Source organism: Sciurus carolinensis, chromosome 6, assembly GCF_902686445.1.
Source record: "Sciurus carolinensis chromosome 6, mSciCar1.2, whole genome shotgun sequence".
NCBI classification, from domain to species: Eukaryota; Metazoa; Chordata; class Mammalia; order Rodentia; family Sciuridae; genus Sciurus; species Sciurus carolinensis.
In genome coordinates, this window is record NC_062218.1 from 152,470,501 (window position 1) to 152,614,679 (window position 144,179).

Sequence of the window (144,179 nt, forward strand, 5' to 3'; positions counted from 1 at the left end):
TTCATATGGTAAACTCAAGTTCAGTGTGGTAGGGCTCCATGGATGACTGACTATAAAAGCAGAAATATTGTTAGTTGAAGCCATCAGTGCAATTTTATCACAACAAGTCAACCTATTGCATTTGAAGCAGATGATTCCAAATCTCAAAACTGACATACACACAGCAGGTATGTATAACTATAACAGTCATTCATATACATGAATGGAGCCTCCATCTCAAGCTGATATAGAGTATTGTTTTTTATTTTTTTGGTGGAGCTGGGGATTGAACCCAGGGCCTTGTGCTTGCAAGGCAAGCACTCTACCAACTGAGCTATCTCCCCAGCCCTAGAGTATTGTTTTTAAAGGAAATTACTGGCAGCAGGGTACAATGGCACATGCCTATCATCTCAGCTCCTTGGGAGGCTAAACAGGAGAGTCTCAGATTCAAGGCCCATCTGGTCAACTTAGTGAGAGCCTAGCTCAAAATGAAAAATAAAAAGGATTTGGGATAAAGCTCAGTGGTAGAGAACACCTGGATGCAATCCCCATTACTGGTGAGGGAAGGGAGAAACACATTATTGGTAACACTTTCACAACATGTTGGGGGCTGGCTAAGTGAATTAGAGTTTATATTTCATTAAATGTAATGGTAGCTATAAATGTTATTGGGAAACAATGTGTTGATATGCAAATAGTGTTGGACATATATTTTAGGAAGATGGATAAAATGATGTCAATATGTTAGCCCTGGCATAGAAAGGAGAGGAAAAAGAATATATACACATACACACAGGTGCATAGCACAGAGGTGTGATGTGTGTAAGTCTCTAGAAGTAAAATTTATATAAGGAAAAAGAGTGGTATTAAAATAAGTTAGAAGAAAACCAGAAGTCAATGAAAGTCTTTTCAAAGAATATCTTCTTACGCTTTTTGAGGGTTACAACTTGAAGTTTTGATATTAATGAATAAGTACAGAAAAAAAAAGTTAATTATTAAAATAATAATCATGAAGTATAAGAATAAAAGGGCATGGAGTATTGTCAGACTTTTTTTATTATCCCTGTGTACCTCTTACTGTCTGTGGAAACTCAATCAACATGCATGACCCCTGTGAACTAGGGCTGACCCCTGAAGTTCAGGGAGAGCAACATCTCCCCTACAAAACTGCTGTGCAGTTGAAGTGATAAAATCAAGGTAATGTACTTGGCTGGTATTTGACACATAGTAATTATTTAATACTGACTCGATATTTTTTGCTATCACCACAGTTCTTTTCATTATTCATTCATAAAAATTATACTGTAAAGGAGCTAAGATACAAATGAAGTGGGATTTGCACTGGGAATCTTTCTCTAAGTGGTTTTGTCTTCTCTCTCTTTTTAATGACTTACTTATAACGTAACCTTTGCTCTCTTTCTTGTTTTGTTCCATCTTTACATTACCGAAAGGTCAAAATCAATGATTAAAATAAGGCATATATGATAATCTATGATATATCCATATTTATACCATGGTAGATGTCTCAGTTGCTCCTTTTTACCTGCCCAAAATAAAATTACAACAATTGATGAGAAATTTCTCCTTGTACAAAATCAGTGGGACAATATGTCCATTTCCCATAGAAGGGTACTTAGGCCTTTTCATTAGTTTTCTTGTTTGTTTTCAGATCTCAATAATTTCAGCTATTGCAAGCAGTAGTTAATAATATGGTGTCCTTCACTGAATAGAAATTCTTAATTACTTATGTAAACAGACATATAGACTTTTTATTTTAAAGCTTGTACTAAATATTGCTGAATTAACCTGGGAAGTTTTTTTTTTTTTTTAATAATAGGAAGGTCTTCCTCCCCCCCACTCCCCAAAATTGAACATAGATTGAATGTTAATGACATCAAGGAATAAACATTAGTTAATTTTATATCAATGTGATATATAAGGAAACATTCATAGTTTTAGAAAGGCTTTCCAAGGTTTTATGGAAGAAGAATGATTCAATTACTAGTATCAGTTTTATTATTTCAACTGAAACACACAAAAAATAAAAACCAGAAAAACAATGTATTAGTTCATCTGGACTGCTATTAAACAAAATGCCATGGATCAGTAGCTTATTTAAAAAAACAAACAAACACACAACATTAAAATAAAACAGAATATTTCTGGAGATTAGAAACTGGAAATCAAGCCACCCGTAAAGTTTGGTATCTGGTGAGAACAGTTTCCTGGTTCGGTGTACCCTCACACGGTGAGAGGAGAATTCTGGCTCTCTGCTCTCTTTGCAGGAGGACTTACCTCAACCACGAGAGTTACCCACATGTTAAATCACCTTGGGAAGGTTCCACCTACTAATGCTGTCGCCTTAGGAATTAGGATTTCAACCTAAGAATTTTAGGGTGATGTAAATGTTTGAGAACACAGTATTAGGTATGGAAAATCCTTGATATTAGTTCAATTGGGTTGATATATTTGTCACTTCATAATTTTGAAGTTATTTAAAATTTTTCATAAGAACATTTGGTTTTAAATCTGGAATTCTGCACTCAGATTTTATGAGTATCATCTTTATCTGATCTTCAAGAATCTCACCCTTGAAATTTCACCCAGTGTTTGAGGGATGTGATTTATACAAGAAACCCATCTTCAGAAATTCAATCATCAGCATCCACTGAATGATCCTACAAAAACAAGTTGGCACAAGAATGGACATTTATTTACCTTACATTCAACTGAAACAGTGAAAGACATCTCAAGCTAAATCTTAGTCTCATGGAACTGATTTCCATTTTTCCAAAGTAACTTTTCTTCTTCTGCAACTTTACACATGTAGTAGTTTCTGTCAGTGTGTGCGTCCTCTGGCTGACTCCTTGAGGTTAATGACACACCTTTCAGCAGGTGTCCTTGACTACCCTTTCCGTCCTAGAGCACAAATGCTTTTCATACATTCCTCCTGTAACAACACTTATATCTTTATTATTTTTGCTTTTTGACTTGCCAGTGCATAGCTGTGCAGAACAAACACTCTTTTGAAAAAAATGAATCAATGCACAAATGAGTAATTGTCTCTAATATCAGATAAACTCAAGGGCAATGCTCAGTGCTTCAAATACAAAGAATAATTTAAAAAACATTAAAGATCAAATCTTGGCTTCTAAAATTTTACTGCATTTATCTAAAACCTAAACTAATCCATAAGGTGACCGCATCATAATAGATGACTCCTATAGCAAGAAACAAGTGTAGTTTCCCACCAAAGCCTGAGTTTTCATGCAGACAGTCTTCTACACAGCAGGTCTGTTAGGAACAGTGCTACCTCCTGATTCCTGACATATTCGTCCATATTAAACTCTCGTGTCTTACAAAAGACATCACTGGGTCAGATCGTATTAGTTATTCTGGCCTTTTTTTTTTTTTTAAGCTAAACATTGAATATAAGGAAAAGATGGAAGCAGTTGTCCAGTGCTTGCAGCCTAAGACAGTTTGAGCATACACATTCCCAGTCTCATTGTTATTTACCTTGTTAAGAGGAAAATGAACACAGATGTAAACAAGGAAAGAGTTTTGCAATTACTATTTAAAAACAAAGTGAATGCCATGCAGAGCATAAACTAGGGAACTTCAATAAATAACCAACAGTGCATATCTGTCAGTGGACAATTCATTGCTTATTAATCACAAACCCAGTTTTATAATGGGTTATACTTGTTTCAAAATCCTATTTCTCCAACCCTCAAGTTAGCAGTCTTTCTTCCTAATTAAATTGGATTTCTTCCAATATGCCTCAGAATAGCCACCGAGATTTATTATTCTTATTTTTTCCACATGGTGAGAGTAATATAAATAGCAGGTATAAAGATTTTCCTTCAACCATCCTTAAAATTTTAACTGAAGTTCCTTCCTATTAATGTGTTCCAGACACTTGACAAGATAATGCTTTGTGATGTTGTCCATCTGATCTACACTTTTGTCTTTATCAGGAAAGGAGAGATTTGGCATGGAGATATCTGAGTTTAAAAGAATAGAGTTCATCCCTTTCATGGTAGGTTAGGGAGTTGGGGCATGGTTTGTGTTAGGTTTGGCCCAGGCACATGCCCTTGAAATGAAGTGGTTCATTTATAAAGTAATCCGAACATTAATTGTGAAAAGAGAAACCAAATAAAAGTTCTAATTCAAACAAACAAACAAAAAAATTCCCAGCTGGTGATATCATTAGGGTTTTTGACAGTTGCCAGTTTAATTGGGCATCTTTCATTAGTCACAGAAAGAATTAAAACTTCACTGAAATAGAACTTTATCAGCCATAGAATCAGCTCTTGTTTTTCTTTAAGCATTCTTGGCTTGTTTTTCTGATTAGTAATAATCCTTAATATTCTCTTCTTATTCATATCTCAATAGAAAAATACCTAGTTAGAATTTCGCTTACGAGTTCAAGAGCAATATTTGATTTTCACTTTTCATGTCTTCTGAAAAACAAACAAACAAAAATGTGCTTTAAAATCCAATAAGGAACCAGATGTGGTGGCACATGTCTGTAATTCTGACTACTTGGGAGGCTGAGGTAGAAGGGTTTTGTGAGTTCAAGTTCAGCTTGAGAAACTTAATGAGTTGTCCCAAGTCAGAAAAAAAAGAGAAAGTGGGGAGGTGGTTAGTGGAACAAACTTCTACTCTTGAAGAAATTAATTTTTCCAAATAATAAATACTAAAAGTGTATTATTTTTACAGAACTATGTTATAAACTTTCTTATCAACTTTATAATAGTAAAATATGATGTTTCAGTAACATAATATTATTTGAACAAATTTATTTTAAATTATTTTAAAGATGTTCATCTAAGATATTATGATGCACACTGTATTTTTAGACTAGTGTATCATTTATTTTACAGCAATTAGTCATTTCACAGCTCTCATTGAAAATTAAGGCACTTGACTTTTTTGTAACAAGCAGAAAAATGAGGTGGCATGACTTGTAACTTTTATTCTAGAAAATATCTCCATAATTGTTTGCAACACAAACATGTGCCAATATCCAAGAGCTGTCCCATGTGGCATACCTAGGTAGGAAAAAGTACATGGAATTCTAGTTAATCTAGGTTTGCAATATTCTACTTGACTTAAAATAGTTATTGTACCACAAGTTTCTTCCAGTGGTTGGATTATCCCACTCCCTTTCCTTTTAATTTTATTGACATAGAGGTTAAAGATTAGAACTAGTATTGAGGAATGTTGATAAAAGATTTTCCCTAATAAAAGCATCTCTTTCTGGTTAAAGCTCCGTTTTAAATGTCATTTTTAAAGATAAACTACCATAATTGAATAATGTGAAATAATGTTTGAGAAAATGAATGATGTAAAATCAGATTTAGATCATGATATAATCTGCTTTAGAATACACAGCATCTTGTAAAGTTTTAAATTTTGAAATATGGGTATTGGGAATCTCTTTTTTAATGTATATATTGTATACACACATATATATAAAATATATATTTTAACTGTCAAAGGACCTTTATTTTTAAAAAGTTTTAATATGTGGTTCTTAGAATCAAACCCAGTGCCTCACACATACTAGGTAAGTGCTCTACCACTAAGCTACCATTCCAGCCCTGGGAATTCCTTTATAATCACCCAATCCTGCCAACCTCAAAAAATAAGAGAAAGGACCTCTCTGTACATTTAAGTATTCTGATTAAAATTGAATTATTTATTATTTTTTAAAATATTATAAAATACAAAGTATGCCAAATGAATTTTAATCTGTCTTGGATAAATCAAAATAGAATTTTATTTTATTTATCTTCCTCAAAATTTTTACTCTAAAATTGCTGGTGAGCTTCCCACTTGTTGGTGTACCACATAAATAGAAATTGCTCTTGTGCCTAATTAGTCCATGTGTAATTACTCTGCACATCACAGTTCCATACAGTAATATAGTCTCAGGAAATGGTGAAAGCTCTGTGGATTAGCTAAAGTAGTGGCTACCCTTTTAAAATGTCCCACTTTAGAACATCCTTTGGGGCTGCCAGAAGAAGCCCCAATACCTCAAATGATTATTGTTCTCTGTCTCCAGAAGCAGCTCAGCCTATTACTGCATCCCAGGTTACTAGAAGTCTCTGCCTTATGGTATGCAAAACCTTTTATCCTGGTTTTCTGTGTTAGTTCTACCATGTTTTCTCTTTACAAACTACTGCCCATTAGTTCAACATCACAGTGATTCTCTTCACCACCTGGGAGGGTTGTGTGAGCTTCACATTCTGTGGATGGGATAAGGAGAAGCAAGATGTTCGGTTGAATCATAAAACCATGTGCTGAGCAGTTATACTCACTGGTTTAATTTCATGTTGAATATTCAAGACAACTAGTTTTTGCTTTTTCTTATCTGAACAAACCCAACAAGTTCCCACTGATATTTTATGCACTAGTCTCCCCTTATCTGCAGAGAATACATTCCAATACCCACAGTGAATGCCCCAAACCATGGATATTACCAAATCTGACATACTATAGTTTCTCCTATATGTAGATAGCCATGATACAGCTTACTTTATGAATTAGCCATAGTGAGAAATTAATGGCAACTAAAAAAATTGTGACAATATACTTTAATCAAAATATGTGCACTATCTTTTTAATATGTTTTTGTATGCAATTTGCTAAAATTTTGTTGAGAATTTTTGCGTCCATGTTCATTAAGGATATTGGTCTGAAATTTTCTTTCCTCGATGTGTCTCTGTCCGGTTTAGGAATCAGGGTGATATTGGCTTCATAGAATGATTTTGGGAGGATTCCCTCCTCTTCTATTTCATGGAATACTTTGAGGAGTATTGGAATGAGCTTTTCTTTAAAGGTTTTGTAGAACTCGGCTGAGAACCCATCTGGTCCCGGACTTTTCTTTGTTGGTAGGCTTTTGATGACTTCTATTTCATTACTTGAAATTGGTCTATTTAAATTGTGTATGTCCTCCTCGTTCAGTTTAGGCAATTCATATGTCTCTAGAAACCTGTTGATGTCTTCAAAATTTTCTATTTTGTTGGAGTATAGATTTTCAAAATAGCATAGCCAGATTGTGGAACCAACCTAGATGTCCTTCAATTGATGAATGGATAAAGAAACTGCGATATATATATATATATATATATATATATATATATATATACACAATGGAATATTACTCAGCCATAAAGAATGATAAAATTATGGCATTTGCAGGCAAATGGATGAAATTAGAGAATATCATGCTAAGTGAGATAAGTCAATCTCAAAAAACCAAAGGATGAATGATATCGCTAATAAGTGGATGATGACACATAATGGGGGGGTGGGAGAGGTTAGTGTTATGGTTAGAGTTAGGGTTAGGGAGGGGGGCAAGAATGGAGGAGAAGGACTGTTTAGAGGGAAAGGAGGGGTGGAAGGGGTGGGAGGAAGGGAAAAAATAACAGAATGAATCAAACAACATTACCCTATGTAAAATTATGATTACACAAATGGTATGCCTTTACGCCATGTACAAACAGAGAAACAACATGTATCCCATTTGTTTACAATAAAAAAAAGAAAGAAAAATAATAAACTAAAAAAAAAATGTGAATGTTTTTTCTCTGAATATATCTTCTTGTGCTGTGCTCAGCCTTCTGGTGATACTGTTAGATCATACAGTGCCCACAAGATGAGTTAACCCAGGTTAGTGACATAAGTAGGGTGGCACAGTGTTGGACTACTGCCTACCTTATGAGGATTCATCCAAAGGAGGATCAGACTGCAGGTAGTTAAGCCATAGAAAGTAAAACTGTGAATAAGTGGAGACTATGGTATACAGGGGTAAATGGGTTATATGACATGGTTTGGGTTTCTTTACTGCCTTGGTTGAGTTTTTCTCCACAATTTCTATTCATTCTTTGTTAAAATTGTCTCTCCCTTTTCCCCATACCTTCCCTCCCTTCAGGCATGCCTCCAGCTGTCTATCAATATTAGTGGGGCACCAACTCTGTCCTAGGCATAAGGCATAAAATAATGCATATGCCTGACATTTCTCAGGCTTTCATGGAACTCATAGTTGAGAGAAGGAAGTAGATATTATTTCTTTATCTATGTTTTTTTAAGGGTGTTGAAGAAAACAAACCCAGCACCAGCAATAGTAGGGGGTGTTTACACATTTGGATAAAGGTAAAGTTCGGGACTGCTTTCCTGAAGAGGTAACATTCCTTCACCTTTTAGCTGTAGCCTAAAATTTAAATGTTAGGGATTGCCTTCCCTGACATGTCTCTTTTAAAATATTCTTTTACTCTGCTTTTCCTTTGTTAGTGGTGCCCCTTCTTGTCCTCTGCATTCTATTCACCCATGCCTACCTGGGTAGATTGAGCTTAAGATATTGCTATGGTCTTGGCAACTGAGTATTGGTATCATAGCTCTGGCAAAAATAAATTGAAGGTAAATATCTACCTGGTAAAGTGCAAAGTCTACGAAGAAGCCATGCTTATTCAGGTTCAGAGGCAGTGTTTGATATGGATCCCAGCATTCAATATGTGCTCGAGAAGTGCTTTCTTGAAATGATAATCATCCTTCAGTTAGAGTCCTTCAAATCTATCCAAATAAATCATCTTTCATCTCACACTTTGCCATCTTTCCATTCATTTGCTCAGTCAATATTTACTGACAACCAGCTACGAGGCAAGGATGATGGTAGTCTCTGAACAAGGTTAGTAGATAGTCCTTGCTACCAGAGAATGAATCCTTGCACTTTATGGTTTGGGAATACACAGAGTAACTGACCAGTAGAGTCTGTATTATTTCCAAGTCTCACTATTGTTCCCTGTCGAAGCTGGGTTGAGTGTTTCCCTACTGACAACTTGGCTTTGGGCTCATTAAACATTCCCTGCCACCCATGCACGGACTAGACATGACTTTGGAAAATGAATCAAGGAGACTTCTAATGGTGGGGTTTTAATCAATGGCCAGTTCATTAATAAAATATCATGGTACTTGTAAGCAATATTAATCTGCATGGCTTTGGTAGCCTTGGTATCCAGGGTCTTGTGCTTGTGTTTTATACCTTGCTCATACCTACTACAACCTGTGAAACAAACCACATCCTCCTCCTCAAACCCTGCTTTTCAAGGGTCAGGTCAGTAGGGTAGCACAGGATACTTACAGAAGTCCAGAAGGAGTTAGCCTTTTCTGTCATCCCATGACTCATTACTAGGAAGGAACTGAAATAAAGGGGACAGGAATAAGTAGTGTGCAGTAGGCAGATGCTGTGAGATCAGGTACATCCTCATGGATGTGTCCTGGGAGAAGCAGAACCCTGGAAGACCATCTCCATAGGCCTGGCTGGCTCTCATTCCATGCAGAACAAATACGCCTTTATCCACTAAACTAACTACTTTGAATATATAATCAGGCACATAGAATAGTTATAACCCCCTAAATTCCTAAGTGCTTATTAGGAAGTGTGAGATTTAAGAGAATTCAATGGATTTCCTAAAAGAAGAAGAACTGAATTTTATAACCAAAGGACAAGGTATTTGTTGATTTATTGTTGTTGTTGTTTTTTAAGGGCTTCAGTGTTTTTTGTTTTTTGTTTTTGGCTTGGTATATTTGACAATATTTCTCAAATGATTATCTAAGTAAAAATGCCCAGGGATGTTTCATGTGATAAATTGGTAAAAAATTCATTACTAGGGAATAGAGTTAATGAAAGATTTTCTGAGCAAGTCACTGTGTGGTAGAGTTTAATATGTATAAATTAAATCTTCTACTTGGAAACATACTAATAAAAGCAATGAATTAAACATCAGGACCAAGAGATTCGGGCTTATTAATATGGTGTAACTCTATTTAGCAAACCCTAATTTGCTGAACGCTGATGCTACCAGTAAAATTAATAAGTAGAAAAAAGTATATCCAGCAAAATACAAGTGTATAAAATATTAAAGTTTAAAATTTAATAAAGATATGCTACAATATTAAAAGTTGGAAATAAAAGAAACTTGATAATTTTGAACAGGTGTCATGGCAGTTTAGCTATAGGAAAACCCATTACCAATGTTAAATTGCCAGTCTTGCTTTGCAGGCTGTAATCAACAAGGACGAGTTCTCGGAAAGAAAAAAACATCTCATTTATCTCTAAAAATTTGAGATTTTTAGATATTGCATTTCAAAGTCATCTAGGGACATGCCGTATACTGGCATTGACTACGGATGATGAAATGAACAGCTTCATAGAGCACTAAAGGCAGGAGAGTGGTAAATGTGTTGTTTTCCTTTCTGCTATTCATTCATCACAATAATTCTTTTTTGGACTGGAGGTTTTAATGAAATGTGTGATATAATTTGCCTTTTAAATGTCAAGCATTGTTCTAGGTGATAGGAACACAAGGGTGACTGAGACAGCCATATTTTCAGCCCTTATGAACATGTATTTTAAAGAAGTGACAGATAAAGAACAATTAAATAAAGTGATTCGTGACAACAGAAAAAAAAATAAAATAGTGTAATGAAATACAAAATATGCATGGTAGAGGATGACTTTTCTGTGACCTATAATGCTATAATTACATAGGAATGGCATATCAAATCTTTTGGTTATAAGAAATTTGCTTAATATTATTTAATTAGGACATATGAGGACAAGTTTGGAGGAATTTGCATATTATTCTAGATACAGGATGGATTCACCTTGATATGATTCTGACACACTAAAAATTCTAAAAGTCATATTCTGGGAAAAACTAGACCTACAAAATATACCGTCATACAAATCAACACTTAAATTTTGTTTTCCAGAACAATCCCATTGCAGCTTCATTTTAGGAAACCACATTAAAATAGGTTTTGTATTATTTTTAATAAAAGCATTATCCATTGGGTTCTAATCAGACCAAGGGAAAAAATGTATCATTTATAAAATGATATGATCTATATCTCATTATGTATATAATTGATGCATATGAGGCATTTTATATATGTATCTGTGTATCTATATATCTCTTTCTATACATTAATCAAAAGGGGAACAGTTTGTCTTTGTGGGCATTGGTGGCATTAAAAAGAGAGGTCTGAGAATGGCAGGTGCAAGTTTTCGGGAAAATTAGTATGAATGAATTGTGAGAGGGAAGTGGTGCATAAAGATTACCTTTCAAAGAAGTCTGGTAGCATACAGCAGACTAGTGGATAGTGTGCACGTGGTAACTCACTGTATTGCATCTGGTTTAGATATGTTTTAAAACTTTTAACATCACTGAAATTGGAACACACCATGAAATTAATAAAATCTAAGGTTCATAATAAATATTTTTCTTAGTGAAATGTAAAATGATGTTGAGTCCCTTGTTAATGGTCTTTTAGGTTTGATTAAATAATCATTTCCTTCATAGTAAAGGATAATAACTAGTTGGGAAGCCCTGGGCAAGATAATTAACCTCCAAGAGCCTAAGAGTCTCTGTTTGTAGAATGGGAATAACATAAAAGCAACGCATGCCCTTATGGAAGCCAAATAAGATAAATTATGTAAAAGTACTCTGTAAGATGCAAAGGGTTACAAGGATGTAAAGATAGAGTTATCCTCATTATTGATCTTTGGCTAGAGAGGGCTTGCTCTTTGGCTAAAGGGTATGGGGCATTCCAACAAGGAAACCAAGATTGATTATTCCAAAATTAAATTAAAACATCTATCAGTTGCAATTCTTCCTATAAGGCACAATGGAACATAAACTACAAACAAAATAACACATAGATTTTATCCAAATACAAACATGCTTATTGAGATTAGCACTTAAATGTAACCCACTGACAATAGAATACACAAAGTTTGTGGATGCTCATTCATTTGAATTATTTGACTGGAACCAATTTTATACAAGTAAAAATTCCCAAAGCAAAATAATTTTTTGCTATATTTTACATCCTGGCTATTAGACTATAAAATAGAACAGATATTCCATCCCACTTTTTATCCATGTTTCTATATTGTCCAAGAAAGAGAGATAGCACTTCAAATATAGTATTTTCACTTGTCAGAATCCCATAGTAGTTTAAGATGTAATGGAGGAGATGAATCTGACTCCACAGTTTCCAACATCAAAATGGATTGAATGATTGCAGGAACAAAATACAGAATTACGAAACCTTACTAGGAGACAGCCTTAGCTTTTGACCTTAGGCAATCCACTTAATCTCTCTTGCTCTCTATCTTCCCCAGACACCTAATCTGTAAAATGAGATTTATGACTTCTGCCAGCAAATGTGGTTATCACAGTGTGGTGTATATAGTTTTATTGGTCAGGACATAATTTGCATGTTTACTTACATAAAGGATGTAGGATCTGGTTAAAATAAAATACACTACTAAGTTGAATATTTTCTATGTGACTGGATTTTTGGCAGAAAGGTCATTGTGGCAACCTGTAAACTGTCAAAGAACATCCATCCCATGGACAGAAAATAGGGATGAAATTGAGGCAGAGAACAGAGTGAGCAAGTGGATGAGAATTTATCCAGCTGATAAATACTTCCCTCTGATGACTGAAGCACACATGAATAAATTCTAGAAATACAGTGAACACATCCATGCTTCGGAGAACTAAAATGTTTTTTGGTTAGGGCCCTCATCAAGATGGAAAGAAGGGATGCTCATAGAAGCAGGTGGTTTTCTATGTTATATCTACTTGCCTTATCTTAAAATTCCAAAATACTTTCTGACATCAAACCTGATGTTTTATAATGAGTCCCCCATTTGCAAGAAAGTAACCTGATGCCATTTATAGGAAATTCCCAATGGACTTTCCTTCTTTGAGTTCTTTCTCCATTTTCACTGGCTCTTTTGCTCACCAATGTCACTTTAGAGATTTCAGTTGTTGCTCTTCTAGAGTGAAGACCATTCAGTTCCTCACTCATTGACAAAAAGGTTATTTTCCTGCTACTTTTGCTATGTAAGTATCCAGCCTTCATCTCCTTAAATTTCATAGAGTATTGAGAAATGTCAAATACAATATACGGAATAGCCTCTTCAAAGAAATCTCTATTCTTATGATAGACATTTACAAACATTGATCCTGGAGCTTCCTTTTCAGAACTGCCTTTGTCTAGGGTCTTCCTTGTTCAGCTCTTCATGGATTTCTTAATGACAGAAATGTCCATAAACTATCCTTCCCATTATGTCACATTCTAGCTCAATAATCTTTGCAGGCTATTCATATCTATGCAGAATAAAGTCAAAATTTATTTCCTCATCAAGGACCCCTGTTGTTTCAATCCACACTTTTTCCCAAGAGCATCTTCCATTTTCCTTGATTCCTGAGAAACGCAACACTGGTTTCAGTCAGGCTTGTGAGTTCAGTGCATAACCGCAACATTTGGAGCACTTGTGTATACTAGCTCCAAACAATTCTATCAAGTATCTCCGATTTAAGGTAAAGGAACTGCATCTCAAGGAGAACAGAGCAATTTGTCTAAATCCTCATCATTCTGAATTGGTAAAATCAAGAATTAAATTCAGATATGACACCAAACAAAATCTGTGTTTCTCTCTACCAGGTTAAGCACAATCCAAGGAATGTCATGTGTCATTTTTCATCTTTGTGCCTGTGAAATGCTGTTTCTCATCCTCTCCACTGCCCATATACATCTTTGTCTTCATCTTGCTTCTAGTACCACCTCCAGCAGCGAGACCAAGCTGAGCTTCTCAGTTCCCCAGTGGTTACTTCCTTTATACCTTAGAGCATAGATGGCCATTGCCACCAGTAGGATACTATCCATTGCCACCAGTAGGACATCTACTCCAAAGATGTGGTATCTCTGGTTTTGTGATTTTTATTTCCTGTTATGAAAACTTCTACTTTTAGGTTTCCCACTATCTATCTCCCTAATTTTGACTAAAAAAGAAAAAAAACCCACAATATATTTTTCTTGAGGAACAAATACCTAACACCTACATGACTCTTAGTTGCTTGTTGAATTACAGTTGACTTTATGCTTTGTCAAGGTGTGAACATAAGACTCACCTATTCTGTGAGAGTTTAAACTTTGCCTGAATACAACTTTTTCAGGGTTGGACCTGTAGAATAATGAAAGCAAACAAACTTTGATTTGGTTTCTATTCATAGAGAGGAGATCTCTTTTCTATTGGAATTGTGATGCTGGAAACTACAGAAACCCAGCTCTTAAATCAGATATTCTGTCCCAAATTTCAAAGAATGTAGTGGAGGCCTTAAAAACTGAGATATAGATGAATACTCATTCCTGATTAGAACTTTAAGTCAAACTTTTCCTGAAACTAGCTTCTGGATTATTAATTACGAAAGTCAACAGGTTCCTTGTTTTATTTATTATTATTATTATTATTATTATTTATTTTTAGACTGCATTTTGATTCATTGCATACAAATGGGGTACAACCTTTCGTTTCTGCGGTTGGGCATAATGTAGACTCATACCATTCGTGTAATCATACATGTACATAGGGTAATGATGTCTGTCTCATTCCACTATCTTTCATACCCCTGCCCACTCCTCCCTCTCATTTCCCTCTAAATAATCTAAAGTACCTCTGTTTTCTCTCACCGCCCCCATCCCCATTATGTATCATCATTCACTTATTAGGGAAAACATTTGGCCTCTGACTTTTTGGGATTGGCTTATTCCACTTAGCATGATAACTTTCTAGTTCCATCCATTTATATGCAAATACCATAATAATATTCTTTATGGCTGAATAATATTCCATTGTGTATATATACCACAGTTTCTTTATCCATTTATCTGTTGAAGAGCATCTAGGTTGCTGTGGATGTGGGTACATTGCTGGTAGAGTTGTAAATTGGTACAGCCACTCTGGAAAGCAGCATGGAGATTCCTTAGAAAACTTGGAATGGACCCACTTGTTCATCCCCTCTCCTTGGTTTATCCCCAAGGACTTAAAATCAGCATACTACAGTGATGCGGCCACATCAATGTTTATAGCAGCTCAATTCACAGTAGCTAGATTGTAGAACCAACCTAGATGCCCTTGTTTTATTTAGACCAGTTTATGCTGGGCTTTCTGAAGACCCAGATCAGGGTGTGGAAGAGTAAATAGTTGCTACAAAGATTGTAGGATCTAAAAAAGCCTAAGGTATTTTGTATCTGGTCTTTTATAGAAAAAGTTTGCTGTTTCCTGATGATCACTTTGTAAAGGATTCATATACATATTTAAATTGCTTTTCCTAAATAGACTTTTAAAAGATCCTTTTGAAACAAGGATCAAAGTACTTATTGAGTATCCACCAACACTTTACACCCTTCCCTACCATACTTGTAATGGTTGATATTATTAATAAACATCATGTGAATTCAGTGCATTCAGTTTATAAGTCTGTGTTGTGCATAGTGTGCTCTGCAGACAGGAGACAGTCTCTGAGTTCTTTGTTGGGTATAGAGTAGGCACAGGATTAAGAAACATTCAGAATGCTTAAAAGCAATCCGGTGTGTTTTGTCTTGAAGTGTGTGATCACTTTTCCCCTAGTAACTTAGTTTATTGAATTCTATAAAAGTATCACTCTGCAACAGAATGGGGAAAAAATAGTTAGTGTTTCAATACAGTGTGAGATTCACTGCCCTAAAAGACTGAGCCCTGGTTATCTTTGAATATGTATACACATATTAAATATGTATGCCTGTTTCCCTCCTTACCTTCAGAATATATTAAGGACAGACTTATTTTTTATTCATCTGGCTTTTTCTCAACATCTTCTCCGTCAAACATAGCTGGCACTGTATTCTTAGTTTCTAAATTGAAACAAATTACAAAGCCACTGCAAACAGGAAAGAGAGACTTATGTCTGAGAGACCTCTTTACCTGGTTCTGTGTGAGAAGGGCATCTTTGCTTCCCATGACAGCAGCCCAGCTTCTTTCAGGGATTCAACTCTTGTTAAAAACAGCCTCCATGTTACTTTGGGGTTCTGCAGCTTCCCCTTCTGCTTTGCATGATTTGGGTGGGTATTATTATCTATGTCATGGTTACATACCAGCAGAGTGGATTTCCTTATCCACAGTGGCTGGTTTAGTCATAGATGGGTGAATGTAATCTGTGAATTAGGGCTTCTTTTGGGATTGCTGAGGCAAAGGTTCTGATTTTTTTAAATGTTGAATTTCTCAAAGTCTTTCCTTATAACCATGAGGGAAGAGACTGTCAGGGAATGAGATGCATGGAAATGAACAGAAGTTAGGAAAGAGTCTGAGCCTTGGTTACATTCTCTAAAGCCCCTGAATACAGCTGTACCAGAAAGCATCATAGCCACAGTGCTTTCTAAATAGGCAAAAAATGAATAAATACATAAATAAAATACTCTTTGCCTGTATGGTAATGTTTCCAAGGGCACAAAACCTTATAAAATGCATAAGTTAATATCACATTTTGTGCTTAACTTTTTGTTACTGTAAAAGAATATCTGAGACATTTTAAAAAAGGAAATATTAGATTTGGCTCATGGTTTTGGAGTCCTCAGTCCATGATTGGTTAGGTCCTTTGCTTTGGGGCCTGTGGCAATGCAGCACTTTATTTTTTAAATTTTTTAAAATTTATTTTTATTATAAACAAATGGGATACTTGTTGTTTCTGTTTGTACATGGAGTAACAGCACACCATTTGCATATTCATACATTTACATAGAGTAATGATGTTTGATTCATTCTGTTATTTTTTCCCTTCCCCCTCACCCCTCCCACCTCTCTTTTTCCTCTATACATTCCTTCCTTCCTCCATTCTTGCACCCCTCCCACCCCCCATTATGTGTCATCATCCGCTTATCAGTGAGATCATTCGTCTTTTGGATTTTTGAGATTGGCTTATCTCACTTAGCATGATATTCTCCAATTTCATCCATTTGCCTGCAAATGCCATAATTTTATTATTCTTTATAGCTGAGTAACATTCCATTGTATATATATACCACAGTTTCTTTATCCATTCATCAATGCAGCACTTTATGATGATGGTGTGTGCCGCTGACCTCATACCTGGAATGAGAAACAGAGAAAGAAAGGAAGACACTGTGGTCCCACAATCCCATTCAAGGGGACACCCCACCTGTGACTTAAAATCTCCCCTTAGGCTCCACCTCCTAAAAGTTCTCCTACCTTCCAATAGCACCAAAATGGGGACCAAGCCTCTAACAGCGGCTTTGGGGGAACACTCAAAATTCAAATCATCACACATTCAAACTAGTATTTCTCAATGATTTCTACTGAAATAAAATTGGAGAAAGCTAGACCCCAAATTGATTTCATAATACTGAATTGTAAAGATGAAAGACTCTTCAGCTCATAAATATAATATGTTAAAACATATTTTAAAGCAAACCAAATTAAAGTATGAAAGACACTAGAAATAACTAAAGAATTCCTGAAAAGACATTGGACAAATGGAAAAGTATCTCAAGTGTTTCTTTTGCAGTTCTCATTCAGACACATATATTTAAAAGGTTGTGTTTAATCTTCTTTAATCAGTACCTAGTCTTAAATCTTAAAAACTCAGATTAATGGATAAAATGAAAGACAAGCTCTTCCAATTAATTTGTAATGATGCCCCATCAAAAGAACTTTGAGAGAGCCACAATTTTTATCATAATAATCACAAGTATACATATGCACATAAATAGTTGAGAGTCCATTGGAAGATATCTCACACATTATGGGGCGGCTAACATTTAAAACTTTTGATGCATTAAGGACCACATTACACATACATACAAAAGAGAACTGTTTTCAATGTCATTTCTGTACCCCTAGAATTCTCACAGAAGCATAGAACCCAAATATTACCACTCCATACCACACTGATCAATGTAAGCAATCCAGTGTATCTGATGTTGACAAACTGGCTCTGGAAAAAGAATCAGTCATCAATTTACCTTCAGACAGGGTGGGCTGTACAGACTTTCTGTGTCTCCTGTAGAAATTTGGCCCAGAGCCTACTGAGAAAAATTGCCAATCTTTTCTAACAATTTCCAACCATACAGTGGTTTGGGACTTAATATTGTAATTGCACTCTAAGCCTCAATTCATTTCTAATATGATCCTCAGAAAGGTTGAAATCCTCATCTTACAGGTGTTTATGTATTCATCCCAAAGCAAAACTGTTAACTCAGCATTATGGCTGAGAATATAAATCTACAAAAGCCAGAAAGCTCAACATCACTGCTCTCAGAGCAATTATAACTTCACCCCTTGCACTTAAATAGCTTTTTATTTGATTAGATATAATCTGAGCTGGGTCTTTTCTCAACATTTACACAAAATAAACTTATTCCAATGAAAAAATGTGGCCTGTGTTAAATTTGTTTCTACGAGTACTTGCTAAAACTTGGTGGACCAATAATAGTTTCTTGTTGTTGTCATTGTTGTTAATCTGTGTATTTGATGAGGAAGGTATAAGGGGGAATTTGAAGTTATAAATTCTTAAGTAAAAGATGAAGAGGGGGAAAAAGTGGGATAGGATGCTGGTAATTCTGAAGGAAAGAAGAAGTGCATATTTTTGTTGAGTTCTGGTTTAACAGCAGATCCACTTAATAGTGATCCTTACATTATTACAGAAATAAAAATCTGGAAACTTGTTGAAAATGAAGAATCTCTGGACCCTCAGAGGTTTCGATTAATTTGATCTATAATGTGATCATTAATTTAATTTTTCACAAGTCCTAAAATGATAAAGTAGCACTACCATAACTCTATTCTGGTGGATAGGTAGAAGAATCATACCTGTTACAAAACCAATATTTAGTATGTATAAACCCAGTCTAAAATGTTTGGGTTTACAGAAGCTGTGAGTGCCTGTATATGCACATGTGGAAAAAGAATGTGGGAGTACTACTTCATTGCTTTCAAAGAATATTCTAGAAATTAGAAATTATATCTTAAAATTTTCTGTCCAAACATATAATATCTGTTCAGTATTAGTGTTAAGTACTCCTAAAGTCTTCGCATCATTAAGATGTCTTATTTTAATAATGGAATTTATATGCACAGGTATACAACTTTTCAGATTTCGAAGGGGGAAATGAGAAATGCTTCTGTGAATAGCTCAGAAATGAGTATTGCTACTTGCTCTGTTTTAAAAATATATTATAGAATAAATTATGTGCCAGAGAAGAAATTAATATATTGCAGAAGAAATCAATGTTTTATTGAAGGAATTAACTGTGTGAATTCCCTCTTAGGAAAAAATATCAAAAGTCTTCAACTCTTGAGAGCATGATAAAGTCTCTGATTAAGATCTGTGGGCATCTTGTCCAGAAAAACCAAGGATTTTTCAGAGCAGACTGATTGCTCATGGAACAAAATTTGTAAATTTTTTTCCCTAAATAATGCAGATGGTAAAATTGCACTAATTGCCAGTAGAGATTTACAGTTTTTAAAACTGAAATTGTACTCTCATTAGGCATTATACATATTGAACAAGAGAGGAAAGGCCAAAGTGGATAATACTCTTTGGAAAATTGCTGTATAAGCTCTCCAAGACATTATAGTTTAGCTGATAAGTGCTAAGAGTGGTATTTTACATAAATATTCCACAATATTGAATGTATTTTTTCCTGCCTATAATTAGAGCTCTGATTTACTCAGAGAAAGAATAACTATGGGATAAAAATTAAAATGCTTGCCTCATAATTGCCAGAATACATATCCAGTCTCTTGGATTAGAAAAAAAAAAATTAAAGCAATACACACAGACACTTTCTGAAATAAAAGCCCAAAATATTTTTATATAAAATATTAACTACAAGCATGTGAGTACTATAATTTCTTTTCAATTAAATGTGAATTAATTTCATATCTACATATACAACTACTACTTAGAAATTTAGTAACGGTAAACTATTTTAAACTAATATTATGTAAAAATCCTTGGAAATTTTGTTTTTGCAATCTAAGCTAGGGAAGAATGGGTTGACTATTTCTCCTTCCCTTCCACAAGGGCATATTGGAATTTGTGCTAATGTTTGAATGCATTTGCTAGTCACACAGGCAGCACATTTCTTCAGGAGAACATTTGGAAAAGTTTTTATATTTTCATCTGCATATATTTAACTTTTTGAGGGGGGTGGTGGGAAATGTACATTCAAGACAAAATATCTAAATGAGGCCAATTAGACTTTTCTTCAAAGCAAATGTAATGTTTTACAATTAGTGTTTGACATCTTTTTTTGAGAAAACCAAGATACACTATTAAAATGCTTTTGGGCCCCATTGAATTTTCTTTGTGTTCCCAAACTAAACCCATAGGTGAAAGGAACTAGAAAGTATATTATATAAGGCCATAAGTAATGAAATATGAATGCTACTGTATTTTTTCTTATTTGGAAAGCCATCTTTCTAAAATGAGAGTAAGTTTATTTTAGAGTTAAAATTCCCATTCCGAGAACTGAGAACTTCTTCAAACCTTTCCTGAGGGTTTAATTCCTTCACCTCATAAATGCAAGGCTGTTTCCCATGTTTTTATTATCACAATTATATAATCTTACATTCTCATTCCTTTTTTTTTTTAAATACTTCTAAGAATTGCCACTTCTACCAAATAACATTCTCCTACTAATAATGCAGTTGTAGGGCTAGGGTTGTGGCTCAGTGGTAGAGCTCTTGCCTAGCTTGCGAGAAGCACTGGGTTTGATCACATAAAAAACAAAACAAAACAATAACAACAAAAACTAAATAAACAAAACACAGGTATTATGTCCATCTACAATTAAAAATATTTTTTTAAATGAAACAAATAATGCTCTTGTATAGCAGTTTACAGTTTATAGTGTGTTACTTTGTTCCCCAGCATAAAATTAGGACAATTTGGAAAGTTGTGAAGTACATATGAATATGCAATCTCCCCAGTTTCTGCTACACAGCACTTGGCAATTTAAAGGTATTTTCTAGAAGGATAGGGAAAGTAAGGATGAGGAAGAAGTGGGAACATGTTGGCCATTGGGTACTAAGTGAGGATAGAAGTAAGTTTTAGTCTTCTATGGCACAATAGAATGACCACAGATAACAATAACATATCAGTGCATTAAAAACAATACCAGAAGACAAATTTCTAAGGTTTTCAAAGAAATGATAAATGTTTGAGGAGATAGATATGTTTACCATGATTTGAATGTTGTGCAATGTATACATGTGTTGAAATGTGATATGCTATCCCATAAATGTGTACAGTTTTTACATGTTCACGAAAAAAAGATTTAAGCTTTTTGAAGTTGTCTATTGGTCAGTGTTTTGAGCCTTTGATGACTTTGGTAGTTATCAAAAATAGACTTACCACTCTGGTAGGTGATAGAATGAGATACAGGATAGTCAAAGACTGTTCAGGCACAGATCTGGTGAAAATAAAGTGTTTCTGTGGTCTAAATTGTATTTGGGACATCACTATTGGTTTCAGTTTGACGAGATCAATGTTTAATTCTGTTTTTAAAAGTACATGCTGCTGGATATTTTATGCTACTTTGTCACGTAAGGGTGACTTTGGATGAGGAAAACAAGTTATCTGCAGAGTCGAGTATGATTATTTGAGTCATCTTCTGATCTGGCAAAGAGCTGAAAGAGGTGCGTGTGGGAGGGTGAGAAAAGAGGAGGAAAAAAAGAGGGTGTGTTCAGAGTGCTTCTTGAAGATTCCGTTTAGCACATTTGATTTTTGCGGGGCAACTCACATGTTATTTAAACCTTACTAGGTTAGATTTTGTTATTATGTCACATTAGATTATATATTTTAAATATTTGGGTAAACTTTGAGATTTAGAACAACTGAAGTCTCTAAACATTGACGCATCAAAGTGGAATAATTTTGTCTTATGAGAAATCTGAAATTTTTTTGGTAATGTATGAAATGCCAAAGACCATTAGAGAATTTAAGGTGAAAGAAGGGAAACAAGTAGGTTCTCTGGGTACCCTTTAGTGTTGACAACATGGGCAATAATTTTTAAAGTGGCAGCAGATCAACTTACAACTTAAAAGTGACTACCAAAATACTGCCCCAAGCGTCCCATGGTAGTCACAAACATGTCTGTTCGCACAATGGAACCTGACATGGTGCCCACCGGGATGGGGAGGGTCAGAGATGGAGACCACCTCGGCTGTACCCTGTCAGGCTTTGCCAAAAGAAACAAGGACCTGTTCTGCCTCCGCCACACACAGGCTCCTTTTGATTTGATTCCAAATCAGCTAAGCTCTTTGGCATCGAATAAACCTTTTCACAGGCGTCGTGTGACAACGCTCATTTCCCAGGTTTGTTGTAATCATAATTCACCGCAGGACCTCAGCAAGCTTAAAAAGTCTTTCCAGATCTTTCCTGGAGGAATAGACTTTTCTCTGGATTCATCCCGGGGAAGAGCAATACCTGCTCTTGTTGTGGGTTTTGCATTTGAAAGTGGTAAAGACAGGCCTATTTTTCCCCCTTGTCTTCTTCTTAAAAAAAAAAAAAAAAAAATCATATGCTTCTTTCCATATTTTAAAGAATGCAATTGCTTTATTTCTAAAGCTGCTCTATAAACAAATCCAATTCATTGGATTCTTGAATTTAAACACCTTTTGTATATTTGGGACACATGCAAATGAGGGGATTGGTAGGCTTGTGTTCCTACAAAAGTGAAATAAAGTCACCAGCCGTGAACACACAAGATAAAATGAGCAACAAAGGGAAGTGGTGGCAGGGAGACAGAGAGAGGAGCCGCAGGAGATTGTCATTATTGACCCTGGCAGAGAGCACAGACCCAGGAATAATGGGACAGAATGCTAAAAGCACAGGGGGAGAAGGGATCCTGAGAGAATGTGGGTAGAAAATGTTCTGACGGAGAGAATTGGATTCTGAAATCCTGTCCTGAAGGAAATGGTTGGAAATCCATTACTCATTACACGTGTAGCGGGACGGGACCCAGGCCTGCAGACCGCTGTCTATCACGCTTATCCGTCAGCTCCCTGGGGAAGCAGTGCAGAGCTGTTCAGAGCTCTCTTATTTCTGTCATGATTTTTGGCCAGTTCCTAAAACTCAACCATCTTTGAGTCAATGTACCTGGAAGAAGTGAGCCCAAGGGAAATTTCGGAAGAGGAATGGGTCTGTTCCCTGTGCTTCCCTCGGTTGTTGGGTTCAGGGACGTTTAACATGAAGATGGGGCAGAGGACATGATCATGACCTGAGTCCTGGTGAAGTAGAAAGGAACCTGGCATTCTAGGGCTGTCCCGAGTCCTCAGTGAGGTTGTCTCCCCCTGCTGGAAGGGAGTTACCTCTGCAACAGGTGGTACTGCCTTTTTCAGTTGCCAACTATTTCCCTAATGGAAAGATTCTATCTTACATAATGGAATAAAAACCAAGGACCAATCTTCTTTACCTCTGTCCCCCATAGGCTAATAGAACCATTTTCCTTGAATGATTTGCCATATTATAATAGAATGGAATATTTATAGTCTTTTTTTAATTTTTCTTTAAAAAAATTGTTTTAAATACTTGTATTAATAGTTATTAGCTGAGGCTGGATGTTGATTTATCTACTACAGCTGAAGAGGCTAATAGAGCATGCATCAAAACTGTCTGGTTAGATTCCTGTAAACCAGGGAGGTGAGATCACCGCTGGTGGCTACTGGACCTTCAGCAAGTGTCTGAATTTCTCTGATCCAGCTTTATCAATGTTGGAATCATATTAGTGACCATCTAAGAAAGTTTTTGAAAAGATTGTGTAAATAAATACCTGACATCATTATTATTTTCACCAACTGGTGTTCCCAACTTTAGAAACTCACCCTCACAGTGCCCGCCTGGGATTTGTTTTAATGCATTTTGTAAATGGTTTCCTGTGCTTGGTTCCCTCTCTGGTCCTCAGTTTTTTTCATCTGAAAAATGAAGAGTTAGGAAAAGAGAAATTTTAATATTAATAATTATCACATTCCTAAACTTCTGGTGGTGATGTGAATGAACATAATAGATTCAAGGATAAATAACAATTTATCCATGGTAAAAATCACAATGTGCCTGTCCTTAACCCCAGCAGCTCCATTTTGCCATTACTGGTCTCTTCAAGTGGATGGGGTAGCAGTCCCCAAACCTAGCTTTACCCTGGAGAACTTTATTTTGAAAAAGCTTTCCTATAAAAAAAATTGAACATACTTTGGGAAAACCTGGTCTGAGGAGCAGGCAAAATATGTGCATAGGAAGAGAACAACTCACATTTGCAAATTTGTTTCCACATGGTAGGCTCCCAGGTGGGTGGAAGAAGAGAGTACAGTGGCATCAGCAAGCTCATGTACATATGAATGAATGGTATTGTCCCATGCCTTCCTCATAGCAACCTCAGAAAGTGGGTACTATTGCCCTATTTTTTAAAAGGGAATCTTCCAGAAGTTTAGTCATCATTCCAAAATTAGATGAGCCTACTTCCCAGTCTCATTTATATGTTTCTTATTATGCTGTCCTGGAGAAGAAGGTCAAATCAGGGCCATGGGAGGCAGGGAGAGAAAAAGATTGTACAGTCCTGAAACACTACTTAAGACATTTAAGAAAAATTTAAAAAGTAAAATGGATTAAAATGTTGAGCATAGAGTTACTTAGTTTTTGGTTCACTGGGACAATAGTACACCTTAAGCTTTTTTAAGTGAATGGAAGACAAGTTTAAGGCACATAATGGTTAATGAAAACATCAGTGTCATAATTCTGAGAAGTTATGCAGGATGGAAAAATCTAAATAAAAAGATTTAAAAAATAAATAAGTGTTCCAAACTTATCGATTGCATTTAAAAAAATAAATACCTTTAAAAAAAAAATCTTAGGAGTAGCAACCATTCACTCAATGCCTGTGGCCTGGGTTTCCAGTGTATTCTGAGCCATAATGTTGCCTATAGGAAAAGTGGATAGGTGTGTATGATATAAAAAGGCAAGAGTGGGTAAGTTAGAGGGAGGGATAAAAGAAAAAAGGAAGCTTGGGAGGCTGAGGTGGGAGGATCACAAATTCAAAGTCAGCCTCAGCAACTTATTGAGGCCCTGCAAAACTTAATGAGACCCTGTCTCAAAATAAAGAAGAAAAGGGCAAGGGAGTTAAGAATCCCTGGGTTCCATCCCTGGAATCTAAAAAAAAAAAAAAAAAAAAAAAAAAAATCAGAAAAAAAGAAGGGAGAGGGTTCTATTTTAGAGCAGACTATTTATCATGCATTGTTAATGTTAATTTTGAAGGGAAATGGCCAATGACCCAGGCTGTGGAGGATTGTAAATTAATGTTGGTGTATTTCCAAACCTAGAATCTCTCTTTTGTAATTGTGGGCATTTCATTCAGAAGTACATCATGCATCTCAGTTCTCACATTTTAAATTAAATTTCCTTATTACTTTTTAAGTAGCCTGTCATGGATTATTGAGTATTTACTGTACGTTTATACTGTAATTCTCTGAAATGACAGACAGTAATTGCTTTAGCTACTGCATCTGATGTCTAATTACTATAAATGTGTGTAAAGAAGTAATTAAATGGAAAAAGTAAACTGCACCCCCCCCACAACTTCGTATTACAGATGATGCAGAGGATGTTACTTCATTCTCTGATTTTTGAGTAAAAACAAATAAACTTGCGTAAGCGGAGTGATAAATATGCTGCAGGGAAAGGCAATCTAACATGTGGCTCTCTTCTGGCTGAATTTTGCACTAGGCAGCAGAACAGCACTGAACCTGAGCAGGAGCAGTGAACTCAAGTTGTCCCTTTCCATGCCCTAAAGTTAAGCCAGGACTTTCTCTGCTCACAAGTGCTCCTCCTTCACCTTCACTTCTAATCCAGAAGGCAATAGGACATAGGACATCTCTGGAAATTTTGCATAAAGGAAGCCTCCAGAAATATGAGTCTAGTCCAGAGAAAATATCCCATACAACTATCACCACAAACAAACAAAAAACCAGTAACATTATGACAAATTTTTAGTTGGGTTTATTAAAGTCCTGTTATTCTTTTTTATTTTTTTTTTTCCCAAGTGAATGAGAAACCGACAGCCTTTCAGAGTTACCTAGATCATATATTTTATTCAACCTGGCAAGGTCCATCATCCCAGATGAGGGACACCTATAAAATCTTAAATTAAGCAAATGATACACCACTTATGGTAACTTTTGAAACAGATAATATGTTTTTAAAGTTTCATTCATCTGAGAAAAGTAATAGGTGAATGATTAGATTTCATATATATATGAAAAATGCACTATTTTTCTATCTATGGAAGTGTATATAAAGATATGGAAGCTCTAGACTATGATTCCCAACCTCTTTTCATGCACCTGTGTCAAGTTTGTTGAAATATTCACAGAATTGAAAACTTGGGACTTAATGGATTAAGACCCCAATAGAACCTGGTGTTACATACCTGGAGGAGAAGTAGCAGGGCAGAAGTCTGTCTTAACATCAAAAACAGCAGCACTATATTCGTTAGGCAATGCCCAGATCATCAAATAGTATTTTTCCTGCAGGAAGAAGAATCACAGCTGGATGAACTTAAAGCAAGATCTGAAATTAAAGACCATATTATTCCTCTCATCCTTCCAAGGGCAGGTGAACACAGAGGGGCATTGCAACCACTGAGATAATAATAAAGGCAGACACAAAGAGCCCATTGCAATCTTGCTGCTCTAAAGTTTAAGTTGATCCAATCTCTCTCTGACCTTTTGAATTGCCAATTGGAAAAACACACACAAATGACCCTCAGCTGAGAAGCAGCTCAGTAAGCCTTCTAGGCAACCTGTGGTCATCCCCTTGAGCAAGGAGTTTGAAAAGGGACCCAGTCTGTTTTGTGCTTGTCATCACTGGCAACTTTCCCCTCAGTGGCTAGGTCTGGAAGTGTGTCCCATACTGCCATGAGTTAAACCAGACTCCAGTATTCACCTTTTTGGGGGCTGGTGCAATAGAAACACTGTTACTGAACCCAGGCTGGCAAATCTAACACTGAGAAGAGCCAGTGGTTTCTATTTATCAGTCAGGTGACCGATGTGAATGAAGGTGGCATTTTGTCAGGTTACAGTGGGTAAAATTTATACTAAAACATCAAGAAAAATGTGTCCTTTGGTTAAACTACAGAATTGGAGCGAGGAAGAGAAATACTTCAGATCCCAGTGCTTGACAAATTTTTAAATATACCACCTTTCTTTTGCAAGACGCTCTAGATATAAGTTTTAAAAATAGTATATATTCAATCACATTTCTCTTCTCAGTCCCAGTCTTCAAGTTTGTGAGGTAACTGGTGGAGGCATGTTCTTGAAGTCCCCAGGGCATTTTGGAACACTGTGAAAAAAATTTATTTATAATCAAAATTTATTCAATTACTTATTTGTTAGTACATTTATTCTTTTGTTCAATCAACATGTGTATGAGTGTGTGTGTGTGTGTGTGTGTGTGTGTGTGTGTGTGTAATGTGCCAAGAACTACTCATCTTTTCCTTAAGACCAAAGCACAGCAGCCCACCTTCTCCAGAGACAGTTGATCCAGAAAGGCACCTGTCACAGGAGGGGTTCCTGGATAATTTGGATGCGTAGGCTTGTCCAGCTGTTCCTCACCCTCTGCTTTCAGGGAAGTGGGTGCTAAAAAAGCTTCCATGATAGCTTCAGTATTAAAAAGGAGCAGGGAACAGGGTTATGAACCATGTAGTTCATTATTTTTTATTGTTTGTTGAAAAACAACTATTTGTCTTGAAGTCTTAAGACCCTCTGAGCAGAATTCGATGGCTTCATCTTCATGGCAAGGAAAACATCAGCTTCCGTTACATTTTTTGTCTCACATATATGGTGCACTTTATTATATGTTTCCAGACTTGTATTTATGAGTTGTGTGTCACTGCTGTTTTATAGACGAGTAACCTGAAACACAGAATGGTTCAATGTTACTCGTTAACTTAACCCTAAACCACTTCACCGGTCTGTGTCGTCACACAATGGTAGCAAGTGATAGTGGAGGGACTGAGTCCAAGCACATCACCCATCCTCCCTGGACTCTGATTGGTGCTGGGAATATGATGCAATAAAAAAAGACCAAATGGGTAGATGCAGCCCCAAAAGAAGTGGCATTTGGGGTCAGTCAGGTGCTGGCTGCAGGTTTTGATGAATGTGAGAGGCTAAAGGCTTTACCTACCATCGTCCCTTTACACATCCACACTCATTCTCCTTACAAACATCTTCCATTGCTACAGATTGCTTTCTACCTATGATAGGAGCAACATGTTATGCATTTCAACTTAAGGTAAACTGATTCTGAGGTATTTTTTTTCCCTCCATGGAATTGTCAGCTTATTTTTAAAAAATTTTTACAGACCACCTTTTGATTCATTGTACACAAATGGGGTCTATTATTTCCTCTCTGTGGTTGTGCACGATGTAGATTCATACCATTCATGTAATCATACATGTACATAGGATAATGATGTCTGTCTCATTCCACCATTTTTCATATCCCCCTCCCTCCTCCCTTTCTTTTCTCTCTATGTAATCTAAAGTTCCTCCATTCTTCTGTCACCCCAACCGATTATATATCATCATCCACTTATCAGGGAAAACATTTGGCCTTTGGTTTTTTGGGATTGGCTTATTTCACTTAGTATGATATTCTCCAATTCCATACCTTTATTTGCAAGTGCCATAACATTATTCTTCTTTATGGCTCAATAATATTCCTTTGTGTATATATACCACAGTTTCTTTATCCATTCATCATTGAAGGGTATCTAGGTTAGTTCTACAATCTAGCTATTGTGAATTGAGCTGATATAAACATTGATGTGACTGCATCATTGTAGTATGCTGATTTTAAGTCCTTTGGGTATAAACTGAGGAGTGGGATAACTGGATCAAAAGGTGTGTCCATTCCAAGTTTTCTGAGGACTCTCCACACTGCTTTCCAGAGTGGCTAATCCAATTCAACTAACATTATTGAGCAAATACCGTGCTGGGATCTGTGCAGGTTTGTTGGAGCCTGGATGACCTACAGATAATACATAATGATGAAATTCTCTCTTTCCATGCAAACTTTTGAGGATTCCATGGACTCTCAAGGATCTGGGCGAGTCAGAATATGTGCCCAAAGAGGAACAGTGCTTACAATATAAGCAATGTGTTGTATCATTTAAATAGGGAGAGTCTCCCATTTGCTTGGAGTTGTTATTAATGCGGATAGAGGTTGGGGAGTGAACTTTATAGAAAAGGGGAAATTTGAATTGAACCCTAAAAGACAGATTTGGGGGAAGTATTTGCAGAGGTTGTTAGTTCTAGAAATGAGATTGAGTCACATTGAGGCTAGAATAACACTAAAGTTTCATACCTTTCTCTCTGTACATCAAATGCTTATTCTCATAGTAATCATAGTGTTTCAGGTTGTATCAGGTGGGAGACAATTGGCAGATAACAGGAAGCATTTTTTTTTTAGTTTAACAGTATCAATTATATGCTTTTAGAATGGGTAGAAAGGCCGCAAAAGCAAAATCCAGAGTCGGCCCCAAAGCAGGCTCCCAGTAGCACCACAGGGAACGGATGCCCTGGGAGCTGTCTCCCCTGCTACAATAAAAGCTGAGAAATCTGAAACTATGGGCAGCACCTTAATCTATGGTCTGGGAATCAGAAAACAACTCACCAATTTTTGCTAGATTCTTGCCTTGCCAGCCACAATCTAGCTACCTAAGCCAATATGGCTTTCTTGAACACTGATTTTCTTTCCATATAATTAGTTTCTGAAGTCAGGTTTCACAGCAGTAGCACTGTTCTGTCAGTTACAGAACATAGTCACACCTAAACCTTCCAAGCAAGGGAACCGAAGATGCTTGCAGTGTCTGTGATACCAGAAGAGTCACTAAAAGAAAACTGGAAGAGATCTCAAGTGAGCCAATCTATTCTGTTTATCAGAGTATGAGAAGCCAGCATGTCAATAAATTACATTTAAAAATTGGAAAGGGCTACTTTTGTAGAATGCCTTCCACAGAATGAGGTTGGAGGAAACTTTAGAGATGCAGGTACCACAGCAGACACTGCAGATTGATCTTTGTACTTTTCCCTTTGAGCTCCACTAGGCAGCCTCCAAACACTTCTCACCCAGTCTTCCAAAAAAAATTGCTCCCAATCAAAACTGACGTAATAAGTAAACTCTGCTTGGCATTCCTGGCCAAGGACCCAGCATATGCAAGCCAGAGGTAGTTAAAATAAGGCACAGAAAAAATTGGAAGTGTTGGAAAAGGAGAAAGCTAAACCTTGCCTCTTTGCATTTTGGTTTGAGGCTAACTGCAGAAAGCAGAGTTTTGTTTGAATCACAAAATAACATTTAGATCTTCCTCAACCCAAGAGCATTATTTCTCAGAACTTGGCTAGAACCTTACGCAGTCACAGAAAAAGTAGCACAATGACCCAGACAGAGGGAATGCATCTCACTTAACCATGCCTGCATAATTGCTGGCAGCCAGCTCAATTCCTGCAGTTAGGGCCCATCAGTCAGACTGGCAGCCTCCCAAGACAATGTGACTACACTCCACTGAGCCCGTGGAGAGAGCCAGAGTACAGGGGCTGGGAGACATTGTCAGGCTGTTTCCATTTGAGTTACAAGAGGAGCGATGTGTGGACCATGTGGATAATTGTTTGTTTGCTTTTTGTCACATTTGGAATCAATGTAAATAAACCCAATCTGTAAAAGAGAAAGCAAAAGCCCAAAGCACCTGGAGTGTTTCGAGGCGACTCTGGGAAGCCGAAAGGTTCTTGGCAGCCACGAGGGGGAAAATGACAAATGCCACACTAGTGGGAGCAGGAGAACGGATTGGATGGTCACTCCCTGATGATGCACTGTTGTGCAGTTTTCCTGAAAGATAATAGGGACCCATTAAAGATACAGCCTCTGGATTGGAAAGGAAAGGTGGCCTTCCTGGGGGATGCTGCTTAATGGCTCCACGTGAAATACAAAATATCAACCTCAAAAAAAGTGAGTTGACATTAAGTGATGTGTTTAAATTGACGTGTCTGTGTAGCCATGGAATGCAAATTCACGATTAAGCAAACAAGAAATACAACTTTACTTGTAAGTTGCCTGGGGCCCAGTGGTGTCTCTAGATGCCTCTGCAGAGGGACCTGAGCTCTGGATAGGGGCCTGAGTCTGGAGTGGAGCGTCCAGAGCTTATCTTGGAATAGCAACCACCCATCTTTTCATGTAAGATAGAACAGACAAAATAAGAAAGCCCGTTGTCACCAGTTCCCCACAAAGGGGTGGGAAGGAAGAGCTTATGTGAGCTGTCCTCCCTGTTCCTCCCTGACAAGTGAACTGCCTTTTGGTATTGCCACTCCTCAATTTTTGGTTCTACCTGGCTGGAAAATTTGGCGAAACTGGAGATCGGCCGAGCTTGCCTCCTTCCATTTGGTTGACAGGTGTCCTCTCACAAGGACCCATGTCCTTCTCCTCAGGAGTGTCCTCATGCCCTGACTTGCTGTCCGTCACCTCTCCTAAAATATGCCGTTTTCTAGAAATAATCAAATATCCCTTCTCTGCACCTTGTTCTGAATTTTTAATGCTGCTATTTCTTCCACAAGCATCTCCAGTTACAGGAATTGTGGGTTTTAAGCATTTTAACTCTTTTCATGTTCTTATCAATATCATCGATACTCTTTTCTCTCTTCCCTTCCACAGTTTTGACCACATGTACCACAGTCTGAGGTTACAGACAAAGGTGCACACAGACTCGGTCTTCAAGGAGATCACAGTTTGGTGGGAGAGGAAGGCTAGTCCTAGAGACCACAGTGCAGAGCAGGTGCTTCCAGGGTTGGGGCTGGAGTGGGTATTATGACAGAGGAGGGAAGGATTTGCTGTGCCCAGGCAGGAATTCCAACAAGTGACATCTGCACTGGGTCTTGCAGGGAGCCTGGTAAGGCCAGGAAGATGGGAAAGGAACCTCAGATGTGAAGGCACAGAGACCAGAGGACCCAGTGCACAGATCAGGGCTCCAATGGAGGCTCATGCTTGACATTTAGATATTAGATAAGGGCTGGGTCAGGAGGTGTTCCTGTGCATTCTTGAGAAGTTCTGCTGATGTTCTCAAGGTGTTGAGAAAGCCCTGAATGCTTAACAGTTAAAACCCATGGGAGAACAATTCACTCTCCAGGGGCACTTATATCAACAGCACACTCTTGCGTGTAAAAAGCTGTGTCTTTTTGTGCAATAACTGGTTTCACTGTTCCAAAGATGAGGTGCTGTGGCTGATGATCTGCTGGAAACCCCAGAGTAGAGTCAAGAAGTCTTATTACTACAGAGCTGCTTAGAGGCTTTATTATGCTAACACACCCCTCCTTACTTCAAAGGAGGAAGATAGGTGCTGAAATGGAAGCCGAAGAGTTAATCTTCCAAGGAAAACACATTGACTTGAAAGTCATCTTCGGGAAACTTTTTATAGAAACCCACATAATTTATCTAGGATTTTAGCCTTGTCTGATCTGAGAGAAATAAGATTCCAGAGGGGAACTTCTTGGTATTTGGAACTCTTAAATTTCTAAAGTTTTTATACGAGACCAGAGAGGGGGATTCATATAATGAATAGATGTATACCTAGTTCCAGATTCAATAGCTGTCAACATTTTTCTAAGTTTTCTTCATTTATTACTCCCTTACAAGTTAGGCTCTGGATTGCCACATACTTCAAAGCAAATTTATCCTCAGGAAGCATAAATGTCTGGTGGTCTCAATTTTAGTGATACAGCTTGATCCTTAGTTCAAATGGCTGTTGCCTGATTCTTCTATTGACAAATTCCCATTAGTCTTGTAGTACTAATATTTCATTGGGTTACAGCACTCTATTTCATTGTACTTAAAAAACAATCATTTTCTCTTTTATTTCCTCTACAATTGTTAGTTGGAATTCTTGCAGGAAGGCTTTCCTTTGTCCTCTAGGATTATTTAGTCATTTCGGAAAAATTCATACAGAGTATGTAGAAGAAAGGTACTGGTTTCCCTTAATTACGAAAATGTTTTATATTAGCAGTTGATGCTTTAGCTGTGGCCAAATGTAGAACAGTGAATTTGTTTGTTAAGATTGTTAGTAGCCTGTAAACACTCCCTTGTTCTCTTCTCCTCTCTTTTGAATGCATCATGAACTCATGGATTTTTTTTTTTTTTTTAATGTTTTCAGTGTGTTTCATTAGTTTGTAGTTAGACTTTCAATGCTCAAATTGTCCTTTTGAAAGCCATTTTCCAACTGGTACCTGTGCACTTTCAACATAACTTTCTGGGTCCTTGAAATGTTTTTACCTCTAGCCTCTCAAGATTCTCAGGGCTCATCAACTATGTTCCCTACCCTAGTCCCTGGATTCAACTTTTTTTTTTTTTTTTTTTTTTCCCCTGAGGAATCCTGGTTCAATTCTTTGGGAAAGGATATTTTATGACCTCCTTCTATGTGCAGAGAGTGTTTATTGCTTTAAGCACTCTAAGCTCTCTATAAGTAGCCTTTAAAAAAAACTTGCTAGTAGCCTTTAGTTAAACATTTTTGTTACATATAAATATATATCATATATATATATGATATATATATATGTGTGTGTGTGTGTGTGTGTGTTTTCTGTTTTTCATAAAAACATCATCTTATATTCAGTATCCTACCCCTTTATTGTTGCTGTTTCACTTAATAGTATATCTTGATATCATGTCTTATCCATACACAGAGTGTTTCTTCACTTCTATTTTTAGTTTTTTAGTACTCTTTTCTGTGGATATAGCAGACCATAATTTATTCATCAGTTCCTTCTACATGAACATTTGGTATTAGCCCTGTATTTTACTTTTGTTATTAATGCCACAATGAATACCCTGTATCTAAATGCTTTTTTGCCCCCTAGCATAATTTTGAGTAGGATTTCCAGAAAATGGATGGTACTGTCATTTGGTATCAGCATATACAATTTTGTTAGATATTTTAAGATTCTCTTCCTTGGGAATTGTGTCATTTGCATACTTTCCATCAAAGTATGAATAAACCTTTCCCCAGCTATCATCTCAATAGTAGCATATATTGTCACCTAAGTAGAAATTTGGCAATCTGATGGGTCAGAAAGACTCTCTGAGGTTTTATTTGAGTCTCTTCTCCCCTTATTAAAAATGACCTTGAACATCTTTTTAACCTTTAAGGGGCATTTGCATGTCCTCTTACGAAAAAATGTTCCTAAGTTTTAGGGAAGAGGACTTTGGTAGAGGAGAAAAGGTAAGTTTGAGAGTATGGTGCCTTACAATTTTCAACTGGTGCCCCTCTTCCCAGCCATTTAAATAAGATAAAAAGAGTCACTTCTGAGTAGACTTTTAGTCCACAGATGAAGTTTACCAAATCCCTCGAGGGTGTCATGCTTAAAGAACAAGATCCCTGGGTGAAATTGCCCAATTTTTCTTGCTTTTGACTCCTGATTATTCCTTCTTTTTGAACATGGAATTCCTAAGCAGTCTAGATCCTTTAAACCCTTGGAATGTAATCTTAAATTTTATGACTAGACCAGAGTCTAGCTCAGGCTCTTGTTCTCATGGATCTGCTTCTTGTCTATGACATTCTCATCCCTTCTCCACAACTGATCCACTGGTGATAATACCAGTGTTACTTAGTTCCCCCTGGGGTCATAAAAAATAGGAAAGATAAACTTATCTCTTTACTGAGATGGTAGTATTTCTCTTCCATAGTCTGCTACAAATCCACACCTTTTAATGTATGTAAGCCAGCAAGTGTCCTACAGACCTAGACATTCCTGAAGTTTCCCAGTATTTGTCTCATCTTATAATTTGCCCTTCATTCAAGAAGAGTGGGTCAATGAAATCTGCTTATAGCTTTTCGATGCATTGATTATCTCATGCTATTAAATGTCAAGAATAATGAAGAACATCTCACCTTCTTTTAACTTTATAGACATAATACATAAATGCTACTTAGGCAAATTACAGAAGCACATACGTGGATGTAGTCATTGCAGTCTAGGAAAATATGACCTAGTTGGGAAGGGAAAGTATTAAAGGGAATTTTTGCAATGCAATTCAGAGAATGACAAACATTATAAATGCTGCCAAGTTAATAGAGATAAATGCAGAGCAACACAAAGGTCTACCAAATAGAGGATGTAGGCTAAGGAGGAAATTTCTTGTATTACAAATGCAACTGCATGACTTATTTCGTTGGTGTGAGCCTTGGTTGCTCATCTGCAAGTGGATATTAAACAGTATTCACCTCGCAGTGTTCTCTGAGGTATCAATAAGAAAAGCTTACAAGTGCCTTGTAGTGAAAGCTCAATAAATGTTAGTCAGAACTATTAAGGTGGCTTAGAGAAGTTAAAAAAAAAAAAAAAGTGTGGGAGGAGGAAGCTGGGAAAAATTGTTGAACTCAGTCATTAGCAAGTCTCAGGTGACTTTCTAAGGGGCAGTTTCCGCCAACTGGAAAGGCAGGAAGGTAGAGTGCACCAGGTTCGGGGGGTAAATAGGCAATAAATACTTGCCACAGAGAAATCAATAGAAGCAGAAATCAATACAGCCAAGGAAGTTCATCCATTTGAGGCATTGGAGAGTGAAAATAAAATAATAAAGTAAAATGATAAAACAGGTTTCCTCTCTTTTATGGAGAGAGTGATGCAGGGCAGCAGAAGGCATTTGACAGGGTGAGAGTGTTCATGACACAAGAGCTCCGAGTAAAAGGGAAGGAGGCCCATGCTTAAGAGCACACCGTCAGATTTATATCCTCAGGATCAAGGGCGTTTTCTTAAGAGACAGAGTAGCTTTACACTATATTTAAAGCTAAAGGACCATAGAGGATATGTGACCCTGACTAAAGGTTGTACCAAGCTGTGACATTAATGAATTAAGTCACAGGACTTTAAAGTGTGTTTAGCCATCATTTGAACAAATGGTCTTAAGTACAGATTAGGCCCCATGGAGTCTGCTGCAGGAAATGGAACTGGCATCACTGTGAGCCTCAGGGATTTCAGTAGAGAGGATCTAAGTATGGAAGTGTCAAATAAGACTATTTTTTGCCAATACAGACACATTCGGGCAATAGGGAAATAATCTGTTTTGTTTCTGGCTTTCATACAAAAACTGGCCTGGATATAAAGTTTCGTGTTTACTCTTCAGATACATTTTCCCATTCTTATGAAGAGTTTGAGAGGCTTGAATTATCATTTTCTTTAATGTCAAAGTTCATTTTAAAAGCAATTATAAAATACATTAGCAAGCAGATGTCCATTCTTTCAGGCTGTTGTGATAAGTCAAAACAAATCTATCATAACAATTGTATTAAACTGTATAATCTGCTCAGTGGAGCAACTAAAACATAATGAACACAAACAATATCCAGAGGGTCATGATTACAGTAGTTAAAATGAGAGAGCTGTAATGGTCCAGAATGGCTAAAAATGTTAGGTCCTTGGAATCAGATCATAGATAAAATTCCAGTTTACCACTGGGGAGTTTTCTTAACTTTTTTAAAATCTCAGTTTCCTCATCTCTAAAATGGAAATAATAATCCACAAACTCTAGTACTGTTAGATGATGAAAGAAGATGAGTACAAAGTACATAGCACATTATTTCTTAAGAACCGCTGTACAATCCTTGCTTTCACCATTTCTACTACATTATTTACTTATTCTTTGCATTTTAATCCAAACTCAGTCTGATAATATAAATTCTGTGAAATGCCATCCAAAGCCACTTTTGGAAAATGCTATATGATGTCACATCATTGAAAATAGAAACACTGCTTGCTCTGGGATGGATGACTGTTTCTTTGGTTGAATACTAGCTGGTTTACATGTGTGTGTGTGTGTGTGTGTGTGTGTGTGTGTTTGTGTGTGTTGTGTGTGTGTGTGTGTGTGTGTGCGCACGTATCAAGTTTTAAAGATACATCCTTCCCAGGGAGGTGAGTTGCACTTAGGAACTGAGACTAACTGAAGAAAGGAAGATTGACATCTTCTAGGTTATTCATACACTGGAATTTTGCCAATAGGGTAATGGCCTTGAAGTTCACATGTCTGATGGTGTTAAAACCCCTTTTTTCCTCTCTGAGCATATGCATTTGGACTAGCATGCAATCATGAGAAAATACCCATTCTGGTTCTTGTGGCTGGTCAAAACCAAACAAGTTTGCAAACATCAACTGTGCTCAAATTCAGAAGGTCCTTTCATACATAGTCCTGATTTCAATCAAAATCATGTTTCAATTGTTGTAGATAGGTACATCTATAGAAAATTTTTAAAAATCAAAAAAAACACAACATTTAAAATTTCTTGTAAGTCTCGCTGAATATCTCATCTGGGTCCCTTATGTTGTAATTGAAGCCTACCACTTAAATGTTTTCTCCCATTTCCAAAGATGGCTTTGCTAAATTTCCCTGCCTCCCGGAGTAGATCTTTGCCTTAGTGATCTCATCTGCCAAACGATATTCCTGTGGAGATATACTGCCAAGTGAGGAACAAAAAATAGTAAACATTAGAGACTATTTTTTTTTTTCATTACTGCTGAAGCCCCGGAAGCAACAATATTATCTCAAAGTCTGTAACACAAGCAAATTAATCTGATCTGCATGTCATTTGAAAAGAGGATGGTTTTGGATAGCTCTGTATCATCTCAAGTAAAAATTAGATTAGCAATGTGGTTTAATGTAGGCCAATAAAAGAGAGAGAAAGTATGTTTAAATAATTTTAAATTTAAAACTGAAAAAAATGGAAATATACAGATCTTCCTTTAAATAAAAAGTAGCTGATGTTCTATCACAATGCTATAATACATTATAAAAGTATATAACCTAACTCAGTAAGATAATAGGGGTTAAGAGTGTATTTTTTTTCTGGAACAGAATATAAATTTGTGGATTTCAAACACTGAAATAGATCTATAACAGCCATGAAGATAGTCATTGGTCACTGCACGTAAAGCTTAAAATAAATGAAGATGAATGACTGATAAAACGTCTCTACCCATTCACCTTGTGCCATGATTTCTACATGTTAAATTAAGATAGGCCCCTTTGGGAAATACTGTTTGGTCAAAGACACACTTTGGAGTTCATCACGCCTTTATCAGTGTTACAACTTAAGCAAGTGGTATGAGTGTTGCACGGATATTCTGTATAAACACAGGCAAACCTGAGCTTCATTTTCATTTTATTTATCTGAGGAATGCTGAGTGTCCCATCCAGTTTCAAACTTGGAAACTGTTTTTTCCACTTATCTTTCTTTTGGAATATCTTTTGAGATCACATTTTACTATATTCCAGATTGATTTCCATCAGCACCCCTATTTCTTTGTCCCCCAAAATAAAAGGTTGCAATATTCCAAGAAAATTGCTTTCTTCCTTGGTAACAAACTAAATATAGTACTAAAAACACCTTTCTCAGGATTTCCATGTGACTGTGCCAAGAGAATGCAGGAGGGTGAAATCATGGTCCCTACAATGTCCTAACTCACAAGCCAGGCAGCATCGCTCTACTTCATTTCATTGTTAAATGCTGTTGTAAAGCTCTTCCCAGCTTGAGGAGAGGGAGATTAGACTTCACCTTTCAACAGAGACATGTCAGTATCACATTGTAAGGAACGCATGTGGGATGCCATATAGATATAGGTCAGCCTTTGGAAAAGACACCCGCCACCTCAGGGTTCTTGACCTTGTTGGGTAGAATGTAGGCTATTGTTAAACCTTCATTTGCTCCTCTGCTGTCACCCGTGTGTAGTGAATGACCTTCATAATCACACATGGCATTCTTATACCAGGGTCAAAAAGGTCTTTGGTATCATAAGCTCCCCTTTAAGTATTGACTTAGGAAAGTGGTTTACATTCTCCAAGTCTAAACTTCCATAGAATATTATAGTGAAGATAAAATTAGGGAATATACTTAATATTAATAGTTCAACGCTCAATATCGGTTTCCTCTTAACATTTTTATGTTAATTTGTTGTTTGGTGCTGGGGATCCAACCCAGGGCCGTAAGTGAACAAGCTTTAACAGTGAGGTATGTTCTCAGCCCTCTTAACATTGCACACACAAATCCACTAGGTTTAGAAATATAAAGTTGCATCTTTAAAGATAAAAATGTTAACTATTTGGTGGAATGAGATAGACATCATTACCCTATGTACATGTGTGATTACACGAATGGTAGGAATCTACATCGTGTATAACCATAGAAAGTAAATCATGTACCCCATTTGTATACAATGAATCAAAATGCAATCTGTAAAAAGTAAAAAAAAAATAATTAATTTTAAAAATGTTAACTATCAGCGACTGCAGAGGATTCAACTAATGTTTTTAATGGACAAATTGTTACAAAATATTTTATTCTGTTAAATCATAAAAGATCCTCAGATTGCACAGAAAATGTGTATCAACCTATTTCTGATTTGAAATACAGGTTTCTTCTACTCAATACTAGGAAAAAAACCCTGAAGTTGGATTATTGGCACATTTGCCATTTTTCTATTTGCCTTTAGTTCCCCAAATCCATTCCTAGTTTAGGGTGACCCATAAGCCAGAAGCACATGATAACTTCTTTTATTGTTATCATGTTTTTAATTGAATTACGATTGATAGTTTATATATCAACTGAATTAAGGAAAGTCAAAAATATGCTACATTTTTTTTCTCTCTTCAAGCTGTAAGATGTTTCTGTGCAGCTTATTCTTCTGTAGTATTGAAGCTCATACCTTCCCTGCATTCTTTTGAGATTCACTCTTTAATGTCCACATGACCAGTGATTATCTTACTTTCCCCCTCTGGGCATCAAGATTTGAACTCCTACCTCCAGCAGTGACAGATTAGCCTATTAATCCAATGTACCTCCTTGGCCCTCTGCCCAGTTTTGCACGTTCAGAGTGATTCACAGTATTGAAATTTTCTGCATTATTCAGCACTGGTGATCCATCATCTGAGCAAATTATATCTCTAGCCTCCTATCAGTCCAAATGGGTTTAGATAATGAAGCTTCCCCAAAAGCTCCAGTCATCTCAAAACCATGTTAAAGATAGGTGCATAATTCACAAAGTCACATTAGAAACATATTATAAAGGCAGGAAGCATCACCCTCCTGAAAAAATGGTTAAAGCTAGACAAAGAAATAAAGTATTGTCAACTAATTTACTTCTTATATTATCTGTTGATTTACTTCTTAAAGGACAAGTTAAAATAATGGAAAAAAGGAGAATTTAAAATTTTATTCTGCCTTGATGCTTCATCATCTTTCTATGTATACTGAAACATCAACTAAAGGATTATCTTTTGTTATTGCATTGATATGGTGACCTATCATCATTGCCAAAATAATGACATGGGTGCATTCAGAGAATACATCTCACCTGAAAGAGCAGAGTCTCACATGCAAGCTCTTGAAGTGTGTCAAATCTGTGGTCCCCCTCTTGCTTTCTCAGTAATTAGTTTTTTTATAAGTCTGAACACTAATGATTTTTGTCAGTGATGTTTAGAGTGTTGAATATTCTGAATTATAGCTGTTCTCCCAGTAGCTTATCTGGTTATTTCTTCCTTTTCTGTTCAAGATTATTGTAGTGTATATAACACACAGTAATACATAAAATCTCTCTTTTTGAAATATTTAGTGTTTATATCATCTCTCCAATAACCTCAGCAAGCAGCTTCCAACCTCTATTTGAATATTGACAGTCCAGAGGAACCCTTCTGGAATTCACCTAAGCAAAGGTGACTGCTCTGTCTTGTACTGAAGAGAAAGTTATCTCCCTATGACTTCTATTTATTAGAAAAATTCTACATTCTTCTTCCTGCAAGGCAGTCATTGGAAGTTTTAAATACTAATTCATATTCTTCAGTAATTATTTTTTCTGGATAAACAGCTCTTCATGATTTTTTGGTCATAATTCTATTTTTTTTTTTTTCAGCACCTGCATAAGATTTGGTTTGCTGATGCAAACCTGAGTACCTGATTTGGTACTCAGGTCTATACAAGATGTTATGATGCTTAGGTAACAAATTCCTTCCCTCCAGATAGTGAAGTCTGTGGTATATAGAAAAAGAGTTCACTGATAACCCTAATTTCATACTTAACTTGTATTCTAACCTCCATGCTAAGAATCTCATAATAATTATTAGTCGACACTAATTCTAAGAGGTAAATGCTCAGGGAAATTAGGCACAATGCCAAAGGGCACTTATGTAAGAAGTTAGGTAAAATACAGAGCTTAAAGTAGATCTACCTGATGCTAAAACTTGACACTTAACCATCCTACATAAATACCCCTGTTTTCTCAAACTGAATGCATTCCCAGTAGGTTCTTCGATGATATTAGAATTGTTGTGTTTTAAAATTTTTGGGGGTAAATAGCCCCCAAAGATGTAAATTCTTTCATCCCACACATTGGGTAGCCCCTGCATCTTTCCATCACCTGTACGTATGTTTGCTTTATGTGTACGGTCCTTTCCACCTCCCTCATGAAGGTGTGCAGTAGCCCAGGGCTTGAGGAAGGGCTCAGAGGTAGGCGATTAGATGTTTCCCTGCAAATCAGTGTTGTACACACTTTTGAATATATGCTAACTTTTATTTAATACAGTTATTGTGCTCTTGTTTACATTTTCTTTCTGTTAAAGATATTATTTCCTAAAACTTTGAGTACTCATGAACTGTTTCTTCTGAATTTTGATGATTGGAACAGAAATTCTTATGCTTGCTCTCCCTCCATTTATCTACTTCTGGTTCAAAACTAGCAATTAAGTAAACGAACAAATAAACAAACCAGGACACCAATGAGCAGCAAATCACTTGCTACTCTTACGTAGTGAAAAGAGAGGATTGGCTCTATCTCATTTGCTACGTATCAACGAGCAAGTTACCTTAATCTTCCTAAAATCTCAGGTTTCATGTAAAGGGAGGAAATTTATGTGACTCAAATTTGGGGCAGGTGAGGTGCTGCTTTCTGGATTTATCAGGAGTTTAGCATATCTTTGAATATTTTGACCAAATAATTTATCATGCTTTTCAAAGTTAACTCTATGTCAGTGATTCTTAATCTTCAACACACACCAGCATTATCTGACTCGTAGAACTAGATGGCCAGTTCCTATCCCCCAGAGTTTCTGATTCAGCATGTCTGATAGTTGGTCTATGAATTTGCATTTCTAACAAGTTTCCAGTTATTTTGAATACTGCCAGTAGGGGCAGAGGACTTAAAGAATCACTCAGAAGATGTGGAGAAAAGATATGTGTAGAATCTTTAGGATAATGAGAGAGAACAGAGACCTGTCAGGGGCAGTGGAAGTGGGCTCAAGATAGCTTCCAGAGTGGTGATTGATCAGATATAGAAAAAGAAGGGCCTATACACAAAGGACTTAAAATCAGCATACTACAGTGTCATAGTCACATCAATGTTTGTGGCAGCTTAATTCACAGTAACTAGATTGTGGAACCAATCTAGATGCTCTTCAATAGATGACTGGATAAAGAAACTGTGGTATATATACACAATGGAATATTACTCAGTCATAAAGAAGAAGAAAATTATGGCATTTGCAGGTAAATGAATAGAGTTGGAGAATAACATGCTAAGTGAAATAAGCCAAGCCCAAAAAACCAAAGGCTGAATGTTTTCTCTCATAAGTGGACGATGATACATAACAGGGGGAGAAGAGGGGAAAGGAAGAATGGAGAAAGGGTGGATTGTGTAGAGGGTAATGAGGGGTGGGGAGCAGGCAGGGGAAGGAAAGATAGCAGAATGAGACAAACATCACTGCCCTACATACATGTATGGTTACACAAACAGTGTGACTCTATATTGTGTACAACCAGAGGAATGAAAAGTTGTACCCTATGTGTGTACAATGAATAATAAAAAAAAAAAAGGTTAAAAAAAAAAGAAGGGAAAAAGCCAAGTCTATCTTTGAGGTTTATAGATGGGATGAAGTGATGCTGATGTGAGCAACAAGGAATAGAGGAAGAATGGGCTGTGGTTCTGAGACAAGCTCAGATTTGAAGGACCCGAGATCAGAGCTCGTAGGACTGTCAGATCAGAGGGACATTTACAGGTGGAGGTGCGATGGAGTTGGGGCTGGTCTCAGTAAGGACTAACCTTGCAGCTTTAGAGGGAGAACTGAAAATAAGTCTTCCCACCCCTCCAAATAAGTAGGCCTTTACAGGCATATCACTGACCCTCCAGGTATGAGTGAAACACACACAAGCTTATTGCCCCCTGCCTTTTCTTTACAGAGGATAAAGGGTTACAGTCACTGATTATGTAAAAAAGAGTGACTCAGAACAATCATGGCTGGGCACCGTGACCATGGGAGGTGAAAGAGTGGCCAGCTGCTTTGGGTCCTCCCTCTTCTGGTCAGGAGAGTAACAGACCTCCTCTCTGAGTCCCATCAAATACAACTGTAGTGTGGCAGGTGCATCTCCCGTTGCCACCAACTGCAGGGAAGAGGGAATCAGTGGAGCTTGCCTTTCATGAACCCAGAGTTTAGTCCTGTCTCCCCTTAGACATGACCAGGTTTCCCAGACACAGTGAACTTAGTTCTTTATAATGTGTATTAAAAAAGTCAAATTCTTATGTTTTAAATGTATTGTTATTAGTACTATAAAATGTTTTAGTAACTATACTCCAGCCACCTTGGAGTATAGCATGTTTGCCAAAATAAAATAGTCTCATTCAGAGGTTTATTTACTTACAGGGGGTTGATCTCTTTATAGGAGATTGTAATGTTCCTAATACGAAAACAGGGACTGGAGCTCCAGACCAAATAAAGACTAGAGAGAAAGCTGTGGAAATAATTAGGATTAATTGGAACCATTGGAAAGATGAAACCAGGTAGGGTTGGAAGAAAAGATGTCTGATGATATAATTCTGGGAGAGGACAAACATTGATAACATGCAGAAGGGTGAGAAAAAAGAAAAATTAAAGGAGGGAGAGGAGTTGTCAGAGAAGCTGAAGCATCAAAAAAGAGAAAGGGAAAGCTTATTATTCAATATTATAGGTTTTTTTGGATCATTGCTTCTACATAGTCCCACAGCTTTCTCTCTTCCATTTTTTCAACTAAGGAAAAAAAATTTAAACCTTACACACCAATTCATTTTCTTCTACAATATGAAATGAATTAAAATAAATTTGAACTCATGTTGATACTCACATGTTCTTACCTTTTCAAAACTGACTACTAGTGCTTCTTAGTGTATCTAATGTTTCACATTTTAGATATTCAATTTAAAAAAAAAAAAACTCATTCTTCTTCAGAGCAGAATCCTTTAAAACTATATCTCCCAAATGGAAAAATTAATGTAAACATGTTATGGTTTGGAAGTGAATGTCCCCCAAAAACTCCCATGTGAGACAATGCAAGAAGGTTCAGAGGAGAAACGATTGGGTTGTGAGAGTCTTAACCCAGTCAGCGATGTAATCCCCTGATAGGGATTAACTGGGTGGTAACTGAAGTGGCAGGGTGTGGCTGGCGGAGTGGGAATGGGGCTAACTTCGGGGTACATATTTGTGTCTGGAGAATGGAGTCTCTCTGTGCTTACTGATCCTTATGTGAGTTGGTTCCTCTGCCACACTCTTCCACCACAGTTTCCTGCCTCACCTTGAGCCCCGAGTAATGGAGCCTGCACTCTATGGATTGAGCCCTCTGAAACCAAGAGCCCCTAAATTAGCCTTTCCTCCTCTACCTTTGTTCTGGTGGGGTCCTTTCTTCACAGCGGTGAAAAAGCTGACAAAAACAAAATGCAATACAGATATCTAATTTATTTCGATAGATCCCTATTCTTATTAAAGCAGTTCCTCTGGGATTTCCAGGAAATCCAGACAGAGTCTGGAGCCGACCTCAGTCCTGCTGCATTAGGGACGGGTCTGAAATTTCAGCTTTGGAAGTCACGGTTGATGTTATTATGAGAAACTTGAGGCTCTTATCTAATTTCAACAGTTCAAATTCTCATCAGAGTGGGAAAACATTTTGATGAAAACAATATTATGTGGAAGTCCAAAGTGATGATTACATCCACAATGAGCTCTTGCTATGTCCCATATGGACTGGACCATAGCCCTGCAGAGAAGTGATGAGCTTTGAATTTGCCACAGCTGCAAGTGATGCTGGCAAAGCAGTCCCCTTGTGTGCAGTCACGTCCGCTGGCCCTTCCCAAACTGCCAGAGAGGAGGGAGGAACAGCAGGGCAGAGGGCAGTGCTTCAGCATGGCACAGTGATTAGGAAGATGTTAACTATGGCAGCTCACCATTGTGGCTTCTCTTTGGGAAGTGGTGTGGGGGAAAGAATTTGGGGATTGAGAAATAGGAAAAGGGGTGGGACTTGAGTTTTGGTTTGATGCTGTCCTTTTGTGATGTCCATTCCTTTTTTGTGACCTGGCATTCCTACTTGGTGAGGGATTGAGAAACTCATCTCTAAAACAAATGGCCTCTCTGTCGCTGCCAACTATGCATAGATCACTTGGATCTCAGGAGATGTAAACAAAAAGCCACACAAAAATTTAGCCATCATAACATGAAGAAGGAGATCACAGAAGGTATTCTAAGCAAATTAAGGGATGTTTATGTGCCTCAAATAATGACTATCTCATTGAGTTGTTGCTTAGAGACAAAAATTATGCAACATGGGCAAACCATCCAATTCAGTGAAACAAAGTAAAATATAGTAGACGTAGCTTAAAGGGTAATTAATGTCACTGTAATAGAATCATTTTTGTTTGATTCTTATCTCTGTCAGTTTGAGCCTTGGTTTATATATGTCAATGGGACTAATAATATTGAGCAAAAATTGTGCAGAAAATTGTAAAGGATGTGAGTTGGACCTGGTGGCTCACACCTCTAATGCCACAGCTAGGGAGGTTGAGACAGGAGGATCTCAGGTTTGAGGCCAGTCTGATGAACTTAGCAAAGCTCTAAGCAACTTAGCAAGAGCTTGTCTTAAAATCAAAAAGAAAAAGGGTTGGGGATGTGGCTCAGTGTTGAAGCAGCCCTGGGTTCAATCCCTGGTACTAAAACAAAAACATGGATGGATAGTCTAGTGATTACATGGCAAATACTAGGGGCATAATCAATAAGATAGGAAATGGAAGGCATGAAGAAGAGGAAGAAGAAGAGAGAACTTGGGGAGGAAGTAATATCTGTGTGCCTAAGTAAGTGTGCTTAAGAGCAATAAGATCATTGTTTTCTCCCTCTTCTTTCTCCTTCTCACCCACTCCTCTTCCCGTTTCCCAGTACCACGAAGAGAGCTAAAGAGAATTGTTTCAGAGTAAGTGATCATGAAAAAGGCACTAACTGACAATTTATTGATCATGAATGAAAGAAAATAAAAATGAGAATGAAAGAAAAATACTGAATAGCTGAAAAAGAACAAGACCCTTGCACATGAATCAGAAAACTCAGGGCACAGCATGGGAAGATGGCCATTCTGCAGGGCATGCACCGGCGGTAAGCATGGGAGCCGGAAGAATGACAGCTGTAGGTTAAAGATGAAGGGAAGGGTTTGGATGTAATTAGGTTGAAAAAATGGAAGGAGGTTAAAAGATCTGGGGATTGGAAAACTCAAAATGACGGAACAGGAAAAAAACATATTTGGGGGTCACAAGGTAAAGAATGAATTACAAGACAATCTGAATGCATCAATGCTATCTGTAATAAGAAACCAAATTAAGGCAAAAATCTCATAATATCACAATTGCCAAACCATTCTGTCACACTCCAAAGAAAAATGCATAAACTTATACAATCTTTGAAAAGTAATTGTTTTGTTACAAAGACATTTAGAAATCAAAGATATTGAGATTTTTAAGTTTGAACAATATAGAATTGTTTATTTCTCATTTAGTTAAAATTTCTAGGAAGCTAGATCTTACCCATTTATACTAAATATATATACTAAATACATAGTAACTATTTCAGATTCGGAAGAGTCACACCTCAAATAGTAGGTAACAAATTTATATGCAAATATAATTCTTCAAGCAGTACCCTCATTTATCTCTAGGGATTTGAAAAAGTTTGTTTTGACTGGGATTCCATTTTTGTTTTTGTCTTTAAGGTTCAGAGAAGCAAATAGTGACTTATCTTCACATTGACTTTCCTAGTTAAATTCAATGGTTTTCAAATATTACAGTGTTTAAAATTACTATAGAGAGTTGCATACACAAGTCCGTGTACCTTTTATGAAAGATTTTGGGAATTTTTGAGGATAATTTTGCCTATAAGGAGTTTTCAGGACTCTAACTTGATATCATAACCTGAATTAAGCTGCTATTCTTATGTGATCTAGAAAGGGCCCAGGAAATAGTGTTTAAAAATTTAAACTTACCTTGTAGTATAGTTTTTAGGTTACGAGTCATTTTTTTTTTTTGAGCTTCTAAAGGTGTAATCCCACTATTCTATAAATGTTAATGAATAAAACTTACTTTTTTTCTTGTGACATAAATGCAAACAGCAATGAGGTTAAAGAACATGTTATAGAGTTGCTCAATGTTACTGAAGATGTGAGAATTTTAAAATATTGAACTGAATCTGCCCTTAAAACTGAAAAAGGAAAGAAAAGAAATGAAAAACAACTAACATTACAGTCTTGTGATAAGTTTTAGGTCACAGAACTAGTAGATTTCCTATTTCATTCTGAAATTTATCATTTAATGTAAATGTATGTCACAGTCAATTTGTGTAGACGGACATTATGTTGTTTTAAAGGAGACTGGCAAAGGACTCACTGCTAATCTAGTAAGTTTGAAAACACTGGTTATTTTGTTAGAGCCTGTTGTTTTTGTGTAATTCAGCGACAGTTGAGCATTGATACCCACTGCTGGCCTTATGTTCCCGCATCTGCTGTGTGAAGAAAACATTTTTCCCTTAAAGTAGCATCCACCATACTAATTGTTTTCACTTTCAGTTCATGTTAAGCATTAGCTGAGCAATTTGTCTTTCAAGGCATGTACATGAAATCATTTGACTGTGGCAATGGCTTTCTTTTCAATCGGATTCAAGAGTTTGTAGCTCTAGGACATTGAGATCACCTTCCATCTGTAGTACTTGCCTCTATTAAATCTAACACAAACTGAATTTATACAACACTAAATGAAGTGGCTGAACTGCAAAATACTCCATCAATTGACTCTTCCATCTACTTGACACCGGTGTGACTGGTTAGGATGAACGTGTTTATCACTTCTTTGTGTGTTATGTAGATACCATTATCAAGAGACATCTAGGATATTCCTTTAAGTGCCTTTACATTTTGGTCTTCTGCATACTATACTTTTAGAATATTTTTTAACTACTTCCATTGTCATTTCTTACTTGACTCATAGGCTCTTTTGTGTCTTTCTTCACTGATAAAACATTTGAAAAGATTCTCATTGTCTTGTTGGTATCCAGCTTTTTTCTTTATGTTCAGATGCAATGCCAAATACGATGTCATTCCCTGAAATTTGTTGAGACTTTGTTATACAGAATGTGATCGCTTTTGGCAAATGGTCCACATATTTCTGAGAAAAAGTGCATCTTCCAAAAATGAACCACAGTGTTACATATTTGTCAATTAGATTGTTAATTATGCTATTCGAATCTTCTGCATGTCAATTGCCTTTTGAAGTTATTAACCTATTCTTTTAGAACATGAATTCTGATGTGTTAATATTCCTTATAATTTTTTTCTTCCCTACCCCTAACTTTTTTGTTCTCATTAATGTGAATTTCAATTCTTCTTGAATTTTAAGAAAATATGGCAGTATTGTTTATGCAATCAATAATCATTTAGGTTTCTATATGTATTTACTCCATTCTTTTATGTTCTTTTTTCCTATAGATTTCTTCCTTGTATTTGAAATCATTTTTCTTTTCCCCCCAAAATTCTCAGAGTTATTTTGTAAATGTAGGTTTGTGGTTGATAAATTCTCTTCCTTATTATGTTCTGCTCATTTTTTTTTGTACGAATGTCTTAATTTCACTTTAATTACTGGAAGGACAGTTTCACCTGATGGCAGCTACTTTCTTTGGTCATTTAAATGTCACTCATTTGTCATCTACTGTACATTCATTTCTTCTGAAAAGGCAGCTGCCAATTTTATTGTTTGCATTTTTGAAGATAACATGCTGTTTTTCCTTTATTCACTAACAATTGTATTGTATATTCCATTATATTTACAAAATGTGTGTTATGATGTGGCAACATATGGATTTCTCTGAATTTGTTCTGCTTTAATTTAAAGACATTTGGTGTCATTGGCTTAAAAACTTTCTTCATGGCCAATTTTATGAATATTGCTTTGATCTTTTTTTTTTTTTACAAGATTCTAACTATACTGCCTTAGACTTTTTCATATGATCAAATGTCTCATACTCTTTTCTGAATATTTCAAATTATTTTCTCTTTCTTCAAGCTACATATCTATTGACCTATATTCCAGCATTAATCATCACTGCTGCTTTTTATAATTTTTCTGTTGAAAACATTTGGCAAATTCGTGATTGTAGTTATTCTTCTTTTTCCACCTAGCATTTTGATTCAGTTCTTTTCAGAGATTCTGGTTTGCTGGTAATATTCTTGTCATATATTTTTTTACTCATCACTGTTATTTTAAGATCTGTGCCTGATCACCTTGGGGGGGGGGGTTGGATCTGATTTTATTGGTCTTTTTCTATTGGATTTTCTTCATTTGTTCCTGTTTATTGACTATTTTTCATTGAATATATTAAAGCTTATAGAAGTTATGAATGTTATCTTTACAGAGAAGGTTGGTTACTTTGGGCAGTCTGTTGAGACAGGAGTTTATTACCTCCATCCAACTGGAACATGAAATTGTTCAAAGCCGAGTTCACTCTGTGTCATCTAGTTTACTTCCATTTTGCCTGATTGCTAGATCAAAACTGGTCTTAATTAATTAAGTGCCATGACTCTTGCACATGGCTCCTCCTTTTTGGTGATCTTCAAGCTCAACTTTGTCTCCGGTGCTGTTCAGCTTTTTAAACACTTAACGACTATTTTTTGTTTGACTCGTTTATTTCTTATACCATACATTTTAGGAATCAACGAATTTTTTGATGTTAAAAGCAATACTGAATACCTGTTTTGTCTCTGTGAGTCCTGCAAAGTTTCCAACAGTTTTTGGATAAGACAGGATAAAACATTTCTTTTCTCTTCTCTCATGGGCTTTGAAAACAGTTGAATGCTTTACCACTGGACTGTAGACTTTAAATACCATTTCCTATTTAATGGAGTCAAGATTCCTTGGAGAAATGGTTACTTTAATTCTAGAGTAGGACTCATCAAAGTCAGCCTGGAACGTGTTGCCATACCAGGAGGCAAGGAAACTTTGATAGACTATTAGGATCTCTTCCAAAAGCCTGAGAAATCAGCTAGAATAATTTCTGCTGATAAACATTCAAGAGTTCAAATATCAGTAAGAATAATAACTGCAATATGTTTAAATTCATACATTATTAATGGCACTAAATATAAAAACAAAAAAAAAAAACCTCTCACTCCTTTTGTACAGCCAATAGGGAACAAACTCATTATTTTGAAAATTGGCAAATGAAAAGAAAGTATTGAGTATTTTTGTTGCATTTGGTATATAAACTGAAACTTAGAGCATCCAGTTGTTAAGGAACAAACAGTTCTCTGTTTCAGTATTTCAGTTAATAAATAAAGAAGAAATGACAGAATTAGAATATCACTATTTTGAAATCTAAAATGAAACCATCAATCTAGGCAATGATAATCAATGATGACTAACATTTGAATAAAAAGACCATTGAACCTTTTGTACTTCCTGAGGGAAAATTGTAGATGATTTTTCATGAAAGAAATTAGCTTTCCCTTCCCCTCCAAAATCAAATCTAAGTCTTACCAGTCCTCCTGATACAGCTTAGCCATCAACACAGAGAAAATACAGGGGACAATGTGATGCTAACCAGCATCTATAGGATCCATTAGTGATATCTAACCTCTGGGACAGATGTTCCTTATAAAGACAAATTTATAAGGACAAGAGAGACTGATAATCATTATATTAGCAAATAATTAAGAAACTTATATATAAATAGACCTTATGAGGTCCTAAATGAAAGAAATTAAAAGTATTTAAATATCACTATAAAAAATTAGAAGAAAGCAAATATTTATATTTGATGGCTTTAATTTTTGTCAAATTACAAATAACATCAGTGCATAGTTATACAGGTTTCATTGCTGCCTGTCTTCTATGAATATAAACTGACATGTTTACAGATACAAATATACATTTGAATATTTTTAAAAGTAAGCTATGACAAGAAGAATTGATAGAAACATAATGATATAAGCTCATAGTTCTTAAAGATATGTGGTGGATACATGCAGCTTCATTATTCAATTTTCTCTCTGGTTCACAGACACATGAAGGAAGAGGGGAAATCTAACATGAATATGATAAGCAAAATAAAATAAGCAAAAGTGATTTAAGAAAATAATTTGAATCAATTTTCTGCAGAATTTCTCTCAAAATTCTGTCTTTGAATGTCTGATAGTTGTCATTACCTGATGGTTTTCAGAAAGCACTATTTCATGTTGCCCTACATAATCAAGTTCAATAAGCTTTGACAATTTTTAATCGGAAGGGGAAAGAACCACTTAGGGTACTTTCCTACCCACAAATACTCTAATGGGGATCAATCACACCCAATTAAAACTCCAGGAATTATGAATATTTAATAAGTTTGTCACGAGATAATTCAGCTGTTGAGTTCTCTTTAGGTTCATGCTGGGGACTATCCAGCTGAAAAGGACCTATCTTCATGACATCATTGTCAAAGAAGCTTGTTTATTTTTTCTTTTCTTCGAAACAAACACAAAAGGGCTTTGTATTTTGTGCCAGTATTTAAATTCTTTATGTATTTATTTGAAATTCTCTAGGTGTTCCTGGGAGCTCACATTACATTAAACAGAATGGTTTTGATTCCTGTAATAATGAATGAGCCATCATCTTAAATACTCAAGCATGTTGTATATATTCCCTTCAGTAACTTAACCTGGTCCTTTTCAGTGGATAGCCTTTGATCTACGGTTCATAACATATAAAACTGGAATGGTCTGAGTGACTTGAACCTTCCTCACCTTTATCTTTGTGACATATGGTCAAAAGAGCAGACTTCAACTTCAGGCCATCCCACCTGATGTTTTCTAGGTAAGCAGCATCAGACTTCCTGTGTGAAGGCATAATAGCACGTCCCCTTATATTTGTGGTGAGGGTTAAAGGAGAATAACTAGTGCATGGCGGCTTTTCAGCAATTGTCTACTGGTAGCATTGCAGAGTAACAGAAACGTTTTCTTCTGTGGCAGAGAAACATGATGTATACAAGGCACATCGGAATGATGTCCTTTTTCATGTCCCCCCCAGGACAAATCAGTTCCTTATACAGTGTGAGTGGTGCTGTGTGTGTGTGTGTGTGTGCGCGCGCACATGCTCATTTAGTGGGAAGAGTTATGTGTGGCAATACAAATGCATCCTGTTGATTATTGCTTGTGAAATATTCTGAGAAGATGGAATTAGAGAAAGGGATGTTCTAATCAGATTATTTTTGGCAAGAGTATTTACTTCTATTTATTTTTAGACCTGATGAACATTTAAAAGCAACTTTTCACAGTGTTAAGAGGAGCAGTCAAGGGGCCCTGCTGGAAGCATTTGGCAAAACCCCAACTAGCAGCCTTATCTTCACTGAAGTTTTCTCTGCATTGCTAATTTTATCCATGAACATCTATTTAGAAAAGATTTTTTTTTCTCTCTCAATTTTCTTTTCATTTTAGCTATGGCATATATTTTTGGAATATAATTATGCTTAAATAATGAGTATAAATAAGTCATTAAGATACACAAACACAATGCATAATTAATTGATGTGATTACAATAAAGAATGAGCACACAGAATACATATTTGTATAACAGCACATTCAACCATATTAGGCACTGCGAACACTAAAGTTTAGTTAACATCCACTAGCAAACCCGCTCGTCAGTGCCTACAGCAGATACAAGATGTTGCTAATGAAGAATTTTCTCATTCTTATTCTATACATATGAAAAATTAGCACTTTTGTAGATGCCTTATAATTTTAACAAGTTTCTAAAAAGGTATAATGATCCTGTACCATCAGGCAATATCCTTATTCTAGTCTGAGATTATCACCAGATTCCAAAACAGTTGGTAAATTTCTCAAGAATTCCATTAGAATGTTTTATATCAAGTCCAAATTGCATTTGTTTTTCAAAGAGATACAAACGCAGGAATGTTTGGTAACTGATGAATAACTCCCTCTTTTTGGTAAGCTAACAAATGCATTTCTACATTCATTCATTCATTCATTCATTCATCTATTCAAGAATCTAGCAGGTGCAAGGTGGTGTGCCCATGTCTATGTAACCACACATACATGTATTTTTCACCAGAGGAACAGGTTTCATAATGCTGAACATGGCTAACATGACATGTGCTTATTTTTCATATTAATTTTTCTTGTGCAAAACCTGAACGTACGATGGACTCCTTAAGTATTAATCCTAAACACATTCTGTTCTGTAAGTACAAATAACTTTTAAAACAAGTCATCAGATCACGTATTAGAGTTTCTTAAACTCCAATTATAGGACCAACAGTTAAGCAAATGAGACATTTCTGTAATTCCTCAGGACTTAAAAGATGTAGGCAAGGAGCTCTGCTTTCTTCACCTTAAGTTACAGTGTCTTTCACATTTCACACTGGAGAAGTTCATATTCCTAAGACAAACATTTAGGTCTCTCATTTAAAAAAAAATATTAAGTACTTGAGTTTTTCCAAGTATTTGCTGAGGTATATTCCTGAGAAGAACATTGCTTTACTGATAACAGTTCTGTAAAGTCAACTTATTTGAGGTTGTCTTTTCAGAGTGGCATAATGGCCTTGATGCCGAGTGTCATTACTAGATATCTGGCATTATTTGAGCCCAATTATTCTCCCCTTAAATGCCAACACTCTGCCCACACTTGCTAAAATATTTCCCAATCTCCATCAAGGCCCTTCTTTTCCTTGCCTGGCATTCCATCTGTCTGCCTAGCCTCTGTTCTGTCTTCACTTCAAAGTTATGTTTAATCCATATGCACCACCCTGGAATCTCTTTCTCACTTTCAGTTGAGACCTTGGTTTTCACAGTCATTATCATAAATTAGTGTGTTTGTTTGTTTGTTTGTTTTTGTGGTGCTGGGGATTGAACCCAGGGCCTTGTGCATGCTGGGCAAGCACACTACCAACTGAGCTATATCCCCAGTCTGTAAGTTAGTTTTTACGAAAAACTTAGAAGCAATCAAAGGTAAAGGTTATGATATACTATTTAAATCCAGGAAAAATGATAAGGGTGGGTTAAGTATTGGGATGTGTTGGTAAACTGATGAGGTGCAGATGTAGCATCACCACTTCCTAGCAGTGTGACCTTGGGAACCCTAACTTCCTAGCAGTGTGACCTTGGGAACACTAACTTCCTGGCAGTGTGACCTTGGGAACACTAACTAACTGTTTTGTATTTCAATTTTCTGTTTTTAAAAGACAGATGGATACTAATAATGCTTACCTGGGGACTGGGAATGTAGCTCAGTAGTATAGCATGTGTTTGCTGCTCAGGGTCCTGAGCTTAATCCCCAAAACCAATAATAAGAGCAACAACAATAATCATAATTACTGATACATTTATATGTACTTAACAAAGTACCCACTTAAAAGGGAAAAAACTTTTAGTCTTATTATTTATAGGAGCAATATTCAAAATATTTGATGAGTGGTGTAGAAAGGCATTTGGTTGCTAGGTTGCCAGAGTCATCCCCCAGTGCGGCACCTCCTCCTTCACTTCCATACTTGTCCATTAGGGCAGAAACCTGAATGGAGACCAAAATGCAAGAGTTACAAGAGATGTAGGTCCCAGGGTGGCATCAGAACAGTGTCTACTTGCACAGTGGGGAGCCATAGTTATCTTTTGGGGTTCTTTGTGGGGAAGGGGACAAAAGTTATTCACTAGAGGCAAGAGTTTGAGGGGACTAACTGAAACAGGTACCTGTCAATCAGATGCACCCAGACCATATATCTGGCCCAGATGCTATTCCTTGTGCCTTTAATTACTAGATTGAGAGAAATGTAAGGATGAGGTGAGAACTGGGGTATTGACCATTTTACCAAGAAGCAGGACTATCTCTGAACATGCATCATATAGTAGCCCTGATTATTTCCTAAATTATATTTATTAAGGTCATCTTTAACACAGAGGTCGCCGGGAGGTCTAGGGTCATGTCTTTTCTCTCATATGTGGAAGCTAGAGAGGAAAAAGGAAAAGGAAGGTGGGGTTGGATCTCTTGAAATATCAAAGGGAGATCCGTAGAGAAAAGGAACCAAGGAATGGGAGGCAGGAAAGGTGGGGGGAAGTGTTGGGGAGTGATATTGGCCAAATTATATAGGTATATTGTGTGCATGTATGGATATATAACAATAAAACTCATCAATATGTACAACTATAATACACCAATAAAATATGAGGAAGAAAAACAAAAAAAGCATATCTGCATACAGAATATAAATTAGACACATAAGTGGGCATCAGTATATTAATCCTTAGTAATTTATTACCTGGAATCTCAATCCCATTTAGAATATAAAGTTTTGATCTTCTTTTTACCCCCCTCTAAGTAAAACAACAGTACTGCAATACTGTGTGTGGTTAGATAATTTTTCCCAAATATTGAAGAGAGCAAATTTAATCTTGAAGAGAATGATGTGATATTCAACTCAGCAAACACCCCTTCTTGGTTGTACAGTACCAGACTTGCACAAACTCAGAACAAGCATTCAGACATAACCCCTGGCAGTGATAAGAGATGATCTAGGAACAAAAACTCTGAATGAAAATGCATTGTTTTCTGCTTCAATGCATTTGTGCCCTGGGATAACCAGAAGTAATTATTGAAACAAGCCTCTTGTTAATAATAATTACACTTCATTCTATGAAAACAAGAACAAACAGCAATTATCTATAATTTCTCATTTGCAAAACACTCTCATTATGCTAAGGCTCCTTGTCTGTGTTTGATAATATTATATTATGTGTGTTGGAAAAACTCTGCATTTTTTAATGTTTCAAACTATACTGAGCAAAACTTGATCAATGTAATATGGGCTTAACTGATCCTGTTTTAAGACAGAACAGGTGCTTTGGACAGCACAAGATATTGAAGAAATATCATCTTAGATTCCTTTGAAGAAGATAAACTTATTGACCAAAATAAATACCTATTATGATTATATTAGAAAAAAAAGAGAGAAGTAGATATCAGTACATTGGTCAGGCATTTGCTACAAATAGGTTTATAAGAAAACAATAAATGTGAAACCTAGGAAGCATTTCCATTTTGGTACCACTTGTATACTAATATGTTATCCTGCCACCCCTACTTTGCTTTAATCCTTAGTCTGTATTACTTCAATACTTAGATGCCTGATTAGAACACAGCAGTTTCATATTTTCCCAATTTTTTAAAACTATATTATTGTATTTATTTTGATAGATTGAAGGTTTTTTGAGGAAAGGAAAGCATTAATTCCCCTTTGCTTCAGTCCCCCACTAACTTACTCAAATTAATGATGTGAATAGCAGTTTTAAATTTTTATACATTAGTGGTTTTTTATCAAATAATCAACTGGTTCAGTGGGCTAATTTTAACATTTTGAGCACTATTTTCCTTATCTATTAAAACAAAAAAAAAAGAATCCCACTCTTTGGTATTTACCCAAAAGATCTAAAATCAGCACACTGTAGTGATATAATGCATACCCATGTTTATAGCAGCACAATCTATAATAGCCAAGTTATGGAACCACCTAGATGCCCATCAAGATGCGTGGATAAAGAAAATGTAATATATATACACCTTGGAGTTATACTCAGATATAAAGAAGAATGAAATTATGCCATTTGCTGGTAAATGGATGGAACTGGAGAACATTATGCTAAGTGAAATAAGCCAGATTCATAAAGTTAAGGGTCAAATGTTTTCTGTCACATATAAAACCTAAAGAAAAAAAAGGAAAAAAAAGTGGAATATTATGAAAATCAAAGGGAGTTCAGTAGAGTAATTGGGGTCCAAGGGTCAGAGAGAATGGGAGGGAAAGAAGAACTGGGAAGTGAAGTTGACCAAATGATGCTAGGTGCATTATGAATATACCACAATGCATTGCAATTTTATATATTAGTCACCAATTTAAAAAGTAAACAAATACAAGAAAGACCAGTGGAGTAAAGGAAAGGGCTCAGGGGAATGGAAAAGGCAAGGGAAGGAAAGAGTACTAGAGGTTGAAATGAAGAAAGCTATGTTACACATTTAGAAATATACCAAAATGAACCCAAATATTATGTATAGTTATAATGCATTAAAATTTTAAAAAAGAAATGATAATACCCAGTTCTCATTGAGTGACTTGAATTAAAACATACATGTGAAGCATTTAGCAGTGTCTGTACCAACATTGAGCTCTCAATACATGCCAATAACTGCATTACACAATCATAACTGCAGAGATGAAATGGTCATAATCCTTAATTTCATTTTCCTAGAAAATAAGTTAACTCTTCCTGATTCCATTGGGGGTTAAGAGTATGCAATGAAGCCTCCACAACAAGCTTTAGTTGCTAAAGGAGAACTACATAGACATAGTTTTGATATGAGTGACTTCAGATTTGATCAAATGGAACCAAACTATACAACTAGAAATATGGGTCAGGATTTCCATTTGATAGTGATCTTAATTCTTCAGAGAATTATTTAAGTTTTGGACTAGCTAACATAGTTTACACAATGTCATTGTTAAATCTTGGTATTTATCTCAGTAGCAAAGTTGTATATTTCACTTACAAATTAATTGTTTGTTCCCTCCTTGGCATTTGATTCCCAGAGCTATTTTCCAATGTTTCAAACCAATTTTCCGTAGTGTTGGTATGCCATTCATTTCACAGGTGAGGTGCTTTTTAAAATAAAACCTGCTAAACCATTAAGTCACCTACCGAATTCACAAAAAACAAATCGCACTTTCAGCTCTTTATGTGACAAAACATTTTCTTAAAGGAAAATAAAAGGGTAAGAGAATATCCTTTGATGTTTATTCTTGCTTGTAATCTTAGTGAATTTGATGCTACAGCAGGCTTTCTTATTCACCAACAGAAAATATCAGAAGAATACTTTAAAATATATCTATCTAGAATATAAACATAAGGTTCCTCAGATGGTTGGAGGTGGTTCAGTTATAGTAAAACCATACTAACTTAAATGGACTAAGAGAAGTGTCCTAAGTTCAGAATGCTTTAAAGAAGATACAAGCATTGTTCTTTCAAATCTAACCAGCAGATCAAAATAACAATTAATAATGTAATTGGTTAGTGTGCTTAAATAGGAACTTGCCTACCATATGCATTCAGATAATTATGATAAAATACCTAAGAATAGTTTTAAATAGGTTGGCTATCTGCAACATATTTATAGGAATCATGTAGCCACAGTTTCTTTCATTACAGACTTGCTATCATCAACTGTCATTTTCACATACCCTGAATTTATAGATTTGGTTTATAAGCTCTCGTCAATTTTGGACTAGGTATTTAATTTTGCAAAGAATTAAAAAGTTTATCAACAGAGGTTTTCATGTTTACAAACATGAATTTTTCATATATTATACTTTTTAAATAGAAAAATTAAAGAAGAAAGCCTACATATAAATGTGATAAAGGAAAGCTGGTTTGCAAGGAAATCAGTCAAGAGTCTGGAATTTGAACCACTTTTCTTTCCTGTCTTGCAACCCAGTCCCCTGTATGAATTTAAGGACACCACTAGCATTAAAATTATATAAATATCCTGAGAACATTTGAATTTCTGTAAAAGTTTTCCAAAGCTTAGGGACAAAAGTAATTTGCTCTTTTATAAGTTGCATAGCATTGTTATTTTTATTTTATTTATTTATTATTAATTTTTAATCTTTGTTCTTTTTAGTTTATACATGACAGTAGAATGTAATTTGACTTATTTATGCAAACAAGAGAAAGAAAATGTGTGATGAGTTGAGAAATTTAAAATAAATGATCCTTTTTTTCTAAGTACTACATCTGTCTAAAATAAAAGAAAAACAGGTTGAAAAACTATGAGCCTCATAGTTGTAATTGTTCGTGTCTAGGAACAAAGACTTTTGTGTTAATAGATATGAATTACAGTCCAATGAGCCTGTGTACACACACACACACACACACACATGCATACATATACACACATATATACACAGACCACATGTGTGCTCAAAATTCTATCAAGGAGCCACATTTCCACCTGTGGTCTTACGTGTACTTCTGTGACATTTTGAAGACAGCATGGATTTATGTTGCATTTTATTCCATTCCAGACCCAAGTATATTCTCAAGGGCAAAAAGCAGACAACAGTGACAACAGCAAAAACCAACTCCAAACCAGAACCCACTAACCCCAGGACCTATGGATTTCTTTTCTGCTTTCAGTCTTCTCCCTCTCAACTGTGTGTTCTGTTCCAGACCTTAAGCTGTCAAAGTAAATCTGGAAAACTGGAAAAATAGAGGGCAGTGTTGAAACTGCAGAGAAGTTTCAACTGTATGAAAAGTTAACTTCTAATACATTTTAATAAATTGGAAGGAAACTTGAATATAAATTAGAGTTACACCTCTGGTTCTCAGTCATGATTTTATACTGTTCATCTGGGGAAAGTTTCATAAATTGGGAAAAGATGTATTCAGTCCAGTTAATAGTCCTGCTCATGACAAGCATAGTAACTTCCTACTTGTTCTCTTGGTGTAACAACTGGGAAATTGTATAAAATATTTTGTGGAATGAGTTTTACCAAGTGTCACATCTAATTTTTCCTTCTTTTCTTGATCATGACTCAGCCCAGTATTTGATAACCTTTCCTTATGAGACCTGGAATAAAGTTGCTCCTATGGAGCAAAAGTAATCATAATAAATAAACATGCATTGACAACTGTTCAATCCTTTACACGGATTATGTCAATAAACAATACCCCTCATTAATAGATGAGAAAGGTAATAGTGTTGCCTTTGTTTTAAAAATAGAGTAAATATCCTTCTTGGTGTCATATAAATAAAGGACAGAATATCTGAACTTCAAATGTGAAAGATGAGTTCAGAATCTTAAACTTCAAGTTGTCTCTTCCTAGTAAGGAGGCTGGGAGCTAGTTTGTGCACTGAAGATGTCCTTGTATTCCACAGGAAACTCATAGAATGACCTGTTAATAAGTCACGTACCAGGTTCAGCCTTTCTTCAAACTTCTCAAGACATTCCATTCTCCAGCACCATTAATACTATTTAGATGTCTATCAAGCAATTGGTTAATGACGAATACATATATATATAATGCACATATGTATATATATATGTATATACATATCCATCAATTACCATATATACCATGAGTCCACGAGTATGTATAATACATCTTGTTCTAATATATAGTGCTTATAATATCTTATCCATTTAATGCTCAATTACTTACCCACCCACTTCCCAAAGTTAAGTTGACAAATGATTGCTTTTCTTTGTTTTCTTTTTCTTCACACTGGGGATTGAGTTACGTTGCCAGTCCTCTTATTTTTATTTTGAGAGAGAATCTTGCTAAGCCGCCAAGGGTCTTGCTAAATTGAAAGGCTGGTCTCAAACCTGGAGATCCTCCTGCCTCAGCCTTCTGAGTCACGGATTAGAGGTGTGCACCATCATGCCCAGCAAATGTTGATTTTCTTTTAAAAATTAATACACATGCACATAAACACAAAGATTTGGAGTCTCTCAGTGTTTAATATTTTTGGAACAAAGGATGCTTTGCATGAAACATACCACTCCTTGGAATAGGGCGAGAATCATTTCAGTTACCTATTTTTCAGGAAATCCTGCATGTCACTATGTGTTGACAGATGTGCAAAGGCTAACAACGACCTGTTTTGCAATTATTTCCCCAATTATGAGGCTATCAATGAGCTTTATTTGAAGTTGTGCTTAATCCTTTACCAGGATACTAATTATTATGATGAATGTATTTAATGTCCAAAATTCATCTTAAATGTGATAATAAAACATACAGGCCAGATTTACTGAAAACATAATCTAACATTCCCACTCATTAAAAAACTAAATATCTTATTATCAACTCAAAAGAAGAAACATTTGAAATACTTAGAATTCCTGAGATAAGTTCAGGGTTGCACCATCATCTCTGAAATGAAAGAATTTGCTGTTTCTTCTGTCTGCAATGTCATAGTAACTTACAAAGTTGCACTCTTGTAGAAAGTAGATGTGCACAATAAATGAATGGAACTGGAGACTATTGTGCTAAGTGAAATAAGCCAGTCCCAGAAAAGCAAAGGAAGAATGTTCTCTCTGATATGTGGATGCTAATCTACAAGGGAGGGGAAGATTGGAAATTCATCGGACTAGACAAAGGGAAAGGAAAGGAAGGGAGGGGGAATAGAAATAGAAAACACAATAGAATGAATCCTACATATTTTCCTATGTTCATATGTGAATACATGACCAATTTAACCACAATAATGGGATCCTAATTGGAACAAGTTATACTTATTTTATGTATGTATACTAGGTCAAAATACACTATAGTGTTATACATATCTAGAAAGAACAAATAAGTGATTTCTTAAAAACCTTAAAAAAAGTGAAAGTGTATGTGTACAGATTTCTCTTTTAAAAGACAAGTTTAAATCTTCTAACCCATAACTCCACAAAGATCTTTTAAAACTATTTATTAAATGAGAAACCTCTTATTGACATTATTACTCACGCCACCTGTCTTTCCAATAAATAAATGCATAAACCCACTGAGGGTTCAGTCCTCAGATATCTTCTTTTCCCTGTCTTTCTATCACTTCATCTGTCCACATCCTACCTATCTTCATGTTGATGCTATCACTTCTAATTACTGAAGTTCAGTTTTAATAGGAAGGGAAATAATTCCATTTTTATGTCAGTATTTTCACAAACCCAATTTTGTCCATTTAATGATCAATTATCTTGACCAAAGTGTTTTTTCTGTTTTAAAAAGTAGCCATGAGAATTGCTTGGTAGGTATTTGGAGATTACAGACCTTAGTTTTAATATTCTGTGCAGTTTCTTGTAAAGATGAAGACACATGAGTTAAGATATACAATAGTAGACTTATGCACAAGAAAGTATTTTTTACCATGGCAATTATCCTGCAACTAATTTGCTTTTAGAGCTTTATGCCTGTAGGCTAACAACAATCTAAGTTTGTTTAATCTTAATTAAACTTTTCTCTCAAAATTAACTCGCTCTCCTAGCAAGTATAAAAATATTTTCCCTTCAGAGTTGTACATACATGCATTAAAATGCAGGATGGCTTGAATTCCTTAAGAGAAAAACTCTTTTCAGTCTGGAAGCAGACAGCTTAAGTGTTCAATGATGTCCACTTACCTATTTTTTTCATAGAGTTAAATGTTCCTCTTATTGGTGGCATCTGAATTCAGATACCAGAGCAGCCGGCTGACGTTAGAAGATGTGGAATTCACTGGCCACATTTTATTAAATTGATGTTATGACATTTAGTCTAGTTCATTTAACATTAATGACAACTTGACCGTTGTCACAATGTTGCTGGTGGGGAGGGTGAACAGGTGAAGCAACAGGAATGCAGTGACAAGTGCTGAGGAGCACTGATTGGAACAGGGAGCTGCCCTAATACTCCAGATTTTGGAACTGCAACAGTGGCCTCTTGAGCTACAGGACCAGATCCTGGTCACAGACCCACCATTTGGACAGCAGCTCTTATGTGCAGCCCTCAGGATGACTCTTTCACTGTGACATCTCGTTGCCCCTGTATTTATCTTAAAAAGGCTATGAAGTGGGTGTCATATATCTTACTCGAGTAAATATGTGAATTAAGTAGCCTATCTGTAGATTTTGTAGAATGAAATTGAGCTGGGCAAGCTGATTTTGTACCTCATGTCTTTGTCCTTATAACATTTGTCTATGTAATTTGTCTATGTAAGTTGTGCCACCCCCACTCACATTTAAATAAATGTCAGTCAAAGAATGCTGCTGATGCTGTTTTTGACTTGCCACTGACATTTTCTTTTTCCTGCAAGATCAGCTAGAACAAATCAACAGAAGTCCTAGATGAAACTCCAATAATATCTCCAAAGGGACTTTAGAGAATTTAATAAACTGATTTTTAAAGTTCATTTGGAAGTAAAAAGGAATATACACAGCAACATATATATTATCGACATTATACCAAATCGAGCAATCAGTTTTGCAGGACTGATATCTTGACAATATCAGATTTGAGAATCCAGAAATATGCATGTTTCCAAATTTTAAATTTTATTAAAATATCCTTTAGTATGATTTTTGTGATTACCTACAGAAAGGCCTTGTATAGCTCCTATTTTATGAAATATTAGTACACAAGTATTAAATGTTTTTGCTATTGTTCATAGTACTTTGTTATATTTTTCTAATATATTTTTCCTGGTATGTAAGAAAATTAATTATTTAGAACATTTATTTGGTAACTAGATAACTTAGTACATTTTTCCGGGTATCTCTTTTGGATGGTTTATGTGCTCAATAAATGCAAGTACAGATTTCATTTCCCTCTCTCAAAGAATGAAGACTTTTCTTCCTTATTTTGCTTTTTAATAGAGACTAAATCTTGAAAACTGTTAAACAATAAAAATAAAAGGAAATATTTTGTCTTTTCCTTAGTTTAGTTGAATTACTTCTAAATTTTCACTGATATGAGTGTCATTAGATATGTCTGAGTAGATACTAATTATGGTGATTAGAGTATATAAGTCCTAAGGGTTATTTTTCAATAAAGAATTTTATCAGGTACACTTGAAATCAACTAAAATTGTCAGAATTTTTACCAATATTATAATAAAATGATCAATTTTATAAGAAGTTCTGAAATTAAATAGTTTTTCATTTTAGGACAAATTATTCTTGAGCATATACATTTTTCTTTTAATACACTGGTTAATTTGTCATACTGAACTGTGTAATAATCTCGCTTTCATGTTTATAATTATCATTAATCTGAGCTCTTCTGATTTTGTGTTCTCTCTGATTTTATCAGTACTATTTTCACAATATAAAACAGATGGGGAGCTTTTTCTCCAGAGGGCTTATATATAAAAAAAGACATTATTTATTTGCTTGGGGTTTTTTTGTTTGTTTGTTTGTTTGAAAGTTTGAAAGAACTGGGCAATAAAGCTGCCTAGACTTCAGGCTCTTTAGGGAGAAAATTCTTAAACTTACTTTAAAACTTTTTCTTCTCTCTTTATTGATCTGTTTTATTCTTCTGCTTCTTGAATATGTTTTAGTTTTCTATGTCTTTGGGATTTTTCTCACTTTTTCCCAGTATTTTTCTTACCCAGTCCCAAAATTGAGCAATGACTTTTGCATTATGATCATATTCTTTCCCTCTTTCTTTTCTTTCCACATTTTTCTTGGTGCATTATAGTTGTATATAGTGAGGAGATTTTTTGTTATATATTCCTATTTGCAACAATATAACAATAAAATTTGACTATTTCTGCTCCTGTTCTCTCTCTCACCATCATAGGGAATTATGTTGTGGTTACCAATTCATCACCACCATTGTTAGCAGAAACTAACTTTGGAATCTCAGCCAGTCACTGTGCACTATAAGGAAATATTTCAAATTCATAAATCATAAGTATATAGACCTATTACATATGCATGATAGGATTCCAGCTAAATAATCAATTTAGTCAACACCTGAAGAGTTTTGTTTTTTTACATGTCTGTAAACATCTGGTTGTTTCACAACATTTTTAATTGATTAAATAGTTATCATTTATGTAGGTGTTCCATGTAACAGACAAAGTCATTGAAGCACACTGTGTTGTTGATTAAGAATTCCAAATACACTTGGGAATTATTATGCAGTAATTGAAATGATTGAAATAATTATCACGTAAAGGAAATCAAGGAATTTCTTTTTAACTATATGTGAGGCTCATGGACTCTTCCTGATTAAATTGGTCTTAGTTGGTTTGATGAAATAGCTAAAGTTATATGAAATATCCTCTTAAAGGATGGTAAAATTCTGTTTCTTGTTTTCTTCTGTGTGCCAGGCTCTGTTCCAGATGCTGAGAATATAGAGAATATCATATGAAACCAAGATCCACATTCAAAGAGCTTCTATGAGGATAGACATGCAAACACAGAGCACTTAAAATAAATGTCAGCTAAGTAGCATAAGAGGATACAGTGCTGTGGTGGAGTGGATGGGAAATGGCCAAATGGATCTTTTCTAGTGAAGAGATCTGTGAGTCTAAGGAAGGAGACCTGTGAGACCTGTGAGATTCACAGGGAGAGTAACAGGAAGCCATGTGCGTATTTGGGAAGTCATGCATCTCTCTGGAAGAGACACTTCCTAGGCAGGAGCAGCAGCAACCTGAAGTCATCCATCTGAGTAAATGTCTCCAGCATGCTTAAAGGAAAAGTGTAAGAGAAGGCCAGGGTGCCCGGAGCACACTGAGGAGGGTGGAATTGGGTTGCCACAGGGAGAGTCTAGCCAATCATGGCGGCCTTGTTGGCCACAAGGAAGCCTCAGGATTGAGATGTGAGTGTGTGTTATGAGAAGTTGTTTAGTGGTGTTAACACTAGGGCTCAAAACTATAATAAGTTGCATGCCTACAGAGCAGTTATCTGCCTTTAGATATTTCTAATGTTGGTACTAATGGCAATAAAAATATTTCCTTTATTTAGAGATAAGCAGAAAGGGTAGATCATCCTCTCCCAAGGATATGCATGGCAGTTTTTTTTTTTCTTTTAGTTTTAAATGGACACAATGCCTTTATTGATTTATTTACTTTTATATGGTGCTGAGGATGGGACCCATGCCTCACCTATGCTAGGCAGGCGCTCTACCACTAAGCTATAACCCCAGCCCTCCCTGGCAGTTCTTTGAGTTAGATGGACCCAGTGGTTACTTCCTCCTGTAAAATCTGATGATTATGAGAGTCTGTGGGATGAACCCTACATCTCCTTAATGAGATATGTCTTTTATTTTTAAGTTTGTTTTTGCAATGTGGTGTGCTGGCATGAGGAAACGGACATAAAACTCAAACTCTGGAAACTTTAATTCTAGTCTAGTCTGTGCTTCACCATCAGCTATGGGACACAGGGGACAACCCTTACCTTCTCTTCCACATCCAAACCGGAGGTTTGAAATAGGTCAATTTTGGGATTCTCAGAGACACTAAAATTCCAATGTGTGATAAAGCGCTCATACACATTCACCTGTGTCCTTTCTCATTCCCTTATCCTCATGGAATTTGTGTCTACTTATCAGTCCTCCCTAGATGCTTGAAAAAAAGCTGCTTTCTAAAAAAGACACCATGTAAGCAATTGACAACATACATTTTCATGATACTTTAGCTTATAAAATTATTTCATTTTCATTTCAAAATAACATTACATTATTGTAGAACAAGTGTTTCTATGACTTTTACTAGATAGGCAATTTGAAATATCAGTGTTAAATGATTTGTTTCTTATCACCTAGTCCTATGTTTCTTAATTAAGGAAATAAAACCTTGGCTTTATATAAACTCTGTGTGTGTGTTTGTGTGTGTGTGTGTGTGTGTGTGTGTGTGTGTGTTGCTGGGGATTGAACCAGGGTCTCACATATGAGAGGCCAAAGCTCCCCACTGAGATACATCTCCAGACCCTCATATGAGTTATAAGAATAGAAATCAGAGCTCTGGGCTGATGTTCTATAAAAGTATCATCCAAACCTAAACAGTCTTCCCAAAGCCATTTGGTCAGGGATCTAGGTGGGAGGGAGGCCTGAATCTTTATTTCACTGATATTTAATATGCATGATGGAATGAAACCAGAAAGGGATGCTCTTCAGTCCCCTTATCTATTCAATGGTAGTTACCTTAATTGATCACCTTTATTGAATTTGATTTTTTCTACACGTCAACACTGCTCTCTTGGATTTTTGTGGAAAAGAATTTGCATTTTTCCCTGGAGCACTTTTTGTTCTATGCCTCTTTCCTTCCAGTCTGTACTTTGACCAGAGAAAACGTGACTCGGGGCTGGGGACAAAAAAAAAAAAAGTGTGACTCTGCAGCAGAGGTAAGTTGTGGGTGTTGAGTATTTACCTATTAACTGTGACTTCAGGATGCATGCTGCATGACCTGTAGTTTCTGGTTGTTTGCTGCTTCCCAGAACAGCATATTCTTATTGTTTCCTGTCTTAGGCAGCTTCCTACTTCTGCATCACTGTGGTTGTTACAGCACACTTTGTCTGATAAAACAAAATCATTCAAGAGCAGATGAAGCTATAATTACAATCAGAGTTCATACTTGCAGGAGATGAAATAAAAATTAAAAGTACTAACTCTGTGACATTTTGATTATCTGGAAATTCTCCCAGTCTGACAGATGACTGTAGGGGCACATGGCTATATTTAAATGTAGACACACAAGAGGCTCCTTGTAAATCAAACAAAATTGTTCCGGACTGGGTTTCATATGTTTTTGCCAATTCACATGTTCTTGTGCAATTCTAGATTTTTGATTAAAGATTTAGTTATGAATACTGGACATTTTTCCTCCAAATTATGCTTTGATTAAATGAAAATAATATACATTTTACAAATAAATAAGTCCATTTCCTAGGGAGGGATGGGAATGGAACAAGTTACCATTCTGAAAAAAAAAAAAATAGTTTACATGTTCTTGCAATTAGAGAGTCATCCTGTGGGGTTGGTGTGGAGTTCAGTGGCAGAGCACTTCCGAGTATGTGTGAGACCCTGAGTTCAATTCCCTGTAAGAAATAAAAAGGAAACCTAATAACAAAGCCCATCTGCTAGCCAGGTGGCTCTTCAATGAAGACACTCTTGTGTTGATCAATACACCAGTATTCATGGAGCCAGGGTCACTTTTTCTGGTCCTCCAACTCACACAGCAGGATATTTCTGCATTTTCAAACTGAAATGATACAGCCAACCAGTTCAGCAACTTCAAGAATCATCCACACTATCTGCGCTTTCAAGACATTGGAATGCAACTTGTCCTCTTTACCTCAACTCAGTTGCAGTGAGTAATGACGTGCCATTACACTGCAAATGCTTCTTGCCCAGTGTGCAGAGAAGCCCATACTATGCCAATGAGTTTTTGAATGGAGAAAAGATTTTATAGCATGGCCACCTGACAAGATGGCCAGCTGCTGTAAGCTCAAAGCTGCCTCACCCTGGGTTGGTAGCTGGGGATTTACTTGAAAGGAGAAGGGAAAAGCTGTTTATTGGATGAATAATAAAAGGGAGCCGGGTTAGTGTCCCTTTGCAGGTATAGTCCCTATACCTCTTCACAGTTTCTTTTCTGGAAGGTTGCAGGTTCTGTCCTCAGGATTTTGAACTGTGACTTCAAAAGCTCACTAACCTGATCAGCTGACTGCTTCTATGCATATAGTTTCTTAAAAAGTAAGTTCCAAACCATCCATGAGTGCATCCTGGAGGATTTCCCTGAAAGACTACTTAAGAACTTTGATGTTTAAGGAACTGATATGTGCTTGTGTCCAGGCCTTAGGTGACTTCAGTTATTTAGCCTGAAAGGAGGACCATGAAGGTTAAGAACCTGTTTCTCTTCTCAGCTGCTCCAAGAGAATCGAACAGTTGTGCTAATCTCCCATTAACTCAGTTTTTTTTTTTTTTCCTAAAATGGTCAATTGTTTCTTGCTTGGTTATAGAAAAGAAAACAAAGTGACAATTTGGAAGACAAATTTAAAAGTTTGGTTGCATTATACAACTATAAAGCAGAAGCATAAACATCTTATTGTACCAGCTCTACCTGATTCTTCTTTAAGGATTTTTGCAACACTTCTGTTAAACAGATAGCACATACAACCCAACTAGCAGTCTTCTCCTGAACTCAGAACATAAAATAACATTTGCAGAAGGAAATACAAATGTTCTTCATTTCACTGCTCGTTTTATGGTGATGCTTCTATACATTTCTCTTATTTGCTCTACCAGGGAGCCACTATGGCAGAGAAGTTAAATCTCTTAGTTAATGTGATATTTATCAAAACCAGCTTTGTCGCCTCTGAAATCTTTAAAATCTCCACCATTAACCTCTTTAATATGTTTGCATGCTCTGTTATAACTCTTTCAGGTGATCAGTGTTTCACAACTAACTGGGGATACTCCTTTCTTTCTTTCTATAAATTAACTCGCAGAAAAGGAGAATAAACATTTGAATATGTCTGAAAAGATGAACTAGAAATAAGATGATAAATTAAAAAGAGTATGCATTTAATTAAATTATATCACATTTTCAAAGTGAGCAGACTTGAGAGGGGATAGATTTTGGAAGTGTTTAACCAAAGCTATCATCATTCAGAGAACATACAGAAATGGTTACAGAAGAAGAAATATTAAATAATGGAAGCAGAAATGAGTAGTCACTTGCCTCAGGTAGAGAATACTTTGCTGTGTTACATAGTTAGTGAGTTAATGTATTTTATACTCATTGATCTAAAAAGGATGCCTTCTCAAATATAATTTGCACTTCTGTAGATTTTGTTTCTCATGTGGAGAATCAGGGTTCTATGTTGGATTTATGGTCCAGGCAATTTCTTTCTTTTTGACCCAAATTTGTGAGAGAGGAATTTGTCTTCTCTTTTTTTCATTAAGAAAAACAAAGGAGGCTTTGAGAGCTGTGAGGTTTTAAAGTTTTGTAATTGACTTTATGGATTATGTTTAATTGATTTAGTTCTGTACTCATAGTTGGCCTACAAAGCTCATAGCAGGCAACCTGTTGGGAGCTGAATAGAGAGCACAAAGCTGTCTTGCAGGGCTGACTGAATGCAGAACAGAGCTACTTTTTCTCAAAGACAGGATTAGAGTTGACTTTTGTAGGAATATCTTTTATAGATGGATCACTATTATTGGAAGTGCTTTGTTTTATGATTAAACAAGCACTGAGGGAATTTTACACCTTACTTCAGAAACTAGAAAATTTGAATTAATGCCTTTGGACTTTGAATTAAGTTTTCAACCTGAAGATTTTGTTCTTGCCCGGTTTCTTCTCCTATTACTCTTTATACTACCCCATAGTGAAGTCTTCCACCACATCATTTTCCACCCTTCCCTTTATGACAATAAGTTCAGGCATTCACAGTTTACCAACACACTGACTTTTTCTTTTTTTGTTTTAATTAAAATATTTTTTATTTTTACAGACACATTTTGATTTATTGTACACAAATGGGGTACACCTTTTCATTTCTATGGTTGTACACAATGTATATTCACACCATTCATGTAATCATACATATATATAGGGTAATATTGTCTGTTTCATTCTACTTTTTTTCATCCCCACCCTCTCCCACCCCTTTTTCCTCTACACCATTCAAAGTCCCTTCATTCTTTTCTTCCCCCATCACCCTCCCTTCTTATATATTGTCATGCACTTATCAGAGAAAACATTCAGCCTTTGGTTTTTTGGGCTTGGCCTATTTCACTTAGCATGATATTTTCCAACTTCATCCATTTACCAGCAAATGCCATAATTTTATTCTTCTTTATGACTGAGTAATATTCCATTGTGTATATATACCACAGTTTCTTTATCCAGTTGTCAATTGAAGGGCATCTAGGTTGGGTCCACAATCTAGTTATTGTGAATTAAGCTGCTATGAACATTGATGTGGCTGCATCACTGTAGTATGCTGATTTTAAGTCCTTTGGATATAAACTGAGGAGTGGGATAGCTGTGTCAAATTGTAGGTCTATTCCAAGTTTTCTGAGGAATCTCCATACTGCTTTCTAGAGTGGCTGCACCAATTTGCAACTCCACCAGCAATGTATGAGTGTGCCTTTTTCCCCACTTTCATTCCAACACTTATTATTGCTTGTGTTCTTGAAAATAACCATTCTCATTGGAGGTGGTGGTTTTAATTTGCATTTCTCTAATTAGTAGGGATGATGAGCACTTTTTCATATATTTGTTGATCACCTGTATATCTTCAGCTGTGAACTGTCTGCCCATTTCCTTAGCCCATTTATTGATTGGGTTCTTTGTATTTTGGGTGTAAAGTTTTGTAACTTCTTTATAAACTTTGGAGATGAGTGCTCTGAAGTGTGTGCAGAAAAGATTTTCTCCCTCTGTAGGCTCTCTTTTCACATTATTGATTGTTTCCTGTGCTGAGAAAAACTTTTTAGTTTGAATCCATCCCATTTATTGATTCTTGCTTTTATTTCTTGTGCTGTGATTCTCTATTTAGAGGATCCCAAAAACTCTTCCAGAAAATTTTTAGACCTCATAAATGAATTCAGAAAAATAGCAGGATATAAAATCAACACACATAAATCTAAAGCATTTTTATACATAAGTGATGAAACATCTGAAAGGGAAATTAGGAAAACAACTCCATTTGCAAGTGCCTCAAAAAAAAAAAAAAAAAAACTTGGGAATCAATCTAACCAAAGAGGTGAAAGATCTCTACAATGAAAACTACAAAACATTGAAGAAAGAAATTGAGGAAGACCTTAGAAGTTGGAAAGATCTCCCATGTTCTTGGTTAGGCAGAATTAATATTATCAAAATGGCCATACTTCTAAAGGCGCTATACAGATTTAATGCAATTTAAATTAAATCCCTATGCCATTTCTCATAGAAGCAGAAAAGCAATCAGAAATTCATCTGGAAGAACAAAAGACCCAGAATAGCCAAAGCAATCCTGGGCAGGAAGAGTGAAGCAGGAGGTACCACTATACCAGACCTTAAACTCTACTATAGAGCCATAGTAACAAAAACAGCATGGTACTGGCACCAAAATAGACAGGTAGATCAATGGTACAGGATAGAAGACATGGAGACATACCCACATAAGTACAGTAACCTCATACTAGACAAAGGTGCCAAAAACTTACAAGAAAAGATAGCCTGTTCAAGAAATGGTGCTGGGAAAACTGGAAATCCTTATGCAGTAAAATTAAATTAAACCCTTATCTCTCACCCTGTACAAAATTCAACTCGAAATGGATCAAGGATCTAAGAATTAGACCTAAGACCCTTCACCAAATAGAAGAAAAAGTAGGCCTAAATCTCCATCACATTGGCTTAGGACCAGACTTCCTTAACAAGACCCCCCATAGCACACTGACTTTTTCTATGTATTTATTCACTACCAAAAACTCAACATGGAAATCACTGAATTCATCCTGCTTCACACTCTTTCCTGTCTGTCTGTTAACAGCAACACTGTTCTTTAAGACACAAAGAAGCAAGAGTGTAAACCAAAACCATTCCACCAAATTTCCATACCCAACCCATCACAGATTCCTTCATTCTTCACATAATAACCAAAATGAGGTTATGGTTTTACTTTAAATTAATTTTAAAAATTTATTCTAATTAGTGATACATGACAACAGAATGCACTTATGCATTTTGATAAATCATACATAAATGGAGTATAATTTCTCATTTTTCTGATTGTTCATGTTGTAGAATCACAAAGGTCATACAGACATATAGGTACATAAGGTTTATGTTTCACTCTACTATCCTTCCTCCCTCTCCCCCCTCCCCTTCCTTCACTCCCCACTAACTAATATAAAGTGACTCTGTTCTTCCCTAGAGTCCCGAGCCCCTGCCATTGTGAATTAGCATCCTCATGTCAGAGAAAATATTTGGTCTTTGGTTTTTTGGGATTGGTTTATTTCTGTAGAATTTGAGATTAATTGAGATCATGACTTTCCCAGGGAATTAGGAGCAGCTGGATTGTAAGCATCTTCCCAAGGCAGAGCTCTAATCGGGTGACTACTTTGTTTAAATAAAATGAGAGAAAAAAAAATTACTCCTAGTTTTACCATTTGTTTCAGTTGCTGCTGTGACTAAAAGATCTGACCAGAACAATTTTAGTAGGAAAAGTTTATTTGGGGGCTCACAATTTCAGAGGTCTTAGTCTGTAGAAGGCTGGCTCCATTCCTCAGGGCTCAAGGTGAGGCAGAACATCATGAAGGAAGAGCGTGACAGAGGGAAGCATCTCAAATCACCTTACTCAGGAAGCAGAGAGACTCCACTCTCCAGATACAAGATATCTACCCCATAGCCATGCCACAGTTCCCACCTCCTCCAGCTACACCCTATCACTTCAATTAATCCCATCAGGGATTAATTCACTAATTGGGTTAAGACTCTTACAACCCAATCATTTCTCCTCTGAACCTTCCTGCATTGTTCTCACATGTGAGCTTTTGGGGGACACCTCACATCCAAAGCATAACACCATTCAACTGACTATACTTATGTTCAAATCAGATAGAAATTAGGAATGGACAAAGTGCAGCTCCCTTAGTGCTAGCAGCTCTCAGCCGAGTGTCTGCAGCTCTCAGTTATATTAGGGATCCTCCTGCTATACAGCAGCTACCAGAAATTGTCACAACTCTTGTAGCAGCTGAAACTTGCAGCTCCCAGCAGCTCTCTGTTGCTACCCAACCCCCTCCCATTTTCTAGTTGTTAGATTCTTTTAGAGTTACCAGAAGAAGCTTTCTTTGTTTTTTCAGCCTCAGATGCTGGCATCAGGAGCCTTTGTTGCTACCAGTTCTTAGTATAACCAGCTCAGCTGTTCTTGAAATATAATTCATGAATAGCCAAATTATAACCATCAGAAAGAAGCTACCATGGGACTAGTGTTGCAGCATAAGGGGAAGCAGTACACAAACTGTTACTGTAAGTTTAATGGGAAGACTGCTTATGCAGGAAAAAGGCTGCCATGTAGGTACATTCATTTTACCATCAGATAACCCCAGACTAGTAATGGGTAGGGAAAGGACTTCTTGAAGTTCTATTGAGAACATCTGAAGAGGCTGCAGAGCGAAGGAGTCATCTGTGCTACAGGGTGGAGTTATCTGTGACCCAACCTGCCTTAGCCAAACAAATTCTCTGGATAGCTGCAATGGGTTTATGGCAGGTGCAGCTGATCACAAGACATTTGAGGAAGAAAAATAAAAGGTACCTCATGGGTAACATCAGGCCATCCTTCTTTGTCTCACTATTAGCACTACTTGTTTTTTGCTGAATAATGGTCAAAAGTATGGATAATCAGTGCAAACTACAGTCTATTATAATCTCATGGTTTTTTTTTTTTTAATCTAGTTTTCCTTCTTGCTCATTCTCTATACGTACCACATACTCCCCAAGTACTAAAAAGTTTGTGAGGAGTCCTCCAAAGCAGACCCCAGGAAATGGTGGAAATAGTGGGGTGTGCCTCAAAATGCACGTCAAGAGATTTAGGGTCACACCCTCATTTCAAACAACGTTGTACTGATCTGACAAATTAAGTTGTTATTGAATTTTTGTTTAGAGATTTGAAATTTTAAAGATCCCTGTGCTCTGACACACATTCATGTTAAGCATTTTCAGACCTGATGCCCATTGCTAGCCCACCCCAAAGTGTCCAGGAGAACTATTTTCTCTTTCCAGAAACACCTTCTTTCACGATAACTGCCATACAATGAATCAAAATGCAGTCTGTAAAAATAAAAATAAAAAAGAATGGTCATTATTCTTCCAATTCAGATTCAAATGACATTTTTTCCAAGAAGTTTTCTTTGTTTTTTCCCAGTAAACTATAAATTTTCCCTACTCTGAAAGCTTGCAATACACTTTGGCTATGTCCCTGTCTTGTATTTGAATTTATATTTGTATGTCTGTTATTCCTTTGTTGGGGATCTGGAAACTCCATGAGAGTACAGGCAGGTCTTCCTTTGTCTTCATAGTCTACCAGTTAAATTTAGGGTAGTGTTTTGAACATGGTTATCTGGGTTCATTTTGTGCTATTGCAGCAAAATACCACACACTGAGCAATTGATGTAAACATAAATATATTAGTTCCTAGTTCCTGAGGGTTGGGAAGGCCAAGAACAAGATACCAATAACTGATGAGGCCTTCTTGCATAACATAGAAAAAAGTACCACATGGGAGGGAGAGATGAAAGGCAACTAAAGTTCTCTGATAGTGAACATACCTGCCTGCTCTTAGCATTGATCTGCTCATGAGAACACAGACCTTGAAACCTAATGTCGCCTCATTAGGCCCCATATCCCAGCAGGATTGGATTAGAGAAGTTTCCAACACAAGCTTTGTGGCAAATATTTTCAAACTGCAGCCCTAATATAGGCTCAAGTTAATTAACTAAATACATAATAGAAAAAATGTTGAGACTTAATACATATTTTTCAGGGAAATCACAGAAACTCACTTCCTAGAAATATTCCAACACGTGACACCACTCAAGTAATTTGTGAATAATTATTTCTGAAGAATCAAGAGGGGTTCTATACAATATTTGTTTTAAAAAATGTATTTTCCCTTACTAAAAAAAAGCTACAAAATCTGATATATACCCCACTATTATTTCGTCTATTCAAAATAAAGACAATAAAAATGTTATCTAACTTTTGAAATGTGTTATATTTTCTGTTATTTATTCCATATAAAATAGAAATTTGCAATATGTTTATTACAGAGTTCAACACTTTCTTTCAATAATCCATTTAAATATTTAACTGAGTGTGCCAAGACTGGCTTCTCTCCATTCTGCTAGCTGAAGTAGCTCATATGCTCACTTTAAGCAGACCAGCATATCCTTTCAGTGTTGTATAGAACTGTTCCTTCCTTTTGACATTCTTGTACCATTCTTGTTACTTTACATTCTAATCAATCCACACTGGGCAACACTGCAATTACAATTAATCAGTGTTTATATTGACAGAGACACAGCAATAATGAGAAACTGCTGATCACTAATAAACATGTTTGGACCACATTTTATAAATAGCTGGCAATAAGAGAGGGCTGGTCATATTGAGTAACTCATAAATGACTTACAATCTATTTTCAAGCCTTAACCAGGAAAGTGTATCTCAAAACAAACAGACTAGCTTTATTTCTAGTGAGAAAGCAAAGTTTTTACATTATTATTGGGCATGTCATTGAGGTAGTTGTGCAGATGGGAATGGACATAAAATATTGTCCAACAGCAAAACAATGGTATTTCCACTCAAATTTGTAATTAAAGTCATACTCTATATCTGATCTAACTTGAGTTTCCTTTCTAATTATTAGACCTCATATATTCCCAAGATTTTCAAAAAAAATTTTAGCTGGTTAACTTTTATTTTTTCCTCCAACTTGTTTATTCTTAAAACTACATTATTTTCCAGTGTTCATACTTTGCTTAATTTATTCTCCCCCCTTTCATTTATCAAATGCAGCATGTTAAGTCCCAACCATGTGTGGTCAGTTTACTGACAGCAGAAGTTACCCACACTGTATGATTAATATGTTATAATATGCTTTTATTCTCCAAACCCTTTGTAGGTATTTTATTATCCTCAACAAGACAGAAAAAAGTACTTGAAGACAAAAAAGTGGGTTTTAAACTCATTCATATCCATACAGTTTTAGAAAAACATTAAACACATAATGAGTATTAAATTATGTATTAAGTGCTAGGTTTTATAGCTGGGATTGCAAATTCAGTTTTCCAGGGGCCAGGTAGGTGACATAATCAAGTAAGACTGACAAATGCAAGAAGTTAGAGAGCAACTCAGTTTCCAAAGTGAAACATTTTTCAAGTAAAGGGGATTGTGATGGCAAGGGAGAGAAAGGCCCTGCCTGTCCCCAAACAGTGACCACCTTTTACCTCCGGCTCTCTTTTCTGTTTTTAAATTGTCAGTCAGTTGAGTCCAGGGATGCTTTGCCACTGAGCACATCTCCACCTATTTTCATTTATTTATTTTCATTTTGAGAGAGAGCCTCACTAAGTTGCTTACGGCCTCCCTAAGTTACTAAGGCTAGCTTTTGACCTTGGATTTGGGATTCTCCTGCCTCAACTTCTGGAGTTGCTGGGTTTTCAGATGTGTGCTGCTGTGTTCTTTATTTCTGGAAGAGAGTTGAAAGCAAATGAAGAGTTTGAAAATCTGTGGATTATCTGTCTACATCTTACCAGTTGTGAATCTCAACTTTATGGGAAATCAATCCTAATGTATTAGTAACATTAGTAAATTTAGTTTTTAAAAGTGTCAATATCTATGTAGTTGATAGTTCAGTGGAAAGGTGTAACATTTCCTTAGGTATAACCAAATCAACCTACTGTTTCCAGTTTTTATAGTGAGAAGTTAAAAAAAAATTAGTTGAAATGATGATTTAGAGGAGAACATTCCATGGGATGTTTTATAGAATATATCTTCCATTGAAAAGAATGTTCTGAATTAAAATAACTGTGGTTAAATTGCTCTTGAGGGCATATATAGAACTAAACATAAAACCCATAAATAAATATAAATTTAGATAAAATGATTCCTATTAAATTCTTTGGAAAACTTTGAAATTACAGAGTTCTTACTCTTTTTCTCAGCTGTTTTATTTCCTAGCCATAATTTGGCAGAGGAAGCAATATAAAATGAGAGTAGACTTTCAAACTATCTGTATGTGTTTATGAAAACAGAGAATAAAAATAAAGATGACTCTGACTTTCCACTTCTCAGGGCTTTCTCACCAAATAATTGAACTACCAATATGAAAACAACACAAACAATCATAGTTTGTGATTTTCTCCAGCTAGAATGACCACTATCACTATGAAAAGAGGTAACCAGTGCTGGCAAGGATATGGAGAAAAGGAAGCCCTTGCACATGTAAATTAGGATGGTCCTCATGGAGAACAGTGTAGATGATCCTCCAAAGACAATGACATGGAGCAACCACATTATCTAGATGTCCCATTGCTGGTTACATACCAAAAGGAAATGAAATCAGAATGTCAAAGATACATCTGCATTCCCATGCTTATGACAGCACTATTCTCAATAGCCAAAATACAGAATCAGTCTGAGTATCCATCAGTTGTTGAATGCATAAAGAAAATGTGGTACATATACATGATGAAATACTATGCAACCATAAAAAGAATGAAATACTATAATTTTTGACAACATGGATAGACGTGGAGGACATTAAAGTAAGTGAAATAAGCCAGATACAGAAACAAATGCTTCATGTCTTCCTCATGTGAAATCTAAAACAGTTGACCTAGCAGTAGAGAGGACAGTGGTTACTAGAGGCTGAGAAGGGAGAGAGGAGAACAGCTAAGAGGTTGATCAGTAGGTACAAAGTTACAGTCAGATAAGAGCAATACTTTCTGCTGATTCATTGCACAATAGGGTGACTGTAGTTAAAAATAATATTTTTATTTAATAGAAGAGAGGATTTTGAATGTTCTCTTAACAACAACAAAAAAGATAAATGCTTGAGGTAATAGGGAAGCTAATTACTGTGATTTGATCATTATGCGATGAACATGTATCCAAGCATCACATTGTATGCCATAAATATGTATAATCATTATGAATGAATCAAATATAAAATTTAAATTCAAAAAAGAAAAATTAAGATGAAATTTAACACACTGGAGTTATTTAAATGTACAGACTTATTTTGGCATCTCAAACATTTTCTTCTTGTTTAGGTATTATTTGGTTAGAAAACATGTTTTTAGAAGTCGTAGTAAAAAGGAACATAAATGAATAACTTTTTACTGTATCAAAAGAACACATTTAAAAGAATTAGATGGCAAAAAGCATATCTTTCTCCTAATAAATGATAACTTTACTATGAAATATGCTGTCTGGTGATGCACTATATTTACTTTAAATGAAAATCTTTGATGCAATATTGCTTTGATTTATTGGGTAGTTTTTTGATTTAGTAGAAGACAGTTTTGAATCAGATGGTGGGACTGATTTACTAGGGAAGGTATTTGATTTGATAGATGATGTATCTTCTTCAGTATTCAATAAGTAATGATTCAATAGTGGATGTCTGATTTCGTAAGTGAACTATTAGATTTGATTTTGATCTATTTTCTCAGTAAGAGATACATTTATTTTAATAGTTGATGTATCTATTTTAATGCAGAATGTGTCAAATTTGTGATTCCTTGTTCTTTTTTTCTGCACTTGTGATTTATGAATTTTACTACTAAAATGTATGCTTCAATTTAAGGTAATATGGAACATTCATTACATTCTACCACAGAGTTAAAATATTCCAAAAGGTATTGAAAAGTTTTCCCCCTTCTTCTGAAAATATTTGCCATTAGTAGGTTTACAGCATAAATCTCAGCACAAGGAAATACAAGCATGTCTTTTGTAGAAACCCTCTGTACTGTGTGTTTCTCTGAAATCAAAGTTAAATTGTATCACATACTTAAATTAATATATAAGCTTCCCTCTTCCCTTTCGCTCCCTTGATACTGGCTACTATTCTGTTTCATCTTTAATAAAGAACTGTGGAAGACTTTTTAATGTAGAAATACTAATTACCCTGGCTACTACCTTTGTTAGGATTCATTTGTAGCTTCCCTTTCTACCAGGATGTACCTGTCTGAACCTTACAGATTAATAAATGAATTACTATAAACTTCAGACAATAATTCTACTTGGCATGTTTTTGAAACAAAATTCATATTATTTGCTTAAGTGATAACTCACTGAATTTGATCTGAAAAATTACCACAAAAGTTTAAATATTAAATATGACTAAAACTAGAAAGATGCATTTGTCATTTTACAGAATTTCACAGTATCTAAGAAATATAGATAAAATGATGACACAAAAATTTGGTTGTATGTTTGCTTAATTATGGGGTTGTTCTTTGGTTGCACTTGATTTTCATTCATTTCTTAATAAAAAGATGAGCATCATTTATTTGTACAGCAGGAAAAAAGACATAGGGTGGCATCTTAGTAGCAGTATAGACTCTGGGGTCAAAATCCTTGTTCAAATCCTGCCTCTGCCTGCACTAATTCAGTACTTGTGAAGAGTTAGGTGGTCTATGAATGATAGTATCACTTTCTTCATTTCTAAAACGTGGATAAAACTTAGGATGGCTGTTAGGATTGAAATTTGTAAAGAACCTGAAAAAGTGCCTGGCACAGAGTTAGTACAATAGAAATATCTATTCCATGAAGATCATGCAAACATAAATAGGGTTTTCAGAAAACAGGAATGAAGGCAGCTTATCACAGTGACATTGGAATTTTGAGATGAAACTTGATTCTTTGCTTCTGCCGGCAGGTAAGACCGAAGTTTCTCTGCTTCTGCTGCTGAATAGAATCTGCATAAGTGTGCAGGGTCCTGCAGCCAGAAGTGTTGCAGCTCTCAGTGGTGGGCTCTGCCCTCCAGGGCTGCAGCAGACCACAGCAGTTCACTGTTGATTTCATCTTCTTTCTGGGTTCCTGTCTCTTGAATTCAAAGAGATGAAAATCATGGACCAGGATGAGTGATTGCAAGCATAGGATTTATTCACCTGTGCATAGAAACAGAACTCCTGTAGAACAAGAGGGGGACCCAAGAGGGATTTCAGTTCCATCCTAGGGGTTTATATAGCACTTGGGTCAATGCTTTTGGTCCAAACGTGTGCTAATCAGGATTTGAAAAAAAGTACCAATGTTTTTGGTCCAAAAATTATATTAATTAGGACTTGGAAAGTACTAATACTATTGGTTAGTCATGAATCCCATTCAGGTTTACCTTCTTTCCATTGTCTTCAGCTTTCCAAGTGGGAGACTGAAGTCATTGGAGTGTACGTGTTTACAGTTTGTTCGGGAGCTGAACCTTCTTCAGCTGACTCCTGAACTGTCCATAGGTCTGAAGGCCAGGCTGCAGTAGGGTGACTAGCAGACCTCCCCTGGCTCACATGGGGCCGTCCTGTTGCACCTCAGACCCATACTGGCCTGGTAGGTTCCATAAGGCAGTCTGGGCTTGCTGCCTGTTCACACTTTACCACTTGCCTGCTGCTTCTGGGCTAGGACCAGTGGGCTGGTTGCATGGTTTGGCAACTAGGGAGCCATGTCAGTAGGAAATACACCACCTAGTTTTAGTGCACAGAAATTTTGCATGAGCTCATCCTCCCATAGAAATTTGGAAATCCTTCTTATATGTGTTCATGAGCTGCTGGGTTAGGTATTGAGATTCTCCTGGACTCTGATATTACTTGAAGTTCTTAATTGCAATGTCCATGAATAGGAGAAAGTAATAAATCAAGTTTTGATAGTTTCTTCCACAGGTTAAAAGTCAGCATTTTAAAAAAAATTAATGAGCCTTTTATGTATGATGTGTGTGCATATTTATGCTGTGTCAAAATGAAGAAATGAAGAGGTATAGAAATACATTAGGTAATAATAGCATTTATCTTGAAAGGTTTAGGGGATCAAAATAGATAGTAAAGGTCAAAGGATAATTTAGCTTTATTTGTAATGTTCTTTTCTTTTTTAAAAGCATGTATTACTGTATTATATCAGTATTCAATGTTAATTTAAAAATTGAGCATCCCATAAAAATAGTCCAGGAGATGAAAAAGATTATCTGTATTGGCTTTCATTAGTCATTATTTTTGACACTATGCAGTTCAGTTAACTTAAACTAAGAAAACAATTTTTATTGATAACATACATACTGATTTTTAAAATACCTTAGTATGAACTGTTTATCTTTGTGAATTTGCTACCTAATTGCACACCTAACTGAAATTGATGTCATCAAAAGAAATCAATCTTCTGCTTCTACTTCTTAGGTGGTGTCTCCCCCACCTCCTCTTTCAATAATCAATGCATTATTTTGGGAGACATCTAGGGAATTTCTAGGGAATATATTCCATCCTGGGCAATATCATCAACAAGAGTCTATAATTAATTCTTTATAGTGTTGGTGATGATGAGACCCTTGTCCTTTCTTGCTCTTTTTAAGTTTAAAGAATTGGTATACATATAGCAAATATTAAATATACAGTATGTCTGTGAAGTTTTTATTCCATGCAGGAAGATGATGAGGAAAAATCTACAAAACCTTCTCACAGGGACAATGAAGAATAGAAGATTGAGAAACCCTGCTGTGAATGATGAAAACATGTGTTTCCTTTAAATATTCCCTGTTTCATTACATATGTTTGCACATACCCTGCGCTAAGTCATGCCTCAGTAAGGAAGACTGCTGCTGGGCAGAAGCAGCTCTTGCGCCCTCCATGTTTGTTTATGGCATTTCAGTGTCATTGGAGGGTGAGTGAAATCTAATGGGAGTTACATAGGAAAGTAACAGCTTCCTTCCAGGCACTTAGGCAACCCACACACAGAGCAAGGGGAGTGAACTGCAGCAAGCTCCCTGGGAACCGCAAAGGGAACATCATGTGCTCCTAGTGTGTGTTTACAGTTTCAGAGATGCATTCCCATGAAACCTGTTGGCTCGGCGCTTAGAGAAACTAGCTTGTCTCTCATAAACAATCCATATTTTCTTCTCGAAAGTAAGAATCTTACTAAGAAAATAACACAACACATTTTATTCTCAGGGGAGACACAATATCTTTTTAGAAGGAAAAGAAATAAAACGCACTCCTTTTTTAGTAAGTGGAATAGAAGCAGGGGTAGCGGCAAATCTGAGACTGACCTTATGCCAGGCATCAGGACAAGAACTGACAAGTGAAACAATCCCTGTTTGACAGAAGAGGTCACAGAAGTTTGGAGGATTCAGGAAAGGTTATGTGACCACTTCTCAGGGATGACATAGCATTATTACAACAGGAAGAAAATTCTATTACATGATCTCAAAGATCCTTTTTGGCTCAGACTTTTTAGATTTTGCATTCTTTTATTCCATTATTATTGAAAATGCTGCTTTTGGTTATGTTCATATGCAGATTGACATTCTTATCCACATAGAATCAGGAAGCAGGGTCCCTATTGTAACTTCCTATCTTTCAGCCCCTATTTATAATCACAAGACCTGTAACCGCCATGCCATCTTCTCTCTCCCCACTCCCCGTGATGCTGTCCTTTCTGAAGTGGTAACATTTAACATTGGGAATACAGGAGTAGTGGTCCTGTTAATCTGGCATTATCTCACTTGCTACATGTCACCTTGTTTAAATCTCCAGACGATCCCACATAATAATTTTCAAGGACGTATTGTCACTTTTTCCACCTTATTGGCTGAGGACCGAAGCACAGAGTAGGAAAATGACTTGTTAAATAGACTTCAGATCCTGCAACTCATAATTGATGAAAATGGAACAGGATCCGCAGCATCAGTGAAGAGCTAGATTTTGAAGCAGATGTCGTGGAGAGGCAAAATACATACCCACCTTTTTTCCAACTGCACTTCAGCTATTTCCCTATCCCCAGACTTGTTATGTGGACTAATCCCTCAAATGACTCTTAGGAAGCATCCCGTCCATATCTCTCTAGAACCTTCCTCCCTCCTCTCAGATCTGCCATTTTTTTTCCCCACAAAATAGTTCTACACTCATACTGTCATGTTGATTGCACATTGTTACTTGGTCTCCTGCTTTCGGTTGCTCTCCCCTTTAAGCCATTCCATTAGGCATGATAAAATCCTGTGGGGCAAAGCAAAAGCAGAAGATAGAGATAGAAAGATGGTAGATTATTCTGTTTTCAGAATTTCTCAATGTCCCATAAACATGCCTGGACCCATGACATACAGGAAAAACACTGAACCCACACCGTGATTCCAAAAAGCCCTTACCATGTTCAAGAGTACACTAATCTTCACCGCAGAGCCTCTGCTCAGGCTATGATAAATCCTGAGGGAGATCCTTAGTCAAACTTCAAACTGTCCAAATCCTACCTGTCCTTAATGACTCCCCCGAACTCCTTCCTGCACTAGGGAACCTTCAGTGATTTGTTGTTTAATTTTTTGCTTCTTTGAGTTTCTACTTCATTTACATAGAATCCAATATAATTAAATTCTCAGCAGACTTCTTATTTTTATGTCTATTTTTTTTTTCTCTTAGAGATGGGGTATTTCTGAGAAAAAGACCATGTTTCACTGATATAAGTTAACTTGATAAGTGAAGACAGAAATGTTTAAAAAGTTGAGGGAGCCTCAGGAAAGATGCCTGGTGGCTAATTGTCTTCCCTGCCGGCCTCATTCTCAGCCACAGTATTCTCCACCATCCTCTATAAATAAACCAGGGAGACAGTGAAAGAAAACTGTGAAAAAAAAGAGATATGTGAAGAAGAGATGTTAGAAACAGAGATGAGGTAAAATCATTAAAACAAGGAGAGCTGAAGCTCGCATTAAATTACATGCAGCCTGGCAATGGCTCTGACGTCTTCTGTGCCCTGACTTTTTAATAGTGTGACAATTTATCCAATTTCCACCATCGTATTAAAATGCTGTACCCCTGACATGCAGGCACCAGTGTGGCCTGGAAGTTGAAGAAGTTTTGAATTTTCAGATAGTACATGGATCATTAACCGTTTTCGGGAAGAAAGGGTCCCCAAATGGATTTTGACATAAGTAAAGTTGAGAACATGATTCATGAGCTTGTTCTAAAGACTCTTTCTGGGTTATTTAAGGTACCTGCATGGAATAGATTTTACCAGTTCATTTTTCTAAGCAAAGTCATATTTCTTGAAGGGCAGGAACAGTAAAGAGGGACAAGGAGCAAATTGCCAGTTTTACATTACAGTAAATTGTGAAGATATGTGACATTTTATGGCTTACGATAATTTTAAAGACGACTGTTATGGACTGAATTGTGTCCTTTACGTTTCACATGTGGAAGTCCCAACCCCTCTGTACCTCATAATGTGACTGTGTTTGGAGAAAAGTTTTAAAGAAAGAGGTAATTAAATAAAAATGAATTGTTAGAATGGGCTGTCAATGAATTCAATGGGTGTCCTTATAAGAAGAGATTAGGCCACACAGCTTTCAGAAGGGCCATCAAGGGACAACAGTATGGTGAGCATGTGCAAGCCATGGAGAGATGGCCAGGGAAACCAACCTGCTGGCACCTCAGAGTTGGTAGAAAATACATTTCTCTTATTTGCCCACAGAGTTTGGTATTTTGTTATGACTGCTCTAGAAAACTGATTCAAAAATCTAGAAAACAGAAAATCTATTGCCGATCTATTCTACATACCATATCAGAATTTTTTAAATTTAATTATTCTAACCTCGAATTATATTTATGTAATAACCTAAAACAATTTTTATACAGCCATTTAAAAAGTGAATGTCTATATTTGCCTTCAATTTTCAGATGTGCACTTTGAAATTAATTTAAACTGTATTGTTTAAATAAATTCCTACCTGTGTCTACATCCTCACCATACCAGGAATGATTAAAATTCAATGGAGCATTGAAGTTGGACAGTATTATCTATATACATAGATAAAATTTTAAGTTTTAGTTTTTCTTTTAAAAATGTCACTTTTATGTGAAAGCAGAACCCTGGACTAGAAGAAATACACTCAACATTTTTTAAAAACCCAGTTTCTACACGAGGAAATAAAATAGTGAATAAACAAATACAATATTGTAAAACATAATTTACAAAAATTACATTTGTCATTTATCTTTTTCAAAGTTGCATGGCTCTTTTGAAGACACAGTTAAAATTAAGATAACCATAGAATAATAATAACTGGCATGTATTATACACATTACTTGTATGACATGGATAAGCAAATAGTCATGTTTCATGTCCTCATTTCACATACAAGGTAATTCAGGCACAGAGAAATTAAATAACTCTATTAAGATGTCAGCTCTAAGATATGATTTGACTATTAATAATTATATTCCAGAGTCCCAAAGTCTTCTATGCTATATTGAATAAAATTAAATATCATTTATTTATATCTTTTAGAAATCAATTGAAACAATTTATTTGCATACAGATGTACCATAGGTCAGAGTTACCCCTTACAACCTTCTAGACAACATACTGTAAAATCCAAATCTGGTTGGGCTATATGACTGAAATAAGTGCCCAAGGAATATTTCCTTCCATAAATTTAATTTAGGAGAAATAACAGGATGTTCTTTGCCTGTTCATGTTGTTTTTCTATCTTCTTCCTACTCAATTCAAGGAACTCTTTTTTATATTCATTAGCTCAAAATTTCACTTTTTGCTCCTTCTCCAGTTCATTTATCCTAGGTTTGCTGAAGTTGTTTATGCTTTATGTAAATTTAATTGGCTTCTCTCTTTCCTACCTTAAAAATTCAAAACTCCACTTTCTGACTACTCTCCCTGAGTTTTACAGCTCGCCTTTCCATTTTCATGAGATTCCAATCCTGTAGCACATTTTCTTTTTCTATTTCTGGCTTTTAGTCAGCACTCACAACCTATCACTTCCAGCCTTTTATAACATTTGCAAGTTAGTTTAAATGTTGATAATCTTCTCTCCAAGCTTCATTCACAGGGCATGTTTCAAATTACTCTGGTGGAATTCTGTGTACTGGGATTTTGATTTGTGCCATCTGTACTCTAGGACAAGTCTGCTGACAGGTAGCCTTCTGGTTCTGAAAACAGGACTGGGTGGAGGTTATTCCACAGAGATGTGGCTACTTCTTTATGTGAACATTTTTTCAACAGGAAGTGATTTTTTCACAGTTCATACATTTTCATCACTTCAAAATTGGCATACCCTACCCCAATGGGAATTCTGAACTTTTCAGACTAATAATGTCATTTGATCATTAAAGTGGATTTGGTTGACCAATTTTATATTTGATTTTTTCTTAGTATATTAAAAAGCTGATCATAGACTTCAGGAACCATGCAGTTATTTATATGAACTTTGAGGCCACTTCCTGCCCTTGAAAATTTGTATATTCCATACAAAGCCATCCAATAGACCTTATAAAGCCAATTTCTGTTATTTGTAGGACAAATGTCTTCCTCCTGAAATGGAGCTTATTTTAGTGTTTTTAGCATAATTAGAAGCTTAGTAAATTTGGACATGTGGTCTCAAAATAAAGACTGAAAAGGAACTTCTTCCCTCCCTGCTCCCCTTATGGTATGTTACCATCCTCATGTCAGAGAGAACATTTAGCCTTTGGTTTTTTGGGACTGGTTTATTTCACTTAATATGATAGTCTCCAGTTCCATCCATTTACCATCAAATGCCATAATTTCCATTCTTCTTTATGGCTGAGTAACACTCCATTGTGTTCATATATGAATACACAACCAACGAAACTCCACACCATGTACAACCATAAGATTGGGATCCTAATCAGGATAAGTTATACTCCACGTATAATATATCAAAATATACTCTATTGTCATGTATATATGAAAAGAACAAATAAAAAAATAAAAATAAATAAATTAAAAAATACTTTAACTATTAAAAAAAAAAAAACTAAAAAGAGCTGGTGATACAGCTCAGTAGTAGAGCCCTCCAGATTCAATCTCCAGTAACAAAACAAAACAAAAACAGCAACACAACAAAAAATTATGTACAAATTATGTACAAAAATATACAGAAGAGTGTACTGGGTCTATAGACTATAGCTTACTGAAACCTGCTATAAATGATCATTTTTAAAATTAGCCTTTGTATTGTTTTTCCAGTGTCTTTTTGTACATTATTTTTATTCTTTAAACAAAATAGCATAAAAGAGAAATTCTGCACTTTGTTCATGTTGTTTAAAATCATACCCCCAACACATACACATAAACACATTCTCCAGGCGTGATATCTTCCCAATTCTTTTTTGTAACTGTGTGTAAATGCACCCTAATTCATCCAGATGATTTCTCATTGATGGGCATTTGGTTTGTTTTCTGGTTTTGACTGTTAGACATGTCCGATTAAGCTTGGTGTATGAAAAAATATCTACTCTAAATCTCTGTCTATCTAGAGTAAATCTATCTAGAGTATCAAGAGTAAATTCTGAAGAGGAGTAAAATTCCAAAGGGGAGAGGTATGTATAACTGTTCAGCAGTTTAGAAGTCCTATCCATGTGGACCGGATGACTTGCATGTCCCATGTCACAGATGTGAGCATGCTAGTTTCCAAAGCCTTGACAACAGACTGTTCTGTCAAGTGTTGAACTTTTGCCAACATGATACATGAGAAATAGTATGTCAAAGTAGTGTTAATTTTCATTTATCTTATTATGAATGAAATTGAATATCTTTTCTTAGGTTGCAGGGCCATTAGCTGTTCTGCTTTTATGAACTCTATTCATTTAACGCCCACCCCCTCGACTTTTTTTTTAACCTGGGTTTCATGATGTAGTTTCAAATTAAACCCAGCTGTCATCCTAACACTGGATGTGTTGTGTGAGGAAATAGCGAATCAACTCTGCTTTGCAGTCTTTGTATGTAGTAATTGGAAAGATGAAGCTGTCCTTTAGCGGGGTGGACAGTGTGGTGGGAGCAGTGTCCGGGTTGTTAGTCAAGGGATAAGATTTCAGATTTGCAGATAAATGGATGGAATTGGAGAATATCATGCTAAGTGAAATAAGTCAGTTCCCAAAATCCAAAGGCCAAATGTTTTCCCTGATAAGTGGATGATGATATATAATTGGGGGGGGGGATAGGGGTGAGAGGGGAATGGAGAAACTTTAGATTATGTTGAAGGAAATGAGAGGGAGGAGGGTATGAAAAATGGTGGAATGAGACAGACATCATTACCCTATGTACATGTATGATTACATGAATGGCATGAATCTACATCGTGTACAACCATAGAAACAAAATGATGTACCCCATTTGTGTGCAATGAATCAAAATGCAGTCTGTAAAATATTTTTAAAAAATTTAAAAAATTTTCAGATTTGGATATTATTGAATTGATGCCATCTGTTGGCCATTCAGATGGAGAAATGGAGTCATTTGGAGATGAACTTAGATCTGGGAGAGAAACCTTATGCTAGAGATGAAAAGCTGCAGTATACACATGAGTGAACCTCATGAAACTGATGAGGTCACAGAGCGAGTGTGGGTAGAGAAGAGAAGAAAACCAAGCATATAGTGCTGAGTGTTTTCATCTTAAAGGCCGGAGAGAAGAGGAAGCTCCAGAAAGCACTAGTGAAACACTGGAGAACTGAATGGAAGGGTGTCCTGAAGGCAAGTGGAGGACATGAATCAAGAAGAAACAGGTGGGGCTGGGGAGATAGCTCAGTCGGTAGAGTGCTTGCCTTGTAAGCCCAAGGCCCTGGGTTCAATCCCCAGCACCAAAAAAAAAAAAAAAGAAAAGAAACAGGTGAGCCAGGTGCAGTTTCACATGCCTGTAATCCCAGTGGCTCGAGGTGGAGACAGGAGGATTGCAAGTTCAAGACCAGTCTGAGCAACTTCATGAAGACTCTTCTCAAAATGAAACAGCCTGGAGATGTGGCTCAGTGGTAAAATACCTCTGGGTTCTACCCCCAGTACAAAAAGAAAGGAAGGAAGGAAGGAAGGAAAAGCCCTGCTAATGGGTCAAAGAACATGATGACAATAATTTAGTATATTATTTTTAAGTGTGGTGGGATTTAATGCCCTTGGAAAGGACAGTTTTGGAGGAGGGAGGGAGATAAAATCTCATCTAAACCATGCTTCTTCCAACACTCAAAAACAAATTAAAAAACTCCTTGAATGTAGAGATGTTAGCCAAAAGAGAGATGTGACAAGAAGCTATTTGCATTTTATATCAGTAATAAATCCCACTTGAACCTATGCAAAGCACTTGGAAGTGAAATTTAATATATGTTTTTCTCTCCCCTTCAGTTCAGTTCCAGTGTTTGCTATATAGACACATTTCACAAACACAGAGAATAAATAATCCCCTGTCCCTCAAGAAAACTGATTTGCATAGGTAAAAATATTTAAAAAATATAAATATAAAGAATAACCTCTCTAAACAACCTGTAAAGACTTCAGTAGGAGAAGTTTACAAAATAGTACATGATTAACTAGCAAGGAAATTATGTAGATAATCAATATAATTTCTATGAGGAAATTAAAGAAAAAAAAGTCCCTTCAGGATGAAATATTCCCTGCTTCTACAAGGGCAGGACTAATTTTTAATATCATGAGAAATGTTGGAAATCACCAAAGAAACAAATAAATATGAAGCTGATACTACTATACTCTTATGGATCACTATGAAGAAGCTCATTATTAAACTGTTATAATTAGGGTAGGATCAAAAAGGATTTGAACTTTCAGCAAATGTGAAGGAGTGGTTCTTCTGTTTACCTGGGTCAGTCAGTGGGCACATCACTGAATGCCCACTGGGTCAGGCTAGTGAATGGCTGAGGGCCCAGCCATGGCCTTGAGCTGGAAGTTCTGTGCTACAAGGGACAAAGGGACACAGCCTCAATCTGGGGTCTCCTTCCTCTAGCTTCAGTTTCACCTAGCTGGCCCTCTGTCATTCTTAGAATTTATTTGCACTACAAAACCTTCTCTAGTCTCCCAGACAAGGATGTAGTCCTATCATTTCTTCTCTTTGCCCTCGGAATTCTTTATGGAATTTAGTAGTCCATCTTAACCTATTAAGTCCCAAGCTTTCAGTTCTTTGAATATTTCAACAAAATTGATACAGTTGCTTTAAAATAGGATGGAAATAATAATCTAGAGCTTAAATGTTATTTTAATTAATATTATATTGTCATAGTATTACTATATTCTTATTATATAATTATATTATCTATTACATTTTAAGTTTTTAAAGTGTTCCATAAATCCATACTAGAGATGGTGGGACAAAATGCAAAGCCCTCTGTCTCTTTCACTAGAATACGAGCTCGCTGAGGGCAGGAGCTATGCCTATCTTCTTCTTTGCTGAATTCCTTGGAGCCTTGTAGCTGGAAGGTGCTTTACAAATACTTGCTGAGTAAATAGAAGAATAGGCATTGGCATTTCATACACCAGTTTCCCCTTGCCTCCCTTTGCTATCTAGACACAAAGAAGTGCCACTCTTTAGTCATGAAGTACTTTCAGAATCAACCTTTTTTACAGAGGGGTTAGTTATATGAATGAGATTTTAATGATAGCAATATGATGTCCTTCTGAGATAAATTGGAAGTAGGAGACAGTGTAGTTACATAATAGATGGAAAATGCTGATTTTTATAAATAGTAAAAGGTGTCAAAAAATAAGAATAAATCTTGGGTGCCCAGTTCATTTTGATCACAAATAAACATCTAAGAAAGGTCCATATAAATCTTTCTGGGGAAAATTAAAATTGTTCCCCATTCTAAAATAACTGTTAGAGACCCAACACATAGACTGAAAATCACAACTGTAGTTCTCTACAGCACTTCAGCACTATCCTCTCGGTGAACAGAATGATGAAGTACCAGGATCTTCCAGGTGGTAGAATCTGAGCAATAGCTCAATTTTTCACTTAAAATCATAAATTCCAAAATTTATAATTTAGAGTTATGGTAAGGTAATGTTTTGTGGGGATGTAGAGGAAACAGAGGCAAAGGAATATTTTGCGAGCAGGAAATATATTGTCACAAAATATCAGGAGGCATCAGAGAAAGCAGATGGCAATGTCTACTGTGGTGGGAAAGAATATGATGTAACCTGGATACTGTTTAGGACCAACAGGGACAGTGTGGTTGCACAGGGACCCACATTTAAAAGATTACTGTACTCTGTTTAATGCTCTGTTTTTGCCATCTTGAAATTCTTAATATGTGAACAAGAATGTGTGTGTTTTTGTTTTGCATGGGGCTCTACAAAATATGTGTGTGACTTGAGGACAAATAATTATAGAAAGGATAATTGAAAAAAAATTTTGGAAAATAATATAAGCAAAAGGTTATTAGGGAGAAGGTTGTGAGTTCAATTTTATTAGAGTAAAAAGTTCACAGTTGTTTTAGTCAGTTATTTCTATTTCACTGCTGTGATTGAAAGGGTCTGACTAGCACAATTATAGAGGAGGAAGAGTTCATTTTAGGACTTACATTTTCAGAGGTCTTAGTCCATAGAAGGCCAGTTCCATTCCTCAGGGCTCAAGATAAGGCAGAACATTATGGAGGAAGAGCGTCGCAGAGGGAAGCAGCTGGCATCATTAAGAAGCAGAGAGAAAGTCTCCACTCTCCAGATACAAATATATACTCCAAAGCCATGCCTCAATTCCAATCTCCTCCAGCCACACCCTAGCACTTCAATTGCCACTCAGTTAATCCCTATCAGGGGATTAAATCACTGATTTGGTTAAGAGCTTTACAACCCAATCATTTCTCCTCTGAACCTTCTTGCACTGTCTCACACGTGAGCTTTCGGGGGACACCTCACATCCAAACCCTAACAATAGGGAAGCAGGAGTGTTTCTCATAGGGAAAGGGTTCTGGGCCACACCAGCATGGTGCAACTCAGGTCTCTTCTCTCTCATCTGTCACCTGTCCTTTCAGGTGCTAACCTATTAGTTTAAAAAATGATACAGAGATTATAAAGCTGCAATTTTTAACATCTGCATCTACCTATCTATATGCATTTTAATTACTGGGTTCTGATTTACACAGCTTGATCAAAGCTGCAATGATAATATCCTGAGAACTCAGGATTCATTTCATCATGAGCTAGTTATGCAAATGAAATCAAATGACTCAGGAAGAGAAGGAGAAGAAACACTAACAAAGCCCTAGTCACCTGCACTGATTGCATGCTGTAGCTTTCTTCTGTCCTGACTTTCCAAACGGCTTTGTGACATCTTGATTCTCCAAGGCAACACTTTTGATGTTATCAACCAAACTTCTAAGTGTTCATCAGTAATGAGTAGTCTGAATTACCATTATATGCCTGATATTGAAGATGTGTCCTACTATTATCTTACACAAATGTGGAACAGTGAGAAAGCAATGCATAGATAGGATATAGTATCCTTTCATGGAAGAGGAAGGTTACTGTGACCTCAACCAGAATTGACCAGCATGATTTTGTCTGAGTCATTTTTTAATTGTGGCTGATTTTTAAATTGAAATGCGTTTGTGTATCTTGCATTAACTTTGAATAAGTTTTCTCAGTAAAAGTATCACAGTACATGGTTCAAATAATTATAAGTTTTTAAAAATATTTTTTAGATGTTGATAGACCTTTATTCATTTATTTATGTGTGGTTCTGAGAATCAAACCCAATGCCTCACGCATGCTAGGCAAGTGCTCTACCACTGAGCTACAACCTCAGCCCAAATAATAATAATTAATTACACAGTAATGTGACAAAAAGTGCCCGTTTTTTTTTTGTCCAAAAAAGCAAAAGAGTAGCCATATCCACACAATTGATCTTTGACAAAAAAGAAAAAAAACAATTTCTGCAGAAATGGTAGGCCTGTCAATAAATGGCATTATATTAACTTGATCTCCAAGAGAGAGAGAGAGAGAGACAGATAATTGACCTTACATATTTTGTAAAAAGTTAACTTGAAAGGATCATATATCTAAATATAAAACACAAAAGTGTTCAACTCATATAAGGTAAGGGAGGAGAAAAGCCAGGAGCCACTAGGTGGTAAGGAGCTTTTAGAAATGTCACCACAGCATGATGAGTGAGGAAGGGTTGATACGTTGGATTTCATTAAAATGTCAAATTTGTGCTCTATGAAAGACAGTGCTAGGAGAACAAAGACAAGCCATAGGTGTGGAGAAAATATTTGCAAAACACATGATAAAAGACTGGTGTCCAAAATATACAAAGAACTCTTAAAACTCCACACTAAGAAATCAAGCAAGCCAATCAAAAAGTGATTCAAAGATCCTATGAGAAATCTCTTCAAAGAGTACATGGAGATGGCAAGTATGAATCCAAAGGATAATCAATATAATACATCATTAGGTAACTGCAAATTAAAATAATGAGATGCACCGTGAACTCTGAGAATAACTGGACTCTTAAACATGGACAGTACCAACTGCTGCAGAATAGGGGCTCCCATTCATTGCTAGTAGGAATAAAAAAAGGTCCAGTCACTTCAGAGGACAGCTCCACGGCTTCTTAAAAAGTCAAACATAACATTAAAATATGACGGAGCAATCACACTCTTAGATGTTTATCCATCTTGTATATAAATATTTAAAACATCTTTATTCATAGTTGCCCCAAATTGGGAGCAACTAAAATGTCTCTCAAGAATTTAATACATATGTAAGCAATAGAACACGATTCAGTGAGGGACTGTTCATAGAAACAAACACATGATCTCACTTGTACCTAAAAAAGTAGAATTCAGGGACTGGGGTTGCGGCTCACTGGTTGAGCACTTGCCTAGCATGAAGGCCCAGGGTTCAATTCTCAGCACTACATATAAAAAAAATAAATAAAGGTCCATCAGCAACTTAAAAAAAAAAATATATATATATATATATATTTTTTTTTTTTTTTTTTTTTTTTTTTACTTTAAAAAGTAGAGTTCATAGCAGCTGGTTCCTAAGGGCTGGTGCAAGATGCTGGAGATGGAGGTGTTGGGAAGATGTTGTCCAAAGGCCATTTAATTCCTATTTGCTAGAATGAATAAATAAAAGAAATTGATTGTTCAGCTTGGTGATTATAGTTTGTAGTATTTGTATTCTTGAAAAGCAGTAGGAGACAGATTCAAAGTGTTTTCACCATAAAAACTGATAAATATGTGAGGTCACACTTCTGCTAATTAGCTCTACTTAGATATTCCACAATGTATGCATATTTCAAAACATCATGTTGTACATAATAGCTATACACGGTTTTTATTTGTTAATGTGAAAACTAAAGAAATGAGCCACGATTTCTTGATGAAGCCATAAGATAAGAAGTAGCCCTTAATACATATTGGGAAGTGAAGAAAGTCAGTCTGTAATATCTACCTGCTACGATTCCAACTATTGTAACATTCTGGAAAAGGCAAAGTATAGATCAATAAGATAGTTCAGTATTTATCAGGTGGAAAGGGAAGGTTGAATAACTGCAGGCTAAGGGATTTTGAGAGTGAAACTATTTAATACAATACTGTAATTGAGGAATTGTAACGGTATGCATTTGGTAAAACCTATAGAATACACAACACCAAGAATGGGACTTAATGTAAACTTTGGTCTTTAGTTAAAAATAGTGTGTCATTGTTGGTTCATCAAGTATAATCAATACAACAGGCCAATGTACGATGTTAATACTAGGGGGTTGGGTGCAGTGGTGGGATATGATGACTCTACTACCTGACTGATTTTTCAGTAAATCTGAAACTGTTTCAAAAAATAAAATCTAGTTACAAATTAGTCATGGTAGTCTTCTAAGAAAGTATACATATCAAGATAGATTATTTGCATAAAATATCATGATTTTAGAGGTGATAGATAACATTTCATTTTTAAAATTGCTTGTAAGCATTGAAAACACAAAGAAGAAAAGATATAGCTCAGGTTTTATGCTGTCGTAGAAATATCAGAAACTGGAGTTTCGACCCTAAGTCTGTACCTTAATTACCTTTTACATTAGATGAGTGTCTTTATCTCCTTGGGTTTTACTTTCCAGATATATTACAATTAAATAATACTGAATGTAGTAATAGTATCACAGAAGTACAGATACTGATACAGAGGGGTTCATTCAGGAGGAAGTGGCCAGCAGGTGGCCTCAGATAGTGAATTTGTCCCATCATAAAACTTGCCCAGACACAGGCTCGGAAAACTGACGATGTGGTCAGAGGTTCCGATGAGAGTGGGGAATAAATGCAAACAGACAAGTTATCAGGTAATGAGGGACATCACCACTTGGGATGTAGAATACTGAAAGCCCCGGGCCAGCTCGCTTTCTCCTTCTAGGTATAACTACAGAAAATTAAGTCCTTATCAGAAAATTCCTCAGAGGGTATGAGCTTCATCAGACCAAAAAGAGTTCAAGGAACTGAGAGCTTAGCACTGTGAGGAGAGGAAGCCCTAACGCCTCCATTTCACACTATGGATGGCCTGGTCATGGACTGGGTGCTCCAGTTCATTAGGTAAGGGGCTCCCCATAGCTGGATGGTCATGTAAGTCCTTGCTCGGTGGGGTGGTCCTTGACCTCATATTCCCATAGTTCTCCTTTTGAGTAATACATTATTTCTTCAGGTTGGTGACCAGATCTTCAATAAAGAAGAGAAGCATGACTCCCACAGTGAGCTTTTCTGTGGCTAGGCTCTGATGAACTTGGCTCTGATAAAGTTGTGTTTCACTTCCGTGTTCTTCTGTTTGACTCTTTTGGTTCAAATCTTGGCTCTTATCCTGCACCACCTGGCTCTCTTAGCTTTAGCAATTTGCTCAATATTCTAAGCGTCAGTTTCTTTGCCATTAATTGGTGATAATAGCAATGATTGTTTGGTATTAGCTGCTGAAAATTTGAATAAAATTATGAAAATAGAGTGTACAACTCAAATTCTGACATCAGTTAAACACTTGATAAATTTTATCTTTTTATTATTAAAGACTGAGCTTATTTCTAAATTTTTTGGTGATGGTTTCACTTCTTATTCTCAAGCAGTGGACTAAAATATGCCTATACTCTTTTGTAGAAAAAAAGTGTCTTGGCCAGTATCCCTGTGTCTTTGGAATGAGCATCAAGAATTCAGAGTGCTATGACTCTCCTGTGTAGCCCTTGTTTAAGTAGCATTAAAATCATGCTTCAGGGGTGGAATATGTCAATTCATATTCTACCAAATGTGAATCAACCAGTGCTCCAAAATTCCTGGGCCACAGAGGATAGAAACATCACTCAGGCACTGAAGTGCAACAATAAGTTGGGCAACATGACCCCATCAACATGGAGAGGGGTGTGGGAGGGTGAGTCTGAGAATGAAGTCTATGGAAAGTAGAAGTGATTGTGGAATAACATCTGAGCCTAGGAATTAACTCACCCCTGAAAGAAGGTGGGCTTTTTCACTTAGGTGAACTGACTTTCTTTTTTTTTTTTCTTCTTATACTAGTTGGAGTTGAAATTTGCATGACATAAAAGTTGAAGCTTCTTAACTGATAGCATTTGTGCAGGGTTGTTTTAGACCCATATGAGGGACCTTATAGCAGCACTTAATAAACTGGTTAAAATAAAAAGAAATATAAAATATCATGACTGTGGGCATAGTGGCTGACATCTGTAATCCTAGCAAGTCAGAAGGCTGAGGCAAGGGAGTTGGAAATTGGAGGCTAATCTCAGCAATTTAGCAAGATCCTGTCTCAAAACAAAAAATAAATAAATAAAATAAAAAGAACTAGGAATGAAGCTCTGTGGTAAAGCACCCCGGGTTCAATCTCCATGCATTCATGTGTGTATGTACTTACGTGCTGTATTAGATATTTTAGCTGGTACTATGTCATCATTGTCATGACACCACAGAGATGGAAACCAAGTTGAGGCTCATTCAGCACAGCCAGCCCAGGTCAGCAGTGAGAAAGCAGTCTCTGAAGTTGAGGAGAAGGGAAAAGGCTGGACTGCCCCACTGTAGAATTCTGGTGTCTGAAAACCTTGCACTTCTCCCTCTCAGTACTTTTCTCCTTGCGGATTTCACATTCCAAGAGACAATATGTGGACTGACCATCTGCCACACTGAGGGGGACCGAGGCAGGGATGATACCTGTGATTGAGCAAAAGCTCAACAGAGTAGCCTTGTGTTCTGGATGGACTTTTTACAAGGTCTTACCAATTCTTCTGGGAAAGAGGTAACATGTTTATATTTAAATAAACAGACATTAACCAAGTCTTTTTTTTTTTTTTTTTTTTTTTTCATTTTTTGTCGGTTTGTTTTGTTTTACATTATATGACTCAGGAATTGTTTTGCATTTGTGACTAAATTCTTATGGAGATTTCAAAAACTCAGTAACGATACTTGTAAACACCTATTAAAATATCATTAGCTGGACACAGTGGGCTATACCTATAGTACCGGCTACTGCTGAAGCTGTGGCGGGAATATTACTTGAACCTAAAAGTTCAGGGTCAACCTGGGCAACATGGAAAGATTTCATCTCTGGGGATAAGGTGGATAGGGGGGTGCAACACACACACACACACACACACACACACACACACACACACATACATGTATATATATATACATACATGATATGATATTTCTAGGTATAATCACTTCCCATCTTGTTAAAAAAATGGATTTTAAGTGATGTTTTTCCTGTTTTTAAATGAAAAGCTTTGTAAAGACTTAGTATACTTCTTAATCTATGGTGATATATTTATATACAGAGAAGAAATGTTCAGGGAGGTCATTCTAAATCTGAGTAATGGAATTCCATGGCTCGTTTTCACTTTGTAATATCAAAGTTCCATCTTTTCCTTAAAATATCTGTTCAAGACACACACACACACACACACACACACACACAAATATTCATATCAGATCTATCAACAATTTTAGGATCTGTGTATTAACCCCAGTTATAGAAGTTATTTTGTCCAGTTTTGCTCTGATTAAATATTTTTCCCTTAAAAATACTGAGACTTTAAAAATGTGCCCTCCAACACTGGTAAACTCAGAAATGGCCTCAAAAGTGATCATACTAGGAATCTGTAAACTAATAGTTTATAGTAAAAATGTTCCCACAGGCTGTTGAGGTAGAATAAATATACAGGATGACAGAAAACATTTTCATGGGCACACACTCCCCAATCGACACTGAACCTGAACTTTAGTTAGGTACCTCACTTAGTAGTGCCTCATGGCTCAGCCTTAAACATCTCTCTTCCTGTTAGGACCTAGTCATCTCTTTCTTAACAACTGTTCTAACTGGAGTGAAGTGACATCTCTTTGTGATTTTGATTTACATATCTCTGATGATTACATATCTCTGATGATTAATGATGTTGAGCACTGTTGTCCTTTGGGTGTCTTCTTTTGAGAAATGTCTACTGAGTACAACCTTTATGGAAAATAGTATAGAGGTTCCTAAAAAGTTAGAAGTAGAACTCATGATCTCACAGTCTAGTCCCACCCCTGGTTATACAAACAAGGAAGTGAAATCAGCATGTTGAAGGACATCTGCACCCCGCTGTTTATTGCATCTATATTCACAATAGCCAAGATTCTGAATCTGTCCTCTAGGAATGGATGAATGGGTAAAGAGAATATGGTGCACAAGCATAGCATAATACCAGTCAGTCATAAAAAGGTCGAAGTCCTGTTATCTGCAACAATATGGATGGTCTTGGAAGATTTTGTGATAAATGAAGTCATACAGAAAAAGACAAACACCACACAATCTGTCCTATATGGAATCTAAAAACTTTGATCTCCTAAAAGTGGAGCACAGAGAACAAGTTATCAGAGGAGAGTAGGGAGAACGGAGGGGTGCGGAGAGGTTGATCAACAGGTGGCAAGTTAGTTCAAAAGGAGAGATAACTTTTGTTGTGTTATTGCACAACAGCCTGACCATAATTAACAATAAAGAATTGCTCATTTAAAATTAAATGAAAAAGGATTTTACCACATGATGAATGTATGAGCTGACAGATATGCTAATTACATTGATTCAATCATTATGCAATGTTCATGTATCAAAACATCCCATTGTACCCCATAAATACATACAATTATTATGTGTCAATTAAAAACAGAATAAAACTTTAGAAAACGAGTTATCTCTTGCTTTCTTCACCACAAACCTTGGAAAAACAACATGTGCGATAGCATCTCTAATTAATTAGTCCCTATAAATATGTTAATGGCTCAGAATTTTGTTTTTCTCATTTTTCTTATTAAAAAAAAAATGTTTCCTGGGAGTATTTGTTTTTCAAATGAGGATTCCTAGAGACTGAAGACAGTATCATAGATTAGACCATGATTGGTAGGACTTTTCAGACCTAGGAGACAGATATACTGTGAAAGGAGGGAATCTATTATATTATATTCTCAGACTGCTCCAAATAACTGCCCTTCTGTTCATAAGTAAGAAAGACCCTAACTCAAAACCATGAAACCTGTTTGATGATGTCCCTCAGCATAAGTTCTTTGTAGTTTTTTTTTTTTTTTTTTCAAAGAAGAAAAGGCAGTAAAGGGACAACATAGAATGTGAACAGATGAGTAATATTTCTTTCTCAGGAATTTATGATTTAGATACAGGGTCACTGAGATTTCAAACCTGACACATTAGTAACAGAACAGACAAACAAAATACAAAATGGACATGACAAATTTGATTTATTCCAGGCAGAGATTCACCAACTGAGATACATCTATTGTTGTATGAAATTATAGATGCTACCATCACATGCTGAAGAAGATAAACAATCTTTTATTTACTTTGATTTTCCACGTCTAAATTTAAACTGGAAAAATGCTTCTCATTTGTGTGCATATAAAGGCTTAATCTGATGACCAAAATAAAAATAAGTACAAAAAAATGGAGGGTTACTTAAGTAGTACTATTTAACCTCCTTCATGTCTTTCCAATAGATGTGATTCATTGCTTGGTTGTGAGTCAAGACACTTGATCATTAGAAGAATATTTATTTATTTGATCTAATGCTTTCTTTTTTTAACCTTATGCCAAGTCCAAGCTACATAAATTAGGTCAGGATTCTAGCTGGTTCCTGTACATGTTAAACCATTTTTCTCCTTCAGGTCCTTGCCCTTGAAGAAATTTCTGCACCTTCCTCAAGGAAACAGGAAGAAGGCCTTGCTAAAAAAGGTTAGTGAATGAATCAGTGGTTAAATTATCTCCAAATATTTAGTGGGTCTCTAACGTATTAAAGTTCTGTGTGATTCTGTTTGACTGCTATTATCAATTTTTGTGACTAATTTTGTTCATCAAAGAAATGGAATCTCTGCTGGCCTGTGACAAATATGTTAAACTTTCATTGTTGACATTTCCACTGGTGGATTGATCAATGTAATAATTGGGATTATTCTTGGGTTTTGCTGAAGGAAATCAAAGTTTGTAAAATGAGGTTCTCTTAAAAAGTCAAAAACTTCTAAAATCACTTATTTAAAATGTTCATTGAGACCCATTTCAATATCCTAAATTATGTGTATGCGTATGTGCATATATATATGAGACCAAAATATATTTTGGTTTGGATATTTATAAGAATTCATCAACAATAAAAGCCTCTTCAGTTAACACGTTTTGGTCATGAAATATACCTTGTCTGTATAGTAGCCCTTATAGTACTCATGTCCCTTTGTGATAGAGTGAAATGGGGTTGGCAAAACATATTGTGTCAGTATGATTCTGGTGGTCAAAATGATGGGAACCATACCAAATATAATTTAAAAGAAGGACATAGAATTTATTAGTTGGTACAGTGCAGGAAGAAATTAAACCACCAACCCAAAAGAAATCACGGGTCAGCTGCTTGACGCAAGAGACTGATGCAACAGCAAACCAAGAAATCATTGATATTCTTTTAACCTTTTATCTCTGCTCCTCTCTTGCACTAAGATCGGCTCTGTGCAGACGATAATATTGGCAAAGAGTCCATTCTTGTTAGTTTCATAAAAACTGTGTTTATCACATTAATAACTTATGAATTATTGGGGGACTAGAAAGATAGAAGACAGGTTATCTCTTTCCCAGATATTCAGTTCTGAATTCATGTCTCATCCATTTGCATATCTTATCAGGGGCTTTTAACTGGCAGAACCCAACTCCTACTTTAGTGCACTCAGGTTGAAAGACCTCTACAGAAAGTAGGGAAAGTTAAAGAATACTGAGTCAGCACATAATATCCTTGATTTTCAAGAAGTGTGCCTGGGATGTCCTGGTTTTATACTTTAGAGATTGAACCATTGAAAAGAGATTGATTTAATGTTCTTGCAAGATTGAAGATTCCATAATGAAGGCCTGAGAATGCACCTCTTCTTCATCTAATGTACACTTCAGACTAATCAACTCTGGTCAGTGTAAAGGGTCACCCTGAATAAAGGGTTCATTCTTCTGGGACTTCTGTCAGTGGGGCCACAGTTACAGGAAAAGAAGTGTTGACTCAACAATCCCATGGATGGTTGTTTATTTTTTTTTTTTTTATGTATGTGGTAGATATAAGCATGCATTTATTACTTATATGCATATATGGCTATGCTTTACACATGTATGTTGAATAACTATTTAGATATTCAGCTATCTAAATTCAGATATACTGAAGTTGATAGTAAAAGTCAAGCAAGTGATACCGTTATAGGAATTTGGAGTTGAGAATGAATATAAAATTCATAAAAGCATACTGCCTCTTCTGTCACATAAAGTTGCCCATTCCTCAGGCAAAGATCATATTTTATGTACTAGTGCAATTTGGGTATCACAACTGAAATTTCCTAGAGGTACAGAATAAGGGAGGAATTTTGGAAAGGGAAACCCCAAATTGTAGTTCACTAACTTAATTGTACTCTTTCTAAGTAAGGTATTGTTTGTGAAAGCACTACTTAAATTTTGAAGGTTAATCTGTGGGTGTCATGAAAAAGAAGTTTAGAAGAAAACATGCAGACCAGCAAGGAGAACAATGCCACTATTCTAGGGAGATCATCAAATTTTAACTAGCGTGGTAGCAGGAACAATGTAAAAGGTGGGACTCCTGAAGTATGACCGTGATACAATGTTGCTTTCAAATTATAACACTTATTTACTTCACACTGGAAAATGTATAAAACTGCTTTAGCTTTAGATAAAAGTAAAAATAGTCAAAGCAAAGCTTATTTTAATGCAATAACATACTCTATTGCTAGATGTACTTAATAAAAGGAGAAGTTTAAATTTGGAAACCCATCAAGAGTTAGATAATCCTCACTTTCTAAAGCAAAATTATGGAAGTTACATTACTGAGCAGGCGCTGACGCAGCTTCCAATCAGAGAAGGGAGAAAATAGACTCCCTAGAGTTGATTACGGAGTTGGTATTCCAAGTCTCTCTTTCTGAGGAAAGCAGGCTGCAAAGACAGGAGGAACATGCCAATTCCTGACTCAAAATATTTTACCTGGTGTCAGAAGGAAGACTTGAAAGGCTCACAGTTTGGGGACAATGTCTAAGCTAATTAGATAGGAAAAACATGGAAGTAAATACCATGTGCTAACAATTTTGGCCACCACCCACCCCTATTCTTTGCTTTCTGTTTCTGCAGATCAGTAGACTCATTTCAAGGGAGTTTTGTTCTCATTTAAGTCCTAAACATATTTTCCCTCCTCTTGATCCCTGCCCTGCACCATCCTGATGGTTGTGTGTCTTTTATTAGAGAACTTCATGAGCAAAACCAGTGATGACAAGCAGAGAAATAATTCTGCTTTCCTGCTTGGCTACCTAAGGTTTACTTTGCTGATTACAGGAATTAGAATTCAGGATGGTTTTTAACAGTCCTTTTAATTGTGTTTCATCTCTCCATGTTTTAAACTAGAGTGTCAGTCTGAAGTAAGAGGATTTGTAGCAGCCCTGTCTCTCTGTGTTCTTAGAAGGATACCCATGAATAATCAATACACAGTAATGAAATGGAACACTTGCTTCCGGGATTTTTCTTTTTGTATTCAAATTTCACTGGGAGGAAAAGCAAGCTTGTCCTTTCTAAGCCTTGTCCATTGGTAAACAGACAAAACAGCATCTTACCTAGCAATTGTCCCCAGTTCATGTGGTTGAGACTTTGTTTTTTTGTTTTTTTTTTTTTTTTCTTCTCAATGTGTTGCTCTTCAAGTTCATTCTGTAGCTAGGTGTCTATGTCACCTACATGATTTTCTCTGGCAGTTGTGCCTCATTCCAAGTTGGACAACTTCTGGTTTGTAATTTTAAGAACTTAGAATTTAACTCTCATGTGTGATACTTAAAAGGATATCCTGGAAAGTTATATGCTTATTTCTTTCATACTACCCCCATGAGAAAAGATATCTGAGGAATTTCAGTAAGGAAATAATTCTCCTTTATGTTTCATCTGAATTATTAGTGCTCTAAAGGATAGTCTGCTCATGTGCTTTTTTTAAAAAAAAATTATTTTAATCGTAGATGGACATAATACCTTTATCTTGTTTATTTATTTTTACATGTTGCTGAGGATCTAACCCAGTGCCTCACACATGCCAGGCAGGCACCCTGCCACTGAGCCACAACCCTATACTTTTTATTCTCTACTTTGACACCTTCATCAATAGTAAATGGCCCTGTAATCTAAATACTTTTTTATTCTTTCCTCAAAAATAAAAATGAAAAATATAACAGGTATAATCATGGACTTTAATATTAAATGTAATTGAACAATAGAAAGGATAATTCTAATTTCTTTCTTTTCTTCCTTGACTTGTTTCGTAATATAAATTGGAAAAGGCGTAAAGCCTCTAGTTCAATTGGCCTTGCTTATTCTCAGTGCGACCTTGAAATAAATTTATTGTTTTTCATTTATACTTAAGGTCAGATGAAAGATAAGTTAGGATCTATTGCACTGGCTGTAACAACCAATAAAATATTTCACCACAGTCTGGGGAATACCTACGACCTAATCAGAAATGGTGTGAGACACAGCTTCTTAGGTTACCATTCTGCACTACATGTATACCCTTTATAAGAAAATAACTTATATTCTTACCTGTCAGCTAAGGTTCATATGATAGAAAATAATAGAATGATATAACAGTTGAGGATTTTTATTATCTGGACTGTCTGGTAAGTTAGAGTATAGCCGCATTTTCATGAATAATACTCATGAAATAAGTTTGTTAAACATAAAAACACTTTCACTACTAAAAGAGCCAGTATACTTTTTTTGCACCTACATCACATACACAAAGATTTTTGGAATCATGTTGTTTAAAATAAATGATGCAGAATCAATGGCTGGATAACTCCCTCCCAATACTGTATTGATATTACTCTGTAGCATATTGATCATTTAATGAATACGATTAATTACCTTCAGAAAAATTATAACCTTCAAATCATATCTTCAACATAAAATTTGCATGCAATACGTTCACCAGTTTGAATTGTATAATGTGATCTTTTAACAAATATATAACATAATGCTGTAATTCCCACCAACAGCATGATAGTTTCATTGCCCCAAGAAGTTCCTATGTGCTCTTTTTATACTGTCAAAGGATAAAATTATGGCACATTTAGTTCTACACTTAATTGGTTTTTATTTGTGATTCATAAATTGGGGCAACCTCCATACAACAAAATAGAATGAGCTCTCACACTGCTCAATGGCCGAACAGTGGGTTTTATAAGGTGGGAACAAGGAAACAAAAGGATAGGGAAAAAGTCATTTAATTCCTGTTTACTTTAGGCTCCTTTTATTTATTTATTTATTTATTTATTTTGCAAGGTTTTAAAATAGAGGGCACTTTCTTTTCCTTTTTTTTTTTTTTTTTTTTTTTCTGTGCTGGGGATTGAACCCAAAAACCTTGTGCTCAGAGGTAAGCACTTTACCAACTAAGCTATATCCCCAGGCCAGTACTTTCTTATTATGTGGACCCAAGTAGAATGGAATCTCTTATTGTCAGAAAAAACATATATAAAAAACCCTGGTGTGTCTTCAGATGTTTCTACTTCCTTGAAGTTTAATTGTGGTTATGCAGCAGTTAGCAAAAGTGACTCCAATTTGGTTTGGTCTGGTCTGTGTAAGATTCATCCAAAACAATGACCTCCCCAAAGTTTTCTGTAAGGACAATCATTATTCTCATTCCTTCCCCTTGGCAATCACTTACCTACTTTCAAGAGTTTTACATTTCATGGAATGTCATATATAAATAGAGCCATATATGTGTAAAAATAGAATCATACATATGTAGACTTTGGTTCCTGGCTTCTTTTAATTAACATAGTGATTTTGAGGTTAGCGTATGTGTTGGAACTTTTTCATCTATTTTTTTCCTCTTAGTGTTATTTCATATGTTGTCATTTCAGTACTGAATAAAAATGGGGACAGTGATAGTCATCATTTTAGCTTTGTTCCTAATCTAGGTATGATGCTAGTTGTAAGTTTGGGATGTTCTTCATTAGGCTGAAGAAATTTCCTTATATTACTCTTCACTGAGAGTTTTCATCATGAATGGATGTTGAATTTCAGTGACTTTTCTATACCTATTTAGATGATCACATGACTTTTTCTTTATTATTTTGATATGATGAATTATATTCATTCCAGGAATAAATCCTACTTAACTACAATTTCTTATTCCATGCATTGCTATATTCAACTTGCTAAAATATTCTTAAGAATTTTTAAATCTGTGCTTTTGAAGGATATTTATAATTTCCCTTTCTGAAATGTCTCTGATTTTGTTATCAAAGTAATGATGTCCTCCAACTCTTAAAGTGAAACAAAACAATTACTAGCAGAATTTTTGTGATTCCTTTTTATTTTCATTTTGAACAAATATAGTATAGAAAGATAAGGATTTGTGATCAAATAATATTATCAGACTTGTGCAATGATATTTAATTATAATTTAATTTCTTGATAATTTTTATAGTTTTTGCTTACAAAGAATGTGTCCATTTAATCTCAAGTTGCTGAATCCATTGGCATCCAATTATTTTGTGAACTCTAATTATTTTTTAAAATATCTGTAGTATTCATCCCTCTGTCCCTATTTCATTGGTAACTTATTTCTTTTCACTTTTTTCTCTTATGAATGGGTCTAGTTATCCATTTTCTTGACCATTCAGTAAGCTATTTGCTTGCATTGACTTTAGTTTCACTGATTTTTTTCCTGTAGTCTATTTTGTTTTTATTTGATTTATTTATGCTGATATGTTTTTATAGTCCTTCTTAATCCTTCTAATAATCTTTTTACTTCTTGGATTTAATTTGCTCTTTTGCCAGGATTTACTATTCCCTATGAAGTTCTAAGTTTTTTAAAGTTAGAATCTTACATCATTGATGTAGTATTTCATCTCTTCTAATGGAAGCATTTAATGCTATGCCTTGTCCTCTAGGGACTACTTTTGCTAGACTGAAAATTTGAACACATCTTCATTTTTTGTTCATTTTAATATATTTTCTAAATTTTCTTCTGGTTTGCTTTTTCACCTGTGATTTATTTAGTAATTGTTGAATTTCTAGATATTTTGATGATTTTCCAAATTTTTTTGTTTTTCTAATTTAACTCCATTTTTGTCAAAGAACTTATTTTCTATGAATTGAGTCTTCTTTAATTTATTAAGATCGTTTTACAGCCTAGAATGTGATCTATCTTGGTGAATATTCTGTTTCCCTGCGAAAAGAAAGTACATTTTGAGATTGATGATAGAGTGTTCATTTAGTTCAGATAGTTACTGGTGTTGATAAGTTTTTCATATACTTACTGATGGTCTATTTTCCTGTCAATTACCAAAAAAGAGGTGCTGAAATTTCTAGCAGTAATTCCCCCCCAAAATGATTTCACTTTGTATTGTTATGGGGCACAGCTTAAGAACAGACAGATCACCACTGAGAAGTCTTTATTAAGCCGCTAGCTGACTGTCTCACACAATGCCCAAAAAAATGGCTACTGGGAGAATAGCCCCGACCACATGGCTATAGGGGTTCTTATACCAAAAATTACATTAATCATAAGTGTCTGTTGCTATGATTCAAAATTACAAACTAACATCATGAGATCATTGACAGAGGGGGAAGCGGGTCACCTAGGTACTAACTAAAGAATGATTACTAATAACTACACAATTACGTTTACATGGTACATTGGTTAGGAGCAATAGAGATCAAAGAGAACAATTTTTCATTACATAGGAATTGTCATTTTATATTGTTAAACATGTCACACCGAGTAACTGATGATGGGTACAGAGGTGGGGTGTTCCCATGGGAGAAGCTTATTTCCTACATAACATGGAGTCTCAGAGCAAAATGGAGTCTGTTTGGTCATTTCCCTTAGAGTCTGGCATATAACATTCTCACGTAGCCAGATCTGTCAGCCCATCACAGTATATCACAGGTAACAATGGGTCCCTCAAGATGTGAATAAGAATTCAATAGGATGTTAATTACAGAAAGGAAATTCTAGAGTAAACTATATATATATATATATATATATATGAAATAATAAATAAAATAAATTTTAACTTTATAAAATGACAAAATTTTACCTAGTTTTAAATTCATGCTATCTTTTAAAATGTTTTTATTTATATATAAGGAAAATAAGAAATTTAAAAGTGGATTGGGGTATTTTTCAAATTTCTTTGTTATTTTCATAGTACTGTTTTAATGCACCTTCTGTGATAGAAAAAAATCTAAATTTTTGTTATGTTGAGGCAATAAGTATCTTGAAATGTCAGAAAGTAATTGCAAAAACCAAACCCAAGAAAACTTCCCACAAGATAAGAAGTAGGTGTGTAGAAAGAGGGATCTAGGCAATTTGGCAACTTAAAATAAGAATTAGTTCATGAAATACCTGTAGTTATTCTAAGGACTTGATATTTTATTCTGATGGCAGAAAGAATCACTAAGGGATTTTAGGGAGTGAATAAATGAAAGGCAATATATGGGATTTGTCAAGACCACTTTGACAGCTGGATAGAAGATCAGGGCAGAGAAGCAATTAAGCCTTTCAAAGTACTGTAATTTAACTGAAACCCAGTGAAATAATGGTGGGAAGTTGTCTGAACATGGGATTTTTTTTTTTTTTTTTTGGTACTGCTTTGCATCCCCCATCCATTTCATTTATTTATCTTTGAAATTTGGAACAGAGTCTCGCTAAGTTTCTGAAGCTGGCTTTAAACTTGTGAGGCTCCTGCCTCAGCCTCCCAAGTCACTGGGATTAGAGAAGGGCACCACTGTACCCTGTGGGAAAAAACTTCTAAAGCTATTGTACAATACTAACAGTTATTGAGCTATGTACTTTGTAGATAATTAAAGATGAAGTTATAATAAATCTATACTTTGTGAAAATTGTACCAAAAATCTAGAAAAGCACAAGAGAACCCTTACTAGAGGACAGCCTGCTTCAATAGGTTTTAAATGCATGATATTGGAGTTACCTATGGAACATTTAGGTAGAATGCAGTGGATAGCTGAAAATAGAGCTTTACGATGGTTTACTGAATCCCGGAAATGGATGAAGTAGTCCAAAGATGGGGAAGGAGGTTTAAGGATGATAATCTGCATCACAGAATGGGAAAACACATGACCGTGAGTAGTTCAGGGAGAAGACAGAAACTTAGCCACATTGTGGCATTTATTTTGCAACAGGTGACTGGCTTTGTTTAATGAAAATTAAAATTTTAACTACTTCATTGCATGCTGTTTCTGACCAAGCCAAAATAAAATAAAAAATCCTGGGCTTACATTCGTGGAACCATTTCCAGTTTGAAAGGGTTTCACTTATGTTTTGGACCAAATTTCCAAGAGTGTTTTGGGTTTCCTTTGTTCTTGTTTTTTTTTTTTTTCTTTCCCCATTTATAATTACAGGAAGTGGTACAATTTTCTATAAATGAATTCAATTAATCTTGGCGTTACAAGCCTCCTTCCCTCCCTTTCCCCATCAAAAAGATAATTTTACAGCAAAAGTACTTATGAACTTGAGGGTTTTGCTTCTTTGGGCAATTGAATGATCTAATTGGATAAGCATCATTAAGTTTAAGAATTTGTAATTATTGTGTTTTTTCTACTGAATGACTTTCTTTTCTATAGAGTCCGTTAGAGAACCCAAACTCATTCTCATATCCCCCTGATCTGCATCACCCATCAGCACAGATGAACCATTGTTGAAAATACTGGAGTCAAGAGCATACTGATCTCTCATAGTAGAAGCAATTTCCTGTTTTGAAAAACTTGTAATGAGATTTTTAAAATGCAAACAAATCTAATATATCTACAAGAGAGATTAGAGTTGCATAGACACAAACTGATTTTTAAACTTTTATAACCTTCTCTTACTTTCCATTGTTAATTTGCCATCAGGGTTCTCTACTGAGAGGTTGCAAATGACCCAGGGATGATAGGTGGTTATGAAAATATATGTCCTGAAACTGAAATTTAACATAATTATAGTCACTTGAAAAGGGAGGACCCTATTTTTTATAGTCTTTTAACTACTTCAAAGATTAATTTTGATTTCAAAATACATGAAAGAGAAATTTGTTACATCTATGGGACTAATTTTCTATTATTATAGTATGTGTTACAAGAATACTTAGGGCCATTTTCCCCCCAAAATAGAAAGCAAGTAGTTATTTAATTATCAAAAGACTTTGGGTATATTAAAACCATTAGAAAAAAATTTCAATGTTCAATTTTGAAGATTTTCTTTTAGTAATTCAGCATTCTCACCCTCCTCTACTGTAATAAGTGGGCCATAACTATATCAGAGGTAGTGGAACATACCACAGTTAATACTGCCACGTTTGCAAGAAAATTGAAATGAGGAAGCCTGTCCCAACTCAACTTGTGCAGAATGTAGCTACCACACACACACACACACACACACACACACACACACCATGTGCTTTATTTTATTTCCCGTCGGGCCAGGATGTTTGCTGAGACTTTCCCCACTTCACCACTGATGAGATTTTTCTCCTGGGTCTCTCCTTTGCCTTCTCATCTGCTCAATCCATCTAACATCTCTCTGCTAGAGGGCTAGTCTTAAAAAAGGCTCTCCCTCATCATTTCATCAGACAAGGTGGTCAGTCTGCCTTCCATGAGCTTCATGTCTAGAATTTAGGGAGATAGCAAATATTCTAAGGGGGGGATGAAGCGCTGAACCTGCCTAGAATTGATCCATTACAGGGATGATTTATTGATAGTCCAAGGGAAAATGTGTTTCCTTGGTGAATTTTTATTCTATATTCACACTGACCGAATTTTTCCTCCAAAAATGAAAACTAAATTCCTTTCTTTATGGTCCTGAAGATTAAACCCAGACCTCATTTATGCTAAGGCAAGGGCTCTACCACTGAGCTACAACCCCAGCCTTGAAAATTAAATTCCAATTGTTTAGCATCATATTTCAGGATGCTTTCATTGCTTAAAATGATGATTTAACCTCACTTCTTACCTTTTCTGTTCCCATCCTCTCCCTGTTCACTAACCTCTCTTTTCGATTAACCAGCCATCAACTCCTGTGGTTCTCCAGACCTACCTTGTACCGTCACCATCTGTCCCTTTGCTCATGCAGTGGTGTTGCCACAGGTCGTCTGCTTTGCAGGACACCCATCTGATGGGACAGCCCTCAGATACTGCATGCATCTCGCATGATGCTGTTAGACCTGCATAGCTCCTTGTGCCTTCCTCTTCATATCATCGGTTTTTATAAATTTCTGGACTACAGCAAATGGTACGTGTAATTAGGAAATGAGTAAAGATGCAGTGGAATCTCCAAACACAATTACTCCTTTCATTAAAAATGTTTCCTAGAGATTTCCCATCTTAGAAGAAACAGTATATGCACAATGCTAATAGTTACTGAGTTCTTGGCTGGGCTAGTGGACACGCTGCCAACCCCAGCCACTCAGGAGGCTGAGGTAGAAGGGTCTCAAGTTTGAGGCCATCCTCAGCAACTTACTGAGACCCTAAGGAACTTAGAAAGATCACTTCACAAAATAAAAAATAAAAAAAAAAATGGACTGGAAATGTGGCTCAGTGTTTACATGTCCCTGGGTTCAATCTCTAACATCAAAAATAAAGAATGTAGGTACTGAGTTCTTACTTCATCTTACAGTGCTCCTAATGTGACGTGCACCAACATATTGCCTTTAATCCTCAAATAACTTTCAAAGATAAATGTTATTACCCATTGAGAAGATGGAGACATGTTTGCTAATACCACCCAAAAGGAAAGGTAGGCGCCCCTGAACCCAAAGCAACCCTCTCTTCTTCTACACACTCCTCACTTTATGTTCCTAAGTCTCTAGTAGCAGACTACTAAAACCATGTGCAGACCCTCGGGAACTTCAGAACTTGATGAGAGTTTAAAGTGCACCTGAGCTTTCCTAACATCTTTTGAGAATAACAACTATAATCTTTCCACACCCCTTTTGCCCTTCCTGTCTTAACACGGTTGTTGCTATAATTCAGATTGGAATATTCCCCCAAAACCTGTGTGTTAAAAGTATGGTCCCAAGCTTCATGCTTTTGGGAGACAGTAGGAACTTTAGGAAGTGGGGTCTAATGGGAAGTTTTAGGTCTTTGAAGCATGTGCCTTCAAAGGGCACAGTGAACCCTGGTGTCTTTCTTTTCTTCTCTTTCACTTCCCGGCCACAGATGAACAGGTTTACTCTGCCACACATCTCTCCTGTGATGTTGCCTCATCATGGACCCAGAGCAATGAAGCTAACCAACCATCCATTGAAACCTCCAACGTGTGAACCAGAGTAAACCTTTCATCTTTTAGGTTGATTTGTCCCTAGCATTTCTTATAGCAATGGAAAGCCTACTAACACAGATATTCTTCATTTAGTAATTTTGACTTTCCAATGATCAGTTTCAGTAAAACAACAACCTGTTTAATTTTGCATGTTTTTAAAAAAACTGTCTTTTGATTTCATAATTTCACCCAGGGTTCTATTGTGCTTGAATTTCCCTTCTATAAGTCAAGAAAAATTATGAATTCACAGATACACCAATAACTTTATAATGTCACATTACAAAATGTGGGTCTGTAACTCCATTTGTCCAAAAGAAGTTCCTTTGTCTCAGCTTTATTATATGTTTCTGAGCTAAATGAAATACAAACAGCAATGATTTAGTATGCAGCATGGATTTGCCAACACTAGTTCAAATTAGACCTGCCAGCTAACCCCTATTTCTCACTTGTGATTCCAACAAATAAATTATAAATGTTGGCACCATATTTATATTATTATTTTTATAGCCTACAATTTACAACCCTGGCTGTCCTTGAGAGGCTCCGTGTATTTGTTACAGACCCCTCCAGGGAGGATTCATCCAATGACGACTCCACATCTGGGCTCAGGGAAAATCCAGACTCATTCCACTGTATTCCATTCCCAAGAAACATTGCTATTCCTCATTGATTGTGCAACGGAGGATTAATTATGCTGTCACTTAGAGTATTTATGTCCTCGGTGGTGGTATTGGCTTGCTGACTTTAAAATGGCCAGTATACATCCTGCAGCGGGACATATTTGTTTTCTAAGCTGTTTCACTGCTGCGTATTGCGACCAAACGGGTGCTGTGTCTGTATTTCAAGACAACCAGTGGAATAGGAAAAATCTTCATCAGCTGGATTTTTTTTTTTTAACTCTTCAAGAGAAAAGTAGTTGGTTTGTTTTTTCACTAAATTAACTCCCTAGTGCACAGTGATTAGGAGCAATGGTGTCTAGGCTTGAGTCCCCCCACAGTGGTTACAGGCTCTGTGATTTGGGTTAGGCAGGCAACTGAAGTATTGAAGCAGAGGGTCTGCAGATTGCTGCTCACAAATGGAGTCATCATTTGGTGCTATTGTTATTTCACAGTGCAGCTCTTTAGTGGTACCATAAATATACAGTCACCCCAGAGGTGAATGCAGGCATTTCTCTTTTATGTTTTCTAATGATATATCTGGGAGTTTTCTCTCTGTTTATGTATTTGTATGACATATCTACTTTTTTTTTTTTTTTTACCTCAGAAAGCAGAAATGACCTCCAGTCACATTATTCCTTGAACATATTTTCCTTTCTAAACCTGACGTAAAGACTATGTTTAAATACTTGTGAGTTTGACAACTGCTAAAAGCAAGCCAGTGATAAATCCTGAAATATGATTTCTTCTTTCCTTTCTTATCATTTCATGAGTTCTTTACAACAAACCAAACACACCAAAGAAACTTGTCTCTCTCCCTGTCCTACTGAAAACAGCAGCAACAACAACAAACCCTAAGATATTTGAACAACACAATGATGTCATGCATCTCATCAGCTGGTTCGTTCACAGGATAAGCACTATCATGAACACCAGTTCATAGTCTGTCAATAACCTTGGTTCCTTTGTTCCATCTCTGTTCTGAAGAAACCAGGGTACCCTTTTATAAAACGGGAAACGACTCTGTACCATTATTCTACCCAGCCCTCACCAGTAGCTTCCTGTCACACTTTCAGTAAACCCAAACTCCTGACCACAGCCCACATGGCCTTCCATAAGTCAGTCTCTGTCTCTCTCTCTTCTTGGTTCTTTTCATTCACCTTTGAGGTCTAGGTCCCCATCACCCAGACCTTGATTTTCACATCTACCGAGTTCCTTCCTAGTCTAGCAGCTCTATTCCTTCTCCTAGAAAGCTTTTTCAGATCTTCAAATACCTCGCAAAGTCATACCCTCTAGGTCTCTGCCAAAATGTCACCTCTGTTAAATTGACTTTCTTGACTTTCCCTCTACTCTTCCATTCCTACCTAGTTACCTTTTTTTTTTCTTTAGAGCATTTATTATTATTTGCAACATTTAAAATTTAAGTATTTATTCATCTGTTTTCTGCATCTGCCACTACAGTGTGGCCTATAGGAAGGCAAGAAATTTCAGCCTGTTGTGCTCACAGGCCAGAGCCTAGAGCAGTGTGCTAGTCAAATTTTCATTACTATAACAAACGCTTCATATAAGCAATATACAGAGAGAAAAGTTTTGTTTTGGCCTGCAGTTTTGGGAATTTTCAGTCCATGAATGGTTGGCTCCATTGTTTTTGGGTCTGGGCAAAGTACTGCATCATTGTACCAGTCCACAACAGAGCAAATCCACTCGTCTTATGGCCAGGGAGCAAAAGAGGAAGGGGAAGAAACGAGGCCGACAGACCCACCAAGGGCACACCTCCAATGGCCTGAAAACCGCATTAGGCCCCACCTCTTAAAGTTTCTACCACCCCTTCTTTGTTCCATGATGAGGACCAAGCCTTTACCACAAGGAACTTGGGACATGTTTGGAACTATAGCAAACAGTAACTAGAAAGAGCTACGGAAAGCAGGTAGTCAAGAATACGTGTGAACTCAAAGGGATCTTCCGTGTGTCCCACATATCATTCAAACTCAGAAAAAGAAATCCAGTTTTTTTGTTATCCAGTTACCTTGCTTTTATTGTGATGAGGATGTCATCTACACCATTTATCCTAATTTGCTATTTAATCATGCAAATATTGTTTAATGAATAAGACTATTATTATAAAATATGCATTTTATCCTGTAATACTTTAAAAAGCTGCTGGATGAAAAATTAAGAATCATGAGTCATTTACATATTTCCAAGGTTATGCTTTGTGCCTATACAAGAACAAATATCTAACCTACCTATTTTAGTAATCATCAATGATATTCCTCTCTCAAAACAGTGTGTTTACCTGAATTTCCTTTTTTTTAAAAGCTTATAAGAATGTCAACTGTTTTACCTATGATGTCTTATTATTCTGGCTAAATTTCAATCAAAACTTGGAGTTACATGGGGTAAAAATGCAGTTTGTATCTGATTCAATACCACCAGATACAGTACAAATAATTAGTACCCAAATATTTAGATTCAGCATAAATAGACTTTAAAATAGTCATTGGACAAGCCAGTAAAACAAAAGGAAATTTGTACTAAACTTGCCACCTTAAGCTACTGTTCTTATGTGATCAGCCCTAAATGTAGAACAACAACTTGGTGGACTTTCTAGAATTTATTTTCCTCCAAAGTTAAATTACATGTTTGTCCCTCAGTAATCTGTTTATTAGAGCACATTTCAACAATAAACAATGTAGTCTCTAGCAAAACTGTGGAGACACTCCTTTTTTAAAGGAGAATTTGAATAACATACCCAGTAATCTGGAAGGCGATAGATATAGATTTGTCAGCATATGAAGGCTCTTATAGGAATAACAAAATTTCCAGAAACAATTATAATCTGCTTAAAAATAAGAACTACCTTTTTTGAAAGCTCTCCTCATCCCATGAGAAATGGATAGAAAGATTGAAAGAGTCACTCCTTTATCCTATAATTCTGTATTCATTTTCTTACACGTCCCCATGACTCATACAAGCTCTGGGAAATCAAAGATAGCCATCCCTGGTGGTTTCAGAGTTTACTAGGTGAGCCAGACTCACATACCTAAGTGGAGAATGCTTCTCTCTCCAACTCTAAGGAGTCACAAAGCTGCTAGAACCTGCTAGAAGCTGTCTTCTTCTTCTGACTTGGTCTACAATTATGTCTGCACCTTACTGTTTGGCATTCAATGGGATATTTTGTCCATTATATTCATATACATTGTTTTTTAGTCTCAAAACTAATAATCCCAATTTTGTAATGTGGAACCATGATGAATTAATATTTTTTATTCATTCAAAATGCCTTGCATAATGAAAGACTCAAGCAGACAGTAATCAAACAAACAAAAATCGTGATTATGTTGAATCTAGGTCATAGTACCAATGAGTCATCTTTTATATTAGAATATCAAAGAGAGGAGTCTAAGTTACATATTTGACTACCTATTTAAAATCACAAATTTCTGAATTTCACATCTCCCTTTCTTTTAAAAAAAATACATTTCTTCACATTTATTAACATTATCTAGCTTATATTTTACTTAATCATTTTATTTTTTGAAAATCTTCCCTAGCAGAAAATCTTCCTCAGTTTTATAGGGGCAGGAATTTTTGTTTAGTTTTTTTATCCCAAAGGACTAAAACAGTGTCTGACACATTAAAGTTGCTCCAAAAATCTTTGTAGAAAGAAGGAAAGAAAAAAAAGAATTCCTATCTTCAAAAAAAGTCAGAAGAATTTTATCAGTGCATTCCACATTATATATATAGAAATTTCATATATGACAGCTACAGACATGTGAGTAATTAAATGAGCAAACTTTTGCGATGAGATCCTAAGATCAATAAAATGTTTCAGTACCCTTCCTCAGTATTAACATGCATATAAAATATTTTGATATTTTGGAAATTAGAGTGCATCTTAAAATTCATTTTGTTTAACAAAATGTGGTGTCCTATCCCTATAATTCCAAAGATTTAGGAGGCTGAGGCTGGAGGATCACAAGTTCAAGACAAGTCTCAATAACCCAGCAAAGCCCTGAGTACTTTGCAAGACCTTATCTCAAAAATTTTTTTTTAAATTCATTTGTATGTACAGTGTGATAGTGTTTTAATTATTTTTCTTCCCCACAAAGGACTGCTAATCCAGTTTTGGCCTGTGGTGTTTCGATTGAGGTTTTATTAGAGTTGAAGGAGCACAGTCCTTGCTATGTATAGTTGGTCTGTATCAGGTCGTATTTCTGGCTATAACCATGGTTACTGCTAACTTTCATGATCAGCATCAGTAACACAGGTAATGTAAAATAGGTATGATGCCCAGGGGAGGGCACTTACTTTCTGGAATATTCTCAACAATTCAGCTATTGTTCCCTGCATTGTTACCATATGTTATTGTGTAACACAATCTTGGGATGCAGTTCATATTTTTAGGTGATGTTAGTTAAGTAAGAAAAAGTGAACTCACCTTTTATTTAACCTTGTTTCAATGTTTTTTTTAAAGAAAAGAAAAAAATGCATAATGCATATGCTAACAGCAGTGATTCTATCTTACCTAATCACATTAAACTGAAGTACAACATTAATAAAGATAACAAAAGAAACAGAAATATCCAGATACAATCTACTTTCTCTCTTGCCATCTACTCTTCCGGGTGTAATGTTAGAAAGTTCACACAGCATTGGGGGATTACTTACTGCATGGAGCTTCTATGGAAAGCACTGGTCTTCATTGTCATGTCTGTGGATGAGGAGACTGAGAATCAGGAAGGTGAATAATCTGTCCAAGGTCACACGTAACAGTCCTCAGTGAAGCCAGGATTGGAACCAGGATGCTCCTCCATTCTGCTTAAGTGGAGCCAGGATTGGAATCAGGATGCTCCTCCATTCTGCCTTAGAGTCCTAGTTCTCTCACTTAGGGGCTTAATTTGAGAGAGCCTCGGGCCAGACCTGAAGCTGCCTTTAGGAGCAAGGCCAAATTCTAGGTCTGAGACATCTATTAATTGCACAGGTCCCCAAAGTTAGAAGGACCTCCTACTCCAAATGCCAACCCACACAATCTGTGTCTCTGCTCTCACCATTTTGAAATTCTTAATAATTTTAAATAAGGAGCCCTACATTTAAAAATTAAAAATTGGTCCTAATTGGCCACTTTTGTATGGGAATTTCACACAGTAACTTCACCTTGGTTATTGTGTATTGAATTATTTTCCTTTAAAAAACAGATTCAAGTAGACTAAAATTTCTCCCAAATATGAATATGTGTTAGTCACCCTTCCTGTAATTCCACTTACAGTGAATATAATCTCACTATACATACTAGGCAAAGGCTCCTCAGCCTTTCTTTTTGTCTTTGGGGTCTTCAGTCTCACTTAGAGTCAACCTGTAGATTAACCCTTTCTTATTTTGTTTTTTTACAAAAGATGTATTACAAGGTATTTCCTTTCTAAATCAGTTTTTTTCCTTTGAATTATTACCAAGAAAATTAATTCAATTATTCAAAAGTGGAAATTAAATGAAAATAAAAAAATATTACAAAAGCCATCCAATGTCACTTGTTCTAGATTCTAGCATCCTCCTCAGGAACCAGTTGTAATTCAACCTCATGAACGAAAGAAATGCACTAACTGGATGCTATTCTTGTTCTTGAGGTTTTTCCTGTTTTATTATTTCCTTTCTGTTTTTGCCAACCAAAGATATTATAGGCTTTGAATTGCTAAAGGGGCTTTTAAAAAATTGGGAGACATGCATTTATGTGGTATGGAGGCTACTTGCTAATTACTAATCTGACAGGGTATAACAATAATACAAAAACATCACCAAAGAGTTAAAAAAAATGAGCAGAATATGCAATTATTTTATGAAAGAGTTTCTTTCCTTGAGGGAAAAATCTGCATGTTTACCATCTGTAACAAAGGAGATGATGAACTACATAAGTGAATTAACCCAGCTCTGTGTGCGTGTGTATATGGAATGGGATGAACTTGAAATGACATTAAGTAATTCTGTTATTATCAAAAAATAAAAATAAAGAACACTAAAATGCATGGCTAATATAGTGAATTCCAAAGATGAATTTGGAAAGTTTTCTACCCCAAAGGACTACAGTTATTCATATAGGGAATCAAATGTGATATAAAGTAATACAAATTTTCCCAGATTAAAAAATTATATTGCATAAAGCTTTCATTATTCTTCATAATGCATTTGAACTGAGTGTTCACAACATGCTGTAAGCAAGAGGAATCAGTACAATAGAACTCTTGGCTAGAGTTAGAAGTTTTGTGGTTAATAGCACATTTACCCATGGAGGTATTCTGGAACAGGGCTCTGGTTAACATTTAGAGGCAGTCTTTACTTTCGATGACCACAGTGTTCAAGGGTTTTTTGTGCTAATCTTAAATATAACATTGTTTATCATAGTTTATCTGAGTCTCTTTCTAGGACTCTTTGAAGGAAAAGAGAATAATAGTTACATTTCCCCTTTGTTCCAAAGTTGCTGTGTTAATGGAGAATGGGAACATTATTTCAGCAAAACAATCCAGTATATCCATATTCTTAGATGTACAAGTTTTTGTCCTTTTTCTTGTAATATTTAGGATGTTTATGAATCCTGATGGATTTTTTTAAATGATAAAGGATATACCACTAATAACATGGAGTCATAGAATTGTATAAATCTTGTGACTTCCAACGCTTAATGACATCACATCTCTGTATCATCATCATAGGGCAGAAAAAAAAAATCTGCCTCCATCCTCTTAGGGATCTTACTGTGTCCTGTTGATTTAATTTAGATTAATGAAAGAAGGCATGATACCAAGTTTTACATGGCATGGGAACCTAAGGAAATGACCCTAAGAAGGAAGTAAAGTAAGTTACTTATGTGCTGAATGGGCCAGAGTAGTGAGTGGTGAAGAAGCAAATGCATAGTGTATGGAGGCTTAAGATGTAAGTTATTTCACCAAGGTCTGTATAGGATTCTTCCAATTTCAACAGCCCATCCTTGGGGATGAGATGCTGCACCTTTCCAGTGGATCCGATGCTACCTCTTTCTACTATAAGAAGGATGTCTTTCATGTGAGAATTTCACCTTCTGCTTTTAATAAATAGCACTAAAGTCAAAGGGACCTTTTTTTTTTTTTTTTTTTTTGGTGGTGCTGGGGATTTGAACCCAGGGCCTTGTGCTTGCAAGGCAAGCACTCTACCTGCTGAGCTATATCCCCAATGATCAAATGGACCTTTTTGCATCTGCTGTTTTCCAGGTGACTTTGGCTTAAACCATCAGTATGCCAGAATGATGTGTTTTAACCCCTTCAACCTCAGTCTAGACCTCTCAGACATCTTCACTCTGAAGCAACTCAGAGAAGTTGTGCTAGATGCCAAAACTGTGATTGAAATGTTGGAGAACAGTCATGTTGAGAAAAAAGGAAGTGAGAATCATGTAAACTCTGGTTACCTTTCCTGTTTCTCTGCCCTCAATTATATCTTCACAAATATTTGGTTATTTAATTCTTAGTAATTTTTCCTCTAGTTAAAAGATCACTTTACTTATATGTCAAAGAGTGATTGCCTTTAGTGTCTCTGACCTTCACTGTGAATGGCTTGTGTGTGATCACCTCAGAGTATAGTCTGTCTTTCTGCTCTGAAGATGGGTTGTACATGGCACCAATTTGAAAGTGGAACTTAAGGATATCAATGTAATCTCCCTGTTTGTAAGCATTTGTAAGACAGGGATCCAATCTAGATTTTTGTAGTGACTGGGACAGATATCTCTGTATTCAGCAAACGATGATATGGAAAAGGCATGTGCTTGTCTGACTGGGTTGATGTCATGATCATGAACAAACCACAGAGCTTGTGCACCATCAGACAGTTGCACAGAATTCCTCAGTTGTGAACTGCTAGAGAACTGTAGGTATGCCCTGTTGTGGTGTTCCCATGTTCTGTTTTTTTAAGGAGTCTAGTCTATTGGAAGTTTCTCTCATATTTAAGAATAAACTCATTTGTCTTTGTTCTTCCATCTGTCTAGATTATTTAGCATCTCAGAAACAACAAAAAAAGTGCAAGTGTGATTCTAACTTAAATAATATTTTATTGAGAAAACATTTATCCATATTGATTTATTTAATACAATATATGTTTATGAACCATTGCTGGTTCAAGGATAAAGTGGGAGAAGGTGAAGATCTAATAATTTCTTTCTTTCAGTAAAGTACCAATTCCTAATCTCTTTTAGCATTTCTTGTGCCAACTGAAGAAGGACCCATTGAATTTCATTTAGGAGAAAGGGAACTTCTCTGAATCTATGGGCATCAAGGATGTTTATCCTCAACAGCCACAGCTAAACTGCTGTTGTCCTGAGTGTTCATGGTGGTTTCATCCTTAAGGTCCAGCTGACTCACATTTTGTGACTCTAGTCAAAGCTCCAGTGTTGTACTGCACTTTATTCCTGTGACATTCTTTCATAGGAGTATTTCAAGGATATTGATAAAAAATACAGGTTTCAGGTCATCACTCCTTCAGTCAAGAACTATTTTGGATTTCAATAAATCTTGAATTAAGACATTAATGAATGCATTTTTTAAAATCCTTACCAGTAGAACTACTAAAACATGAGAAATAACTCTGCTAGTGTAGGTCACATTTTTGATTGTCACATTTCTGGTTATCACATTGTATGGTTATATAACTTTTGGTAAGAAATCACCAATTTCCAAACATAATCAAAAGTCAGCTGCTGAGAGGGCTGGTGTGGAAAGTGTGTGCTCCTACTTAGTATGCTTCCTCTTATCGCTTAGCTGAGATTCACTTACAGAATTAGTGGATTTCAGTTGACCTGTCTCAGTGGAATTAAGAAAAGAGAGAATTTTAGCAAACTCTACTTTTCTTTAAAAATTCACTATTTTAAATTTTGGTGGTTTGTTTCTGTATATTCTGTGACACATTCTCAGTACTCAGAAATTATCTACCTTTTCAAGTTTAAGAGTCATGACAAAATGTGTCCCGCGAAAAAGTAAAGCACTGTTCAAATTGTCAATTGAGAATTGAATATTAAAATATTCTGAAAACTTTTTATCCATCAGTCAAAAGATTTTTTGCCTGCATTATTTAATTTGATTCCCAGTGCAGTCTCCTGACAGCAGTATTATTGACCCATTTTACAGAAATGCAGACAAACTCACACATGAAAAAAGACAGGACCAAATCCAAAATACATGTGTCCCGCAATAGTTCATTAATAAGCAGTATAATTAGGCATGCATATTTCAGTTCTGACATTTTGTCTTTAAGTGTAAAAGAAGAAAAAATATTAGAAAGAGATTTGAGCCCAGCTCAATTGATGTTTCTTTCATTAGATCTTTCCCTCTCCTTTCACCTGGTCTGTTCACTCAACAAAACTTCCAAATGCTCAACATCATTTCTGGGCTCACTTTGGCTGGCTTTTTCAGGTTTTTTGTCCACTTGAAGTCTTTTCATTCTCTCACCAATTCTTAGTTCAGATTCCAAGGCTGGTAAAGTTGATCGGCTCAATGTGGCTTGGAATGGTGTTAGAACATGAGCCACTAGACAGTGTAGTATTTCCTGCCCTTAAGTCACATCTCTTCCTGGTCCAGTCAGCTTGGGCTGAATATAAGAGATCGCATGCCAAAGTTGTCTATCTACAAGTCACTCTTCATCAGGTAACTTTGGGATGATCAAGAACATCTGGAATAAGTCATGGTGAGGGGTGTGAATGGGCACATAGGACAGCTTGCTTTCCTTGGTATTTAAAATACAAAATTTAATATAGTCAAGGATATCATATGTAAAAATGACATATGGTATCCAGAAACATTTTGCTTTAAGGAATGACAAATGACATGGTTTCTTCAGTGTTCAACTTCATTTGATACTGCCACTCAGATAAGCTCTATACCAAAGGGGGAAAAAGAAATTCTCAAAATGGAATCCTTTTTAATCTTTGAACATTCCCTGGGAGCATCTCTGGATGAGGATACTTGACTGTTACCTAAGCCCTCTTCCATCTCTATAATTTATATTCTTGTTGAATTTCTTTAAGAATTTATAGAAGAGAACACTTTAAATTATAACCACAGCATTTTTAGCTGTCCCAGTACAAGCCTGACTATAGTAGCTGAAGAGTAGTGGTTCAGGAAAATAATCAACTTAAAAAAGACTCTTCAAATAGTTAAAGCCCCAAATTCAAATACTTGAATTATCAGATGTGATCATTTCTCATAAACCCTGCCACTTCTACCCAAAGCTAAGTTTTAAGTATTCAGAATAATATGGGCATGTCTATTATTTAACATAACTGGAAACAAGGTCAGCTAACTATGCTAAATATTCTGTGCTCTGAAGAGATTTTATATCTATTGCTTGAATAGTTAATTTTCAATATTTAAAAAATAGCTATAGTATAATGAACACTGAATTAGACTTACTTAGACTCTTACTTTGATGAAGTAAGAACTCTGCTGATACCTTTGCATACAATTTTGCCTTGTTCTGAATGCTTGTCCCCTAAAATTCATGAATTGAAACTTAATCCCCAATGTGAGAGTATTAAGAGGGAAAGTCTTTGGGTTATTAGTGAATGGTATTAGTGCCCTTGTAAAAGAGGCAAGAGGAAGTCCTTTTGCCCTTTTGCCACATGAGAACATAGATAGAAAGTACAATCCCTGAGGAACAGGCTTTTACCAAATACCCAGCTGGCTGACACCTTGATCTTGGACTTGCTAGCCTTCAGTGAGCAGTGTATTTCTTTTGTTTATTATTACATAGAGGCTTGAAGAATTTGAAGGTGCACTGTTGGAAGAACCTCCCCACATCACCATGACTGGGCATTAAGGGTGATTCTGGTAAGGCTCCTTAGGGACTATCTAAGTGGCTGGGATCAGAATGTTGTTAGAAATACAGACAGTGAAGACTATTCTAGACTATTCTGATGAGGCCTCACATAGAAATGAGAAACATGTTATTGGAAATTGGAGGAAAGACCCTCTTTTTCACTATGAAGTATCAAAGAACTTGAATGAATTATGTTTGTGTTCTGACATTCCATGGAGGAACTTAGGAATGATGAAATGGGATATTTGGTAGAAGAAATACCTAAACAAAGCGCTGGGGCCATATCATAGGGTTTTGTTTTGTTTTGTTGTTTTTTAACTGCTTATAGTAAAATGTAAGAAGGGAGAAAAAAATTAAAAATAAAATATGTAATTGAAAGGTAAGGGCTACCAAAAGATTGGGACGATTCTGGCCATGTTGTAAAGAATGATGAAGTGTGTTGTCAAGAGAACAAGAGTATGGCCCAGCCAATCTGCAACAGGCAAGTGGGTGTGGATAGAAAGAAGCCAGGTGCCATTCATTCAGACAAGAGAAGAATGACCTGAAGGCCTTTCAGGTCCTTCCATCCCAGGGCAACCGGGGCAGAGTGATTTCAAACCTACCTTCTCTGCATTCTGATGTAGCATTCCTTATCTGCCCCATCTGTGGCTCAAGCAGACCTAGGAGCAGCTCAGGTGGCCCCACTGGAGGGTAGAGAGGATCAACCTTGCTGTATTCTAATGAGGCCATCTCTAATGGTCCACAGAGTACAGAAGCTGTGGAAGTCTGGCTACCTCCACCTAGATTTCAAAGGATGATTTGGAGAGGCTTGGGCCCCAGGCAGAGAATTACCACAGGAGCAGGACAACAGAAGAAGACCTCCACTAATGTAAGGTCCAGCAGAGCTGTAGGGCTGGGACATCCCCAAGACCACAAACTGGTGCAGCCACCAGTGTATCAATCATGGGAGTGTCACAGGCTTGGGACTCCCCAGGGTATGAGAACTTCTGTGTGGGCTGTGCAAAGCCAGGAATCCTGGGGGGGTCACATTGAGGGCCCAAACCCATCCAGGTGTGTTCCAAGTGGAGCAATGACTCAAATATCATTCTCAAGCATTATGTTTTAATGTTGGTTACACTTTTGTATTTGGGGCTTATTTGGGACCTGCTACCCTTTTCTTCCTCACTGTTTCTTCCTTTTGTAATGGGAATTTATCCTGTGCCTGTCTTACCATTATAGTTTGCAAGTATTTAACTTGTTTGATTCCCCAGGTTCACAGCTGGAAAGAAATTTGTCCCCATACAAATTATACCTTGAGTCTCATCCTTATCCAATATAGATGAGATTTAGATAAGACTTTGATCTTAAACTTGATGCTGGCACAGGTTAAGACTTTGTGGGTATTATGAAGGAATTACTTTATTTTGCATGTGAAGAATATATGAATTTGTGAGGGCCAGAGGTGGACTGCTGTGTTCTGGTTCAGAATTTATAAGTTGGCATTTAAACCTCAATGTGGTATTATTAAGAGGTGGAGCTTTTAGGAGAATCTCTGATATCAGACCAGTAAAAAAGAGACTTAGGGAAATCTTTTGCCTTTTTCTTGTGAAGACTCAGTTAGACCTAATACATGAATTTGGCCTTCACCAGACACTGAGTCAGTTGGTGCCTTGGTATTAGGAGTCCCAGCCTCCAGAACTGTAAGCAATAAATATTGATTGTTAATAAATTACCCAGTCTAAAGTATTTTATTATATCATCCTGAGTAGACAAAGACAACCTTTGAATCCACACACTTAGAAAACTACATTCAATCTATACAGAATCTAGAAGTCTTGTGGGTTTTGAATGAATACTTATGTTTTTATTTTAAATCCTTTTTGCATAAAAATGAAGTGCAGAAATGTCTACTTGCACAGCTCTAGCTGGTTGCTCAGGATCACCTAGGGAGCACACAGGGAAGAAAATGAAAGAAAAGGGCAGTTTGTTCCATCAGCTAGGCACGCTTCTACTTTCCTGATTCTGAGATGCACAGTGGGTTCCGTGGGTACTTGGGAAAGTGCCCCAAATGGTCACATCCAAGTACACAGTTTGTCCTAGGAGTCACTTCCTTCTTTGTTCACTTTGCATCTTTATTTCTCAACAAGAAGTATATTAATACAAAGAAATAAAGGGAAACAACAAAATTGTACTAGCACTGTCCAAAAATAACACAGTGTGAACCACGAATTTATGTTTCAATTTTCTACTGGCTACATTGTAAAAGTAAGAGAAACAGATAAAATTAATTGATAGCATTTATTTTTTTGCCCAGTGTATCAAAATGTTTATTTTTAACATGAAAGCAATATAACATTATGAAGAAAATATTTTATATTCCTTTTTTACTACCAACTCATTAAAATACAGTGTATACTTTATTCTTACAACAATTCTCAAGTTGAACTAGCCCCGTTGCAAATTCCACAAGTGACTCAGGGCCACCATATTGAACAGTTTGGGCTTAAATTCTCACTCATAATAATTTCTTGAGGGAGTAGGATAATTTTTGTCATAATTAATTACTATGTTATAGTAAAGCCTTACAATGATTATTTTTCATAGGAATATAATATACTGGAACTTTCCCTTAAGACATATATAAACCTTTATCTAATTGATTGTGTTTTGCTAAATTGCTTTTTATAGTGGGGAAAAAAAAACGACAATAGAGAATTAAGTGGAGTTTATGCTATAATGTTAAATTATTAAAATGTTATTATAAATAAGCACAAATGTGCAAATATAACCCTTGCATTTTTATTTGACAAAAATTAGATGACATCTACATTTTTCTAGTAGTTTCTGAGAAGAAAATAATAATTTTATCTTCAAAGAAATTATAAAACAGCTTTTAAATTGTAATTCTATCGTGGGTTTCAATTTTCCTTTGTGTCAACATGTATCTTATTCTAAATCCTCAATGAAAATATATTTTTGTTCCATTTTGAAAAACATATTTAAATTAATGCATTTACCATGATAACCACTTAAGGTTAAAAAAATGTGAAATGAGGAATAGTTTATGCAACAGTTTTATAAAATGTATATGTAAACATACATAAAGGAATTTGGAAGAACTAGTAGGTTACTGGTAAGTTTTCTCTAGGTATTTTGATTGGAAGGGAAAATATAGAAATAAAACAATTTTCATATTTTTTTCTAATCTTAGGAGTTTTTTTAGAGAGTGAGAATTATGATTTTTACACTTCCATTTTGATACCTTTCAAATTAAATTAAAAATCTAAAAGGAAAGTGACCAAAGTAGATAATTCATTTTTCACCATTCAGATTATTAATAATGTTATTATCCTACCTTTTTCTTGCTCTGTCCTGTGTTTTTAAGGCTCTGAAAAATTCAACCAGATGCTACTGGTATTACAGCCTATTCAGATAGTTCAAGTAGTAGAAGAATTTCTTCTGCCTAGTTTCTATTTATTCAAACCATGTGCTGAGTAATATAATAAGTACATAGCATTTTCATATCTGACGAACTTCTGAAGGGTTGGGAACTACTAAAATCACATTTAACAAAGTGGACATCCAATTCAGTATCTGATGATATTGAATTGAAGCAGAGTTTATCTCTTTTGCTATTAAATAGAGACAAAGGAGTCCTTGATTTTCTGGAGAAATAGCATTTATGGGTATTTAACAATACTGTGGGTGTATTAAATTCCTTTAATGGTAAGAGACATGTTTATATGAGTTTCCTCTCTTTATAAAGCAAGTTTAGTCACCAAAGGCACAAGGACCCCTAAAATTAAAAAAAAAAAAAAAAAGAAAGAAAATCTTTAAGAGACCAAACCTTGACAGGATTGATGTCAAGGAGACTCTAGAGTGAAAGAGAGCAAAGACTAAGAAGAGGAAAGGGATCACAGAAGCATATAACTGCCTTTTCCGGGCAGCACCTGATAATCTAGGCAAACTAGGCTTGGAGTTTAGTTTCCTCTCCTGGGCAGAGCGAGGGAACACAAAGTCTAACTGCCTGATGGGGGCTGAGGAGCCCAGTGGAAGGAATCTAAACCCATATCAGACCACAAAATACCACAATCCTGACCACAGTCCCCAGGATTGGGGATGTGGGTGCAGAGAAGCTATCCATTCTCTCTAAAGCCAGTACAAATAGAAAGGAAAAACAGAGCTGCCCTGAGTGTGGCTGCAGCTAGTGAATCATTGTAAGGTCTTTGTCTTTTACACTGAACAAACTGGGGACCCTTGTAGGATTTGAAGCAGGAAAGAGAGAGGATCTGAACTGGACTTCAAAAGGATGCATTGGGCTGATGTGTGGGAGACAGTGTGTAGGAGGGCAGCCAGGTGACTGTGGCAGTAATACATCCACAGAAGAAGTCCGGGCCACTGTGACATTGGTGGAAATGGAGAGAGTCTAGCTGCTTTCCCAGGAACAGCGGCTTGGATTTTTCTGACTATATAGGTGTGACTAAAGGAGAGTCTGATATTAACAGAGCTGAAAACGCTGCACCTTCTCTACTCCATTCCACCTGCAGTTATGTGTCCTGGAGGTGTGTCTTACATGAGTAAGGAAACGTGCCCAAGAGTACACAATTCAACATCGTTACTGCTGGTTTTGTTTCTGTCATGGGGCCACAGATACACAGAAGGTGATATCTTTACATGATACTGTTCAACAACTAAATTGAAGTACATCTCAAGTTCAAGATCATGCCTGATCTCAAAAATAAAGTTGAGTGAAAAAATAATAACTGTAATGTAAAATGCAGATAATAAAATGTAGATAATAAAATCTTTAATTTAATTGTATATTGAGTATATATATATATATGCACATGTATAGATATATTCAGAAGCATATAATTTTGAATTGAATGGATATGTACAATCTCATGGAAATGACATTTTTTTTATACTAGGATTGAACCCAGGAGTACTTTACCACTGAGTTATATTCCCAGATCTTTTAAATATTTATTTTGAAACATGGTCTCACTAAGTTGCTCAGTTTGGTCTTGAACTTGAGATCCTCCTGTCTTAGCCTCCCAGGTTGCTAGGATTATAGGTGTGTGCCACAGCACCCAGCTTAGAAGTGATGGACTTTGAAAATATGGAAAAGTAAGAACATGGATATGGGTTCATAGGCATTTGCTATCTATATACTCTATATTTCTCTGTACATTCCAAACTTTTCCTTAAATTTATCAAAGAATCAACAATGAAAAAAATCTCCTTACAAAAAAAATTTTAACCAACAAAATTACAAGTTGCTTGATGATGTGAATATCACTTTCTAAAATAAGCATATTGCTACTCAAATTCTGTTAGACAACTTTAGCAATAATTTATTGATAATCAGCTATGGGCAAGTATTATTATAGCTATTAAGAGAATGCTTATACAACACTATTCTTGCCTCTAGAAACAAATTCTGTTTCCTGCTTTTGATAACGTAGAGACATCTTCCTAAATGAGATAAAGAAGAGGATATGCAAAACATGAGAGGCTTGTAAACTCTTGATCTGTGACATTAGATCAGAAATATATTTAATGTATTTAGTTGATAGAACAGAAACAGAGAGGTTACTGATTCCACAGAATTATACAAAGGAAGTCAACTATTTCAAGTGAATAAATGCAGTAAATAAAGTGGCAAAGTGTTTACAACAGAATCTCAAACCTAGTCAGCCTTGCAAAAAAAAAAAAAAAAAAAAGGAAAAAAGAGTATTTTGCAATTTTTAATTTTTAATTTTTCAAGGCAATCAGAGTAGCAGCACCTGAAATTTGCATGTAATTCCTAAGCATTAAATCATGGATGTCAAGTCCACTGTATTAAAAAAAATGATGTTAAATAACAAAATTATCAATATATTACATATAAAAACACTTGGAAAGTTCTACTATGCTATGCAAATCTAAGATGTCTTACTTTTTAAATGTAGATGTATAAATCTAGGAATAATAATAGAAACTATTTTAATGCACATTTACCAAGGGTCATACATAATAGAATTAAATTATTAAACCATCTCTATGCATTATATTATTGAATTATTGCCTCAGCTCTAAGAGGTTGTTGGCACTAATATGAATGCTCTATTATAGTTAAATAACATGAAGTTTAGAGAGAATAAATGAATACCTCAGTAAATGATTCCCTGAGGAGCTCTGTTACTTGTACAGGTAAAGGGTATTTGTGTTTTTTCCTATCAATGGTAGCTTAACTTGGTGGTTAATTTTAAAGTTTTTTTTTAAACATTTTTTTCTTAGTTATAGGTGAACACAATACCTTTATTTTATTTATTTATTTATTTTATGCACTGCTGAAAATTGGACCCGATGCTCACACATGCTAGTCAAGTGCTCTACCACTGAGGTACAACCCCCAGTCCCAATTTTTAAGTTTTAATTAGAGGGATCTTGGTTCAGAGTCTAGCTCAATGACTTACCATATTGTCTACTTGAAAAATGTTAAACTCTCAAAGACTCACATTTCCTATTTATAAAATTATCAAGATACTAACAGTAGAGAGGTCAGAATGTTGTGAGAATTAAAGACTTAATAGATAGGTTGAAAATAGTCCCTAATATCTATTGAATATTTGTTCAATTTTTGTTTTCATCTATCTTAACACATCACCATGTAAACATAAAGACAATGGTTATTTTCAGGTTGAAAATTAATTGAATCACAGTCAAAGGACAGTAACTAATGAGGGAACTGCTTAATCACATATCATTCTGTCACCAAGAGTTTTGTCACTATTTGGGATGGAGCACAGTCTTAAAATGTTCAGCATGTTAAAAATCATATTAAAGATCTAAGCACTAGTAACTATCTGGTATTAAGCACAGATTAAATTTCGATTGTTATAACTACCATTTATCGACATGAACAATTGGGAGATGATCATGACAGCATTTTTTTTCTAGGTTTTAATCATTTATGGCACTTCATCTAATAGTCCACAATGCTCAAGCGACCACTAATGGTTTGATTTTATGTAGGCTGCATTTTTTCCTTTTCTTCTTTCCCTCATTTTACTTACCTGACCTCATCTGAGAACCTCATATTTATTGGAGACAGGTTGTTTTCCAATGGTCCATATTTAATACACCATAAAGAAAATAACATACTTTTTAAATCTAGTTTTTTTAGATTAATTCTGTTTCAGAGATGCTTATTGTCACTGTATGCAGAATTGACTTTGTGAAGTATCATGTTTTCTCTTGGCATCCTTCCTTACATTTTCATGATAAATTATTGATTTTCAAGTATCCTTTCACAAATCCCTAAAGGAATAGTGAGTTTCCCGTGAGGTGCCCAAACTCTTGTCTCCTTCTCTCCTGCTTTCTCTTTCTGTCTCTTTCCTTATTGCCTTAACCTGTCAATTAAGCACACATATAATAGCCTCAATTTACTTTTCTAAGTTAATTTATCTCTCACTGTTCCTTAAATGAACTCTAGACTGCATGTGTGTAGCTGCCTTCTCAAGAAGATCACAAATTTGGAGAAACCGAAATATTCACTTTTATGCAAAAAATGTAAATAATCAGTAATCTAAAATTACCATATTTTCATGTAAAATAATCTTGGTTGAAATGAAGCCTTAATCATTAATAAGCTCAAGCTAGGGTGTTCTTCTGTGAGCTTAACTCACTTTGAACTAAAAACCTCACATAAAAGCAAGCAAGTCACATCGTGACCTGATTATGAGACTCAAATCTTAAGGCCCCTGGGAAGAAATGTTCTCATGAAAATAAAGCCTATAGCAATGAAAACAGCCAATCCAGGAGAATATTAAAGCATGTTAACTTATAGTTCCTGGACACTCCTTAACGCCTGAGTGTTCAATGCAAAATAAAATGCCTGAAAAACAAACAAGACTAGCATACTCCAATTATAAAAAAGATAAGTGATCATAATATTGAATAGTGCTATTAAGGAGAAGATATAGTACAAGAGATGGCAATATCAACTGGGAAATCTAGTAGACATGGCTTCAAATCCTGCTTACTTGTTTAATAGGTTTCTTGTCTCCCTTTCATATCCAGTTCAATATCCAATTGTAGAGTTGCCTTTTCTGTGAAGCCTGCCATATTGAACACTAGAGACCATGACTCCCCCAGCTAAATGCTTTTCTCAATTCATTTTAAATGAAGATATGAAATTGGTGTTCAGGGCATTTGTAAATATGTGCGTGCGTGTGCGTGTGTGTGTGTGTGTGTGTGTGTGTGTGTGTGTATACATATACACATGAAATTTAGATTTGACCTTCCCGATAGACTTATAAGCCACTTGACCCTTTTGGGTGATGTCCCCCACAGTGGTTTCTGGAATAACACTTTGTACCAAGTCTGTATTCAGTAAATATTTGATTTACAAATTGATAGAGATAGCTGTTTGTGCTCAGGATCGAAGATAAAAAAAAAATAAAGCCTAATTTAAGAGATGCAGGGAAGATGTTTATGAATCAAAAACAATTTCAACAATTATTAGATTTGCTAAAATTAAAATAAATTAAAAAAATGAAAGTATAAAAGGAACAAGGAAAGAGATAAGGAAGGAAAGTTTAACTAATAGCTGTATTAATCAATATAAAAGTAATTATCTGATCCTTGGAATCCTAACTATGTATATTCAATTTTAAGACTCATTCAATTTTAACCCATGACTTGGGATTTATAAATCATCTTTCCTTTTGTCTCTAGGTGGAAAGAAAAAAGTGTGCAAGTGGTGTTTTCAGGAAAACAAACATACATTTTACAAAAATGGACTAGCATCTCCAAATTGTACACTACCATATAGGCTGAATGTCCAAATTTTACATCTGAATAATAAAGAAAACCATGTGCTCTTTGTAAAATTAAAATTTTACTTCAGCAGTAGGAAATCAAGACCATTAATAACTACTCTGAATTTATCAGAGCACTTCAAATAAATGCACTCTTCTCTAGAATATTCTGTTCTCCCTCCATCCCTGTTCTGCCAAATCACTCACCTCCTTCTGGCCTAAGAATAACATGTATTTTTCAGCTTCCTTTTCAAATGTTGCTGCTCCAGACAGGACTCCCCCAGCTTCATCTAAGCTTACACCAGTTTCCTCTATGATAAACTCTCATAGATGGATACTTCTGATTTGGAATTCTGATCCAGTTGTTAAATATGAGGCCATTGGTATGCCTCATCTTTCCAACTTGCCTCCACCGTAAGACGGAAGCTAGGAAGGTAATGATCACTCAAAGATGTGTTTATTTATATAGTGTCAGATACATGGTAAGGAAGTTGATGCCTTTATTAAATGATAAATCAGAGGAGTTTACCTTAATATATACATTCCTTTTGAAGCACCGAGCCTGCTCATTTCAATGTGACAGATTCCATGGAAGTTTCTAGCTCTTTTGGTATCAAATTCAGTACTGATCAGTGTTTTTTAAAATTTTTCTGGAGGAATGATTTACTCAATGCTTGTGATATTTTTTTTCTATTTATTTACCTTAGATTGTTATACTGCCTTGTGCCACTTAATAACAGGTACCTATCATTCTTAAAAAAAAATGTGCCATTAGGCACTCTCCTAGTCATGCAAACAGCACAGTCAAACCTAGATAGTCTGAGTCAATCCATCAAGAATTGATATAATCAATAGGTAAGTAAAACATACATAAGTATCCTGCCTGTGTGATATAGCATACTGGTTTACAGTAGACCATTTTTTTAGGGAAAGTAAGAACATACTCTAAAATAAAAATTAAAATATAGTATAAAAAGCACATAAACTAGTAACAATAATATTATCAAATATTATACACTGTGCATAATTCTACATACCATACTTTATATGACTGGCAGCACAGTAGGTTTGTTTGTATCAGCATCCCTGAAAACGGGTGAAAAGTATATTGCACTACAAAGTTATTGTGGTTCCCACTTACTAGGCAAGAGGAAGTTTTTCAGTCCTGTTATAATTTCATGGGACCACTGTCATACATATGACTGATGGTTGACTGAAACAATGCTAGTAGATGTTAAAATTGTGCTCTTCATAAATCACCTCCTTTTTTTTTTTTTTTTTTTTTTTTTGTGGTCCTGGGGATCAAACCCAGGGCCCTGCACATGTAAGGCAAGCACTTTACCAACTGAGCTATATCCCCAGTCCACAATCACCTACTGTTAATTGAATATATCCTTATTTCTTCCACTCAGTTCTCAAAACCATCTACATTTTTACCCCAAAATACCAATAGGATTTTCTTTCCCACTGTTCTTTACAGTTTGAGGCCAGTTTCTTTAGGAGTTCAGAGCTTATGGGCATATCTCTGCTTAAGCTGTCCTCTGAAAATGCTCAGTCTACCCACCCTCATTTACTGGGTTCTGTTAATCTGTAAAGTTTCAACTTCCCACCTTCTCCCTGGCTCCCCACATTACCTTCTATTGCCAGTGTCTATTGCATTTTTATGCTGTTCCACACAATTTAGCACTTATTTTACACAATGTCTTGTATTGTTAGTGGGTGTTTTACATGCTGTGTCTTGTATTCCCCAACTAAAGCGTAGCTTGCAGAGTCAAGAATTGCACAAAAGTACTTCTATATCCAGAATCTGTTTTAAGCACAGTATTGTTACAGTCCAAATTGCCATCCAGGTCAATTGCTAGTCATTCATCAAGTTTTGGCTCAAAACGCCTTTGTGATGTGTTCTTTCTCCCTGCATTGTGGCAGTTCCTCACTCTGTATTGCCATCTTTTTCTTCCTTTCTTTTGTTTCCCCAAAGAGAGAGTTTGGTGAGGTCCAGGATCATGCCTTTTAAACCTACTATATCCTTAATAACTAGCATAACGTCTTGTGGAGGGTAGGGGCTCACTATGAGTATGAACTAGTAATCATGATGCTTTCAATTGGCAGGCAGGAGATCTTAGTTTATTGGAAGATGAAGAACATCTGAATAAACTCTAAAAAAATTATCTGCTTAGATCTTATAACATATGTCAAACCAAGTACATTTTGCATTAAGATTTTATTCTGTGCACAGAGTAAGCATAGCAGATAAAGATTTGAGCTTTGCAATCAAACATATCTGAGTTCTGGTTGTGTGTGACCTTGAGGAAGCATTATAGTCCCATAAGCCTCAGTAACCTCATAAGAAGTGAGAATCTGAGCAGCTACCTCACAGTGATGTTGTGATGATTAAGGGGTAAAATGCACATGAGAATGTTGGCAGACTGGCTGGCACAGAATAAGTCTTCAGTACATTCAAGTCAATTATTCCTTATTAAAGCCATTTTAAGAGGGGAAAGTCTGAGTGGTATTTCATGTCTTCCACAGGTGTGAAAACAATCTCCTATTCCAGATGAACATATATTTAAAAATATAACATGCAAAGCATCAATATGGAAAAGCACAGTACCCTGTCTTACACATCTACAGATAATTGTAAAAATACGCCCACCTTGAAATACTACTTAAAAGTTTGCCAAATTTTCTCTGTTAAAACCCAAATTGTAAATATTTTGGCTTTGAAAGCTATGCTTTCTCTGTGGCAACTGCTCATATTCGTTAGAATGGCATGGGCGCAGCCACAGACAACATTTAAACAAATGAGCACAGTTGTGGCCCAATAAAACTTTATTAACAAAAACAGGTAGTAGTCCAGATTTGCCAGCTCTTGTAAAATATGGATACACTTATGTCTCACTAGATTAGTCTACCACAGGCAGTAATTTTACATTTATGTAATAAATTTATGCAATGATACCAAAACTTTAAATAATGGAACATGAATGCTTAAAAGGCAACTTAAATAAATATTTATGTGTATTTTGACCTTCATATGCATTTAAGTACTTGTAATTTCTAACTTCAATTGCAAATTAGCTATTTACCAGTGACAAGGTTTATGTTTTTCAACTGATCTGTGCACATCAAATTTATCATCACCTTTTTGCTTTGGCTTAGTAGTTGGCAAATAGCAGATACTCAATTCATATACACTAAGAGAAAGAATTAATAAAAACCTCATGTCTAACCAATAATCTTGCTCATGTATTTTGAGAATCAACTGGATATAGTACCACTGAGTATAGAAAGGCTGGGCTTTCAATCCAAGCATTCCTAACTCCCTATCCAGATGTTCATCTTGCTTCCTATGTGTCCTACATGAGTTCTGTAGCAAAACAGATATAATAATATTTGTCCTAAAACAGTGGTTGTCAATCTGGGGACCATTTTTCCCTCAGGGACATTTGCAATGTCTGGAGACATCTTAAATTATTACCACTTAGAGGAAGGGGGATTGCTACTGGGAAAGAGACCAGAGATGCCACTCCACACCTTGTAATGCAGAGGACAGTCCCTCCCCAAAGAATTATGTAGCCCAATTTGTGCCAAGTTTGAGAAATTCTACTCTAAAGGTTTTGTGAGAATTAATTCATACAGAGTTGTAAAAGTTTAGCAGAATGCTGAGCTCAGTATATCCTAACTATTAAAAATAAGACTGATTCTATTTATATAAGTATATATATTTATATAGAGAACAAATACATATGCAAGTTGTGAAGAAACACAAACATGTATAAAAATAAATGAACTGTACTATTCTTTGGGCTAGAAGCATATTGATGTATTTATTTAGATTAAATGATGCAATTAATACCTGTATGTATGTATTGGCATCTGGATTCTCCACGTCCTTTGTGAACCTTGAAAGGTTTCAGATGATACTTTCCTGTTCAGTTATTGTCATAGTAAATGTTTTATCTTGAAGTTAATATCTGACTTATTTTAAATTCATGTGGGAAATTTCAAAGTTCCATTTCCTATCTTAAAAATCAATGACAACTTAATCAATGCTGCTAAAAACAAGCCCCAGTTCTTATGTAGTAGAAAAGTAAACAAGCCAGAGAATTAAAAGTGACAGAATCTTCTTGTCAAGGACAGAGAGCATACTTCCAGCCAGCTCTTCTGTGCTTGCAGCCTGCGAGTTTCCATCTGCTTGGTTCTTTCCTCAGGGAATTGGAGCACCTTGAAAGGGAAAAGAAAACTTCAGCAATACAACAATGTTTCATGTCATTAGGTTTAAATTAAGTAAATAGCAGAACATGAACTGACGACATATTGTGAGGTTGCATCATCTTAACTTGCCTTGTCCATCACTGTCATTGGGACTTTCTTCTCAGCTCTGTGACTGCTTATATCACCCCCTTCTGGGTGCACCTGAAGGAGGAGGTAGCTAAGAGAAAAACAGAGATGTCCCTAAGTGGTAGTTACCAAAAACAGCAATCATGGCCAAGCACACACACATGCACACCTTGAAACTCATGTTCTTTCTCAAATGTAGATATCCATAGTAGTCTGCTATCTGCAACTCAGAGTAGTGGGGTTGACAGCAGTCTCCAGTTACATCAGAGTATGCAAACCGGCACAGACAGGTGTCAGTCAGTCCTAAAAGGATGAGTTAGGTAGGAGTGATGGATAAAGACTAAGAAGAATTGGACTGTTCCTGTACCATCCCAAAGGGTCAGTAGATTTTCATCTTCAGTTATTTTTGGTCAGAAGAGCACAATATGGTCAGATTTCCCTTTTTTATTTCCCAGGCAAGAAAGAAATCTGAATTTTTAAGGTTGATATAAATATATCCATGAATGATATTGAATTTAAAAGTAGTGTAAAATGGTACAGTCACCTTGGAAAAACTGAGTTCTGCTGAAGCTAAACTCTCAGATAAACTGTTCTACTCTTGTTACTTACCCTAATGAAATGGTGACATTTGTATGAATGGTAAATTTTCTCACTCTTTGGTTACTCTCCTCTGAAGATGCTTCAGTTTGTCTATATCCCGTCCAGAATGGACCTTGAATCCACTATAGGATTTTAACTGTTGTTAGACAACAGAGAATACAATAGAACTAGTCTCTGCATTGCATTACTTTCTGTATTTTCATAGATACAGTTAAAGAAAATGGTAGGCAATATTTCTAGTTTTATCCTTCTATTGACTTATATTTTTCATTAATTTGTATTCAACATAGTTACTTGATTGGTTCACATACTTTTATATCTCCCTCTGATAATGTCTTTTTATTTTACCCCTGTACAAAGACATGACTTGTTATGTTTTCTTCAGTTAGTATAATGTAATTCATTTTAATCATATTGAATTGGCTCATCCATTTCTATAAGTGTTTAACTTTTTTGAAATGTGCTCTCTTATTGGGAGACAGTATCATCAGAAGCACCCACAGTGTAATTATCTCCAGCGTGATGGACCTATACCATATGCTAAGTTTTATATTCCATGTAATCCATACAATGGGTCGATGATCTTTCCCCAATAATAGTTTTGAAGATGAGGAGATTGAGGTTCCAGATAGTAAACTCACTTGATTAAAGCAACATAACTAACAAATAGAAGAACCAGGACCCCATTCTAAGTCTACCAATCTCAAAATCTATATTCTTAACTGTTATAGTTGTATTTATTTGAAATATGAAAAATAATTCCTTCAGAACATTCTATTCATTGGTAAAATGTACTCCAAAAGTCCTAAGGTATGAAGAATGTTACTCTTGATTGTCACACACACTTACCAGTTTTGCAAAGTAGCAACCAGTTAAATTTTAAAAATAAATTTCACCTACCTCATTTAAAAAATCTGATCCAGAAGGATAATTAGATACACAAATCTGGACTGCAGCATAACATATATATCTACTTTCAGGTTTGCATGTTCTTCTTGTCAACTCATATGTTTATCTTAAGACATTTTTCTTGCTGGTTCATATTGTCACACTTCTGAATTGGGACCGTGTCTAAAAATTGATGCATGCATTTAACCTAATAGCTCTTAGGGTGGAATTATGGCATGATGTCTTATTAAAGTTTTAGGGAACAAAGTGATATGCAATATTTTATCTGAGAGATAAATACTTAAATAGTCTAAAAGTGGCTGGGGGGTATGACATCACTCAGGGGAGGCATGGAAGAACTGCGTCTTTCCCTCTGTGTGGCAGAGATCAATTATCTGCCAAAACTTATTACTTTTTTCCTGATGGTAGTAGGATTTTGCTGGATACACGGTCAGTCTATATTTGGACACCATGTGTAGTAGGTAGAATAATGAACTACCCCCCATCAAGTATGTGCATGTCCTAGTCTCTGGAACCTGTGAATGAGTTAGGTTAGGAGCCAAAGGGGACTCAAGGTTGCAGATGGAATTAGATTACTGATCAGCTGAACTCAGGACAGGGATATTATTCTGGCTTACCTGGTTAAGGCTAATATAATCATAATTGTTCTTAAAAGAGAGAAGTTCAAAAGCTCAGAGAAATGGCACTGTGAAAGGATGTGGTTTGGTGATGCTGACTTTGAAGATAGAGGAAGGGACCTTTAGCAACTGGAAACAGAAAAGACATAGGTTCTTCCCAGAGCCCCAGATCCAAGTCAGGCTTTCCATCTTCAGAAAACAAAACTTTGTTGTTTAAAGCTACTCTGTTCTTGGCTATTTGTCATAGCAGTGATAGGGAACTTCTACTCCATGCTGAATCTGATCTTGGCGAACAGATGAACAATGGCATCAGATTTGCCTCAAGAGGGTCAGCCTGGAAGCAATGCACAAAATGTTTAAATTGAGTGAAGCCAGAAAAAGAAACATAGGAGCCTATTTTATCACATCAATCCTCAACTAAGATCTTGCAAGCCACCAAAAGAAGCAGAAATGAGAAGGAAGAGGGGAAGAATATGCTATCCAGTGAGGGTAGGTGGCTTTGGGGCTCTGTTCCTTCCAGAGTAGGGGATGGGGAGAAAAGTACCGGCAGGGCTGATGATGTACTGGGAAGACCATATATTCTACAAGTTTTTATAGGTGCAGGAGAATAATTTCAGTTTGGGGATACTTTTCAAGATGCAGCTACAAATATTGATTACAAAACCAGGATTTTCGGCGCCTGTTCATGCCTCTGAGACATTTGTAAATCTCTGAGCTGCTGCTCTGCTGCACGTGGCTTTGTGTGTGAGATGCAGATGTGTGCTCATCCTGGAAGTGCAGCCCTGTGTGAAAGTGACATCTTGTGTTGCTTTGAGGCATTGCATTTCTGGTTCCCCTCGTCAGGATCACTCTGTTTTGGAAGTTCTTTTTTTTTTTTTGCTTTTTGTTTCTCTACTAAACAGAAAAGAAGAGGCTACGCTAAAATCACTGCAGCATGAGGGATGTGACCCACGGTGTAAAATTCCCTATTCTCCATTCTGTTTGCAGGTTTTTTGAGAGTGACAGGCAAATCATGCTAAGGATTTTGTGTCTAATTGCGGACCAGAGAGAAAAGAATTTGATTTTTAAAATTAGATTTAGGAGCTATTATGACCCTCCTTAAAAGAGAAAATCTGTTGACTTGAAATGGCTGGAAACTAGCCTACTTTTTTCAAAGCTATTTTCAGGAAGTGTTACTTTTCATCACTGATGGGGATCCTGTGGTTCCAGGTGTGAGTCTGTTTCTTGTCTCTTGTTATAAATTCACTTCCTTGTTAAGTGTCAATCTCAATGTCAACTATATTAAAATCTGCCAATTCCTTTTAGTGAGGCCCCCAATAGGATATATTTTTGAGTAAATTTAAAACATCATACAAAGCCCTGGAAAAAAATGATCTATGTGATAGTAAAAGTTAATAATGAGCATGTCTATGTTCTCTTCTTCTTCATGGATAAAAGGCTAGTATTAGAAACGCTAGAGAAGGAAAGTCTTTCCAGCAGTTCATAAGGATTAAGGTGGGATGTTGAAATCTAGAATAATAGAGAGCAGAAAAGAATACATGGCTGAAAATGAAAAAGAAAAGTAAATGAAAGAAACAGCATGGGCATATGACCACTGCTGATGAAGAGAGAAAAGCCCACAGCTGAAAGCTGGTCTGAAATCTCGAATAATAAAACCGGGGACTGCTGGGAAGAAACACTCTGGAGAAGAAAGAGAAGGTGCCTCGATCAAAGATAGATGATACAGAATCTTAAACGAAGAGGAAAAAATGGCCGTCAAAGGGAAAGAAGACCACAGAAGCTAGAAGCCTACGGTCAGAGAATTTGATTTCCCATTCCACCCTCCAATGGGAAGGAGACTGAAAGAGTCACCGATTGACTTGTATAATTAAACTAATCCATGGCAGTGTGGCAAAACTCGTCCTTCACCCAGAAGTATACACCCCCAACAAAGTGAAGTCAAATCAATCTTTTGCTGCAGTTCTAACAAAACTGTTTCTAGAATCAGGCATCTTGGTTCGGAGTCTGGCTTCCACTGTGTATTGATCATGCAGGTCCAGGAGTGATTCATCTTGTTTCCTCTTCTGTAAAGAGAGGACAATTGCCCTTTCTTCACAGCTATTGTGAAGGGAGGTGAGATTAGGGAACCTCCTTGGGCTTACTTGACAAGCAATGATGGATTCTAAAGCTGTTAACAATTGTCTGGGAGAACAGCAGGTACTGGTTTGGTTCTTTCTTGTTTAAGTAAATCATGTTGATACACAAAACCAATGAGAGAAGTGGAGCTCTGAATTTGCTCCTCTATCACTTAGGTGGTGAAGGGGACGACAGTTACCCACTTTTCTTGGTAAAAAGCTTTAGTTAAGGGCAATGTAGAAGCAAATTTGGGGGAAGGCAAAGATGGAAGTTGTAATGTCTTCATATGCCATTTCCCCACTTTAGCATATATAAGTTGTGGTAGGAAGAACATTAATAGTTGGCTTTGTTTCAAAGTTAATGGTACAAGATTAGGACTACTTTAGGGGACTTGGTGTGAATTTGAGGATGCCTGCAACACTGCCCCCTTGTGTTGCTGGTTCAAACTGCAAAGTCGAGGAGTCATACCCAGAAGTCTCCTGAGCATTATTGTGAAGTTCATTCTTCAAGCTTATCAAACTGCATTCTTTCAGTTTCAGAACCATTTAATCATTTAGAAAGAGTAGGTTTTAATGGTTTGGGGGTGTATTTTGGTAGAACAAGGAGACAAATTGGGCCTTGGATGAAATCATCTCTCCTTAGATTCTGGTCACACTACCTTATTCTGTCTCTGATGAGAATTGTTATTTTTAGTAGCCCTTACTTATTGTGGCAGCAAACCGAATTTGAGTTCTTGGCAGGTTTCCTCAACCTGTGTAATTATGTACATTCATAAAGGATGGTTCACTTTAGCAGTGTCTCAATTTGTTTGATTCAGCTTATCAAGATATTTCTTGTGGGAAATAAGTTACCATAATAAGGTACAGGGGAACCAAGGTGGATCCATGCAACAGATAATTGGTCAGGTCAAAATGTTCATGGATCTAGGTAAAATGCAGTGTATTGTAAAAAAGCAGTCAGTGATAGAAGATTTAGGGTATAGACTCCATGCAAACTTTGTGCAGTAGATATTCAGAAAACTAAAGCAAATAAGAAAATAAGATAGAGTTTGCTAACCAGTTTCAGTTTTATGAGTTGTGTAAGTATCAGTTCAAATAAGGTGGGTAAATGGAAGAAACTAAGCATCCTCCATACCTGGAAAATCTTCCACTCATCTTTTAAGTCTCTTACCTTTGTCTCTAACTACTGGTATCTTTGCTTACCATGCCCAGTTCATTCAGAGAAGATCATTTTTTTCTTTTCATCGCTGTGCCTTATAAATGCCTCTCATGTAGCATCTATTGTATTATTCTACAAATATGTCTCTAAGCATTTGTTTTATACCCTAGAAAACAGGTTCTAAAAGACAGATGCAAGGTCTTCTTTATCTTTGTCCTCCTTGTTTAGCTCAGGGCCTGGCACATAATAGGAAATCAATATATATTCATTTAATAACCGAAGTTATGGCAAGAAGTCGAATAAGTTTTCCCCGTCTTTAAGGAGGACCATTTTAGTAAGAAGTTAAAGGCAAGCGTATGAATCATGATGTCGTAAGGTAGAGTAAGGTTAGAGTCATCAGAGATTTCATCTAATTAAGGGGATTTCAAAAGGCTTCACAGAAAAGATGGTGCTCTAGATAGGACTTAAGGAATTAATAGGTTTTCAACAAATGGAGTGTGTTTGGAGGAGAGTAGCTATTTCAGATAAATGAAACAGCATGAACAAAGGTAGAGGCAAAAATCTCAGAATATCAAGTGAACAAAGCGAAAGCCATTCTGAATAGAGTTCATTGTAAGAATGGCAATTAGATTTTATCTCGTGCACCATATATGACAACCAGTACAGGCTGTCTGTACTGAAAATAATTCCTGGGCCCAGTCTGAATGCAGCATGCAAGAATGTCATAATCAATTAAAAAATAACTTCTATGAATGCAGAATACCATCTCTGGTGTGAGACCCTTAAAGCATACCTTGGCTATATAAATAAACATGAGAATAATAACATTTTCCTCATCTCTCTCTCTTTTTTTTTTTAAGTCAGATACTGAGCATCACCTGCAGACTGACCTCTAAACTGGCTCCTGAACATATATAGTGGCAGCTAGGAGAGCCAGTGATGGCACATACAAAGATTACAGTCACATGGGGAATTCAGTCAGTAACAAATGTTTGCACAAATAATTGTATGATTACAATTGTGATTATCACTGTGAAAGTCAATTACAGTGTGCTATAAAATAGCAAAGAGAACTTGCCCTGATATGGGGGCCCGAGTAGACTTTCCTGGCCAAGTGGTCTTTAGGGGCTGCTGGATGGATCTGTGTCCTTAAATGCGGCATAGGAAAGCCAGCACTCCTCTAAATCCGTTGGATGTTTCAAGTTCCAAGGGTTCTTATCCTCAGTGTTAAAGTTTGAGACAAAGGTTAGAACTCTCACCTTTCTTCTTAGTAATGTTCCATCCTCAACGATTACTTAAAACATTGCTGATAAGCAGAGAAAAGCATGGCACACTTTTTTGCACTAGTAGTTCTCGTGTGGGCCCCGGGGGAGCAACAACTTTATTTTTTGAATTCTGTACTGTGTGATACCTGCTGAATCAGAAGTTCTGCAGGTGGATCCTGGTAAGTTGAGGTTCAGCAAACTCTCCTCGTAAGAGAACCGTGGCCCTGAATGATAACCACACTTTGGAACACAAGGGATTTTCCAGTAAAGTGAGAGGCTTTACTTGAAGAGGTCTGTTTCCAGTAACAAAAATAACTTTTAAAGATAAAAACTAACACTCTATTGAACACTTAGAAGGTATAAGGAGGTTGATGGTAAGAGGTTGACATACACTAAGAGGAGCCAGTTGGGAGAGAAAGAATGCCCAATGCTCCACTTACTTCTTGGACGATTCCACAAAATATTATTGTTCTTTAGGAAAAATGAATCATGACTGCTGTCTGGAAGTTAAATCAAGTTTTTCCTTCCTCCTTGTAGTCTGTCTGCCAGCACTCACTTTCATAAGGTCATTCAAGAGGCAAAGGGCAAACATATTTAAAGAGCCTTTGTCACCTGGGCTAGAAGAAATCACCACAGTGCCAAACTGTGTCCCCAACATGCTCAGTTCAAGTTGGAAACTAAAAGTTTTATCTCAACAAATTTCTTCTCTTTTCTAACGTTTTTTTTTTTACTTATAGTATTTTATATTTAGAACGAAAATGAATGTATATTAGTGTTCACAGATGTCCAAGGGGTAGAGATCAATTAATACTTCCAAGTAAAATACACATAATTTGTGTAGAA